The sequence below is a fragment of the Gymnoscopelus microlampas genome, assembly GCF_963454915.1.
Source record: "Gymnoscopelus microlampas genome assembly, chromosome: 12".
Classification (NCBI taxonomy): domain Eukaryota; kingdom Metazoa; phylum Chordata; class Actinopteri; order Myctophiformes; family Myctophidae; genus Gymnoscopelus; species Gymnoscopelus microlampas.
In genome coordinates this window covers 34,285,148-34,408,437 of record NC_139949.1, presented here as the reverse complement: position 1 = coordinate 34,408,437, position 123,290 = coordinate 34,285,148, and the positions used below count along the sequence as shown (strand labels likewise).

The following is a 123,290-nucleotide window of genomic DNA, read 5'->3' as shown; positions in this document are numbered from 1 at the left end:
CCTGGTAAACCCTCCCTCCGGAAATCTCATTTCCATTTGATTCCAGGAGTGAGTCTGGCCTGATTGCCCATTGTGGGAGTTTCTAGCGGAATTACCAACTGACCGAGCCAATCAGCGTCCTCGCTCATTGTTTTGTGATTGACAGTGGGGTTAGGCCAATCAGGTGGAACCAGAGTGGTTCACACGTCATTAATCAATACGCCTTTCATACAAGCTGCTCATTAACATCAAAGACAAACCAATTACTCCTGATGATAATCACTGCAGCCTAAAGTGGCTTAATTGGACATCAAAGGGCCACTTGGACATCAAAGCTACATTACTCCCACCCATCTCCAGCCCACAGCCAAATTGCCCATATAGGTCTGCAGGCCAGACTCACTCCTGAAATAAAATACAATTGAGATTTCTGGAGGGAGGGTTTACCAGGCTATATATCTGTCACATCGGCAGTGGCACGTAGGTGTCGCGGCCCGAATTTCTAGTTCAATTACAATTAGCAGATGCATGTAGACGCATTTAGCAGACGCTCTTATCCAGAGCGACTTAAGCATAGGCATTCAACACCGATGTGGACGTACTAAAAAAAGATCCAGTGACAGAAGGTACCTCTGAGCTTGCCAGATGTATGGAGGATCGAGATGACTGGAAAATGCATTCATGAGAGGATGACCTAGAGATATTCCATAACCAAAATATGACTGAACTAACCCTTGACCCTAAGAGAGACAAATTGCAATAGTTTTAACATTTCCAGAACAATCCTGAACGTACCTGACTGTTCCACTGTAGTTGTTCTATGATTTTCCTTTACCCGCTTAGCGAGGATTTATATTGATCAAGGTATTTGGTCAAACATCTTGTCCACATTGCCCAGCTCTAAGTTGTATTTACTGTAACTTGTGTTACTATATTTGAATGTTTTAAGTTTGCTTTTAATTTCAAAATGAAAAGTGCTACTTACTACATGCATTATTTATATATGTATTTTGACAGTGAGGGACTTGTAGAATAAGCATTTCATTGACAGCAGTAATTAATGCGCTGTACTGTTACCGTGCATTTCAACGTGCAATAAACTTGGATTTGATTTATTTCAATAATTATGCCATAACTTCATAATTCACTCAAAATACGTGTCTCAGTGTAGACACTTGAGTGTCTCTGCCCAGCAACACATCCTGTGAACCACAATACACCCTTCCTCTTCCCCAACAACAAAACTTTCAGAAGCAATGTTGCGGCTGCGCACTTCATGACAGGAAGTTACATGAGATCACAAGGCTGCATCTTCTTCATACACATGGTCTAAGCCCGTGGGTTTCAAACTTTTTGTGCCCAAATTCACATCAAAGGGCCAGTCAAAATCTCAAGGCACACCCATGCAGAATACCAACTTTTTGCGCCCAAATTCACATCAAAGGGCCAGTCAAAATCTCAAGGCTCACCCATGCAGAATACTCTTATCGCGCTATAAATGTTAATCTTTCTTTACTAATTCCAAATAAACATTTTAAAATATGTATATTTAAAAATGTAGTACAGCATTTGCCTCTGTATTGGGAAGTGAGTGCACACACTGAAATAGTTAATTCAAAAATATTTCAAAACTTTTTATATAGTTGTGTGGTTGTCACAAAATCCAAGGGCACACCAGGACTTGACACACAGCACACCGTTTGAGAACAGAGCTGCTCTATGGAACAAAAGTCTCAAATGTCATAGCGCACCAGACTACAACTAGCTATGTCTTGTTTGAACCGTTGTGGCTGAATGTACTGTATATATTTAGGCTCTGTTGTTTATTTTTTTATAGACTCTGTCGTTTATGACCTTTGCCACAGTAGTTATACTATACAATTAGGGGTTAAAAGAATACAAATGCGTTCACGTGGAGGGTTAAACTATTGTGCCTGAAGGGTAAACAACCAGCACCATATCAACACCTGTACAAACACTAATCATACCCCAAATACCTCCTGTTGTCTGTCACACTCATCTGTGCATAATTACACCCAAGTATTTGATATGACCACTGGGCGTTTCTAGGCAGCCTATAGGCAGTCGCCTGGGGCGCCACCTGCAGGGAGATCTCGCCTAATGAAATGAATAACATGCGGCCAGGAGGGTTGGCCGACTACAAACGCCACTTGATATGTCAATGCAGAGTGAGAAGTAGATATGTCAATGCAGAGTGAGAATTAGATATGTCAATGCAGAGTGAGAATTAGATATGTCAATGCAGAGTGAGAATTAAACCAACAACAAACAATTCAACACCAAACAATGAAGCATATAGACTTTCAGGTTTAGAATATTGTCCATCACTAAATCACCAATTAACCAATGCACGCGGGCGCACGCGGGCGGGCGGGCGCACGCACGCACGCACGCACGCACGCACGCACGCACGCACACACACACACACACACACACACACACACACACACACACACACACACACACACACACACACACACACACACACACACACACACACACACACACACACACACACACACACACACACACACACACACACACACACACACACACACACACACACACACACACGTGATGTCATGGTAGCTCACACACTTCTGAATGTGATGAGTATGATTTAACCACTTGGACTCTAGCATCCCTATTCTGCGGCAAACATTCTGTGAAAATAACAGATCTACATGCTCATGACGCATCACAACGTGACACGTTGTGAGCTTGTAGATTGGCTATTTTCACCAAAGAGATGTTGAGGGAAAAGGAGCGGACCTAGTATATAACCCTGGCGGACTCCGGGTCAACCAAGTAGATATAGTCGTGTTAACCATTCAATCCGGGAACACATCTGTCATTTTAGATTTGAGCTATAACCATTATTCTATACTTTGGCTATAGCAGATCTACAAGCTCATAGTGCGGAGCTTGTAGATCTGCCCAAAAAAAGGGTGCAAATCTTTTATATGTATTTATATTTCATTTTTTTAAAGCAAACATTTGTAACTCAAATCTTTGCTTCTGGGGAAAGGGGGGTGGGGGGTTCCCTGGAAAAAAATATATTTTGAGATGGGGTCGGCGGCCAAATACATATCATTTTGGGGGTTCAAAAAGTTTGAGCACCACTGATATAGCAACATACGTTTCTCAGGAATCTGTTAGGATTTAGAACTTAGAAGACATTTGTGGATGCGTTCCCGGATTGAATAGGTTAATTAAATGTATTCACATTGAACACACCTGACGGTTACAGCCTTGTTCCTGCTCATTTATCAATGCACCATCTGTTGTCAACAAGCCATAAACAGTGGGCAGCAGTGGCACTCATGGGAAACTCGAGCTGTGCACGGCTGCAGGTCAGAAAGTGGGCTGAAGGTAGGTTCAAAATAAAAAGGTAAACCTTTACTAATCCTGCAGGGGAAATTCAGTTTCAGCTTCACTCGGCTGATGGCTGCTCAGATGATGAGCACTCTGGAGGGGGAGCTGTTGGGTGATAAGTGTCTTGCTCAGGGACACTCGGCATGTATACAGTGGTGGAAAAAGTACTCAAATTCTATACTTAAGTAAAAGTATCAATACTGCAATATAAAAATACTTTGTTACAAGTAAAAGTCCAGAATCAAAAATGTACTTGAGTAAAAGTACAAAAGTATTGGCATCAAAATGTACTTACAGTACCAAAAGTAAAAGTACTAAATCTTTGAAAATAGCAGATCTACAAGCTCACAACGCGTCGCGATGTAGTGGAGTAGAAGTAAAAGTATTGGAAATTGGAAATACTCAAGTAAAGTACAAATACCTCAAAATTGTACTTAAGTACAGTACTTAAGTAAATGTACTTAGTTACTTTCCACCACTGCATGTATACTGGGTGAATGTGTAACCAGAATAAGCTACAGTCGTTCCAAGTATAGTATCATTAAGTAGTCAAGCATTTCCCGCCATTTCCCTTTTTTTATTTATTCATTGTTTTACTGTTTGATACATTTAAACACATTACGGCACAACTTCAAGGCTGATGTTTTTTTCTCTCTTTTGCAGGATTGTTAACTGCCTTTATCAGGTTTAATGACTATTTATTTATAAGGTTGTTTTATTCAGAGGTACAGAGCATGTATGATGAGAAGGAAGACATGGACTTGGACTGGTATAACCTGTGCTTGTTTATGTGTGGCTGACGGTTGATAAACAGGTTATACGGATGGGTAGATGTGTGGGCATGTCCGTGTGGGCATGTCCGCGTGTGCGTGTGCGTGCGTGCATGCGTGTGTGTGTGTGTGCACGCGCGCGTGTGTGTGTGTGAGCGTGTGAGAGAGAGAGGGGAGGAGAGAGAGAAAGAGGCACAGAAAGATATAGCCTAGAGAGAAGGGGAGGGAGAGTGTGTTTCTCTAGCTCAGCTGGTTTACTGGAAATGGTACAGGCATCTCTTGCATGGTGGTGTCACGCAGCAAGAATTGCAGATCTGCAAGCTCACAGCGCGTTGCATCGTGACACCTTGTGAGCTTGTAGATCTGCTATTTACAATGCACAAAATGACGCACAAAGTATAAAATATGTACTGTCTGGATGTCATTGTTCTTCAGTGAAAAGACAGAAGTAGGTCAACCAAGTTTACAACACATTGTTTAACCCTGTTATACAAGTTATATACAGCCAGTGTTTAATTGTATATGTACAGCTGGCTGTACATTGTTATATGTACAGCCAGTGTTTAATCATGTACAGTAATCAATGTTTAACCACTATCAACGTGGCATCACTATTTTGGCATGGCATACTCATTACAGGCAAATATCTTTCCAAACATTTCCTAAACATTCAAACAATTTCAAGATTTTCAGAAAATCCCCCCCCCCCCCCCCCCCCCCAAAAAAAACCCTCTAAGAATAGTAGATCTACAAGCTCAGAACGCATTGCACTGTGACGCTTTGTGAGCTTCTAGATCAGCTATTTTCCAAATTTGTAGTACGATAAAGTAAGCTACCCTGGGTAACTGATGCATCTTATGTATTAGCATAAATAAATGCTTCAAGGAAATGCTTCAAGGAAATGCTTCAAGCACTGGAGAGCTTCACATGTTGAACAGTTATGCATACTACTATTACATACTTTGCAGCTGTCAGGAAATTCCTTACAGAAAGAAAAAGAGTTATTGTCAGTGTGTGCTCTACACATGGCCCTGTGCTGTAAGCAACTGCGGTAAATAACCAGCCAAGGAGCACCAAGAACAGAGGGGATAGGCAGGGGATGAGGTCTGTGGGAGGAGGTAACCTCGATTGATTGAGGGTCTCTGGAAATTAACCGGGGGCGGCCGTACTCCACCAGTCCACTGACAAAGAACATGCACGACGTTATGTAATGTGGTGTGCGTCAGTGTTGCCAGATTATGCGAGAGAAATAAGCAACCAGGTCTATGAAGACAAACCCAAAAGAAGCGACTAGGCCACTTGAGCACTTTAAACCTATATACGTACAAGATCACAACGCTAGATCTGCTAATTTTGAAAGAATCATGGGGGAAAAGTGAGAAAAAAAAAATATTCAAAATCAAAATATTTTCAGATGGGCGTACGCAGAAAAATACATATTAATTTAGGTGTCCTTCCAGAACCACTGGTTTAAACAACATTTGGAATCAACCCCAAATAACCTGCAACCTGCGTTATCTGAGCAAGCAGATTCCATGTGCACTGAATAGTGTTTTGAGTAGCATTGAAGAGAGCGGCCTCAGCCAAACTGTATGTAACTTTGTTGAGCGGGTGGGATGGAGGGGGATGGTATCTTTGCTGCAGGAAACAACTGACAGGAAATACAATTCGGACGGCAGTTGTCGACAGTGCTGAATACCAGAGGCGTACTTTCATAAAAAAAAACTAGAGGTGCCAAAAAGTGACCACTTAAGCCCTATTTCAAAAATAGCAAAAACTGCCTTATCTCTTTCTTTTCTTTACGATTTTCACCTGTAATGACATGCCCAAAATAGGGAGGCCAGTTTTAAAGTGATTCATGAATGTATGGTTGCAGAAAGAAAACAGGTGTCTATAAGTGTCTATCTAAAATCAGATGAATCTGCAAAAAACAAAGGTGGAGGATATAAAATACCTTCATTTTTAGGTTATAAATGCAAAAGGGGTGGGTGGCAATGCCCTGGAACCCTAAATAAATGACACTCCTGCTGAACACCTCCACTGCTCTGTTACTGTACATTGTGGCCATTAGGCTCAATGCTCAAAGTACAAAACAAACCCTATCACAAAATCCAAAGGCAATATTGGTGAAAAACATCAATAGCCTTGATAAAATCAAGCCATAGATTTAATTATCTATCTTTTATTTCGTTTTTTAGGAATTAGCTCATTCCACTAGCTCATTTCACAACCCCTTCTAAACTGTGTGTGAACTTGAGACAAGTCCAATAAAACTGCATAAACACCCCAATAAAAATGCCACAGTGGACTAAAGAGTCATCGTTTATCTCCATGTCACTGGGGTAACTACAGTATGATCTGCATAGCTTCGAATTCTTTGAAACCACGTGACTATAAAGAACATGGCTGCTGTATCCGTTTCTGACCAGCTAGTGGCGCTGCAGAGAGCAGAAGCCAGGGCATTTACAAGAAATCCTTGTGGATTTAGGAATTCACTCCCTATGGCACTTTCTCATATGAATGTCTTCTCCCAGAGTCCCAGCCAAGCGACCCAGCAAACAGTTTCGTGTGGCTGCAAGCCAGTAACTAACAGCTTGGAAGCTGATGTTGCTAAAATAAACAGCAACTTATGCCAAAGATCATAATCCTTTGTTATCCTTAGACAAACTATTTGTATCCTCACACAGGCAACCGAATAATGACCTCCCCAACAGAATGTTTTACTTTTAGGATGACTTATTCAATAAAGGGGAGAGAATCATTCTCTCATAATGCACCGTGTAAACATTTATTTTATCATTATTAGACTCGTGTCAGCTACTGTATGACATATGTAGTCCATACATTATGAACATAATGTCATAGCAAGCTACAGCTGGGCTATTAATGTAGCTTGGTCCGAGTAGCTACCTACTGTATGTGTAAGTTGGTATTAAGTACATCTGTACACTGTACAGTACATGGCTATAGTCTTAAAAAAATAAAATAATAAAGAATGGTTTGAATTGCATTATATTATGTTTGCTGTTTTGTTTTCAATACCACGTGCTCTGAATCCACCTGGTGCGTCATCCTAAACTGTTGAAAATACACTATGAAAACAAATCATTAAAACAAAGGCAAATGATTTATTCTGAGTGCGACCCGCTTTAATTTCATTGCTTTTCTGTCTTACCATTTGAAAAGGAGTTTCAGGCAGATACATTCTTGCACACCCTCAAGACAGGAAATATACAGTTTAGAGCAAGGTTTCGAAATGAGTCAGTCTTCTCAGTCTGTCGCGGTGTCGCGCTCTCTCACACACACACACACACACACACACACACACACACACACACACACACACACACACACACACACACACACACACACAATGTAAATATATATATATATATATATATATATAGGCTACCTTGAATACATGTTCAATGCATTCCCTGCACTGTGAGCAAACATCTCTGGGTATATCACTATGGGAATATAATGATAGCAAGCTAACTTACATCATCTAAATGTCTACTCATTTGTAAGAAAAAGTAGAAAATTACCAAACCTATGCAAACAGTTCAAACCAAAGGGGTACTTTATTCTGGTCAATATTTGAGTTTTACATTCTCACACAAACGATGTTATCGTCTTCATTTGTCACTAGGTTAAGTTATTCTTCATCCGTTTTCATTCCAGGTTATGCTTTTTTAAAATTTGTTTTGTTTTTTCTCCTTGTGTGTTTTGATTTCGATTTTAGTTTATTTGCTGAAAAGAAAATGTATACACTGTGTCATTTCTCTGCAAAATAGCAAATAAACACCTTTGTTCAAACACTATTAACAAAAAGTGGGGGAACTATATTATAATGCAGGGTTGGGGAAACATGTGCACAAGTGTGCAGAACTGCACATGTGTGCACAAGTGTGAATTTCTATGCACATACTTGTGCACCGCAACTGTGATGTCTCTTGTTTTTGCCATCACTAAACAACAACACCCTTCATGGGTGTTCATTCAACTCTGTCGGTGTAACCACATGGCCCCTTACAGGTCCAACTCTGACATGGGACAAATGTAACCAAATGGACCCATAGCATTTGTCTCGAGTGTTAAATAAACATCCAGGATCATGTTACTGGGTAGTTTCATCTCCCCAGATGTAGACCTACATATAGGCTAATTCATGATAGCATCGGTTATTGTCTGATCGGGCAATTGATAATCAATGACATGAAAGCTCATAATCCGACGTAACAGCTTCAGTGACTCAGGACAATGACAATGCTTGCCTTCACACGCCATAAAAGCATGCGCTGGGTGTTACGCAACCCAACAGTGTATGTAGAGCTTAATTGCTAACACAACAACTTGTCACATGGCAAATATTGCAGTTTTAATACTTAACCACTCGAACCGGGTTCAAGTATATAGGGTTCAATGAATCCTATATGCTTCGGAGTCCTGCAGGGACTATACTGAGCCCCCTTCTATACTGAGCCCCCTTGCTTTCCCCCCCTCTACACAAAAGCTCTTCACCGATAATAGCTCAAATCTTTGAATATATATGTACATTTTTAACTAAAATCTTTGCTTCTGGGGTGTCCCTGGAACAAAATATTTTGAGATGGGGGGGTCATTTTGGGGGTCCTTGACATGAAACAAGTTTGAGAACCACTGATATTATAACATAGGTTTTAAAAAAAAAAACTTTAGGATTTAGAAAACATCTAGAAACATGTAGAATCCCCAGAAGCAAAGATTTGAGTTACAAATGTTCGCTTTAAACATATATATTAAAAGATTTGCACAAATTTTCAAAAAAATACAGATCTACAAGCTCATAGCGCGGCACTCGGTGCCACGCTATGAGCTTGTAGATCTGCTATTTTTGAATAACCAAAGACATCATAAAACGAAACAGATGTGTTCCCTTCCCCTTGATGGGTTAATATACTCTGACCTTGCCCCCCCCCCCCCCCACCAGGGCTTTTTGTGTTATCCTTTTACCATAACCCTTGACTGTACTACATGTACAAATAACAATCTTGTTAAGTATTCAATCAATCAATCAATCAATCGGGGAGATGGGGGTCATTTCCAGGCTCAATAGTGTGCCCTGTAGTGCTGCCTGCCTGGTTATGCAAAGTCAAACTGTAGTAGGCTATGTATCAAAGTAGGCCAAGGACTGCCGCTCTGCTCTAATTAAGAATACCGGTTTCCTGTTTTGATGCAGGCTGATACTCGCACGCTTCTATCACAAGTAAGCCGCGGCTATGCAGTGTCACATGCATATGAATGTGACAGATCAACATCAAATTATGGTCATCATATTAGGCCTAAATCTTTAAATTGAGAACATGCATGGACCAAGGAGAGAGAGAGAGAGAGAGAGAGAGAGAGAGAGAGAGAGAGAGAGAGAGAGAGAGAGAGAGAGAGAGACAAAGAGAGAGAAAGTCAAAATTCCATATATATATATATATATATATATATTCATATGGAATATATAAATAAAGCATGTTTGGCCATTAGGCGTGATTCTGATCATTCTAATTTGGGTTTTGAAATATTCTATTGATATTAGAATCAATGCAAAGGGAACCAGAGTGCAGATCTGCTGCTGTTTCCTTGATTAGGAGTCAGATCAGAGCATAAAGGACTTTAAACACATGCTCTTGTCGCCATCTAGCGGCTCTATTGTGCCATTATTATTTCCCCCCTTTTTTCTATTTTCAAAACGCCGCTTCTGTACAACACACGCACAAGAGAACGAAGATTAAACTATCATTATCAAAGATGCACACTATTCTATCTACAGTTATTGAACCGTATGATGATGATTTGTTTCATTTGTTTCAAACTTAAGATTCACAATGAAATGTGTTCAAACCAGGCCTGGAATTTCATAATTTTAGGGGCAAGGCCACTTGGCCTTTGGTGTTGTCCATTTTTTAGGGCACAAAGGCCAAACAAGAATAAAACCAGGCCATCAAATAAAACAAGATTTTAGTCCATTGAAATAATTAGTTGCATTTAAGGGTTAAGGATTTTAAATGTAATAGGCCTATGTAGACTATCTGCAGTGAAATAAATAAATTATGGTACCGTATTTACAATATGATTCATGCTCAGCCCTTTACCAATCAAAGTCACTGGATTGGTTTACAGATGGGGACTCAGGGGAGTTAAGAATTCAGAATCTCAACAGAAGACACTGGTGTCTACATGACAAGAAAGAGACACTGGTGTCTACATGACAAGAAAGAGACACTGGTGTCTACATGACAAGCAAGAGACACTGGTGTCTACATGACAAGCAAGAGACACTGGTGTCTACATGACAAGAAAGAGACACTGGTGTCTACATGACAAGCAAGAGACACTGGTGTCTACATGACAAGAAAGAGACACTGGTGTCTACATGACAAGAAAGAGACACTGGTGTCTACATGACAAGCAAGAGACACTGGTGTCTACATGACAAGAAAGAGACACTGGTGTCTACATGACAAGCAAGAGACACTGGTGTCTACATGACAAGAAAGAGACACTGGTGTCTACATGACAAGAAAGAGACACTGGTGTCTACATGACAAGCAAGAGACACTGGTGTCTACATGACAAGAAAGAGACACTGGTGTCTACATGACAAGAAAGAGACACTGGTGTCTACATGACAAGCAAGAGACACTGGTGTCTACATGACAAGAAAGAGACACTGGTGTCTACATGACAAGCAAGAGACACTGGTGTCTACATGACAAGAAAGAGACACTGGTGTCTACATGACAAGAAAGAGACACTGGTGTCTACATGACAAGAAAGAGACACTGGTGTCTACATGACAAGCAAGAGACACTGGTGTCTACATGACAAGAAAGAGACACTGGTGTCTACATGACAAGAAAGAGACACTGGTGTCTACATGACAAGCAAGAGACACTGGTGTCTACATGACAAGAAAGAGACACTGGTGTCTACATGACAAGAAAGAGACACTGGTGTCTACATATTCACAACCACAAGAAAGAGACACTGGTGTCTACATATTGACAAGAAAGAGACACTGGTGTCTACATATTGACAAGAAAGAGACACTGGTGTACTGTCTACATATTGACAAGAAAGAGACACTGGTGTCTACATGACAAGAAAGAGACACTGGTGTCTACATATTCACAACCACAAGAAAGAGACACTGGTGTCTACATATTGACAAGAAAGAGACACTGGTGTACTGTCTACATATTGACAAGAAAGAGACACTGGTGTCTACATATTGACAAGAAAGAGACACTGGTGTCTACATATTGACAAGAAAGAGACACTGGTGTCTACATACAGTATTGACAAGAAAGAGACAGAGAAGAAAGTGTTAGTCAGCTGGGACATTAAAGGAGGAGTTCACCCAAAAAATCACTTATTTTCTATCAATTGCACACCATATGAAGCCTTGAATCCATGGATTATTTTTTGTTTTTGTGGCATTCCTAAACTAATAATTTGATTCCCGTCTCCTACCGGCTAATGTATCCGGTAGGAGACACAAAGTAGATTATTTGTGTCTCCTACCGGAAATACACACGGTCATCAAATTATTGTCTTAGGAATGCCACAAAAACAAAAATAAATCCATGAAACCAAGGCTTCATGGGGTTTGTAATTGATAGAAAATACGTATTTTTTAGGGTGAACTCCTCCTTTAAGGCCACTGTGGCCTCAGGGCAAGCCATTTGTTTGAGGGGCACAAGGCCAAACTGAGGGGCAACGACGGCCATGGCCTTCGTGACCTCCCTGAAATGCCTGCCCTGGTTCAAACAATGACATCATCAAACCCAAGTTTCTTTAGGCCCATTTAGCCTACTTTACTGATTCTTCAGTGTAAAAAATGTGGACGAACCACGTGAAGTATGATACTGAACAGTGGTGTAAAGTAACTAAGTACATGTACTCAAGTACTGTACTTAGGTACAGTTTTGAGGTATTTTTTACTTTCTTCAGTATTTACAATTTTGAATACTTTTACTTTTACTCCACTACATCTCAAAGCAAAATATTGTACTTCTACATCACTACAATTATATGAAAACTAAGTTAGTTACTTTGTAGATTGTTTTATATTATTACAAAACACACTATAACCACTTCAGCCCAAGTTTGGCAATTTGAAAATGGCAGATCTACAAGCTCATAATGCGTTGCGATGCAACGCATTGTGAGCTTGTAGATCTGCTATTTTCAAAATATTTGTATACATTTTGAGTAGGCTACTTTCTACTTTTGGTAGGTACAGTACATTTCGATACCAATACTTTTGTACTTTTACTAAAGTAAGTTTGAATTCCGGACCTTTACTTGTAACAGAGTCAGTATTGATACTTTTAATTAAGTAAAAAGCTTAAAGTACTTTTACCACTACTGTGGGCAATCTAGGTTAACGCAATAACCGTTACCGTTACGTAAGCTGCCAGCTCGAATGTGTAGGCCTATAGCCGGGCTATGTTTATATGATAATCCAATAAACCAGTCTAGGTAATTCTCATGATAAAAGTAGCCATATAAACGACATATAGACCATGTAAAAAGTTAAGATAACATTTATACCCAGCAAAATGTTAGGTAGGCCTAATATCACTTTGTTGTGCGAATGTACGGCCTATTGGATCCCTTTCACTTTCACTTTGTTATTTTGCAAAATAACAGCATCACTGCAGAAAAGAATATATAAACAATATTCAACATAATTATTATTATTATTATTATGCTTATAGACTATTGACTATTGACTTGTTATCAATCAAAGTATTTTACACGGTCAAATAGATTTTCATATTTAATAGGCTATTCTGTTGGATAGAAAATACTATCACTTTCACTTTGACACTGTATTGTATAGCTAGAGAAAATGGCAACAGTCAAATATATGTCCTAATAACTTATGCTACGTAGGAAATCAATGGTTATATTATTATTACATTACTTAAGCTTTGCATTTCACCATGAAATAGGCTACATCCATTATTTATGATCATTAAAACATGTCCATATTCAGGCATTAATTGACGGTGTAAACTCACCTTAAATGATGTGCAGCCATTATTACATTCTGTCACGTACATGTGATGTTCTTCAAATAAAAACATCCACAAATAAAATAAATCCGTTCACGTTGTTAGAATATACTGTTATGAAGAACTAGTTGTCAGCCTCTCTTGTCTCCATGGATGGATGTCTTCTTCTCAGTGTTGCCAGATTGTGCGAGAGAAATAAGCAACCAGGTCTATGAATGCAAGCCCAAAAGAAGCCACATGAGCACTCTAACCCTATATACACTGGCTATTTGAAAATAGCCGATCTACAAGCTCACAAAGAGACACAAAATATTTTGGTTGGGTCTGCAAATATATATTAATTTTGGGGGCCCTTGGTTAAGACTTAGACAGGGCCATTTTTGAATTGCAGCCTCCTGAAGGTGTATCTTTAGGGCAGTTTTGAAAGTGAGTGGGGTTTTACACTCCTTTACTCCTTTTGGTAGGGCATTCCACATTTTTGTTGAATAGCATGAGAACGAGTTCATTCCCTTTGTTGAGCCAAATCTGGTTTGAACATGATTCGTGGAGCTGCCTCTGGTGTTATGATCGTGGACTTCATTAACGTTTTGGAAGTATTTTGACAAATACAGGGGGATCCCAATGTTGTGGTGTATCTTGAAGACCAGGTCCATTGCAAGTTGCTGTACTCTGTCCTCAACCCTAAGCCATCCAATCCTAGCGCATACAAAGTGTCACACAGATCGGTGTGACACTTTGGTGAAAAATCTAGTATAGTATAGATACTATGTACCGATTTGTGTGATGTTTGGACAAAATCTGTCAAAAAATGTGTTTCGCAAAGATTGGCCAATAACAATTATAAACACTACACTTTAGAAACAAGACCAAAGAAGAAACTACACTGTAGAAACAATCCCAAATTAGTAACTACACTTTAGAAACAAGCCAAAACACCGCAACCCACAACTAGCAACATTTACTTCTATTTCTCCTTAACTTTACAGAAAACAAGCCCAAAGTCGCTTATAATAAGCAGACATGGCAACACTTCTTCTCCAGCCAAGAAGTTAAGTCCCTCCCACCAGTCGGTCCCCTGTTGCGGGCACCAGCTATTTTCCTCCGTGGTGGAAAGTCTGGTGACACGAGGTTGTTAGGCACCAGCTCAAATAGTTTTGGTCTTGAATTGATATGAGCTGAAAACTGTGGTGGAAGAAATACTAAGATATTTTACTTAGATCATATGAAACTTCCCCTGGTTGAGTAACTGTGAGCATCCCTCATGGGCAGGTAATTAAACAAGTATTTGGGAACTGAGGCATCTAGGATCCTGAAGACCAGACACAATGAAAGCTGACCACTCTAGCCATGACAATCAATCTGTCAATTCAAAAGACTACAGCAACAATACTCCTCAGTTGCTATTCAGCAAATGATTGGATAATTATACTGAAATTGAATGCTTGATGCACTCTGTTCAATCCTCGTAACACATTTGGTTAGAAGTCTTTCCGGAACAAAAGGCACATATTTTGGTGATTTGGAGGAGAAGTAGAGCATACTTCACCGAGAGATGGTGAAGTATGCTAATGGAGGCTGTGATTCATAGGCAGGTAATTAGGTTGGTGCAGGTGTGTCAGTTGTTGTAGTCCAACCCCCAGCCTTTTGACAATAACATTACATTACATTTCACAGGCAATCACAAAGCTCACAAGGAATGAATGGCTATGATCAATAATGATCATTATGATGCTATTCATTGTGTGGACATTATAAACAGAGATTAAACTTACATTGATTAGGTAGTCTCCACTCTCCAGTGAGTCCAGGTGCTTTTCTGTTTCTGGCTGCTTCCATGTGTGTCAGTGGACAGGTCATGTGTGGTCCTCAGTCAAATAGAGGTCCCTGGTGTCAAACATTTTGAAGGATGACCTGAATGGACACCACTGCTGGACCATAGGTTCATCTCCCTCATCAGCTACATGTGGAATGTGGAGACTGAATGACCCCATACATGATAATAATAATGAACTACCAGGTGATCAGATTGTGCATGTTGAGGATGGTGATCAACTGAATTGATCAAAAACAACCATTATTGACCATTATTGATCGATGTGTGTAAAACTCCCCAGAATTGATCTAACCCTATTATGTATTATTCATATTCAATTATTGACTCATATCATTCCTTTTTAGGTTTTATTATTACATTATTTACTTATTCTGTGCTTCTATGCCCTATATCAAGAAATACATCGTCTGGCGCTGGGTGATCACACCAGCCTTGGAAAGCGACTGAGTGATCATTTTATATGATGACTCTGATTATTGTATAATAATATATTAAAAGTACATATCACTTACTGTCTGACTTTTTCTCAATTGGAGAGGAAGACCACGGTGGAGAGGCTTGTCTCCCCCACTGTAGCTAACAAACCACTATATAATGTAGATCTTCGAGGCCACATTCCATTTTGGCCATGGGGTCTGGTCCCTCCTGATGGGCCTGCTACTGCTCCAGTTGCTCGTCTGAGTTGAGGAAGAGAAGAATGGAAAAAACATAGTATTGTTGTCAATAGCAGTGACTTAAATGGTGCATTTATATAGTGTTTTTATCCAAAGTGCAGTGCATTCACACACATTTTGACACACCAACGGTAGAGGAAACCATGCGAGGCACCAATACAGTTAGGGGTCAAGTGTCTTGCTCCAGGACTGGGAACCTTTACTCTCTACCTCCTGAGATGAGCCACACTGCTGAAGTTACGTTACCTTTGTGAGTAAAGAACAGTAAGGAAGATATCTTCCACCATCAGTATAGTATAATTCCTGGACTTCTACTGCTCATCACTGTGAGATGGATGCCTGCCCATAGGTAAAGACCATTCCATTGTATCCTTCCTCAGCAATCTTTCTGAGCATGCTTGTATACCCAACACGGTTATACGTACCGTGCTGCTGTCATGTGAGAATGTCAACAAACACTACAATCCAGTGGGACACTGGGTGATGATTCAGTCCAGAAGTATTTGTTATTATCCTTAAGGTGTAACTCTGTTGCAGTGACATCATTTCTATTACATGAGTTTCAACCTGAGCTGTGTTTCAAAATGTTAGCAATCATGGCATGGTGGATAATCATTTGCAGTTTGTTTGTTTGATACAAGTAAGTTATTAACATCCTATCATGCTCTGGGGCATGTACAAAAATGGTAAGCAAGCCCAGTTTACCACAATAGTTTTAGTGACAATGAAAAAGGGTTAAGTGGCATCCGCATTTCGATCTATGCCATCAGTAAATACAACTAAATATGGTCATAAATGGTGGTGGAAAGAATACATTTGATGACCATGACTTATTGTAAGTGATATGTAAGGATTATGTTTTTAAACTGAAGAGCAACTCTTCCTCGGGTAACTGAGAATGTCAAAGAAGTGATCAGACTATGTCACCAAGAACAGTCTATCAATAATTGAGGGATGTTAGGTTTATACATACATACTCTTCTAATTACAAAAACAAATGCATATTTGAGAGTTCAGTGGTTGGAAAAAAAAAGAAAAAAAAAATGTGTTGCTCAGATGAGTAATCCTATTATTCTCCTAAATGGGTGAATCCATGTTGTAATGCCAGTTGTCAGTTGGTAAATGCAATGACAAATGGTGCCACAGGGTGGTGCTATCTGGCATTGCATTTACCAACTGACTGATGTGTGGCATACACCAGTGGTTCTCAAAGTGGGGTCCGGGGACCCCCAGGTGTCTTTGAGGAGGTTCCAGGGGGTCTCCAGCACGATTTGTTAGTTTAGCAGCAAAAATAATTATGTTTAACCACTTTGATCTTTTATTTGAAAATAGCCCTACAAGGTGCTTGTAGATCTGGGGGGGGGGGGGGGGGGTTATCTTAAAAAAAAAAGAAAAGAAAAGTGAAACATTTTAACAACACAGATCTTGTATGGAGGTCTCTGGTACCATGATTTGAAAAGGTTTCAGAACCACTGGCATACACCATGGTTCAGGCCTGAATGCTTCACCCCTATAGTGTGAAGAATTCCCATTATGCTGTCTGTTTTTTTTTCCTAGCATGGCTTGGGTAAGGTGTAATACAAAATTACAAAGATGAAAACATTTCTATCCTGATCCTGGAGTGGTCTCTTCTGGGATGACAATGCCCCATCCACAGGTCACGAGGGGTCACTGAATGGTTTGAGGAGTAGTATGAAAATTATGTGAATCATACGTTTTGGTCTTCACAGTCACCAACCTGATGTGAACCAATTAAACACAGATCGTAGATTGTGGACCGACTTGGTCAACAGTCAGTGCTTCAAAACAACAAATTCATTATTTTGGTGTTCCATCCCTCCACTCCAGCCTTCCAGAGACTTGTAGAATCTATGCCACGGTGCAGTGAAGCGGTTCTACCTTACTGAGACACTTTACGTTGTTTTTTAATTTAATTTGCCACCCATGAAGAAGCATATATAGCTAAATACTTGACAGACCACTAGGGGGTGCCTGGCAAATAGAAGTTGTTTAACAACTACTGCTTCATGTTGACTCAGAGTAGTCTACTGCTCTCACCCCTGTTGGAACTGGAACAAAATGTGTGTGTGTGTGTGTGTGTGTGTGTGTGTGTGTGTGTGTGTGTGTGTGTGTGTGTGTGTGTGTGTGTGTGTGTGTGTGTGTGTGTGTGTGTGTGTGTGTGTGTGTGTGTGTGTGTGTGTGTGTGTGTGCTATTTTACACAACAGACCTAATAGAACATCTTCGACCCAGCTGTAATGACACATAGGTTATCTGGGGGTCAAGGACACTCAAGAGAATGCTGAAGGTCTTGAGCATTTTGGTCATAACAAATCTATATCCAATCCAATCCACTTTATTTATAGAGCACATTTAAAACAACAGTGTTGAACCCAAAGTGCTGTACACTCAGTAAAAAAATACTAAAATAAACAAGAGAACACAAGACACGGAAATAAAAATTCATTCATTCCTTCATTCATTCACACAATGAACAAGACAACATTTGACACAATGCCTGGAAGAAGCAGCAGCTTCTCAATCTGAATTTAATTTTCAAACGCCAAGGAGAACAAGTGAGTTTTCAAACGTGATTTAAACACCGGCAGGGTTTGAGACACTCTAACATGGGGTGGCAGCTCGTTCCACAGTGTGGGCGCTGTGGAGGAAAATTATCTATCTCCCCGTGTTTTCAACTTTGTTGCTGGGACCTTAAGGAGTGACTGGTCAGTAGACCTCAAGACCCTTGTGGCGTTATTGGGAGGTGCTCACTGGGCCTTATTCTGCCATTAGAACATGGCACATGCGCTGCCAATGTTGTGGTATCAACTAGCATGGTGGTCACCCAGGCCCAAATATATATTTTTTTTATTGATTGAATACTTTATTAGTCATAAATGTAAACAGCACGTGGTACAATAAGACATTAAGGCTAAAAGGATAACACAAAAACTGGACTTGTTTCCATTGTGGTTTCCATTGTGTGCATGCAGTGAACTGCACTAGCCTATACTGTAGGACTACACAACCCACACTACACACCACAGAAATATCTAAATCCAACGCAAAAAAACACATACAAATTAAACAAAAACAAAAAGATTATTTTTCTGACTATGTGTAGCTTATATTAAAAAAACGTTTTAATTTGGCAGTGGCTCAAGTAAAGTATTGAAGGAGGCTATTATTATTTTTTTAGCTTTATTTAATTGATGCAAACCTTTTCTCTTCCCTGAATAAGAAAAGAAAACTATAAATAATTATTAGTGCATTCAATTACTGCTTATTACTTGCAGCATTAACTGAATACAAGCCTATAGCTAACAGATATATCAGAAGTAGGCTATTATTTTCTCACCTCAAATGGATTTATAATAAATTATATATGTATTTTCCCCCTACTTATAGGGAGAACGGGGTAAGATGAGCAAGTGGATAAGTTGAACCACCCCCTTTATTCATTTTACGATGAATTGAGTACAAAGGACCCCAATGGAAACAAGCCATAGGCTTTCTTGGGTTTCAAATCCTCTTAGAAGACCATGTACTGTACCTTCCTGTGCTTTTTTCTTGCAAACTTCTAATAAAGTTCAATCAATCAATCAAATTTAGTAAACATCCATCATTTAAACCTGGCTGTGAAGTTGGGAAGCACATGGGAAAGTAGAAAACATTATTTAACACAAAAAAACTCTTTTTTTGCCCATCAAACTAAAGTAAGATTTCTACACGTCAGGTAGAATGACTGTTATTTTTGTCAAATGGTGGCTGAGGGGTAAAATGAACCAAATGTCCCAGGGTAAATTGAGCCAATTATCCTATTTTTGAGTTGTGTTCAAGTGAATACATTATTTGTTCAAGTTTAAACTTGAAAAATAAAAATATCATGTGGGTCAATTTACCCTTGACTTGGATCAACTTACCCCTAACCTGGGGCAGTTTGAGCCACATGACCACTTTTTTTTTTAAATAAATCATATTTTTTTGGCATAGATGCTTACTCAATTGATAAAAGACATCCTGAAATAATGGGTAAATGTTTAGATTTTACAGCCATCTATTTTTTTCTTGCTTCCAGGACAACCTAAGTGAAAAGTGGCTCATTACCCTGTTCTCCCCTATATAACAAAAAGAAAACGGAGAGGTCACTGAGCTGCTTCCACGCTGTTTTTCAACTTTCACCTGAATACATGGGGTGTCTTACAAAACCCACTCTGACTGTTAGTACCCTGGCCGAAAAAAGCATATAACACGCTATAGAAGTCGTCAGCTGGTCACTTCTCCACCAATCACAAGTCGCCCTGCGCTGATGTCAACACTGTACATGCTTTTAGATCCACTCACAGTAAAACAATAACAGCAGATCTGAAATCTACCGACTGACACACAATGACGGTCGACACCGGCGATCACGGTGAGTTCATTAATGTATTTTACCCTGGTCCTAAATGTTGACCGTTATTTGCATGTGATGTTGATGGAGGCTGTCTGTCGTGAGGCTTTGCCAGCAGCTAGTACACCGATTGTTACACTGTAACAGACATGAAGTCTGTTATTGAAGTCAAACAACATCATATGTAGGACAGATAGTCTAATCTCAATCTGTGTGGCTTTAACCTGGGGTACACCCGATCTATACTTTGTATGACGGTTTGTCTTTTTTCGCTCGCCGAAAATAGCCGCGTTACGTAATATTGCTGGTCGTGAGCTTGCTATTTTTGAAAAAATAAAAACAAAATAAAAATAATTAAGCATAAGCCTCGCATACTTGTCCGTGATCTCTTTTTATTGTTTATTATTTTATTTATCTTAAACGTTAAAATAATCTGAAAAGGTCCATTTCGTCGTCACAGTATAAATGAGCGTAACCTGCCTCTCGAGCATAAATCATTTGGGGAAATTCTGCAAAGTGGGAAACAGATTATACCGGGATTATAGCCTTATGGTTGATGTGGTATTTAGTCATATTTGTGTCTTGTCGACCTCGCTTGCTCCCAGTGAAATCTATAGTCTACCAGTGGTTCTCAACCAGTGGTTCGGGACCCCCAGAGGGATGACGGGGGTCACTTGATTTTGGAGGGATTTGATGACAGTAAAGTGACTTTTAAGACCTTCTAAATACCGAAAAAAACAAAACATACAGTAATAATGACCAAATTGTCAACAAAAAGGTGCAAAACAAATTAAAATAGCCGATCTAGCTCACAACGCCAATCTGAGCTTGCAGATCAGCTATTTTCACAATATTTATCTGTGGAACCGTGTCAAACTGAACGTAATGCCTCAACTCCTGCAATTCAAAGTGCTTGTCAGGGTGGGGGTCCCCAGTTCAAATATGATTATTTTGGGGGGTCACGGCCTGAAAAGGTTGAGAACCACTGGATACCCTGTTCCATCATACAACAAAAAGCTAGTTCAAGTTCACACTGACAAACTTTATTATTTTTTATTGTTTGACAGTGATATGTTGAGAACTTGGAACATTAGTTACTCGAATAGTATTGATTCTACAGTAACAGGATATTAAGCCTACAGGCAGCCTAATTGACTAAAATCCATAATGATTTTGCAGGCAAAATTAGTATTTTAATTCTATAGCATCACTTGTTTTTGTTCATGTGTATTTGGTCATATTACGCAAATATAGGCTATGGATTATTTTCAATTTCTTTCTACATCTATATTTATGGTTTATTTATTTTTTGAGAGAACTGTGTAGGCTACTGATCCCTATTCCCATTCAGATAGCTGTACATGTAGGCTGCTGTTGCAGAGTCTGCAATGCTGTATGGCCTAGGCTAGTTTTAAACTCATTGAGGTTTGGTGAAGGTGTTACATTATTTTATTTCACTATATTTTCAGATATAAGAAATTCAGATATTATTTAAGAATTGTCGCCAGTGTCAGTCAGTTGGTTGAAGGCTAGAGGTTTGGTAGCTAATGTTAAACAGACATACCATTGTGGTGTAGACATTTTGACATAGCTTTTAAAGCAAATATTTACTGTATGGGCAGATGACACAAGCTCATGCTATGCAAAATACAGTTTCAAGCAATGGTATAGGCTAAAAGGCCATTTTCTGCCCTGGTTTTGGGCTACTTGTGGGTGTATTTGTTTTTTGTTGTTGCATTGGTTATTATTCATGTATTTGTTTATTTTATGTTATAGTGACTAGTGAGTGTGGTGGGTTTGGTAGCAGGGGAGAGATGACAGCAGGGGTTTGGACAAAAGTTCTCATTTATATCTGGTGTACCAAAGTAACATGACTAGAATACTGTAATACAAATAGTATACTGTCCAGGGACAGTGTTGAGAGCAGATGAAACATGCTGTTATCACAGAGGCTCTGCTTGCTTGTGTGGGGAAGGTTGATTTATCCTGTTAGATAGATAGATAAGCTCGATGCACAACAGGTGTGTATGCACGGATTATCGACCGGTCCAATGGGGCCAGTACCCATGCAGGGGCCCTGGACTACAAGACTACAAGGCCCCCCCCCCCCCCCCCCCCCCACCGGAGGCCTTCGGCCACAAGGCCCATCAACAATGTACTTAAATGCAAATATTAAAATAATTGTATCGCTCGATATTTCGAATCTGGGTCTCCCTTGTGGGAAGGGACAATAAAGCCAATCTTAACCACTAGCCTAAAGGGGAATTCCCCCTTGGCCGGGGATATATTAGACTTTTGGTCTTCAAGCAGAGGCTCTGAGCCACTCTGCCACATATATATAAACATAAATACATCAAATATATATATTTAGATATAGGTTAACGCTCAAATAATGTGCGGGCACCTCAGTCTACAGTATAAGTCCCCTCCTATATAGCAGTCTGACTAACAGGACTACCGTCTGACTAACAGAGCTGATCTGACACGTCGTATTTTAAAGATTTGCAAATTAAAAATTGTACATTCTAATAATGATCATGTACTACTATAATAATGCTGTATGTTATACAAGTAAACATGTACATGGTGTGACACAGAGAACACAGCACCACCCACTTTACAGTTCAGGCAATTAGCAGACATTCTTATCCAGAACAATTTACAAGTGCGAGATCGGAACAAGCAGAGTAAGCATGAACTCTAGTCAATGAACAAGGTAAATAGTCACATAAGTATGTGCAGAGACAACAATGTAGAGGATACCAGGTAATCCGTGAAGTTAGTATCTGTCTAAACAACATGCTAACTAAATAACCTTTTTTACCATATGGTCAAGAGAAAACGAATCGAAGATATATCTGCATACTAGTAAACTAGCATCTATCAAACAAAGTTGACAAGAAAGGATACAAGGAGAGAGAAGTGCTAGGGGGTGAGGTGGAAAATTGGGAGTGATTCTGAAGTTCTGGCTGCAATGGGTAGTTTATTCTACATTTTGGGAGCCGGGAGGGAGAAGAGTCTAGGGCGTGTGGAGCGTTTTCCAGGGTGCTTTAGGGGACAGCATTCCTGTGTTATAGCTGATCTAAGTGAGCGGGAAGGGTTGTAGGGTTGGACCATGTCTTGAAGGTATGGTGCCATGTCTTTGGTTGCCTTGTTTGCCAACACCCGTGTTTTGTGGTGCCCTTCGGTTCCCTCAAGCCATTGAAGGGAATGGAACAGGGGGGAGACCTGAACATTTTTGGAGGTAGAAGACCAGGCGTAGTAGACCACCCTGGGAACATACTAGGACGGTGGGAACATAGGGATGACCCAGTTGTTTTCAATACGATTTTAGACAAATCTGCAAAACTTTGCCACAGGGAACATTGTGCTCAACTAAAAATATGAAGAAAAACTTGGTTTTTATCAAAGGCGAAAATGTTTTCTTAAAACGAATAATAGCCTGTTAGAACAAAACTAATAGAAATGTTTTTTTTTTCCAGAAATGAATGGTGCAGTTCCCATCAGCAATGACAGACAGGTAAGATCACATACCTGCTCTTCACTCATAAAAAAAAACCTTAATTAATAGGATTCAGTATTACAAAGCCACAAAGAACGTGGTAATTGCTATGCAAGTAGCAGCACCGAAACACAGGCATACAGAAAACAAGATCTCCATTTGACTGCTTTGTTGTGCCTCTGGATGTTGCATGATATATAGTGTATAGTTTATGTAATATAATATTAGACAATAGATAGTAAAAATAGGTAGTACTTGTCTGAGCTATCTTGCAAGCATTTATATTTACAGCTTGTCAGACAGATAGCAATACAATAAAACTTCAACACATTTGCTATAACAGAGTAAGTAGATCTAGATTACTAAAAAGTACACAATAGTATATAGTAGATATATGTTGGCTAACCTTACATTTCAAACAGATACAAAAACAACCATGACCCACTAACAGAAAGACCATTTAATTAGGCCCAATGGCTATTTAAAATGGGGTTGTTTGTATGGACTACTAGACCGAGTCCCTGCTAGCATGTTATTTGTTCCAGCCATAATGTGTAAACATGGCAGGTATCTACCTGCCTTGCAGGTAACTGCTGTAAAAATCTACTGCTGTTCACCTGGACAAGCTCAACCAGAAGAGCCACATCTACCCCCCCTCCGGCTAGTTCTATGCTCTGTAGAGACAACTGAGAGAATGGTGAACAATGAATTATTCAAAGGAACGCTTGAAAGGTTTAGAAGAGTTTGGAGTGCATTGATCATGCAGAGTTCTCTAACAGAGAGGCAGATAGTTTGTTTAGTGGTCTCACGGGAGAAACGTGAGAAGGTGAGGGGTACTGCAGGAAGGGGGAGAGAATACAGAGAATGTGAATGTGTGTGTGTGTGTGTGTGTGTGTGTGTGTGTGTGTGTGTGTGTGTGTGTGTGTGTGTGTGTGTGTGTGTGTGTGTGTGTGTGTGTGTGTGTGTGTGTTGGTAATTTATTCAAATTAACTTTGGGACCATGATCCAGTGTGTTTTTCTATGTTACTGCATTGTGTGTCAAATGATCAGAGTTTCACAGACACATGTTGTGTTTCTCCCACCTCCAGGAGAGTCCAGGAGGACTGTGGGACTCTGTGAAGAGAGCTACCGTCGTCATTGGAACTGGACTCTTATTCCTGGCTGCATTTGGCAACTCACTGACATGGTAGTATTACCATTAACTTGTGATGAAGGGTTAACTATACGTACATCGACAGTGGGTGCTGGGATGAAAACAAACATAGTTTAAGGGTCAGTTGACATGATGAAGATCCACAGATCGACAATTGACTTAAATGCAAATATTGAAATAATTGTATCGCTCGATATTTCGAATCTGGGTCTCCCACGTGGGAAGGGACAATAAAGCCAATCTTAACCACTAGCCTAAAATGCTAGTGATTAACTTGTGATGAAGGGTTAACTATGCGTACATCGACAGTGGGTGCTGGGATAAAAACAAACATAGTTTAAGGGTCAGTTGACATGATGAAGATCCACAGAGGATCGATACGTTGTCTGATGTTTTGTTTAAATAAATTAAAAAGTAGCTCCGTGTGCAGGTTATATCCTTAAAGTATTACCTTTTTAATTTACTTTGGAGGTCTGTCAGTTAATTTTGTCGAGCAACATAGAGTATTTAGTCCGTACTATAATGCCTTCTACAATATTACAATACACTATGCGTTAACTATTATATTCACTCAATCCAAGCATTAAAGTTGAACAATGGAACTATGGGACAACTGAATAAAACAGGTCCACCTACAAGTTGTGTGTCACGTGCACAGGCACGAAGATGCAACAACAAGCGCAGGCAGAGGGATGACGTAATATACTATAATAATATAAGATAAACCTCTATCGATCTCCGGAGGGAAATTCAGCAGCAACTGAAGTAAGACTGAAACACAGAGGCGCAGATAAGAGAAAGAGTCAAGAATCAAACCAAGATGAATATGGATAAAAAAACTAAAGCTAAAGTCTAGCTAGAGTCTTTCACTGAGTATACTGTCTGAATGAGTATATGGTCAACAATCTAGCACAGTCTATCAACAATAAATATATGAATGAATGTATGTAGCCTACAGACTATCAACAATGAATGCATACAGTAAATGTATTATGTGTACAGTCCATCAACAGTGAATACGAAAATGAATACTGTATCGGTCTGTCAACAGACCTTCAACAGTGAGTACCGGGAAGAGATTATGTGCAATCTTTCAACAGTCTATCAGTGACAATCTAACAACAGTCTATGACTGAATATAAGTACAGTCTCTCAACAATTATCCTTAACAGGCATCTCACAAAGTTCTGCAATGTACAGCTTAGTAGTACATGTGCAAGTTTACAGGCCAGTAGGCACTGGCAGTGCAGATCTTAACCACTTATATAACTTATATATTAACCCCATATGTTGTTGCGAGCTCCCCCATGGGTCAATAATACTAGGCCCCCTACATGTTTCCCCTAAATCTCCCTAAATCTCTTCGCCGGTTGCAACACTTTGTGAGCTTGTAGATCAGCAATTTTCACAGAATATGTTCCATTTTCGCGGAATGTTTTCCCAGAATAGGAACACTAGCGTTCATGTGGTTGAAGTAAAATGGTTGTGGAGCCTGGTGGATACTGGCACAAAGGACTGGTCGAGGTGTTTTGTGCTGTGCTGAGGGGGCTGAAGGTGCTGCTCTTCACTACATCATCATAGGGATGGTAGGGGTTCTCCAGGATAGAGTCCAGCTTCCTCCTTAATCCTCGCCTCTGCTAGATTGTTCAATTCAACTCCAGCTACGGAGCTAGCCTTCCGCACCAGCTTGTTCAGTTTGTTGGAACTCCTTGTGTTGATGCGAGGTAGTTTGTAATGTAGGCCACCAAGCCATGGTCCACCTGCACCAGAACTTCTCAGCTAGCCAAACAGCAAGGCCCCCTCCGCCTTTCTTCTTACCGCCCTGTTCGTGAGCATGAAGCCATCTCTAGACGTACAGTAAGGACACACATTTGGGAAAAGGGAGCTCATCTGAAACTTGTCAGTGAAAATGAGTGGTTTCATAAAACAATAATTTGCTTGCAAGATATTGTTTAAAATCTGTCAAAGAGTGAAGGCATGTTAGTGTTACTGGAACTTCTTAGTGGCCTTGTTACGCTTACAGAAAGTGTTAACGACTTCCGGTAGTAGCCATGTCTGAGGCAGACGTGTAATCGTTTGCTCTCCCTCAATCAAGTTAAAATTAAACTCCCCACTCGAATAAATGGTGATAAGAAACTTTCGAATGGAAAAGATATGAGTGGGGGGAAATCTAGGAGAAGTCAAAGGAATCTGAAACAGTGGGTAACTGAACCAATAACTACTCCAAAAAGAACCCCGATGGATACAGTACAAGAAAGTGCGGATAATGGCGGCTCCCATGCGGCTGGGGAAACCTCTGGACACGGTAACGAAATGACCTCGCTTTCAAAAGATCTCCGCGACTTCAGAAGAGAAATACTGGCGTCGATTTCTGAGCTTAAAGAGGACTTGAGAAAGGACTTTAGGGAGGAGATGTCGGCGCTAAAACAAGAAATCAACAGCAAGCTAACAACGGTGGGGGAGACGCTCCAGTCTCACGGTCAATCAATAGCCGAGGCAGAGCAGCGCATTTCGGATGTGGAAGCGAGTGGCACCGTGTCCAAGAACGTGCTCCTGGGTCTGCTAAAAGAACAACGCAAGCTATGGGAAAAGGTTATCGATTTGGAAGGCAGGTCCCGTCGAAATAATTTAAGAATTTATTCAGTGGATGAAGAATCTGAGGGAGACTCAATGATCAAGTTTGTGGAAAATATGTTAACTACACAGCTCCCATTAAAAGACGTGCCTCTCCAGATCCAGCGCGCCCATAGATCTTTGGCAAAGAAGCCAGCACCTGGTGACAAAGCAAGGTCTATTATTGTGAACCTTTTGCAATTTGAGGTTAAGGAAGCTGTTCTACAACTGGCCTGGAAAAACAAAGTTCACGTTAATGCCAAGCAGTGCTTCTTTGACCATGACTATCCAAACGAGGTGATGGTTAAACGCAGATCTTATGGAGAAATCAGAAAAGTGCTCAAACAGAACGGCATAGGATACCAAACACCATTCACAAAAATCTGAATTAAATGGAGCAACGGGACAAAGACATATGAAGACGCCGGGGCAGCTGCACAAGAGATGATCCGAAGGGGTATCCCAGTGACCGTTCCAGTGGAGGACCCTGACGGTGACGTAGAAGGGGTCATACAGAGGGCGTTCACATGGCAACCAGCTGTGACTGGAGGCAACCAGCTGCAAATAGGAGAAGATTTGGGAGTTCAAGCATGAAACACCAGAGGTTACCCGTTCTTGGTAATTTAAGTAAGGCAACATGTCCTTTGATTTTCGTTTATCTTTCTGATCAATGATTGAGTGGATTAGCGTTTTGATTTAGTTTAGTTGGACTTTTCTAGTAGGAATGGAATGTGGGTGTGATTTTGGCATTCCACCACTAGGGAGGGCCCCAACCTTTTGGATGGGCTTTTACCCTCCACCCTCCAACAGGGGATTTGTCAGGTTTAAAGACCTGTCACACAAGGAAGCTTTGTGTTGTCATACATGTGTGTTTTTGTTTTTTGTTTCAATAAGGGGAGTTCTGTTTTATTTTGTTTTGTTTAATGTGATTCATATTCATGATGGTTACTATCTTATACAACATAGCACTGGAAATATTTGGTTGCATCTAATTACTGATATAATATGATAAACTTCATCTCTTTGAATGTCAATGGGCTTCTTAATCCGGTTAAACAGAGGAAAACAATCTCAAAATTAAAAAAAGAAAACATAGATGTAGCTTTCCTTCAGGAAACTCATATGACAGGGCTGGAACATGAAAAACTCAAAAGACAGGGATTTAAATATGTTTTTGCATCATCAAATGGTTCAAGACATACTAGAGGAGTAGCTATACTAATCTCTGGGAAAGTAATGTATGATCATATTTCAACCATCAAGGATAGAGAAGGGAGATTTGTAATGATCAGAGGAAGAATCGATGGAAATATGTTTACCTTTTATAATATATATATCCCCCCAAATTCAGATTCAGATTTTTATATGCAAATATTTGACAGGATAGCAACAGAGGCACAGGGGGTCCTTGTGTGTTCAGGAGATCTGAACATAACTTTGGGCCCCCTCGACTCATCAGGAAGGAGACCAGCGCAATCTAATAGAATAACAAAAAAGATAAACTCAGTAATTTCAGAATTAGGACTGGTGGACGTCTGGAGACATATGAATCCATCACTCAGGGACTATACCCACTTTTCTTCCCCACATTCGAGCTATAGTAGATTAGATTACCATTTATTATTTGGAACAGATATAAATAAGGTGCAAAAATGTCAAATTGGAACAATGGATCTTTCTGATCATTGCCCAGTGTATCTTTCCCTGGCTACAACAAACAGAAAAAGGAACACGCTTTGGAGGTTCAATCCAAGTGTATTGAATGAACAGAGAATAGAACAGTTTACGAAGGATATAAAGGAGTATCTAGAATTCAATGATAATGGTGAGGTGTCCCCACCAGTTCTATGGGACTGCTGCAAATCGACAATGAGGGGTAAGGTGATTGCATCTTATCTTAAAAGACAAAGAACAGAAAGACTCAATACATTACAAATAGAGTTGAAAAACCTTGAAACAAAACATAAAGATTCAATTGATCCTAGAATCAAAGTGGAAATGGCAACCAAAAGAAATCAGATTGACCAGTTATATAACCAAGAAATTCAGAAGAAAATGATGTATACTAAACAAAAATACTATGAGGGAGGTAGCAAATACACAAAACTATTGGCATATAAACTCAGAAAACAACAAGCAGATAATACAATATATAAAATAACAGATTCAAGTACCAAGGCTACACATCATGGATTAGAGGAAATAAAAACATGTTTCACAGACTACTATAAAAAACTTTACTCCCAGCCTCCTGTCGCCAATGATGAGCAGATGCATAGATTACTCAACTCACTAAATTGACCAACTCTCACAGCTGATCAAAACAAGAATTTAAAGTCACCAATATCAGAAGAAGAGATTTGTTCGGCTATAACCAGGTTGAAAGCTAATAAGTCCCCGGGAACGGATGGATATACTTCAGAATGGTATAAAGCCCTGAAAGAGGTTCTGACACCTATTTTACAAAAGACCTTCAACTGGGTTCTGACAAAAAACGAGATTCCAGTATCATGGAATGAAGCGATTATCTCAGTCATACCAAAGGGAGGTAAAGACAAATCAGATTGTGGAAATTATAGACCAATTAGTGTATTAAACTTGGATTATAAACTGTTCACATCAATTTTGGCTCGAAGACTTGAAAATATCATACCCGAAATTATTAATTTGGACCAAACAGGTTTTGTTTCATCCCGTCAAACACATGATAATATTAGAAGATCCATTCATGTTATTAATCATATAAATCAGAATAAGATACCAGCTATGTTGATAAGCATTGATTCGTTTAAGGCATTTGATTCAGTTCGTTGGAAATTTTTGTTTACAGTTATGGAAAAATTTGGATTTGACCAGGTGTTTATTAAGACAGTAGAGTCCCTTTACAGTAGACCATCAGCTAGACTGAAAATCAATGGTGAGCTCACAGACTCTTTTTTGTTGGAGAGGTCTTCTCGGCAGGGTTGTCCGATTTCTCCAGTATTCGCAATTTTTATTGAGCCTTTGGCACAATGGATTAGACAGAATAATTCGATTAAAGGTATATTAATGCCAGCAGGTGAACAAAAACTAGCTTTGTTCGCGGACGATATTTTGTTGTATTTGTCGTGCCCGACAGAGACCTTGCCTGCATTGATGTCTGTGCTGGATGAATATGGGTCATACTCAGGGTACAAATTAAATGAACAAAAAACACAGGCTCTCTGCATGTATTACAAACCCCCTCAATACCTTCGCTCTAGGTACAAAATTGGGTGGGATAAACAATCTGTGAAATATCTAGGCATTATACTACCAAAAGATTTATCCAAATTAGAAGAGTTAAATTATGACCCCCTCAGGAGGGACATATTAGCCGATATCAATAGATGGGATTTAATTCCATATTTAAATATAAGCTCTCGCATAGAATCGGTAATCGGTTTTACCAAGACTTTTGTATCTATTTCTTTCGGTTCCTATTGGAAAACCAGAGCAGTACTTCTCTGAGTGGGATAAAGTTATCTCTAGATTCATTTGGGCGGGGAAAAAAACGAGAGTGAGATTCAAAACATTACAACTACCAAAGGAAAAAGGGGGATTGGCCCTTCCATGTTTGAGGGATTACTACAGAGCAGCTCAAATCCGACCGCTGATTGGATGGTGTAAGCCGAGTTATAGATCAAGATGGAAGGACATGGAGGGTTCGATGGGGAGGGGTCTACCTATTAACATGTTGGTAGGAGACCCATCCTTAATTAAGCACCTGTCAGATCCTAAAAATGTGATGATAGCAGGTTCATTGAGGGTGTGGAGGGAAATAATTAGGAGGTATCAGTTGAAGGATAAAATTGGAATTTTCAAATGGTTTGCACATGACTCAGACTTCAGGCCTAGTACATATGACATGAGGTTTAAAGGTTGGATTGGGAAGGGCCTTTCTGCATATTGTACACTTTTAAAGCAGGGTAATGTTATGAGCTTCCAGGACCTGAAAGATAAGTTTAATCTACAGAACCATGACCTTTTCAGGTACATGCAAATTCGAGACTTTATAAATAGGAAACTATTAGGAAGAGAAGGTACACTGGGAGTAGAGATCATTGATCTTTTCCAAAATGCGTATGAAGACTCTACTTATCAAAAGATAGTATCAAAAATATATGTGGTCCTTCAAAATTTGAAAGGAGATAACACTCTGAATATTAAGGCAAGATGGGAAACAGAGAGCAACCTTACAATAACTACGGAAGAATGGGACAGGATATGCAAACACCAGTGGAAAATGACTAATTCCCCCATATGGAGAGAATTCAGCTGGAAGAATGTGACTCGTTTCTTTTGCACTCCAGCGCAGAAAAGAAGATATTCAATATCTGATTGTTGGAGATCATGTGGGGAGACGATGGCGAACCATTTTCATATTTTTTGGGGTTGCTCTTCTGTTGTCCCATTTTGGAGAAGTGTCCACAGTGTCCTGGAAGCTGTTATAGGAATCGAAATTAATTTGGATTTTAAAACCATGTATCTTGCTGACCTAGAAGATCTGCATTGTATTAAGCAAGATCAATATTTGTTAAGGGTATTACTAGTAGCGGCAAAAAAGGCCTTAACTAAAAAATGGCTTACAAATGTTATACCAACTATAAATGAGTGGATTGATTTAATCTATAATATATTTGTTATGGAGAGAATTACATTCAGCTTTAGAGGTCGGACTGAAGTCTTTGTGGACAACTGGTTTAAATGGCTTACTTATGTCTCTACATTAAGACCAGATTTTATTTGAATTCAGTTAATTTAATTTTCTTTATTTTCTTTGATTGACCATAATGAACAAGGTGTATGTGGGATTTGTCCCATTAATGGACATTTTGTTTTCTATTTTCTGAAATGTGACCAAGTGTATGGAGTATGCCTATGCATAGTAGTCAATAAGTGACCAAGTAGAAGAGAGACAGTTTCCTCCCCTTATATGTTTGTAATTGTATGTTTTGTATGTTCGGTTTGTTTGTTGTTAATGTGTTAGTCTTTTCTTTTCTGTGAATGTTTGTTTTCATGTTCTGAAAAATCCAATAAAAAATAAATGGAAAAAAAAAAGAAAGTGTTAACATTTGCGCATCCGTGCAGAAACATACAGTGCGTTGTATATTTTGTGCTGTATATTGAACTTGATCTCGGTTACTGATCCTAGGCATCTGCAGAGGTTCTGGGGAGCGTCAGGAGATTTCTGGCAGGACCTGTGGACCAAGATGTATCTGAGGTATGAGGGACGTGAAGCCTCCTTGTTTTTCTTGGGTAAGAAACAATGCCGTTTTTTTGTATGTTTATATTAATATAACATGAGAAAATGCAAGCACTACTCTAGGTTCTTGTTAGCCTGGCATGGCCAGACTAACTACTGACTATATCACTGCGTAGATATTAGTCTGGAATCTCTGTCAAACCAGCATTTCCAAGGGGCGAATTAAAAAAAATGCCTCTGGTGATAAACCCACCCCATATTTGCATACTGGGCCCTGATTGGTCCCTCACTACTTCGGAGGGAGTCAAATCCAATCACAACTGAGCGGTGCCAGAGCAAATCTACCGAGGGCTATCTTTTTTTTTTGTTGCATTTTGCAATGGCAGATTCGTCTGGTTTCCAGGGTATAGGTTCTTGCAGTAATTTCTGACCGGGTACATAAAGTCTATACGTGCAATATCTTTGAAATGCTTTGCCCTAAATGCCCAAAATAGGGAAGCCAGGTTGAAAAAGAGTCGGAAAACAACATGGAAATAATGATGAAAATATGACATTTTTGTATTATATTCAGTCGTTTTTATATCGATGAATTGAAATTATTCTAAGGATTATGCAAAGTAATTGTGATTAGCTTAAATAATTGGTTAAATTGATCAGGCACTTATGTAATAATTGTGACAGTCCCAAGTTGGCCCAGGCAGCACACAGCACGTGTAGGTTTCGACACAAAGCCTTCTTCAGCTTTCTTCAGTGTACGCTGAACAAAGCTTTGTGCCGAAAATAGTAGAGTAATCCCTCTGATAGTTTTGACAAACAAGGCTTTGTTTCGAGCCTGACGTTACATGAAAGAAACATGACAAAGCCAACAGAAAGAGGAAGTGGATTGATTACAGTTCATTACATCAGTGGAATCATTTATATTGGGTTAGGGTTGCATGGGGTATTATCTTTCAGTAATACTAAAATACTATCTAGGACATTTTGTAATACATTTTTGAAAATTGCTTCTTCCTTTATGCTGTGTGGCCATGATATTCTATGTCAAGGACTGGCATGTTGTACGGTAAATTTGATTATAGTTAGGAGTCGAGAAAATGTGATCTATTTAGGACCTTTTTAAGCACAGGACAGTGTGGAGAAACAGAGAAGGGAAATGTAAGATTGAGATAGATAGAATAAAGGGTGTGTCAGGAGATTTCTGGCAGTGGACCAAGCTCTACTTGTGGTAGGAGGGACATGGCAGATGGTACCTCCTTGTTTTAATAGGGTAAGAAGCAATACCGTTTTCTATTAGTTTTTGTAGAGTAAAAACTTGTTTGTCTATAGTTAACTTGTGATTGCTTTGCATTTTAACTTACACAAAGGCTCCTGTCTGAAACGGATTTAGATTTTTCTTCTTTGCATGTCTATAACCCCAAAGAACACCCTTGTTTGTTGAGGGTTTTATAAATCTTTCTACAAGTTTTCAACTGAGAACATGTGTAAGAAAAAGAGGAGGCACTCCAAACCTCTCAAAAAAGAGGAATGTGTTTCATTGTCTTGTCCAGTTGTCCTATATTTGCTGACAATGATTCGGTCTTGTTTCAAGAACAAGAAGCTTCTCTCTGTGTGGAGATGCACATCAAAAAACTGTATGCGACGACAACACAGGTCTCCAGCTGGAATAAAACTACTATTTTAACTACTTCTTAAATGTTTTTATTTTTTTACTGCTGATGTAAAATACAGCTGGCCCACTGCATTCTTTGTGTTGTAGGTCCTATGGAATAATAATAATAATAATAATAATAATAATAATAATGGTAAGTGTAATAATAATAATAATAATAATAATAATAATTTAGTCCACACTTTGGAGTATTTTTTGTCACTGTACATTTCGCACATACGTGAAATTTGGAGAAAGTGAGCACTATTAATACAGCAGTAATACTCAGGGACACTTCATAGTACATATGCTATTTTTGAACATTTTATGAAAAATCTTGAAAGTGTTTGAAAAATCTTGAAAGAGTGTTTGAAAAATCTTCTCTTCTGGGAGTCCCTGGCACGAAACATTTTCAGATGGCGGGTCTGCGGCCAAATATATATCATTTTTGGGGTCCTTCACACGAAGGCCTCAGGTCTTAATGGGTCAATGTATCCCCAACGCACCCCCAGTAGCCATGCATGCAGCATAAAGGGACAAAAGATTGCTTTTGGTACCTCCAGTATTGATGAGTATTGATGACACATGGTACACCATTTGTGTTTGCAGGGACGATGTTGGTTCCCTTTCTGGCTTTCTGGATAACAAACGGTCTGCTTCTATTGGTGGACATCACTGGCAAGCCGTCCTTCATCACGCGCTACCGCATCCAGGTGGACAAAAACAACCCGGTAAGCTACAGTCCCATATAATTAGACACAACAATTGCAACCGTTCCTTTTATTGATTACTTACTGGGAATCTGGGTACAAACAGCTTTTTAACTGATGAAGGTCTGAGGACCCAAACACTGTTCTTCTCTCCAATACATTTTTAGAGCGTCTATACGAAGAAGTATAGACAGTTTGGAGTGTCTTTGTTTGTTCTGCATGCATTCAGGTCCTCTCCTATACTACTGTCTCTGGGACTAATGTCCCTGTTGCTTTTTATAGGTATTCCAAAGAACATTGTTTTTTAAAAATGTATTAGGGCTTGGCATGAGAGAACAGAGTAGACTACAGCAGTTATCAACTTATTTCCACTGCAGGAAGAGAACAACACTCAGAAATATGGAGGTACAGGGGAGAGCAGATGCAACATCCTGCCACAACAAAAGGCTCTATTAGAGCGCCCATGTGTAAGGCTGATTTATCCTGTGTGCATCGATTAGCTTGATGGACAACAGGTGTGTTGTCACACCCAGCTCAGAGTCAAATTAGTTTGACTGAGGCTAGGTGTGACTGCTTAACTCAGCCATCACCCACCATACAAGTGCTTCATGCAAAACAACAAAGAGCGTTATTGCAAATAGTCCCACATTACAAGCACTTTGTGAATACATACTAGTCAGTCAAGTACATTTGAGAAAGAAAGAAAGAAAGAAAGAAAGAAGAGGTGAAAATTTGTAACATCATATGTTACATTTTTATAATTTTTCTGTGCATGGTTTACTTTTAGGGTCATTCTGTGTAGTCATTCACAGATTCATAATGTCATACTGAATATCACACATTGAGCCTAGAGCCATTTGAAAGCCTCCTTCCATCAGCCCTGCTGATACAGCATGTCCAGAAAGATCAAAACTCCTTTATTGTTAGAACAACACGTTTCACTTTAATCAGGGTCATCTTAGTACAAATGTCAACCCGTCCGTCCGTCCATCCAAAGTCCTCTTACTGCGTTTGATTAATAGATGTTGGAAAGTGGCGAGATAAAGACAGACATGACTGATAACCAGGGTTGAGAACATTTACAGAGTACTCCGTATCAGATTGAAATCTGTAAGCAGGAATGTTGATCAATAAATATAACAATATGTAATACAGTATAATACACATATACTGTACTGTACATCATATCATTAGAGATTCAGACATTGCTGTGTATAGTGTTGTTTTGATTAGCTACAATTAACAAAACAAATTATAAAAAAATACAGTATGTATAGTATTATATTACATTAGTAGTAGTATTACAAGTTATATTATGTTAGACCTTCGATAAGCAGTTGAAGATGGATGGATATAATCTCTAAAGGCTTTTTATCCTGCCTGTACTTGGATAATCCAACAACTAATTATACATATTCTCTCAATCTTTCTTTGTCACTAATGTGTGTTTGGAGCTGTAGCAATAATGATTACAGTTACAATACACATTACTGTTATCCTGGTACTGGATGTCATATTGCAAATTATAGTTCCAAATTGTACTGATATCTCTGGCTGGTTGTAACTGTTAGCTGTGTTTGCTCTTGGTTTCGTATAATCAGTGTGAAAGGAGATAACATTATGGCCCCTGAAATACTTCAGAAGAATAAGTCTTATCAGTCAGGGACATCATAGTGTATACAGTAGTTTGAATCTATATAAGAAGTCAACTAATGAGATTACCATAGTTCAGTATTCTGAGATTTTATATAGTTTTATATTTTAATGTAATTATTTTAACCTATATTTCTGTCCTATGGCGATCACAGGCACATACTGTAAAGACAGTCAGTCTGACTCTGGCACGCACACACACACACACACACACACACACACACGCACGCACAGGGTGATTGCACAGATACACTCATAGAGACTGAGACACACGTACACATGAAAAAAAAATACTGTACACAAGACCTCCTTGTGTGCACCAGTTACTGTAGGTCCAAGGTTCGACTGAGATGAGTAAGGGTAATGGGATGTTAAGTGTTGTTTGCACATAATCTAACCGTCTTTATCTGATACAGAACATCTTCAGTGTTTACTGTATCTGGGCGGCTTGTGTGTAAAAAAAAAAAAAAAAAAAGAGTCAAATTAAGTTCGAGGAGCTTTGTGTTGTTTATGATAATAATGTTTATTGTCCCCAAGGGGAAAATTGTCTTCACATGGTGGTATGGTGTTTTTCTGTCTTTATATCTCTTAATTCTTAGTCAATATTTAACCACCAATAGATGTAAAAATAGTTGGAATGTACTGATTGTGAAATTCTGGTCTGATAACCCATTAAGACCTGAGGCCGATTCTACAAATGCCTTCTAAATCAGTAGTTCTCACACTTTCAAGATTTTTCAAAAATGTAAAAATATAACAGATCTTCAAGCTCGCAGCGTGGCATGAAGTGACATGCTGTGAGCTTGTATATCTGCTATTTTGAACATTTTCTTGAAAACATTTGAATAATTTCGATTTTTTTAACACAAATCTTTCTTCTGGGGGTCACTGGCACAAAACATTCTCAGATGGGCGGGTCCGCGGCCAAATACATTCCATAAGGTTCTTGGCACGAAAACATTTGAGAACTACTGTTTTAGAAGGCATTTGTAGAACCGGCCTCAGGTCTCAATGGGTTGAAATAAAAATTCTGCCGGTAGTCGATACCAATGTTTTTACTGATCCTCCCCCCCCCCCCACACACACACACACACACACACTTCTTTCCCCTCCAATCTCCCATCATTTCCTTCCATTCCCTGCTCTTTCCAGGTGGACCCGGTGAAGTTCCGCCACGCACTGAAGACAGTCGTTTTCAACCAGGTGGCGATCTCAGGGCCCATGGTGGTGGGGATCTACTTCATCATGACCTGGAGGGGGAAGCCCTGTGGTCCGGAGTTGCCCACCTTCCACCAGGCCCTGATAGAGATGGCCATATGTGCCATTGTGGAGGAGATCTTGTTCTACTACTCACACAGGTAGGACGAAGGGAAATAGTTATTTGTTCGAGTATTACTAATTCTGCTTTGTTCCATCTAAGCAACATAGCAAGGATTTGTCCTTTTCTGTCATTGGCAGATTACTGTAATGTCCTTTTTTCTGACCTAGCCTTGAAAACTACTAAGGATCTTTATTTGGTTCAAAATGCAGAGTCCTAACCAGAATAAGTTTGATCATATTGGACTAAAAGTATCTTTGCACTGCTTACACCCCAGAGCTGATGTTAAAGTTCTCCTGCTCACTTATAAACAGTCTTGCATTGGTGATTTTATCTTTGGCGGGACGCTATTTTAAAGACGTTGTACGCACGTCGCTTAACACCTACACTGCAGGATTTAGCAGGTCGCACAATGGACCATTGATATGCATCCAAGCTCATTCCTATGATAATTCACGCTGGTCACACTCGGCAAAACTTTGTAAACTTTGTTGAGGTGTGAACTTAAGGGTTATTTTGATCGATGCATGTGCGTGCGCGTGCTCCTGAAAAGTCTTTGGGTGGACGCCGCGTGTAATGAGCAATGCAACACTGCTTATAAAGCCTTAAAAGGATTGACAGCTGAACTTTTGAACCATGCACACTGGTATGTCCTCTATGCTCTCAAGGTACAGGTTATCTTACTGCCTCTAGATTGATTACATTTTGTCCACCATACTCCCTTCCTTTGGAACGTGGGCTTACCCGTTTGCGTGCGCACACATACAAATTATGTCTCCGGAGTGTACTAGAAATAAACTGAACTTGAACATATTTGGATGGATGCCAGGTTGGATGTGTTATTTTGTGTGCTTGTTTTCTTAGCACTAGAATCACATGGCCATTTACTCTGTTGTCTAAAGTTCATGGTGTTTACTCCAACCATGAATTTGCGTGCGCACACATACAAATTATGTCTCCGGAGTGTACTAGAAATAAACTGAACTTGAACATATTTGGATGGATGCCAGGTTGGATGTGTTATTTTGTGTGCTTGTTTTCTTAGCACTAGAATCACATGGCCATTTACTCTGTTGTCTAAAGTTCATGGTGTTTACTCCAACCATGAATTGTGTAATGCACTCTGGATTAGTGTCTATTTAATGCTTGGATTGTAACCGAATCAGTGGGCTGGTAAGGAACAGGTCTGGAAGTCTGAAAGACAATTATGTCAATTCCTTTCTGGAATTGACATAATTGTTCTAGAGATATTTTCAGATTGAGTGGGGATGGAACTGACCAGCCTGTTTGTTCCTCCACTGTCAGGTTGTTCCATCATCCTGCCCTCTACAAGCACTTCCACAAGCAGCACCATGAGTGGACCGCCCCTATCGGCATGGTCTCCATCTACGCACATCCCCTGGAGCATGTGGTACGTCACGCCATCATGGTTTTAATTCAACTCCATCTCTCAATCTGTCCTTCCCTTTGCTCTCTCCATAACCTTTTACACAATTTCTCTTAAGACACGAATACCACAATGTATGTAATTCACAGTGCAATTACCCAATCATTCAATCGTCACCTTTAAAATGTATGTTAATTTTGCCACATGATTAAGAATGCGCCATCCCCAAACCCTGGGTTGGATACATCATGATGCGTCATCCCATCATGCCAATATGAATAGTCAGTCTATTTTTATATGCTGATAATTTTAGAGCATGTACTGAAACAGAAAAACACCACACCTAATATTCCAGATAAGTACTGCTACTCCGCTTAGACAACCGTTTAAAATAACTGGTGCTTCTGTTTGAGGAAGAAAACGTATGTTTTAATTTAATCTCTGTTGATTCCCTCCTCTGCCAGCTGTCTAACATGCTGCCAGCAATAGCCGGACCTGTGATCGTAGGGTCCCACATGACCACCACCAGCCTCTGGTACGCTCTGGCCTTCATCAGTACCTCCATCTCCCACTGCGGGTACCACCTGCCCCTCCTGCCCTCTCCTGAGTTCCATGACTTCCACCACCTCAAGTGAGTCTACTAGTCATTCACTGAAACAAATGTTAATTGCATGTTGGCTTCATTCAGCAGTGTGTGGGGAAGGGGGAATGTGGGAGTGAGAGAGTTGGTGAAGTGATATTGTATAAACGGATGGGGCATGCATTTGTAACGTGCATCGTTCCCGACTTCCCGCATCATTTCAGAGTACGCCTGTGACCGTTTATAACTGTGGTAACGGCAGTTCTCTGGCCACATGTACGGGATGGGGCATGCATTCCCAACTTGCATAGTTCCTGATTTACAGAGTAAATTTACTCAGAGTAGGCCGGTGCCCTTAGTAACAACTAACGAAAGAGGTCTTAGCCACATGAACCCTAACGTCCCTATATGTGAACATCCTGAAAAAACAGCATATCTACAAGTTCACAACGCATTGCAACGCGAGGTGCATATTTTGAGTATACGAATGTGAAACACATTTTTTAATACTAACCAGAGTTGTTTCACTTCCTGGTTTCAGGTTCAACCAGTGTTTCGGGGTCCTCGGGGTGTTGGACAGACTCCACGGCACCGATGCCAAGTTCAGGCAGACCAAGCAGTACGAGCGACACGTGCTGCTCACCAGCCTCACACCTCTGATGGAGAGCATCCCAGATGCACCCAAGAAGTTCCAGTGATGAGCCACGGCCTTTAACTTCTGTTCCCGGTTTCCCCTTGGTTCTCGGCTCCTGGATTGGGATCAGCTGATATTGAAAGAAGTGCTAATCACAGTAAAATAGCTAATAGTATGTATTTAATTCTTATTTTCGAAATGGTAAACAAAATGGAAAACAGCTGTTTAGGATGGTAGTGAAGCCAACGTGAAACCCATGCCTGTCAGTGACTGGCTCAGCAGGTGCTGAGGCGTCCCTGATTATATGTCGGCTATGTGTTCTTGTCAAGGTTTCATGTACATTTTGTGCACGAGAGTCTAAGTGTGATCGGTGCAGAGACCTGTAATGGTGGGTCGAAGCTCTGCTGCGACCACAGAATGTACTGTTTCTAGAGAGATGCTGTTTCCCCAATCTCAGCTCAAGACCTGTGGTAATATCCCACTCACCCCTTTCCACTGAAATTCAAGCTTGAATTTCAGTGTCTGAAGTTGGTTGTACAACTCGCTGCCTGTCTGAGAGATCAAAGACAGTAGAGAATCCCTTAAATATACAATCTAATGTTTTGCACTTCAAGGAGACATCACATCAATAACCGGTATCCGGAATCAGATTCCCCGGATCTCGTCCTTTTTTTTTTTAAAGAACATCCTCTTTAGATAGTAGTCACATTCATCATCTTCTCGTTTAATTACGCGTAACCACTTAAACCCTATATATTCAGTTGACCGGTGTCCCTCAGAGCTCTAGACATGGTCCACTGCTTTTTCCCTCTACATCACATTTCTTTGCAGATAATAGCCAATCTACAATGCATGGCAACACAATGCGTTGTAAGCTTGTACATCTGCGATTTTCACCGAAAGCTCACGCCAGAATAGGGACGCTAGCATTTAAGTGGTTGAAGAGGATGTGGACTTGATTGCATTTCTAATAGAGAAAGCACTTAATTGGAATTTGTGTTCTGCACATTTTTTTTCTTTCTTTCCATTTCATCTGTATAATGAGAATGTATTGCAATAGCACTTTGTAGCCATCATTCCGTCCCCATTGTCCACTGTATACAGTCCCTTAGGGACAGCAGGGGACAAGGACACATCTCAGTAAACCACTGTTTTTAATTCATTCATGGAGAAGACCACTGCACTTCTCAATCTCTGGCTCTTAGACAACAAATGTTATTTCCTTGAATGATATATAATAGAGGCCTTGGTAATGTGGACGATTGATTTTGTATGAAGAATTAAATGAAAATGTTTTGAATACATGTTGTATGATGAAACATCTCACTACTCACCCTATCACCCTGCTGTGATTTAATTATGTGTTCTTAGATGGCCTCTTGATGGGGACTTTTATAATTTCCAACACCCCTGGATTGAGATTCAGGGGTCAGGTAGATTTTTAGACTGAATCTTTCAACAATAGAAATAAAAAATAAACTTTAAGAAAACGTGCTTTGTACTTATTTATCTTCCCAAAGTTGTATGTCTCTCAAAGAAATGAAAAAAACATGTGACACACCACTCAGAGTGAATTGTATGGCTTGAAAAAGTCAAAATAATATTGACTTAGAACTTATAACCTATTATACTAAGTCTATACGTCTGTGGGGCACCCTGAGTAAGAGTGCACACCACATGCAGTAAATAAGGCTGAAGTCCTTCTCAGCTGACCCTGGTTCAAATCTGACCAGAGGCTCTTTGGTGCATGCCATCCCCTCTCTGTCTCTCTGTTCACCGTCCTATCTGAATAAAGCATACAATGTCAAAAAAACAAGCAAGTATGGTCATATGTCCATTTACACCTGCTATTAACTTTCAACCTAACTTGCCTATTTTGTCAATGTTAAAAAAAATTGCGACAAGAGCCGATGGGAGTGGACACGTGAGCTTGTTAATAGTAAATGGACTGCATTTATATAGCCTTTCTCCAGTGTTTTACAATGCATTTCACATTCACCCTTTCACACACTAATGGCAGAGTGACTTTTGCCGTATGTTCACCCATCATGACATGCCAAGAATATTGACACAAGGATGGGTTCATGTGGTTAACTTGATCGTATAATGGTTCAGTTCCATGTTCAATACAAGGTGTAAAACGAGTGAAATGTGAGTGAATGGCAGATTCCCTATAGAAATGTGAATGTAGGAATATTGAGTGTATTGACATGGAAAATATTCACAACCACCAGAAACTATTACATCAGCTGGTTTCATCACGTCGTATGGTCCATCTAGATTCTCTGTAATTGTAGTTTTTACACACAACTAACAATTCCACTGCCTTTGTCTTGCTGGCATACAAATAACCACTCAACAACAGCATGTATTTGAGGTTTTTTTGTCCGTTTTATGTTTTTTTTTTCTTTATTAAGGAAAAGCATAATTACTACAAATTACAAATAACACTAATAGCGAATCACATCAGCCTACAAAGCAGATATTATGAATATTAAATGTTATAATACAAGATCTCATTCAAGTATTTTACATTTTTCCATTTTATATATTTTTTTTGTTCTGTTTTTCCTCTTTTTAATCTTTTTTTTCCTCGTGACAAGCCTAGGATATTGTAATGGTAATGAACTATTAACATGTTTTAATGGTTCATATACAGCTATTTCTTATTTATATGGCTTTATGGAATTTTGTCCTTTTCTTTTTTCAGTCTCCAGACATCAAGTTTGGCCATAATCCTCTGGGTCAAAACGCCAAACCCGAGATGGTTTCCGTCTCTGTCAGTCTCTCTCTCCTCATCACCCGTGTTCCATCTCTCCAGCATTCGACCATCAAGCCAAGTCCATTTTTAAACCGCCCGGCACCGTAAACCCAGCCCCCCCACCCACCCCCTGTTCAGTTCATAAAGGGGGGTCCGGGTTGTCCAGCAAAGACACTGCCCTTTGCTTAAAGAGAAGACAGTTAACACCCCGGAAAAAAAATCCTCTTTCCACCCGCCGTTCTCCATCCAAATGTAGGGGACGTTGGGGGGTGGGGGTGTGGGAGTGCACAGAGGTGATAATCACATTATGGGGAGGGAAGTGCATGAGCCTAGACAAGAGCACCTCCCAGTGGCCACCTGCCAGTTCCGCAGCCAAACACCAGTTCGCCAATCAAAGCACAGTGGGCATGACGGGACATGTGGAGTTTTTTCCTTTTTTTTGTTTAACCTCCATACACGCATTCTTTTGTGTATTTTAATTCTCAAATAAAATTATTCTTAGGGGGGGGGGGGGAGTGATTCGTCAATTATAAGTCTCTGGAATCAACCCGAAGCTCCCTGGAGTTAAGCCAAACAAGACAAGAAAAGCTAAAAAATAAAGTTAATTCTGGGTATCTCTTATAGAATCTTTTTGTTTTCCCCAACAATGACGTTTTAATAAAATAAAAAAACTAAAACAAACAACATGAACATGACAATTGGACATCCTAACACAAGGGAACAACCAGCTGATTGCCATTTTGCTGGAAATTGATCTTAACTGCCAAATAAAAAAAATTATACAAAAGGATCAATATCCATTAATTATTAATCATAAAGGGCTGGCAGGTCACAGGGTTCCTAGTCATTTTTTAACTTTCAAAATTCCATATTTTTTTAGATTTCAGCGAAATCTTTAATTCATGTGTATCGACACTCCATTTCCAACTTTTTCTGCGCTTCAAATGCTATCGTTTGCCCTACTTTCCTAGACTTTTCTGACTTGCATGAAAATTAAGCCCGATTTATACATAGTTACGCGTCAGTGTCATGTGCGCCACGTTGTGAGTTTGTCGATCTGCCATTTTCAGCGCGGGGCACTGTTTGTGGATCAGTTCATTTAAGCAAGCCACACCATTGTACTACAAAGTATAAATTATGCTAAAGCGGCGGTTGGAATTTAAATTCGGTTACCATCTCAGTGACACCATGCAGTCTGTAAACAAAATCCATTTAGATTCCAACGGGAATTTCTGTTATCTTCTGTTTAGCTAATGCGGATTTTGTTTTTCTTAGGATGAATGCCTGTTAATTTCAATTTTCCCTTTTGTTTTTCTTCTTTTGTACTATGTTCCCATTCCTGAAAGTCCATGGATGTTTCCACAAAAGCATACATTGACAGACACAGAGACAAACCCATCTCCATAGCATAGAAACACAGCAAATTGAAATTAAAAAGCATTAAAAGATAATTATACGAGACATAAAAAAAAAAAGGTTAAGAGTACGTACACATGTAAGGCGAATATATAATCTGTTCTATAAACAAGTTGCAGGGAGTTTGTAATAATTTCTCTTCATCTGTCAAATTCACATTTACATTAGTGGAGAAAAAAAAATAAAAAGAAAGAAAATCACTCGTCTATTTGATATCATCATCAGTACTTGTGTTCGGATAAGGATTAAATTATCCTTGCTAGGTTATTAGAGTTTATTTGACTCAACGGTTCACCGACTGGAACTCGGCCCGACTGAACAGAACAAAGTGTGTAGCCATCCCAGTCTTATGTTTAGTTGTCCGTTGGTCCTCAAACGGAACAGTTTCCACTCTCTGTGGCAACATACAGAGTTGTGTGTGTATGTGGGTTTCCTATTCAGCTTGATGATGTGCGTTGTGTGTGTGTGTTGTTATGTAAATAGGAGAGGTGGCGAGTGTTTCAAGGCCAAAGCTAGGCTGCGCTGCCAACCTTGGGCCTGGTTGAGCAGAACCTCGGCGGAGGTCAAAAAGCCAAAAAGCCCAAGTTCACCGAACATCTCTCCCAGAGCACCTAACAAACATGTCAGCCCCTCCTCTGATAAAACCTTGGTTTCTTCAAGTAATCCGGATTGGTTGATTCCAGTCCTGGTGCCGCGATGGTGGTCAGTTGATGGATGGATGTCCCAACGGATGGATGGATGGATGGATGCAAACTGTCCATAGGGGAGCGTTATAAAGGAGATCAGCGAGGAGGGAGGTCCGAGGAAGAGTGCGAGGGACGCCGTCCCCGTCCCATCCTTTCCTCCCACTGAAGTGTTTTTTTTTTTAAGCACGAGAAGCCACAACTTTCAAACACGAAGATGTAGATGTTTGACAGGGTTTGTAACAGACCATACGACACTTGGAAGACTTGGAAAGATATAGGCGACAGAGGGTGGAAAATAGATTTTTGGCAGACAGGGCGCAACCTAGTGGCCTCTGCTGGAAGTGGCGTTTGTGATGGCGTGTGATCTGCAAATGTCAATGCTGTACAATCGAGCTTAAGGTGGCGGGCACAACTAAGCAGTAAAACCATTAAAATAAGGCAACTTTCAATGATCCTCAATGTTCATACCAATAGATTAAAGTCTTAACTTTCTTTTTTTATGGTATTCTCTTTTTTTTCTCTCTCTCTCACATTTGGTTTTTGAAATATTTTCAGCATTTTTTTTCTCTTCATTTTCTTTTTATGTCCAGCCCCAAGAAGAAAAATCAAACGGTAATTTTTTTTCCCAAAAGTACTCGCTTCCAAATCATCACTCCCGCCAAGGAAATAACAACCATAAATCTTGAGATCTGAGCGAGGGAATCGCATGCCTTTGAGCCAGGAGAGCAGTGTCAATCTAAAAGAACATGGGGTCCAGTGACACGAAAGGAGGGTCCGCAAGCAGTCAGTCGCTGTCCTGACAACACCAACAAAAACAAGACTTCTCCCATGGCAAACAACCAGTGAAGAATGTGTCATGGTTTGCAAAATAAAATAAAAATAAAACATGTCCATCCATTTCTTCAACTTTCGTCTCATCAAGACATATAAGGTCTTTTTTTAATCCCCCCTCCAAAAAACAAAATGGAAGAATAGTATTACTTTTGCTTCCTTTTTCCTAAATCACAAGTTGTAATAAAGGGGGGGGGGAGGGTTTTCTGATGCTTGCACAAAGGGCTGGACCCCCCTCCCCCCTCCTGTGGCGCAGAAAGAGTTAGCGACTAGATGGCGTAGTTGTAGGGTTGATCTGTGCGGCCGATGGGGGGCGTTTGCGGGGGTTACTTCAGAGCCTTGGGATCCAATGGGGAGGCCGGGGCCTTGTTGTGGCTGGTGTTTTTGGCATCGTCCCTGGCAGCCTGGGCAGTGAGGGGGGCAGGGCTGGGGCCCGAGGAGCTGGCTTGGCTGTGGGGCCGGCTGGAGGGCAGGGAGGGGTGACGGCGGCGACCGTCGCCGCTCGACGAGTGCCTTCTGCGGCCTCCTTCCTCCATGGGGGCCTAGAACCCAAAGGTGACAGTCATTATCCGTTAACTCATTCAGTGCCATTGACGTCGCCGATGTCATGTTTTTATAAGACCAGAGTGCCAATGACGTCGCCGACGTTTTGAAAAAAAATGTTCAGAACCCAAGATATCATGATTTGAAGATTTGCTGCTCCATTCACTTCTTGTTTAACATCTTACTGAAAAAGGCTGTATCTCGCTTCCTAAGCACCTTTTTTTACAATGTATTTTTGGCTCTGGCACAGAGCCAAACTGCCAGAAATAAGTCAGGCACTGAATGAGTTAAGACCTGAGACTGATACTAAAAAATGTCTTGGTGTAAATCCTAACAGTTCTCTGATAAATATATATTGCTGTATCAGTAGTACTGATACAGCAAGACGCCCATATCAAAATATTTTGTTTCAGGGACACCCCGAAAGCAAAGATATAAGTAAAAAATGTGTACATTCAAAGATATGCAAATATTTTCATGATTTAAAAAAAATGGCAGATCTACAGCTCATAGCCCAGCACGAAATTACGCGCTCTGAGCTATCTGCTATTTTTGAATAACCAATATGTATTGTAAAATGATGATGTTTTAGACAGCAATATTGTTCCTGCTGTTCTACATACTGCCAACCAGGACAATACATCAAAGATTGAGGCTTTAACTTTTGCTTTTATATGAAATACCTGAGACAAATAAGATTTTATGGAAGATGCTTCTGGACGTGTTGCTAGTTCGACCACTTCAAATGCTCTAATCTTAAACATAATAAACGAAAATAGCCTATCTACAAGCACGAGCTTGTAGATTGGCTATTTTCGCTGAGCAACATGCTTCCATAGAAGACATGCTGGCTTCTATGGAATCCAAATGACTGAAATTATTCGTGGGGACTGAGAACTTTAATCCATGCAGTCATTAAAAGGTATCACTAATGGAAGATTGGACTTGCAGAATGTCATGCAACATTTAACTAAAATCACAATTAAATTAGCAACAAAACATGCAACGCAATCAAATGTAACCACAGAAATAAGGAATGCAGGGTCAATTTGTTGTTGAATTGTGTCAGCCAACTCGACCACATTTTAGTTAAAACCTCCACGCCGTGGTTAACTGAACTGAACAGAGCATTAACTGCAATAAACGCATTCAACACATTCCACTCACATCAATCCTGAAATCCTCCAAACGTTTGAACTTGCTCAGGTACTCCTGCAGCTTGGGATCAATCTCCATGGTCTTGGCTTTGGAGTATTTGAGGAAAGCCCAGAACTTCTCCAGTCCATAAAGCTGGCCTGTGTGAGGAGGAGGAGGACGAGGCAGAACACAACATTTTTCCAATCTGAAAACAACCTCTGTAGTCCATACATTCTATAATATTTCTTTGTGTGTGTGTATCTCACCAGCGTCGTAGTCCTTAACGGTCTCTTCCTGGAAGTCCTTGAAGATGTCCGGTCTGAACTTCCTCTCCAGTCCGTAGCTGTAGTACCTGAACAGGCACTCCAAACCGTACCTGAACACACGCAAATATATGAGGGATATTGTTTTGTGAGATTGATCTGAATAGAATTTTTAGTTGTTATTTTTAGGCTCTATATATATATACAAGCAATTAGAATTGTTTCACGTTGATTCATTTAAAATCTATTAACAAATCTATCGAAACAACTTGCTTTTCAATTAATCAAAAAAAGTAGTCTATAGAATAAACACTAATTAATAATCGATAGTTACAGCTCTAACCAGGACTAACCATTTTATAAAACAATGGTTCTTAAAGTGGGGTCCAGGGACCCTCAGGGTTCTAAATAGATCCTTACAGGTCTGTAACTCTGAAAGTTAAGGGGGTCATTGAAATTTAAAAGTTAGAGAACCACCTGTTCTAATAAAACATCATCTAAATGAGCAGGGTGGCTTCCGTACCTGTATCCTTCTTTTCCGTCCTCTACCACAAGCTGTCTGAACTCCTCGTACATCTTCCTGTTGAAGTGATCCCTCAAAAAGAATGACCAGAAGCGGAACAGCGTGTTCATTTCCTGTGATTGGCCGATTCCCAGCCGCTTACGCTCTGTTTGATTGGTAGAGAAGAAGATAAGCAGAGACAGTAAGTCAAAAGCTGGCTACGATAGGCTATGCACAGCAGCCATATTGGGAATGATTCTTGGGCCCCTTCTTACTTCCTTCACGGGTGTTACCAATGATACTAATTAAGGCTCTGTTCCATTTAGTGTGGCATAGTGGTTGTCTTATTTTCAAGGACCCCCATAACTCTGAGAGTGTACAAATGGAACTAAATGGACCCCTCTCAGAGTTACACACCCATCATAAGGGGCCATTTGGGAACCAAAACGGAGTGTTTCTAGAGAGACAACATGCACAATATCAGCACCCTGACCAGAATGGAACAGAGCCTTCATTAGTATCATTGGTAACACCTGTGAAGGAAGTAAGAAGGGGCCCAATTTCTTTCTAATATGGCTGCTGTGCATAGAGCCTATAGGCACACGTTTGTGTGTAAGTATAAAACAGCCTCAACTCTGGCACCTAGTGGACAGGTTGAGTTACCGTCAGAGGGAGAAGGAACAAGTGAGTGTGTGTACCGTTTAAGCAGCGCCGGCGGTACTTGTGGTAAACGTGTTGCGTGAAGCCGTTGTCCTTGAGCAGCTCGTGAGAGGGGTGCTGGAACTTGGGGAGGGACTGGGGCGTGCAGCCGATGTTCCCCAGGGCGGGGGTGCCCTCCGACGGGCTGGCGTTGGAGCTGAGGTGGGGTGAAATATGAGTTAAGTCCTGTCCAACTCAAAGCATGGACTGTGACGAAAGCAAAACCCAAGTGAAGAAATACCAACGACAGGGTTTGAGGATAATGTTCGTACCTGACTGAAGCCGTGCGGGACCTGTGCTCTCTCGAGTCCATCACCCAGCCAACGTGACACTCCGTGGGGGGGTTGGAACTGTGCCGGGTCTTTCTCTTCCTGGGGGTCTTGAGGGGTGGAAAAGGAACACAATCAATACATGTCCATGAGATGGCCAGTTAGTCCATATAGTCTAACGCTATGATTTACAGCAGGTCTTTGGATTGAATTCTATAGCTGTTGTTAGGTGTTAAATGCTTTGCTCAGGGACATTTCGACACATTGGCCGGGGGGGGGGGGGGGGGGGGGGCAAACCGTTGACCTTCTGATTACCAGATGGCCTCTCTACCCACTAAGCTACGGCCATCCCCAAGAGATATTACATCATTATCTATCATTACGTTGTATTTGAAGCATGGACAGGAAAATGCAATACAGCAAAAACTGAACCTATCAAATGAATCAGTAAGTCATTTCAGATCAGACATGCTCAGCCAGGGCTCTAGGCTAACTTTTCCACCTTGTGGCACTGGTGCTGTACTGTCGCTTTAACACAGAGACTCAGCATCGCTTGCAAATGACAATCAATTCTGAGACCTTGCAGATCTACAAGCCAACGTGTCGCAACGACTCGCATGTTAGTTTGCAGAAGATCTGTAGTTTCTATTTGGCTCGCGACACCAAATAAAATGTAGCAAACGTGTGTGTGGCAATTCAACTGAATTCCAAAACGTAAACTAGTAAATCGATATACGTGTGTCTTGTGTGCACATTTGATATTTTTGCCGCATGTACTCCCCATAATAGGGACGCTAGGGTTCATGTGGTTAACCCATTAAGACCCGAGTCAGATTCAAAAGACGACTGCTAAATCCTAAGTTTTCTGAAAAACTGCTATACTGTATATGGTCTCTGTCGGGTAGAAATGTCCAAAACTGTGTCTTTTCAGGATTCAAATAAGAAAAGGAAAAAGTGTAACAGGTCAAAATGGGCTTATATATTTCCCATGGTTTCAGGACATTCTTACCTTGGCGTCAACCGGCCGGCTCTCCTTCACCACAGGGTAGAAGCGCGGCGTATCGGTGGGGTCCTTCCGGTGAGGGGTGCGGGGCGTGCGAGGCGTGCGGGCACTGCGGTAGTTGGGCGAGTCAGGCACAGTAGTCGGGAGTGAGCGGGCTATCGTAGAGGGTTCAGGGGCACCGAAGAGTTTGTTTGCCAGAGCATCTGTGGGAACTGAGGAGAAGAGAGACGGAATTTATTCAGTATATATCGATCCAGCGGTTCCGGGTTCTTTTTTGATTATTTTTTGGAGGGCAAACGTTTTGCGTGATATAGGTATGTTGTTGCAGTTCAATTCGGTATACCAATAGGTTATACTGTATGTTAATATACTGTATATTTTCATCTGTTCAGTCATTTGTTGTGAAAAGTCTGTTCACTGTGCCTTTTCCTTTTCTGTTCACACAAAAGTCAAAGTCATAATAAAAAACAAGGTTTATGTTGATGATGCGTCCTTACTCTGCTGTGGCCGTGGGGGCCCTGGGGGGACCTCCTGGTCGGGGTCCACAGGGGGCTCAGGGGTCAGGCAGTCAAACTGTTCACGGCTTATCAGGTGGACCTTCTTGAAGTTCTCCACCTCTTGCTGTTGAGACGAAAACATCATGGTTTAAAAAAGATGACAATCAGGAGAACTAAATGCACACACAAGGTCACTTTGATAGTAATGGCCTTCCCGAGCCAGAGGTATTTGGCTCCTTGAGAAAAATAGCTAATTGAAGCACTAAAAACTTTTAAGATGACTAAAGAGAAGAATCTAAAATAATTTAAATTTACTGCTTTTAGACAGAAACCGTACCGTCACTTCTAAAGTGGAGAGCATTCTTTCTCATAAAAAAAAACGTATATATAAAAATGAAGCAACATGAAAATCTAAAGCACATAACGTAATGAACCGTGAGTGAACTTGAACACACTCAGAGCCGCACTGTGTATATAAATCCAAACGAAAACAAGACTTATGATAATTAAGCCACCGGAAGATGTAATTCAGGAGAAGACACCCAAGGGAGTTTCACGTGTGTAACAGACCTTTTCTGGAACAGTTTGGAGACCGAGATACAACAGCAGAACACGGCTGCCAGAAAGACCTTTTTAACCTTCATGTTAACCTTCATTAGGTACTTCTCTGCGGTGAGTGAGTGGAGCTGGACACTAGCAGCAGGTCTATATGAACAACACAACACCCAAGCAGTCTAAGGGCACCCTGAACATTCCAGCTGCTGGAACCAACTCATCACAACAGCACACACCTCATCACTTAGCTCCACCAGTATTGCCATGTTTTAACCACCTACCGCGGTTACTACCATTATGAATTATGATCATTATGATAACGCCACTACAGTAACTACTACCACCTCTAATAAATTACATCAACTAATAATAGTAATTTACTATTATTGTTATTAACATAGAACTACCACCACAACAACGTCAACAGCTGACTGTGCCATCCAGCATCTCCAATAGGGGTGCAATAGTCCAATAATCAATTTAATAGATTTTAAATTTATATTTTATTATGAATAAAATCACCGACTTTCAAAATAGCAAGAACAGCAGATCTACAAGCTCACAATTGGTTTCATAACAAGTTGTGAGCTTGTCGAACGGTTATTTTCGCTATTTTGTCAATTATATAAATAAAAAAATCACCATTTTGGCATAACAACATGGTTGATATATAAAAACGTTCCAAAAAACGTGCTTCTCGATAAATGTAATCGATAGAATAATCGCGAAGAAAATAATCAATAGCTGCAGCCCTAATCTCTGAGAACCACTCACGCATTCCTCCATGCTGAACCAAGTGTCCTCGGATCTTCCAGCGTTCATCTTTAGAGCTTTGTTTCCCCCAGAAGACCCGCCTGCTGGACCCCTCAGGCAGGCCGAGGCCTTGCCGGTGGGGGTTTATTTATAAACAAGGCCTTGTGTTTCCACATGTCGCTGGACGTGTGCCTGGCAGCACGTGTGACTCCACAAAGAGTGGCAACAATGCCACAATGGGCAGCGGTGGCCGCAGCACAATCATGTCCCTTCTCTCTCCCTGGACAGGAGCTTTCTGTTCTGTGAGGGTGCCATATCCAGAAACAGTCCTCCAATGAAAGAATAATATATCTGCTCATCATCTAGCCTTGGACAGAAACACCTCCAATGGGAGAATACACATAACATAGAAGCTGTCAGAAGAGTCCACTCGAATACTGGATCTGTGTCGACAGTGTGCCAAGCGTGACCTTGCTTACTTGTTTTCTAGACAAGCCAATGTGACATCAAAACTGTCCACCGAACTACTGATCTATAATGAACTCTTTATTGATGTTGATGTAATAATTTGTGAAGCCATCACAAAGCTAGTTTGGTATTCCCCGATGATCAATAATACAAATGTATTTCTTTTTATCTTGGGTTTGGGTCGGGTCTGGGCAAATGTGTGATCCCAACTCAGGTGGGTCGTTCGGGCTGGGTTGAAACTTTCAGGCCCATTGGGAACTCTAAAAATGTCTTAATCTAAATACTGGCTAAGATGTAAAATCAGCTCTGCTTGCACCAGACGATGATGGACAGGACCTCACCTTGATGGTGGCGTATTCGGGCTCGTAGGTGTCGTCCCACAGGTCCTGTTCGTAGTAGTAGAGCCCGTCGTTGATCACCCTGACCAGCTCGTTGGTCAGCTTGTTACGCGGAACGTGGTGCCCGGTGCGGTCGCCTCCCGGGTGCTTCCGCAGGTAGGGCGGCGTCTGAGTCACAATGAGGATCTTGTTGACGTCGTTGTCGTCGATCTCGCAGTCCGAGTCCTCGTCCGACCAGTCGGTGAAGGTGTTGCGCCGGCCGTCCATCTGCGCCATTTCCTCGTCGAACATGAAGTCTAGCTCCTCCGGCTCGTCCTGCTCCGCTCCCACCTGGGGGAGATAGGGGAAGAGAGAAGAGGAGGAGAAGAGAAAAGAGACGGCGAGGAAAAAAGAAAACAAAAAAAAAGTGGAGAAGAAAAAGGAGAAAGAAGAGATGAGAAGGAGTAGGAGGTTATAGGTGAGTTGTTCTTGCCGTCAAAGTACTTGGTAAGTAAGTTACTAAGGACTTAAGTTGATTTAAAGTAAATTCAAGCACAGTGTGTAGAATAAAGACAAACGTCTGCCAGGGGTGGAGGATGTAATAAATGGGACATGGGAGCCACCTGTAAATCACTTATAAGTAAACATTTGAGAAAGTTAACGTGCTAAAACCCACTTTAAGGATGAGAGCCGGTGCATCTCAGACAGGGACCACAGCAGCATAAAAAAGGAAATCTTAAAAACTTTGAATAGATGCAAAACAAGATAATTACTGACGTGTCAAATACAGTGTCTTCTTCAGAGGGATTTAATTAATATAAGTACTGTACTAGAGTATCCACATAGCTCTTCCCAGCTTTTCTTTTACCCTAATAATTATTTGGTAAGTGTGTTTGTTTAGCGGCAGCTCCCTTGCACCGTTTGTTAAATCTTTATCAAAACCAAATCGTTTTGCTATCCTGTATTGACGGTGGCGGACCTTTCTCCATCTGATATGATATCCCTCATGGATGCTATAGACTAAAGAGTCTCACTGTAAATATCCAGTTATGTAACCAAGGAAACATGATAGAAAGTAGTACCTTAACGACTGGGGTGGCGGAAGGGGCGGGCGAGGAACCTGCTTGGGGAACCGGGGAACGAGCTGGGTCTTCTTTCTCCTTCTGTTGCTGCTGCTGCTGCTACAAAGAAAGATGAGGCAGAAAAGAGAAGGAGGGAGTGTGTAAAAGTTAGACGGATCCCATACAAAGAAAATAAGATAAGGCCAAAGGAAGTAGAGTAGAATGTACAGCATTAGAGAATGGGTAAAGATTAAAGCAGTGAACCGACATTTGACACTGATCGAGATAATGAGCAGAGAGAGATTTGTTTGTGGCTTTTGTCTGTAATCTGAGCTAACAAACACCAACAGATTTACCAAACTCACACAGTGAAAGGCTGAAAAAAATATTCTCAGGGTGCTGGGTTAGTCTAAATAGCTGATCGACAAGCTCACAACGCATTGCAATGTGACAGGTTGTGAGCTTGTAGATCGGCTATTTACGAAAAAGAAGAAGAAGTTTCAGCTCTAAACCCAAACTACAAGCCTACTACTGTCAATTAAGAGAACAAAAGAAACACTGTGGTAAAACTAAATAATCTTCCTCTCACCTTGGGTCTGGCTGGAGATGGCCTGGGCCTCTTCTTCACTTCGATCCAGGACTCAGAGTCCAGGTCAGGGAGGCTGGCGGACAGGCCTTTGGGCATGGTCTTCAGGTTGGAGGTGTCCGAGTCCATCTTGGTCTGTTGCGGACCCAGGGTTTTGGAGGAACCTGGACCAGACAAAGGTGTGTTAGGCCAAAAGATTTATGTTCTGTTCAGACCAACAAATGATCACTTAATTCTTTGTGCACCGTCTTCAGTATCGTCTGCACATACTTCCTGGCCTTCACACATACAGGGTTTTTTGGGTGTTGTAAATCAGTGTCCTGTTTTATGTTCCTTGACCAAAAACAAATCCTGTTAGTTCATAGGCTAGGCCAAAATTTGGTACCACCTAAGACCGCAATTTTCTTTGTAATAGGTTGTTTTAGGGTCCATATAAATACTTTGAAAAGACTAGCTGTGCTAATGGTTTAGACAATCATTTGTTTATGACAAGCCTTACAGTATCCACACAGCAGGTTTGTGTGAGGTCTATTATAAGATGTTATGTGCCAAGATGCAATAATAAAATTTGAATCACATATTCATTCATACTGCGCTATGTTGTCAAATAATTGTATAAGTAATATGTTGTCTCACTGTGCTATCGTCAAAAAAAAGACATCAAAATGTCATCGAAACAAAATATAATACTGTTCTAATGTTATAAAAAATACAAAAAAAACATGCAATACTAAAATTAGAAAGAGAAAAATCTGAATAACAGTACAGTTTACCAGGTAAAAAGAAAATCTTATTATTATATAATAATTAGGGCTGGGACTTGATCATTTTTTAAAAATCTAAATAATTAGAGGCTTTGTAATTAATTAATCGCAATTAATCGCATATCAATATTTGACCTGAGAACATTTTTTGCAATGGATTTTGGAGTGAATCAATGAATAGTGAGTCCATAAGCTTAAGCAACAAAACATTGTTTATCTTTTTATCAAGACGGTACTTAACCAAGACCGACAAATCAGTGCAATCTTTGCCATAAAGTGCACCAACTTTAGGATACATTTCAGAGATTATGGTAGCCTTTATAAATTCAAGGACCTTCTGTAAACTCAACACTTCCAACCTGTTTTTGCTTTTTTTTAAAAAGTAAAACAAAATACTTTTAAGTAAATCAGAACAGTGGAAACCCTGACCATTAGAAAACCTCTCTCTGTTGCTTCAGAGGGCATAGCAGACTTTGTTGATTTACCAACAGCTATATTGATTTAAAAAATCAAATAAATTTGAGTCCAACTCTCTGAGTAACCTTGGCTAAAATAACTGCAGTGGGCAGTCTGTCTCACTGATGGTGGGCTCCTTGTACTCGGAGTCCGACTACCATCCACGCTAGCTGCAACATGTTTACCAAAGCGGTCTCATCGACGTCATTCATGTTTTCATGCCCTGCGCGCTCCAGTGCACTGACTGCGGTTTGTTGTTGTCTGACGACATGCACGTCGGTTGGTGCACCGGTATGATCGGTACGGCTGAAACTCGTCCAGTGAGAAATGTTCCGTGGTACAAAAATAAGTGCAATTAAAATGCATACATTTTTTTTTTACGCAATATTTTTTCTGTAATTAAACGGAATTAACACGATAAAGTCCCGGCCCCAACAATAATACTATGTTAAAATAATGAAACATCATATTATACCATGTCATCACAATAGAAAGACGTATATTATCCTAAAAAATACCATGTCATATTTGTTTATGTTTTATAGTTATGTTTCAGAATATATATACATAAGGGGGACATCAAATGCTAAATGCTCTGTGTTGCTGAGAACAAGGCTGTTAAACAATACAACGTTACAATAGTACAACGTTAACCAAGAAAAGCTATACTATCGTTTACGCCTCATGAACCATCATACTATATACTATGTCGTCACTAAAAGTGACATACTATATGTGTTAACAGGCTAACAGTCACACAAATATTCTGTCATCAAAAATACAAAGTCAAATCACGTCGACAGAAAAGTACTATACTATGTAATAAAGTCATACAGCATCATCAAAAACTAAAGTCGTGTCATAAGAAGATTATAGTATATTACATCATAAAAAATATATATCAAAATAAATTGTAAGTAAAAAAAAAAAAAAGTCAGTGCTGCTCTACTACCGTACTTGTAGCTGTCAATGTGCATGGATTTGAAGTGACTGTATTGTGGCTCTCTGATCAATTCAATCAACATGGATGATCAATGGCTTATATTAATTTCAAGTCAATTATGGCCTGACTCTCTTTGGTAAAAGATGAAATTTTGAACTGATTTCAAAAGAGTTAAGAAAACATTCTATACGTACTGTACACATAGATTCTCAGTGGTTCATGTTTATTTTTCTACAGCACAATGTAAACATCATTTGAACATCATTCAGTGCACAGTACTTTCTAAAGTCTGTAGGCCCCTGATGATGTCTGTATTGTGTTGACATTTAGCTACATAGTTCAGACAGCACTTGCTTTTTTGTGAGGGTAGGCAGGCAGACACTGATGGGTGTCACCATGCAACCTCTGGGAGGGGCAGATCATCGACTGTCATTTCTTTTGTTGATAGTCTACTGCTGCAGACAGAATAAACATGATTTACATAAATATGATGTTTGCGATGATGATGATGTTGATCGTTTGTTAAATATGTTAATGAGAGAGGCAGAATTCTTCATCGTTTTCTATGCATGACAAGATCTGTTCAAATACAGTGAAATTATTTGTCATTCTTTGGATCAATTGAAGGTTGATAACTAAATGGCGTATTTCCATATGTAGTTATCAGTTCGCCTCGCCTTTACTCTGCTCTACTCAGTCTATCAAATGTTTCCATTGCACTCAGAACCCCATCCCCCTGGGGATGCTCCTCCTTTAGTGACGCCCATGACTACTGCTCTCCGTGCTCTAGCTAAGAAGCCTCTACCTTCCAGTGGACATTTCTTTAAAAATATGTTTTGGGCTTTTCTGCCTTTATTGATAGTACAGTGGCGATTGACAGGAAACAGTGAGAGTCAGGGAGTGACACGCAGAAAAGATCTGTAGGGTTCGGGAATCGAACCTAGGACTCGCTGTCAGGTTTTATCAGAGCAAAGAAGGGCAAACTTACAACTTTGCCTTTTTTTTGCCGTTTTCAAATATGTTTTGACACAGAATCAAATGTTGTATGGTCATGATTCACCAGGACGCTGGAAGGCTTGGTTCCAGGCTTAAAATAATTCATATAAATATTTTCGGAAATCTCTATGGGCTGAATGAATGGGCTTTCTATCTGTGGAACCAGAGCCGGTGAACAAAATGGCCGCCACTGCTATGCTATTTATATGGTACACATCTTAACAGCTAGGCCATCGGCGCCCCCCAGTGGTTATTTCTCTCAAGGTTTTGAACTGTTTCACAAGTTGAAAGAAAAACATCTATTCTTTTAACGTTTCACAGCTCAGTACTTATCCATCTGTGCTGCTGTGTTTCAATGCTGAGATCAGAGTTGTGGTAGTTCTCTCCATTGATTTTCAGTCAGAGAAGAGACATGTGAAACTCATCATTTCTACTGCACGTAAAAAAAGAGGAAAAGAAATAGCACACTGCTTTCAGATTGCACACAGTCTTCCTGCAGGGATTTTGCTGTAGATGTTGCACTGTGATTAGGATCTCTGTCATTGCAAAATGGAGAAATGTCTTATTGCTACTGCCATGCATTCATTTCACTGAACAACATTGGTACAGAAACATGCACTGGGTTCTTTCCATTTTTCTATTTTTGCAATATAGTGCCAAACGATCTCCTGTTCTGTCCAGCCATCTTCTATGCATGCCCGTCTAGATCTATCCATCTGCTTTACTCAGTCTATCGTGTTTCCTTTGCACTCGGACCCCCCTGCGGTACATCGTCCCCCTGGGGATGCTCATCGCCCATGACTACTGCTCTCCGTGCTCTGTCTACTCTAAACCGCAACTGTCTTAAGCTAAAAATGCTACATCATACTGCCAGTCTTGGGAAAATGTTTTGAGTACCACTCTCACGCGCTTTCGCTCCACATTCTCACAAGCTGCTTCACTTGGACACGTCATTTCAAACTAGCCTCTAGTCTATATCATCAAGTTATTAAACAATAAGTCAGCTTTTTATTCTGTTTTTTTATTTAGGCTTTTCAGCTTTTTATTCAGAGTTATTTGTTTTTGTTTAGATTTTTTTGGGCTACGGTGTGTTTTTCACACACCGTAGCCTTTAAGAGACCAATTGATCAATTTTATACATGCGCACTTTGACCAGGAATTGTGTAGTTGCAACGCAAAATGTGTGCATGTTGGTAGGTTTGCTACCTGGAGAACGGGCTGATGAGCTGCGTTTTGAGCGCTTACCTGCGGGCTGATCGGGCATCTGTCTGGGAACGAACTCGGGACAGTTGATGAGCTGGGAGAAGTCCGTCTGGGCGTGGTCGCCGCCGGGCATCATCAAGCCAGGCAGCGGCCATTTCTCTGGTTCCACCTTACGGCGGATCTTCATGTCAATAATCTCCACCTCCTTACTGTCCTTCAATGACTGGAAATGCAGGACAGAGAGACAATAGAATGCAGGGGGTTAAAGGAATGGAAATGTCCACACCTGAACTTTTTTTCTCCCTCCTGGGGGAAATGACTACTACTCACTTTCAACATATAGCCCTCTGCATTATTATTTTACATAGTAGAATCCAATAATGTAGCTTAATTCAGTTTTGTAGCAGAATAATAGTGTGTGGATACACGGCTACAAAATCAGCTTGTCATCATCTGATACTGGCTAGCCGATTCCCTTCGGAGCAAAGATAATGGAAATGATAGCATTTTTGTATCAATATTATTGGACATAAAGCTAGCTGATTCCCTCCATTTCCATTGCTGCAATATGCCAACAAGCTTCCAGTGGGCATTTCTTAGTAACCGTAGTGCCAATTAAAAAACGGTTTTCAACTATTTCACTAGCAAAAAAATAAATACAAATCTTGCAAATGTGCGCCGATCTGTGTCAATGCTGAGATCAGAGTTGTTGTAGTTCTCTCCATTGATTTTCAGTCAGAGAAGAGACATGTGAAACTCATCATTTCTACTGCACATCAGTCTAAACAGTATAATATTTAAAAAAAATCTTTATCTGTACATTGAAACTATACAAACTATAGGATTCCAGGTCAACAAATGAACCTGGCATCAGTCTACATAACATGCTATCTAAATTACATTTTAACATTTGTATAAGCCTGCAAGGTCGTCAAGGCAAGGGCAAGTGCTACGGGCTAAGGTGGATATAGGAAATATAGGAAAAAAGCATAACAAATTACTACCGGGACAGCATCTGTCATTTTAGATGTTGCGGTATACCATATATAGCAACATACGTTTTTCAGAAGGCGTTTTTGGAATCGGCCTTGTTCGACTAATACCATAAAAAACGAACAATTAATCGAACATTTTTCAGCTATTTATTGAAAACAAATTCTGTGAGGGAGTGGGGCGTTTACCTCCAGGATGAGGGCGACATCGGTGGTGAGGGCCTGGACTCGGTGGAAGCTGGCGACGAGGGAGATGGGCAGGAAGCCCTCCTGGTCCATCTTCCTCCGCAGGAAGAAGTCACGCTCCAGGTTGTCCAGGCTGAAGTAGTACTCACTGCAAGAGGACAGGAAATTGTTATAATTACTATATTAGTTAGTAGTAGTAGTATGTTTAAACAAAGTTAAAAGGCTCTGAACAAGACAAAAGACAGAATCTTTTTTTTATAAAATTAAAAGTTAAACTTTTTATTTAAGTTGAAATGAACCAAGGAAAAGTTGAGTGTAAAAAAAAGGTAAAAAATGGGAACAGTATTAACTGCGCACCCTGTACTAGAACTAAGAACTTAAAACATATTTTGTCAGTTGCTGCAAATGAAAGTCCTTTTTTGGGGGGAAACGGTGAACATACATCTGTCTCTTGATGTAGTCTTTCAGGTGGTCCTGGTCCACAGAGAACAGGTCATTGCTGCTCAGGTTATCATAGTAGTAGGTCACTGTGCTGTTGAACTTGCTGCCGTAAGCACCATCTTTCCCCTCGTAGGGCTTGTAGCCGTAGTGGTACTCATAGTGACCTGGAAGGAGAAATGACCAGCCAGACGAGAGTCGGTCAGTTAGGTGAACAGACAGACAGAGGCACTAGTAGGACAAATGGATTCATTTTTCAGTGAATTGAGTTATCGAGAAGCGTGTTGACTACATCAACAATCTTGGATCTACAAGCTCAATGTGTCACAATGCGACGCGTTGAGACTAGTTTTGCAAATCGATTTTGTCGATTGATTATGTTTCATAATTGATTCAATTGATTAGTTCGATTTACTGCTGTGTCCCTAAATCTGAGTCAGATGAACCAAGATAAACAGCTAAAAAGATACGGAGAGAGGGAGAGAGAGAGAGTGAAAGGGATAGTAAGCTAGATAGAGACAGAGATAGAAACAGAAATGAGAGAGAGAGGGAGAGAGAGAGAGGACAGAGAAGGGCAGACGACCAACAGATATATATATACATACATACAGGCAGAGAAAGAGACTCACTATACTATAGATGCGCTCCCATGAATCAATGCTGCACCACACGGATGGGACAACACATGTGACACATTTACAGCACAGTTTACACCCGCTTAAAGTGTGGTGTGCTTCTTCAACACTGTGAATGAGTGTGTGTGCATACAGGATGAAGTATGCATAGGAGACAGCAAAGACAGAAAGTCTGTGTTTAAAGTTAATTTGTGGAGCGTTATATTGTTCCCCTGGGGCACATTCCTACTGTACGCGTCTCACCACCACACAGTGTGGTGGAGGAGAAAAGAGAAGAGCCTCTTAACTCTCAGCTGCAGTTATCACTCTTACAGGCCTCTCCCTCTCTTATTCTATCACTGGTCTCCCCGAGTTTCTCCCGTTTCACTTTCTCTCTCTCATATATATCTTATACACTTCATGGCCTCATGTAATGTGTTCTTATGTCCTATGTTGTGTCTGTATGAGTATTTATGATTTAGGGTTAGATTTAGGATTAATAGAATCAGAAATATACAAGAGTTGAATGTCAAAAACAACTGTAGAAAACAAAAAGTCCCTTTAGTCTCATCTCTGACTAAAGGGAAGTTACTTCAAGTTAGACAGAAAAGAACGAGAAATGGACGGCATGCCAAAGCTAACAAGTCTCTCTTTCTCTCCCCCTCTCTCCTCTCGGCTCCAAGGCCCATGGGACCCAAAGTTCTCCTCATAACACCACCGCTACAGGGTTTATTTCACTGCTTATGTTTTTACTGTAGTTATTGCCTCAGCAGGGGTCCAGATCAGGGCGAGAACATACACAAACGCATATTTTACTTAAGTAAAAGTATCAATACTGCAATATAGAAATACTCTGCTACAAGTAAAAGTCCGGAATTCAAAATGTGCTTGCGTAAAAGTACAAAAGTATTGGCATCAAAATGTACTTAACGTACCAAAAGTAAAAGTACTCATTGTGCAGAATGTCCCATTTCAAGTTTTCAAATCTATAAAAAGCTTTTAAAAGTAGCCGACCTACAAGCTCACAGATGCGACGCATTGTGAGCTTGTAGATCGGTTATTTTCAAATTGCCGAAATGTAACTAAAGTTTGAAAATAAATGCAGTGGAGTAAAAGTACAATTTTTGGACCCGAGATGTAGTGGAGTAGAAGTAAGTATTGGAAATTGGAACTACTCAAGTATAGTACAAATACCGCAAAATTGTTCTTAAGTACAGTACTTAACTAAATGTACTTAGTTACTTTCCACCACTGCAACCATGGCTAGAGGGTACAGAAGAAATATATGAGAGATATACTGGATCTATACAGCACAAAGAAGGGTTTTCTACTCCAAAAACAAGTCTTCAGTGTTCTGGGTGAATGTGTATGATCCTCCTAATGACGATAAACCTCAATTTATTATTGCCTTATAGCTAGCAGAATATTCTATTGGGAAGGATTTCATTGCTGGTCGCTTAAATACTTACTGCACAGCCGCAGTATCTAACTCCTCAATGTCGACGGGTGTGAACCACTCAGATCCTATACCCCAGATATCTCTACCGTGACTCTTTGGGATACAGTGAAAGCTACTGTATGACATGGGGCCAATTTATACTGTATAATTGGCCTACTTTATTTAATTTTTTTGTTAAAAAGAAAGAAATATTTACAAAAAAGATTACTGACTGCCCAATTCACACATCTTATTTGGCTGCTTGGGAATTGGTTCAAAACAGAAAGCTGTGTTTACGCAGGGAGAACATTATGTCCTTCTCACGTTTGATTCCAACCAAATGTCTGTCCAAAGATAGATATTTTTCTTGACTGAATTCCTATAAGTTTTTATTCTGCCATCTTTAGTCTCAAAATTAACATTACAGCACAGTCCAAATGTCAGGCATGTGTGCTGCTGTGTTTCAATGCTGAGATCAGAGATGTTGTATAGTTCTCTCCATTGGTTGGTCAGAGAAGAGACATGTGAAACTCATCATTTCTACAGCATTCAGGCTACTAATGACTACTGTCTTTTACGCTGGGATTAAATAATAATATATATAATATGCAATTATGCACCAACTATACACATATACTGTATACTTGTAACTTTAGAATAGAACCTGTTGCACTATAAGTTACTGTTAGCTGTCAATATGCATGACGCCACAACTCCAATTCCTGTGTATTTATTTTACTCTCTTGACCAATTTGGCCTTTTCAATCTGATCGTCTTTTTTCTCTTTTCTCGATTAGGTTTTCAAAAACATGAATGCCAGAACGTTTACATGGGCAAGTGTTGTCTACAAGAGGAAACGTTTGAAGCACTTAAAGAATACAGAATAATAAATTGAATAAAAATAATAAAACAAATTTCTTTGTTTTTTAGTTTTCTGCCAGGGACTGAAAACAACTGGTAAGATTGTAATACTGACTAAGTCTCCATAAGAGAGAGTGCGTGTGTGTGTGTGTGTGTGCGTGTGCGTGTGCGTGTGCGTGTGCGCGCATGTGTGTGTGTGTGTGTGTGTGTGTGTGTGTGTGTGCAAAGACGTACCTCGGCCACCTCGGCCGCCGCGCCCCCGGCCCCTCCCTCTTCCGCGGCCACGACCTCTGAACCCACCACGGAATGGCGCTCCCTCGCTCTTCACGCTCGACACCTCGTCGTGGTCGTCGCGCCACTCGCGCTCGTACTTCTGACTGTGCCAGTCTGGAAAACAACCCAACGATGTGTTATAACCTTAAAACAAACCACCTCATGACAAGCTACCAAAAGCTCATGAGAGCTACGCCTAGAAAAACTAAGGCCAAGTGTTGGAGCATGACTAAATGTTCTGTACATGCATGCAGCCGATTCTCCATAAGCATCAGACAACTTGGACTGTTTGCACTGTACACACACCTGAAGTGGAGGCAGACAGACATGACACAGAGATTAACCTCTTAAGCCCTATATACTTTGTTGTACGAAGTATATCTAGGATCTACAAGCTAAAACAGTAGTAGACACATGCATGCTTGTACAAATGTATGTAAATAAAGTATTCTATATATGCATAATGGAGATACATGGTTTATAACACTTAGCACAACTGTTCATAAAGGTTTTGCCAATGTATAACATTCAAAAACCCTGCACTTTTATTTATTTATATAAATGTCAACTTGATATTGATTTAACTATTGGAAGATCTGAATCTGGATCTTCATAATTCATATAATAAAATCAAAAGGGAGATTACCTTTGTATACTTATTATTTGTAATGCTATACATTGACATAGATTGTTTGCATTCATTTGTGTGCCAAACAAACGTTGACTTTGAGACCTGTTTCACCGTGCAATGCAAGTCAATGGGGGAAATATTTTGGATTATCGATTTCTAAATCAACAGAGCTATTGAAGATATCTCTCCAATATTAGTTACATTATGGCAAGGTAACTACACAAACCCAAACCTCTACCAGTGTCATCTTGCCTTTAAGTCCAATAGTTCTAAATCCCCCATTGAAGGAGAATTCCGGAATACCCTTTTATATGATATTATATCTTAGGACGAGTGGTACAGTAGAAAAACATGCATAACTCCATCCCGAGTCCACCACAGCTAAAAACCTGAGCTTACAGTCCATGCGCTACATCGCGGCGTATCTTATCTTCTTTTTTTTTGGTGATATCTGATGTTCATGTCGACAGAAACCTCGCCACAGTGTTTTTGTCCCAAATGGGCCGCCGTAGTGTATACAAACAGAGGGGCGCATCCAACACAAACACTGAGGAGGGTTTTCTGTCAATATGAACGTCAGATCTCACAAAAAAATAAAAAGCTATTAAAATACGCATGGAATACGCATATCTAGCGCATGGACCGTGCGCTCAGGTTTTTAGTTGCAGTGGACTCGGGATGGAGTTATGATTTTTTTCTACTAGGATATAATAATGTCATATAAAAAGGTAAGAAAAAGGTGGTCCAGAATTCTCCTTTAAGAGCTGGCCGAATAGCAGCTGGACGTACTTATAACCATAGATGTCATACTCATGTTTCTGTTGTTTTAGTTTTCTTTTCTTTTATTATCTATAATTGTCTCTGCTGTGTGCTGCTGTGTTTCACTGCTGAGATCAGAGTTGTTGTAGTTCTCTCCATTGATATTCAGTCAGAGAAGAGACATGTGAAACTCATCACTTCCACTACAGGCCCACTCCAGAAGCATTTAGCAGGTATATATAGCATAATACATTATGCTAGTTCATGTAACTGCCACCCAAACTGCAGCCATGGCTCAGGGTGTTGACAGGTCACCCAAAGCGATGTGCTCATGACATGGTGCACTCACCTCGGAGGTCATTCCTGGCATTGGGTGGCATGCGGGGGGGCTCATTCTGCCGGCTGTTGTTCCTCGAAGCAGAGCGCTCCCTGGGGCCCTCAGACTTCACCTCGATCATTAAGGGAACCCACTTGTGCTTGTTGCCTGTTGGGAGGTGATTCCACAGAAGCAACTGTGTTAGAAGTGCGTTAGGCGCTAAAGGTAGTGACCTCTAGGCAGCAACATGCTTGATGATTGGTAGTACATCGTTTGAATTAATTCAACACTCTTCTGCCACCTTGCGCAAAAAATATTTTTTTCCTTCTCTACAGGTCCATTTTGATGGCATCTCTTATTGTTGTGTGACTCAAATGTCTTATAAACTCCTTATGCCCTATATAATCTGTTGTGTATGATGATTAGTGAAAATATCCTATCTACAAATTCACTAATGCTCGCCCCAGAATTAGACCTCTTCTTATGTGGAAAACAGTGCCAGCCAGTCTATTTAGACTGCTGCAATTCCTTTACTGGCCAGCAGGTTGCATCAGCAGTCTGCTTGCTGAAGGAACCTGCACTTGTGTGTGTGTGTGTGGGAGCGAGTGAGACAGCATGTTGGGACAGCGGAAGAGGCTTGGAGTTAAAGTGACGTGGCCCTGTGCGTATCCGCTGACTGGGTAGGTACAAGGACAGAGTGAATGATTGGGGGATTGCAGCAAATGATAAAGGAGGGAGATGGGAAGTGGGGAATGAAAGGGAAAAATAAATTAGAACCGGAAAGGCAGGGGAAGTCGGTTTCCCTTTCTTCGTTTCCCTTCTCATTGAGGACAATCTCTTACTCTGAAGGTCAGAAAAAACATTCGGTGGCTGGTTGAATGACTGACTGCCTGACTGACTGGCGAGTTGGTTTGCTAGCCGGCAGAATGACTTACTGACTGACAGAATGACTTACTGACTGACTGGCTGACTAGTGGAATTTAAACCCTTCATTGCTGCCAAAACAGCTCAGCTATCAGGGTCTCCTGGTTGTTGCTATGCTGTAAGCTCAAGTTTAAAAGGTGTCTGTGTTCAATGTCAAGTGCAGAGTGACGCCTTGGCAATACAGTCACTCATATGCTGTAATCCACTAATTGTCTGAAATATTTCTCTGCATCGTTAACTCAATAATTTCACTGAGAATTGACATGATTTGATTAACTGAACCACTAGAACTAGAAATAGAACACGTTTAACCCAAACACTGCATGTTTATTGCAAAATGAAAAATATCTATGAAAGATAACTGCAAAAAAAAAAAATCTGAGAAATTGCAGCTGGTATACCTTACCTGTGCCGTCTACTTTGAGACTTCTACAGATATCACAGACACTTGATGGAAACGATTGGACAATCTCTGACCAAAATATAACGTGGGAAAACCCAGACGGATGCAATGATGGCTGCACCAGGAAAACCCCATGGCCATGCCATCAGCAATGTGGTGTCCAGTGAAAGCAGAACACAGAGGTTTCAGGAGATTTGATCAATCTGAACCGGTCTTCTTTAATTATGTTAGGCAGTAGTTCTTAAAGTGGGGTCTTTGGGGGTGGGGGGGGGGGGTTCCAGTCGTTCCCTGGCAAAACGGGCAACAGTTTAACCACTTAAGCAACATTTCAAAAGTGCCTTAAAACATGATCAATTACGGAGACCTTGAAATTAAAATGTTTGAGAAACACTGTAATAATGTATGGAGAGCAGTGCAGGTCCAGCCACGGTACAGAGAGTGGTCTGGTGCGTTGCGTCGTCCTTGCTGCTGTGCGGTGTGGTTTAAACCAGAGATCTATAGGTTGTAGAAACTGGCTCTGAACACACCAGAGGATTTCTCAAGCGAGGGGCATGATGTTTCAACCTGTAGCCTCCTGCATCCCGCTAATGCAATTTAAAACGAATACACAACGCTTCATTGAAAGTCAGTACAGAGGTGGACTCGATTTCTTTTCATTACAGGTTCTGATGGAATATTTCATAGTCAGTTGATGAGGATGCTGAACATGAATGTTAACATTTTTGTAGTCAAGGGAAGGGGGATACTGAAATATGTGAATGCCTTATATACACGTATGTATTTTTGGAGCTTAACTGAGGCTATGACGGCATGTTGGGTGTTATGAGTGACAAAGCGAGAGCATGTTGAACTTGTAAGTGTGTTTGGGGATGAAGGGGTGGGTTAATGGAAACAGTTAAAAAGCGTTTTAATGATGGATAGAAAAAACATAATATTCACCTTTCTTCTTCTGTCCGTTCTTCTGGGAGTCTTCATCGCCGTTCTTCTCCTCCCCCGAGTCATCTGATTTGGTGGCCTTCAGGTTCTCCTTGCTCTCCTCATTACTCTCTCTCTTCTCCTTGGTCTCTTTCTTGACTGAGGACCTCTTAGGGGCCTAGGGAAAGGGAGGGTGGGGGGGGGTCGCACATAGACAATACAATTTTTCACAAATGCCAGCATAGACTTAAACGCAGCGGGGGCCTAATCGCTGGAGTGCTGGTGGAGAATGCATTGCATACACTCAACTACGCTCATGTTAACCCATTCAAAGCGGGAACGCATCTGTGTAACCACTTCATCCATATTTTATACTTTGGCTATTCAAAAATAGCAGATATACAAGTTCAACATCAACAAGATTTGATCTTGAACATTAGTGCAAATCTTTGAATAATATTTTAAAGGAACATTTTACTCAAATCTTTGCTTCTTGGGGGTCCCTGGAAAAATATTTTGAGATGGGGGTCCGCAGCCAAATACATATCACTTTGGGGGTCCTTGACATGAAAAAGTTTGAGAACCACTGATATAGCAACATAAGTTTTTTCAAAAAACTGTTAGGATTTAGAAGACATTTGTAAAATACATATTAAAAGATTTGCACAATTTGTTTTATCTACAAGCGAATAGCGCACTTTTTGAATAGCCAAAGAAATCTGAAAATGACACACATGCGTTCCCGGTCTTAATGGGTTAAGAAGAACAATGCTCCTTTGACATTCACATGGTGGCCATTTTGCTCTTACATCATACCTCACCCACCGTGTAAGCTAAAAGAGCTAAATACCCACCGTGTGAATGTGGTTAATTCTACGGTAGCCAACACTTACTGTAGATTTAGAGCTCAGAATTTACACCAATAGTTGAGAAAATAATGTGTGTCACCAGTTTGTGGTAACTCCATGTGACCATTCACTTTATATTCCTATCTGTGTAAGCCTGACACTGGGTATTGGCTCATACTAGAACTGCTCTCGCAATGTTATCGGCTGTGAAACAAATAAAAAGGCGTCCATAAATCTATAGGGGACAGAAATAGATGGAATGAAAGGGGACAATACTTTAGATGAGGCCAACTTTGATGGAATCTTTCCCCGGCATGAGCTAAGCCTACATACTTCATCGTACACCCTGTGTTGCTCTACGAAAATAGCCGATCTCTAAGCTCACAAAGCCCAAATGTCAGGCATGTGTGCTGCTGTGTTTCAATGCTTAGATCAGAGTTGTTGTAGTTCTCTCCATTGGTTTGCAGTCAGAGAAGAGACATGTGAAACTCATCACTTCTAAAGCGGCTCTGCCTAATAATGGCTAATGTCTTTAACGCATGCCACGGTGATCAAATCTGATCGTGTTTTTATCTCTGTTCTTGATTAGGTTATCAAAATGTGAATGCTAGAATATTTACATGTGACGGTGTTGCCTACAAGAGGAAAGGTTTGAGGCACTGCTTGAATACATAAAATAAAATGAAATACTGTGACGTGTAGTGAGCTTGTAGATTCATTATTTTCGGTGAGCAACATCGTTGCACAACAGAGTATAAATTAAGCATTAGAGGTATGTAGCCTACATATCCTGAGGGGGTGGGTGGGTATGACACAATGACTGATGGGGACCAATATAGATTTACCAGGTGGTTATCACTTTCATCAAGATTCTTTTTGATTCAGTTTCATTAATGTGACTGACTGCAGCACAGAGGACACACAGAAAAATTCAATCAACTTTCCACAAACTAGCCTAAAAATTGTAGTCTTAATACACACGCACAATAGTGCACAGAGGAGCTCCCTGTGCATGGTATAGTGGCTTTTTGATTATTCTTGTTCCCAGTGCTAATATTTGAGTTTAGTTTGGTCAAACACCATTCAGCTTCTTCTGCATGTTACTGCAGGGTTGGCTATCAGCGAACACACATATCTGCAAGGTTTCAGTTCTTTGCACAATAGAGTCATGCAAAGTAGCAGGCTGGAGACAAAGTTAGCGTAGTGTAATGCACATATTCATTTACAGTTCTCACACACACACTTAACCACTTAAGCCCTATGTACAAATAGTGAAAATAGCCTGTCCACATCCACAAGATCACAAGGCATCGCGACTTGTAGATCTGCTATTTTTGAACATTCTGAATTTCAGAAATGTTGTCCCACATAGGGACACCAGGGTTAATGTGGTTAATCCAACAACACTCATTTCACTTAGTAGACCCACTCAAAGTGTGCACAGCCGTTATTCACACCGACTCTTCCCAATTCACCCAAAAACGACAAGCAATGTTTCTGTGCTTGAGGCCCTAGTTCACAACCTGTCACACATTTGAGGTGGAGAGAACGCGTTTCTGGCAAACACATGAACAAACACGGCCGTTGAAAGCTTTAAAAATCATGAATAAACTCTCTGGGGCTAAAGCGCTAACACTGCAAATGGACATTTTGTCGTGTCCACGGGAGGCCACGGGACCACGTGTCACATGGTAAAGTTTCACGACAGCTACACCAATGCAGGGCATTTGGGTTTAGGAACACACAGCGGAAAGAAAGCGCGACAGTAATCTCCCATTAGAAATGCAGGGGTTGATGGCAATTTATATCCTTTAAAGCTTTAGTTATTAGCAGTTGGTATTAGACTAAGAGTATATGTGTGTTCTAAATACTATTGTTTCATTGCTGTTCATATTTACACCCAAAGAAAATGCATTACTACCCTATGAAATCATTAAAGTGGAAGGAAATTATAGTTCTGTTAGAATGATATTCTTAGAATTAGATTTATTGTGCTAGCGATTCCGATTGATAACTTTTTATTATAATATGTATAGGCTATATAGGCTCCAGGGAGATGGTAGAGAGCTCAGACTTCATGCCCTGAACTCGAGGCAACTTGTTGCTGATAAGGACAGTTAGTGGGAGCCCAGAGATCTCTGTTAAGTACATTTCTATATTCAATCTGTAATTATTTTAACTTACTGCTTAATTAGTAAATACACTTAATTTTAACAGTCTTGTGTGCAAATACAACGGACGCGCGGAGTGCGTGATCTGAAGGGTTACAAATTATTACATTGCACAATTTGTTGTTTTCCTGTTGTTTTTAGCCCCAGTCTCCAACAGGATGGAGGTCATGTGCCAAAGGTCCGCAATAACATTCCTCATCAAAACAGTCAGCTTATCAATCAGCCTGCCTACATCTGCAGCTTTAACTCGACGCCTGAGGGTGCTGATTAAGACCAATTCCATCCATTCAGTCCTGTTCAGTGTCTTGACATTCTGGATTAAAGTCTCGTTCCAACAAGCACTTCACATAATGGGGAAGAACACATGTCATTGGCACAGTGATAATTCAATAACACGACAAACAGCTTGTTAGTATTGTTAATGGTGCTCACAAAAAAAACAATGAGTGAGCAACTGCAGGCCAACTGGCTAACTAACAATACCTGCTGTGCTCAACAATGGACTCTGATAGGTGGCGACTAGTAAATATACCATTAGCAGAAATGTTTTTGATCTAGTGATTGCACAACGAAGAAAACTGACTGAAAGGCAAAAGTAACAGGAGATCAGAGGAAGCAGAACTGAGCTCAACTAAATCAGCATCCTAGACAACTTCCCCCTTTCACCTGCAGAGCTGTGTCTACATAATCAATCTTCTCATATATGTAAGTGCATCAGGAATGCGCAGGCTAGCATCACCACCTTGGCAGTGATCTCAACACACTGTGACACGTACGTCAGTAACTCAGGCTAGCATGTGACACGTACGTCAGTAATTCGGACTAGCATGTGCTGCACCTAGTATGTCTTTCCCCTGGGCTTGTATTTATATCAAGCACTGCATCTAATGCAAACAATACATACTGAAAATGCTGACTAGTTGGTATTTAACCACTTAAACCCTATATACTTAGTTGACTGGGGTCCCACAGGGCTCTATAGTAGGTCCTCTAGTATTTCCCTCAACACCAAATCTCTTCGCCAACGTGTCAAGTTGCGACGTGTTGTGAGCTTGTATACCAACCAAAATGTTTGCCCCAGAATAGGGATGTTAGCTAAGGGGTTTTAAGTCCTAATACTTCATTGCACAATGAATAGCAGAAATGGGTGATCTACAAGCTCACAACGCGTCACATCACGACAGGTTTAATGCAACAACGTGCCACTACGATGCGACACGTCTCATCGCATCACGAAATGGTTAATGTGGTTAATGAGCTTTTAGGTAGACCGCGGGGGGTCGTCCAAAGGTCGGAAGGTTGGGTCAGCATTCCCCCACCACCACCACCACCCCGTGGCTGCCAGGTAAACTTACGGGGAATCTCCGTGAGTCTCTGACCTGCCTGACAGTCGCCGGGCAGGCCACGGTCTGCGTCTCTACCTCCATCTGAGAGGAGGAAGGCAAGGAGGCAGGGAGAGAGGGGAGGGAGGGAGGGAGAGAGAGAGGGGAAGGATGAGATGGTATGGGAAGGAGGGAAGTTTAGACAGAACAGGGAGATGGATGGACACGAGCACTTGCACTCACACAATACTGTACACACACACATGTTGGTATTTATTACACTTTTGAGGAGAGCAATGTTTTAGGATGGCTATTATTTCATCACAAATGCAATTTTCACCCTTTTGGGGGGTTTGTTACCCTAAAGCTAACCCTAAACCTATCCCCTAAATGCCACATTCTACACATGTATGCACACGCACAAATACCCACTTTGGCTAATATGGGTTCTCCCATCAGGGAAGTGTGGATCTTCCTGTTGCAATAAAATCACGTTGACAATCAAGTTGTAAGCTATCAATTCAATCATGTTGAAATTCCTAAGTGGATGCTGGCCAGGTTTATGGACGGGTAATGAACATTCGTTCTCGTTACTCCTTCTCCTGAGTTTCCATCTGGGAATAGCAGAGAGGATCTCATCTAATCTACATGGCTGATCCTGCATCGTTACATTCAAAATGGTCGCAAATTAGTTTTCTTGCCCCACGCCAGTTCTGGGCTGATGAGAACAAGAGTCAATTATCTTCAGCGAGGCCATAGATAGGAGCAGGGTTCGATTTGTTTAACAAAAGGAGGGAGTAGAGTAGGCACAAAACTAGCCCATCTACAAGTTCATAACACGTCGCAATGCGACATGTTGTGAGCTTGTAGATTGGCTATTTGAAAAAATGTTGGTTAAAAAAACTAAGAGTAGGGACGCCAGGGTTAATGTGTTTAACATACATTTTTAATTAAATTGTTGAATTATGATATTATCAAACATAAATATGAAATATATCAGATAAAGAAAATGCATCAGTCTGACCAGAAACAAAGATAAAACATATCCCCATCGGCCAAAAAAGACTGAATAACCAGAGGGGGATATCAAAAGCAGAGGCATGGATCTACCCCAATCCCACCCAGCAAATCGAACCCTGGATATGAGTGATATGATGTAGTGTGACAGTGTCGGTGGATGACGGCGCTCACACAGCCTGGTATTGTGGATCAATAATGGCCATGGAGCATCAGGCTGTGTAAATAAGGATATCAGAATGCTGAATCATTCTGCCAGATGTGTCACCGTTCACACAAAGTAAATGGGGACCAGGAATGAATGGGAGGTGTACTGAAGATTTTATACTGAGCAGCAACACTACAATGTAGGTATACTCTATTACAAGTAAAAGTCCTGCGTTCAAAATTGTATTTGAGTAAAAGTGCAAAAGTATATAAAAATATACTTATAGTGCCAAACATAAAAGTACTCATTATGCAGAATGGCACATTGATTATAATAATAATAATGAAAAATAAAATGGTCTATTTCACAATCATACTATTGTATTATAATTATTAATACATTAATGTGTTCATCACTTTAATGTTGCTGCTAACTATCTGTAACTAAAGCTGTCAAATAGTGGAGTAAAATACAATATTTACCTAAAAGTGCCTCAAACTTGTAATTACGTACAGTACTAGTAGTAAACGTCTTTGCCACCTAATCCCCTAAACACATATCGTCCCTGTTTGGTAGGACATATAACAGTGGATTTACTCTTCACAGTGTGCCAACATTCTCTGGGGCAGACCACATTTTAAGAGAACTTGTATCAGTGGACGGTGATGATAGCTAAGGTGGGGCCCACAGCTTGTCGGCTCCACCCTGAACACAGGGGAAACAAACAAGCGTAGCAAACACAGCTACACAGAGGAAATCAGACACCACCTCACAAACATACATAAGTCATACTTATGGGATTAGCATTGTGGCTGAGGTCCATTCACTTCAATTGAATTAGGGAAGCAGAGTTGCTTTTATATTCACAGGGTGGTAAATCGTGAGTCATGAAAGAGTTCTTAACCACTTAAGCCCTATTTGATACTTCGGCTATTCAAAAATAGCAGATCTACAAGCACACAACAATTTATTTTTATCTAGGATGTCTTGTAAATCCAACGTATAAAGAAGTGGAGAATGTAGGCTCTATCATTTAGTAAATGTGGAGGGAGGGGGGGGACTAGAGTCTAGAAATATTATATTCTGGCAATTCATTTTTGTGATCACCAATCATAAGTTATAAAGTATACTACGTACTGAGTAGACTTGACTTGAAGAAAGCACAACAACCTGACCACGAACTAAAAACAGATTCCCAATGCTAATTCTTGATATCCACTACTACAGTTATAGAAACCAAAAGAGACGAATGCAGACAAAAGGATGTCGGTGTGTCTGAAAACCTCACATTTGTCTTCACCACGTTCTGCACACTACCCTCTCAACACCCCCTCGTCCCCAACCCCCCGAATACGTCATACTAGTTCTACACTTAAGTATCAAGAATGCATAATTTGTGCATTTAGAGCGTTAAAATGTTACGTGGGGCCACAATGTACACTGACCGGCCATCAACCCTAAGAATAGCATCAGCCAGAGATCCAGGGACGCTTTTATCATAGGGGATCCCTAAAAGGACATCCCTTCCCAGGCCTTGCTCTTGTACCCTCTCTGGCCCAGGCCGTGCGGGTTATTTCTGTCTCTGATGACGTGACACACATTTTCTGACCCCCTGAACCCCCCCCCCAACACTTCCCCACCCCCCCACCGGGTGGTCGGCAGATGCGTTCCGCTACACGTCCTCTCTGCTGCACCTTGCTCAGCCCCGTCTGGCTAAAAAGGGGGGTTAGCCGGGTCATTCTGCCAGTGACAACCTATCAACCTATCGCGCAGCCTGCCCCAGCAAGCCCAGTTTAGAAATAGAAATGGCCACCTGCCCGGCTCCACTCCAATCCGCTCCAGGGGGGGGGGGAGAAGACATGCTGCTGCCGCTACTGTGAGGCACGACAAAATGAGACACATGGTGGAGAGGTGAACTGCTGATTAACACCTGTGGAAAGTAGAGGATAGGAGGAGAGAACCGCATACTGGGTGCGATGTTGGCTCACGGACTCGTGGGATAAACTACAAGCCGGAGGGAACAGTGTTCAATTATGACAGCAGCAGGCAAACACAGACACACGCACTCGCCATGCATGTGCATGGTCAGTACGGTACATAGGGGGTACATTCTGGAATGCTCTCCCAATTGTTAGAGAAGCTGGACTCTGTGGACATTTTTTTATCTAATAATAATAACTAATCTTTTCCCCTCGCATTAGGGTTCCCCTTAGCTTTATTGATTTTATTGTTGTGTCCACCTTCCCTTATGGTTTTAGTACTTTGTATTATATTTACAGTTGTGCACTGCCGGCTGCCCCATATTGATTGTTTGATCACACGTGCAGGCACATTTACACTGTATTCTTTGTTTATTGTGTTTTGTGTTGAATGATTTGTTGTGAAGTGTACAAAGAACCCTTGTGATGTTGCACAATAAATAAATAAAAACTGAACTGAAACTGAACTGATGTGTAGTGTGTACTGTAGTACTATACCACATCAGTTCCATTTTCTTACCTACTACCTTAGATGTTTTACTTTACATCATTAAAATAAAATAAATAATTGCACTTGTCTTTCTTGAGGGAAATTTCTTGCGTAATGACATGGCCAAAATAGGGACTTCACATTGAAAGAGGTTAAATATAAATTAGGCTTAATCCTATGTTGTCAGTCATGATTCTTTCTTCTACTATATATCTATCATAATTTGAATTCTCACTGCCCACTCTCCTTTTCTGGTTTTCATTTTCATCTTATTTTCATCTTTTTTTTTTTAAATGTCACTATAGGATAAGGCCCTTGGCATGTAGCATCTCGCTTCCACTATCTTAGTAGACAATACCCAAGCTCTGTAACCAGTCACACACCGGTGCATGCTTCACATACAGAGCTAGTTTCTTTGTTTAGCAGGTATTTCTAGGGTCTAGTCATTTTAACAGTAGGTTCTCTCCAGAAAAAGACAAACAAACTCCCAGTTGGTTGTGTTCTACTTTTCAGACTCTGTTTAGAGGTCAGACACCCTCCCACATACTCCAACAGCCTCTGCCAAAGAGGTCAGAGTGGACTAACCCCTCACAAAAAGGACAGAAAAAGCAGTCTTAGGGACATAAAGACAGTATCACCACCACACGTCAACTGCTCTGCCTGGTTGTACTGTGTGTAGCTGTATTGCATGCTGCTGTTGCCACTGTGTAATTAGCCCTCTCAACCACTAAAATACCTATTGTAGCTCGCTATACATCCATTACGGCTAAGTCGAACGGGAAGGGAAAAATTAAGCCCAAAAAGCATTGCATGCGCAAAACATTGTGAGCTTGTAGGTCGAAGATTTTCGGCACGTCTCCGTCGTGCAACGAAAGAATGAATCGTGCTAAGCTGTTTTAATGGACGACTAGACGTTTAGGTTTAACCCCTTGAACTATCACCAGAAAGGTTCAAGTGGCTATTTGTGGCCATCTGGCTATTTCACCAGAAATAGCTGATCTTGAAGCTCACAACGCGTCACAACACGACACAATGTGAACTTGTAGATCAGATATTTCTGGCGAACATATTCGGTGTAGAAGGAAACAAGAGCAGACCAGATACAGTTGCAACTCAGGTCCGTTTCACTAACAATAGAGGGTTTAAGCTACCAGTCACATACAGTAGCAACAGTGTGCATCACAGCCAACAGTTGCAGAGTATCTGTTGAACACTGTGCTAGCTAAGAAAAGCACTGCTCAGTGGGGCATCTGCTGAACAATTATAGTCTAAAACATCTCTTTATTCATGTCAAGGCCAGGGAGGATGGTTGGAATGATATATATATAAACACAACATCTCTCTGATCTAAAATGTAAGGTACTAAACAATGCTCTGTGATAAAGGTCACTGCAATCATTCTGTGGACTGCACCGCTGGCCGTGGGTTAAGTGGGTTAAGTGTGTGTGTGTGTGTGTGTGTGTGTGTGTGTGTATGCGCGGGTGAAGGTAAAGTTAAAAACTGGCCAGTAATAAGACTGTACAGAATAAGATTGACATAATCTCAAACTGGAACACCAGTTAAGACTCGTCGGGGACACAGGTGTGCAAGATACTTATATTCTGTTTCAGTACAACTGTGTGTGTGTGTGTGTGTGTGTGTGTGTGTGTGTGTGTGTGTGTGTGTGTGTGTGTGTGTGTGTGTGTGTGTGTGTGTGTGTGTGTGTGTGTGTGTGTGTGTTGAGTGGGAGGTATTCCGGGAATCGTGCTTTTTATCAGCTGGGTCACAGGACAGGACACTTGTGGAGTAAAACAGTTTGGACAGGATTCTGTCAGGATTCTGAATCAGCCAAACATCATATTAAGCAGGAAGGTTCCTTATATTTAGATGATTTCATTAGCCTGCTTAAACAATGTTCAGAGGTACGAATGCATAACTGCACGCAGTGTAACGTCTACAACGGAGTTCATGGTTCCCTGCCTTGCTCGTCAGTGTTGTGGAAATGACAAATCGTTGCTGTTGGGCAGAAACCTCTTATATCCATATTCTAACTTTTTGTGTTTTTTCATAAATGAACGCCCTCCTTGATCACACTACAGCGTCACATAAAAGCATCAAAAGTAGCAGTTCCACAAGCTCGAACTTGTGATCTGCTACATTTGCCATTTAGAATTTCAAACCTGAAAAGTAACACTTTTGGACATGTGGGGTTTCCACCCGACAGCGACGAAATAGAGCTTGGAATACAAAATGCATTCAACAAGCATCTTCATACCTTGTCATATGACATGTCAGACATTTCTCCTATACTGAAAAGGGACACAAACTAAAACCCACCTGCATGTCTTTAGTAGCGATCTCTCCTGGGGTCGGCCAGTTGTTGGCATCACCAAAATCTCCAACCTAAACAAAACACATGCATAAACACAGGGAATAATTAGGCAATAGCAGTACAGTAGGTTTTGTGTCAGGGTAGGATCCGATGATTGAAGCCTTTCTGAAATCACAAATCAACAATTTATAGCAATGAAAGATATTCTGTTGGAACGCACAAAATACAGAAAATGTGTTTACATGACACCGTGGGGTCCAAATATCCTTATTACAATAATCTGTGTCTGTCTATGTCTAGCGTCAGTACGATCATATGACGTCATGCAGCACAGTAGTTAGTGTGTGGTTCCAGATCAGTACTACCACGGCCAAATATGAGCAACAAAAGTGTCTGAAAATGTAAATGAAATACGCTTTGGGGAGAGTTTGTCAGGCTTTGAAGCTTGACAAGCTCCCCCTCGAAGCAGTTTCACTCCCCACAAACATTTCCACTGCTCTGGCTCTCCAGGATTTGGAATATGCATACCAGGAAGCAAATTCTACTTCTGCACACACCCCCGAGCATGACTGAAAGGATGCTTGGTGCAGTCAGACCACATGGTGTCGTTGAGAAAGTGAAGGGGACAGACAGAGAAAGGGGGGAGATTTCTTTACCCATCTGGAATGATTCCAAATTGCTACATGATCAAAATCCCAGCTAATACTGAAATTGAAACTAGGGTAAATCCTTTGAGATCAAAAACGGGGAGCCTGAGGACTACAGCAGTGGGAAGGAGCATGTCGGCAGTGTCGACTTCCACGGCCATGATGTAGAAGAGGACAGAAATGTCTGAAACAATTGTGGAGATAGGCTGACTTTGCAAAATATTAGGGCCATTTGAACTTTGGTTGAATTCTATGAACTCATTGGTTTCAGCCGTTTAAATTGTTTCAGTCATAAAGGGGAGGCACAGATTAAGATGACAGCTTAAAATAGCAACTGTTAAAACTGTGAAATGTAAAGGTAATCCCAATATCATGCACTCTTGTTGTATTTGTGATTATTTTACTCTGCCTTACATTTAAACATGTCCCCGCGCTCCAAAATAGAGAGGGGAACAGAGAACCAGAATTGTTAGACAATCGGAATAATTGTTAACTCTGAAATTGACATTGTATGCCTCCGAGCTGATCAATTCCTTTTATCGATGCAAACCCATTTTGTTAATTGCAAAACAATAAAACCACGTGTCTACGCTGCTGAAAAGAAAAAGATAACGGGCATTGCATTTAATTTTAACAATTAAAATTAAAATGTTATTAGACAGAAATTCTACTGCTTCTATTGAGTTCAGACTCAGAGATAATAAAACTGTTGAAAACCTGCGTAGGCCTACTTTTTTTCCACACTGGAAATCGAACAGGAATCAGAAAGAATGAATAAAGAAATCTGTCCGATAAGCAGAATCACTAACAGCATTGTTGATATCAGTAAAATCCTATCAATTCCCATCCCATCCTTGGCACTCAAACACATACAGAATGGCAGTGGTTCTCAAACTTTTTAATGTCAAGGACCCCCAAATTAATATGTATTTGGCCGCGGACCTTCATCTAAAAAATATGTTGTGCCAGTGACCCCAAGAAGAGAAAACAAAATCTAAATTATTCAACATTTGATATTTTTCAAGGGTTTTAAATTATTATTTTAACATATAAAAGGATAAAGTGGTTAAAAAGATTCTGATGCTACATTCACTTTTGCTGGGGACCCCTGGAACCCCCCCCCCCCCCAAGGATCCCTGGGGGTCCCCGGAACCCACTTTGAGAACCACTGCACTATGGCAAACAGTACACACACTCACATACGTACATACTAGGGGTGTGCCGATATATCGTCCCGCGATATATCGCGATACGTTTTCGCGACGATATGTATCGTTTTGGGGGAAAAAAAATATCGTTTTTGAATTTTTTTTTTTTTTTTTTTTTTTTTACAATCATAATAATCAGACGTGCAAACGGCCCCGAAGTGAAAAGAGTGACAACATGTTTTTTTTTCGGGTCAGGTGTCATACTATTTGGATTCAAAACGGCTATTGTAGCTGAAAAGCTACAAGTTTGCATGTCTGAATAATGCAAAAACAGAATTATTTGTTTGCATTTTCTTTTTTTCTCCTCCATATATTTTCATAATAAAAAAAGTGCGTATCGTATCGTATCGAAATCGTATCGAAGTTGTGAGCCAAATATCGTATCGTATCGTTTCGTGAAATTAGTGTATCGGCACACCCCTAGTACATACTAACAAACACACACACACACACACACACACACACGATGAAGATTACCACATTACCTTTCCTCCTCGTCTGGCTCTGGGTGGGTTCCCTGCTTTCACCACCTTGGCAGGACCCGTGGACTCTGTGGAGGCACAACAAACAGGGTTCAATTTATGAAAGAAAAACAGAGGGGGGACCATTTTCTTACAACTTAAGCCATGTATAGGTCTTTGAACGACAAATAGTGAAAATAGCTGATTTGCATTGCAAGCTTGTAGATCTGCAATTTTTTTTTTTTGACAAATGTCCCTAAAGTAGGGATGGCGGGTTAATGTGGTTACATGTTTTATACAATTTCCAAATTATGATATTATCAAACATATCAGACAGCCTATATTTCCCCAAATGGAAATACATATTATTCAATTCAGACTGACCAGCAGCAGGGATAAAACGTATCCCCAACCAGCCATAAAAAGCAATGACCAGAGGGCGGTATATCAAAAGCAGGGGCTTTGATATCCCCTCCAACAAATCCAACCCTGATAACAAAGATGGCCGACATCACAGGAGGCTCTGAACACTCAGACATGCAACTGGACAGGAAAGAATGATGAAGAGACAGAAACACAAAGAAGTCAAGAGGCGAGAACACAGAACAGATGAAGCTTTCAGTTTGCTGATATCCATCTCCAATACAGAGGCCCACGAGGAGCGTCTTGGGTCAAGAGAACCGAGGTGTATTTTGGACTATTTTCTCACACTGTTGTTTCAGTTCACTCTTTATTTGAACTTCCTCTATTTCCTCAATCTTTATTTCCTTTCCTCATTATTATGTTACTGTTCTGTCTGTTCAAATGAAGCAAACTAATGCTGTACTCAAATAGGCAGCTTGCTCAGCAACGTCAAGGAAGCATGCATCATCATTGTCACCACCATAATTGTACCAAGCCACAGATGGAGCTATTCATAACTTTAACGACTTTCAACCTGGTGTCTCTATTTTGGACATGTCATTATAGGCAAAACATTTATTGTTTTTACTTTTATTTTAAACAGTGGGATGAAAAAAACATCTAAAATATCTACAGCCTTACAACATGACAAGTTGTGAGATCTGCTATTGACTCTTTGAGTAAACGGACTCTAGTGATGGTTTGTTTTTGACAGTTCACAGGCCTGCCGGCGGCAATGTCAGGAAACGAACCGAGAATGAGATTAATGTCACGTTCAGGGAGAGGATTAGACAGATGACCAGTCACCAGACACACTAGAGCTGTGCCAACTTGGAGACAAAACTAGTGGTCTAACTTAGAGAAAGTGATCAGTCTGGTCAGTCATTGTAAAGAGGCTGAAGGCCAGAGAGGACAGAATGAAGAGGAAGGAGGGAGGTAGGACTGGACAATATGGACAAAACCATGATATTTTTGACCCAATACTTTGATGTCGCTATTGTGACAATAATTCCGTAAAGTCGTGATCATATTATTTCTTTCAGCAAAAACTGCATCGCAAAGCATTGCGAGTCTATAGATTTTCGTTGTTGCCATTTTTGAACATTGACCATTTTTCCCACGTAAAAATAAGGCTTAAGCGAAAAAATAGGAAGACATTACACTGCCATTTCATGATCCAAGACGATATGAAGTCTCTATCACGATATCAACACAGTATCGCTATATTGCCTAGCCCTACAGGCAGACCACCCCTGCACAGGCCAGGTTCCCTCACCAAGCCGTTGACAACACGCTCACATCTTGGTAATCTCCTTAGAGGACTGATCATAACAGGGGACAAAGCCACAGACACACAGGGAGTGAGGGCCGGGATAAAGAATCCCTAATGGACTAAGACCATTTGGGTGCTCTTGCTCTTTAACACAGACATGTGCACATGCATGTACATGTACACGTACACAGAGACTAAGTAGGCTTTGCTAATGCAAGGCTGGCGCACCTCTAGTGCACATAGTTGTAGCAATACTGAATATTAGTGTGTGTATGTACAGCAGTAAGCATAATCTACACTCTAGTCTGTCATGTCTTGCAGTAAAACCCATTAAGTTGTCAATATGGCCTACTGTATCTCTGCACTGCTGTCACCAAGACAAATAACTGTGCCTAATTTGCAATTAAAGTGGTGCCGATAAGGACACACACACACACACACACACACACACACACACGTAGAGCTTTATAAAAACTGGAGCAGAACATGGCCACTTATACTCAAACGTCACAATTTCTTCAGCAGCTTATGTCATGGTACAATTCTTTACATTCCTGACGCTTTCCATCATTCCTGATGAGGATGATGAAAAGTTCAGTTGCATTTAATCTCTCTGTGAAACGTAGACTGAAATGAATGCTGATTCTAAGTGCAGATTCTTGAACAAAAATGGCTGCATGTTAATTGACAGTGCGATGTAAAAGTCACTGTCCCTATTGACCAGTTAAGCACTTAAAGGGCAAGACCACTTTGGTAGAGGTTTGGGTTGTGTAGTTACCTTGCCATGATGCAAGTCCAAAGGTGGACAAGAAATAAAAACATAATTGCTCAATTGATTAGAGATTGATGATTGAAAACATGCTCCTCATTGACTTACATTGTACAGTGAAACAGCTCTCAAAGTCACTCTTTTAGCACGTAAACGCATGTAAACAAAGCTGATTCAGACAACATATAACATCAAACCCAGTACTGTTTGTTTTTTAATAAAAAGGTTAACTTCCTGTTGATTTTGCTATTTTTATTAAGAAGAAAACCCGGACTGGATCCACGGATCCGGATATTCAAAGAGTAAAATCAGCATGACGTTGACATTTTTCTTTAAAAAAAAACAGTGCTTGGTTTTGGTGACGTTCTATATTGGCTGAATCAGCATGGTTTGCGTTTGTTTACTTGCTAAAAGAGTGACTTTGAGAGCTGTTTTACCGTACAATGTAAGTCAATGAGGAGCCTATTTTTGAATTATCAATTTCTAATCAATGGAGTGGACTTTGGAGTTACACTATGGCAAGGTAACTACACAACCCAAACCTCTACTAAAGTGGTCTTGCCCTTTAAGCCATATTTTATAATTCATTGTACCATGTTGTCACGTGAAAATAGTAAATAGCCATTCTATAAGCTAACAACATGTTGCATCACAACACTTTGTGAGCTTGTAGAGCTGCTATTTTTGAACATTGTCTTTCTATGACATGCCCAAAATAGGGACGCCACATCGAAAGTGTTTTAAGACACATAAATGAACCTCTCTTTCAGCTATGACTGGCTACCTGCCAAGGACACTGGTAGAGCAGATATCAGCCACTCCCAAAACCAACCATTATTGGGTTAAGTAGCTGCTGGTGGCAATTACCCGCTAACGGACGGAGCGTAACCCTAAGCAGACCAATAAGGGGCAGTGTAGAATGTCAGAATACTGTACAGCACATGTGGGATTTGAAGTTACTTTATTACAAGCCTTTAAGTGACAAATCCACCCCCTCGTTTGGCCTAACAGTTGGTGGTGACCGACCGCTGTTGGCACAGTTGAATTAGCACTGCCATTAATGTCGGTGTCATACGAGTATAAAAGCTGAACCCATTAAGACCGGTAAAGCATCTGTCATTTTAAATTTTAACCACTTAAACCATTATTTTGTACTTTGGCTCTTCAAAAATAACAGATATACAAGCTCATAGCACGGCACCAAGTGCCGTGCTATGAGCTTGTAGATCTGCTATTTTTGAGAAATCATGAAACTCTGCGCACATTTTTGAATATATATACATTTTTAAAGCGAACATTTCTAACTCAAATCTTTGCTTCTGAGGGTCCCTGGAACTAAATATTTTCAGATGGGGGTCCGCGACCAAATACATATAATTGTCGGGATCCTTGACATGAAAAAGTTTGAGAACCACTGATATTATAGCAACATAAGTGTTTCAGAAAAAAAAAAGACATTTGTAGAATCGGCCTCAGGTCTTAATGGGTTAATGAAACAGTCACACAAACACCAAACATAACTCAGCATCCCATTTCCCAAGGCATCAGCTCTGATGACCAGTGGTTTGGCTCTTTATGCTCTTGTAGTCTGGCTCATGGGAGAAAGCTGATGCTCAATGGACCAGCCAGTATCACAGGAATAACATATGCAAATTGGCTGAGGCTGAGTTGCAGTGAGACACAGGGCCCTCGTTCACCCCATGGATTAGGAAACAAAACATACCCTTCTAGTAAAGATGCAGCAGCTAATCAAAATAATACAGAATACATCAGAATACATCAAGATTATAGATCGATTTAGTATGAAATAGGGCTTGTGTGTTTAATCAGACAAATCGATTTAGTCAATTATTAAAATAATCTACTGGGATTTTCCACAGTGTTTTAATGTATTTTTTTTCAAACATCCGTAAAGATTAGTTGATTAATCGAAAAAGTGAATGATAAAATAATCAGCAAGAAAATAATTGATAGTTGTAGGCAGCCCTACCTTCTACTGTGTGAGGTAGTCGGTTGTGCAGAATGTAGGCTAACCATTAAAGCATCGATCATTGCAGCAAAGTGCTTCAAAACACTTTGCTTCAAGAACCACAAAACTTTTCTGCTTTTAGAGTGTAGTACTATGGGTTCTATCATCAGTTTCTAGAGAAGAACAAGAGCATTAGCAGCCACATGCTCCCTCAGATTAGCAGACGTTCACAGACTATTCTGAAAAAGAAAGACTCCCATGTGTAGAAATACCTGTCAAATTAAAAGTATGCAAAACCAGACCAAATTACTTTAGCAAATTCCAGCAGCTAAAGGCTAGCGGAAACCCATCAGAAGTGGTTCAACTTCTGTGTACATTGCAGGTAAAATGTTGCAATAAACTTACAAGAACGAACTTGCCTGGGTCACTCACAGTATTGTGCAGAAATAGGAAAAGCATCCATTTAAAACTACACATACTTACATTCTGTTGCTCTGTATGTTGGGAGAATTTGTATCCAATGCCTGTCCATACTGCTACTACTGAAATGTTTCCTGCTTAACTTATCCACTTGCATGGGTTTTGCTGCTACAAGTAAGCCTCTTAAAACACTGGTGGTTAGAACTGATGATGATAGCAGTTATGGTAATTCAACAACTTTACATGATACAATACTGCTAATCCTAATCAAGACCGATACTGAATTACGGAGCGATCCCTCAGCCAAGAATCACTTCAAATAGGGTTTGAAGCAAAATCCAAAGTATTTAATAGCAGTCAAGAGTCAATCTCTTGGAACAATTTAGAGTTTCAAATAGTTTCAATAATTGAAAATCAAAAATGCCACAAACCCTTATCCTGAGATCTGCCAAACAAAGTTATGAATTCAGGTCCCCTTTGAGAAGAAAATGCATGTTTTGACACTTGATGTCTAGGAAACAGACGGAGAGCTCTTGAGTAAAAAGATATGTGTGCTAAAAGAGTTTCCTCTTTGCAAAATTGGGAGGAGTTTTTGAGTTCTGTGATTCTCACACCATAAATATGAATAATTTTCTGTACCCCAAGTGTGGAAGACAAAGGTATTATGATGGCAGATATCAAAGCTGCATTATGCACACTCAGTGTGGAATTTTACTGTTAGTTCCAGTAAAATGATCAGAAGTGCTTAGCTTACAGATAGTTCAGTTTATATAAGCGAGATCAGACATGCTCTTGTACTCCCGAGAAGTATAAGGGTGCTTCTAGCCACAGGTAAAATACCAAAAGTCAAAAGAGTTAATAATGGCTAGCACTCACTTGCAGTTTTGATTTGATTTAAACAACAGTCTGTCTGTTGCTTAAATAGATAACAATCACCAAGTTGTCCTCAGGATGCTTTTCATTAACAAAAACTCCAACAAGCATTCGCAAATGCTTAGAAGTGATTCCACACATCATATACCGTAGATAGACCTCCAAAATGCAAAAATCTTATGAAGGAAAGAGAAGCAATAGTAAGTCAAGCAACACAGGAAAAAAGCTTCAGATAGCATGAGACACTTAACCACCTTCAACCTGGCTTCCCTATTTGGACGTGCCGTTATATGGCACTTAATATCATCACGGATCTAAACACAAGTCAAAACATGTATTACATTATGTTGATTGTTATTATTTTTGTCTATGTTTGAACGGTGTTGCTAACAGTGAACGTTTGATGGAATGCACAGCACCCCATATATACTGTATGTGCCTTTCATCAGTGGTTATTTTGTTACAACACAGGATGTTGTGCCCCTGCCTTGCTCAAGGGCTCACTGGCAGAGGCGGTGGGCACACAAATCCCTGTTGCTTGCAATCAATCAACAGAACACATTTTCTCTAAAGTCAGGAGATGTGGCATATACTTCATTTATATACTCTGAACTCAACTGTCTGTCATTTAGTAATAAACACACACACACAGAATCTCTTATCACATGGAAAAGGCGTGGCTATAATGTAGATCTCAGACTTCATGTAGCCAGCCTGTGATGTCAGTCATCTATGACTTCCTGTCAGTGATCTATGACGTCAGTGACATACTACTATGATGATGTAAGACTAAACATTTGGTTAAGGTTTCAGCTCAATCTGAGACCCTCTGACTATCACTATAAAGTGAAAGTTAAAGGTAGGGTAAGTGATTTTCTTTGGTTAAAATAAGTGTTAAATAGCTCTATATTCTGATAGTACTCATTGCTATAGAGTGTTTGTTCAGTAAAAGGAGTCCTCTTGTTTCTCAAGCTCTTTATAAAACAGAAAATGCATTTTCGTTTCAGTTTCATTTCCAATGTTATCCAATTAGGATAGAGAATTCAATCAGGATATAGATTAAACAAGTGAAATTGGAAGTGATGACACTAAGAAATGAGCAGGCAAAATTGGAACTGGAACACTATAAAAATGAAGCTTAAAAATGGGTACTTTCTCCTGATGGCTGAGATTTTGACACCTACCGGAAAATGTATTTTCTGTTTATTAAAGAGCTGGAGAGACATGGAGACTCCTGTTACTGAACAAACACTCCATAGCAATGATTACTATCAGAATATAGTGCTTTAACCTTTTAACAAAACACTTTTTGTTTTAACCCAAAAATATCACTTACCCTACCTTTAAATAATTTAAAATATGTAAAGCATATGTGGAGGTATTTAGTTGGCCTACTGGCATTGTGCACTGCATTGTGCAGCAGGACATTTGGCATTGATCGGTCCAGTGGTTTGCAAGATTAGCGCTGGACACACACACACACACACACACACACACACACACACAGCAGTGCAGAGCCACGCTGTAAAAAACAGTATGAATGCATTAATTTTCACAACTTGTTTCTGCACATGGGTTAAGATGTAACACCAATTAAGCAATCAAGCTAAATTTAGAAAGATCTAACATCCATTATTCAGTCTGAAAGCCCTCTCAGTGCAACCGTTTTTTTGAGATGGGGGCGTGGCCAAAGTGGGACTCTTTGAAGATTGGTTCATACTGGATTATCCCGATCTCAATTGGGCCCGGCCGCCGGTTAGATTTCTAACTGAGAAAACCCCGCCTTCGACAGCGTCACCAGACCCTGAATGAGAGGCTAGCGATTCAGGGGCTGGAGCCAGGCTACTGGATGGCAGCTTTGTGCTCAAGTAGTTAAGCCAAGGAATCAATAAGAATTCTTTGTACCGTATTTATTCACTCTTAACAGCTTAGTATAAATACTTAAGCATGAACAAAACAAATGCCCAAACTGTTCACCTACAAATAGCCTATACAATGCTACTTATGGTCCATGACGAGGCATGTTTCAAAACGGTGTTGAATTGTTCAACCTCAAGTTAAAGAACGATCCAGCCAAGAGTTGTCCAAATATCTTGTTTGGAAGTAAAGTGGTGGACAGACAGGCCAGCCCCACCACTAGTGAGGCTAAAAATGTTTGTTGTGTGCTTTGACTCTCGAGTGCCTTTCCAGTCCCTCTAAAGTAGTCAAATAAACGTGTCACCAAGCCTCATCACTTAAAACAAGATGAAGAAGGAATCCCAAGTTCATGTGGGTTACTATGACCCCATAAAAGTAACAAACAAACAACACTTTTGCACGCACATTGCTTTTGATGATTGGTCAATGCAATGCAACACAGTACAGAGCAAAATACATGAAGTGATGATGTTTGTTAACTTACAGTAGCCTCTGCCAAAACCTTTCAACCTAGTCTTGCATTAGTCAGACCATCAGAGGTCTCTGCCTACTGATATGATACATCTAGGGAAATCTGAATTCAGTGTAGGGGCAAGAAAAACATTGAGAACGGCCCCTGGCAAACCCACACCCAATGCTTTGAAAACAAATCATATCACCGTCCCAACATGACGGACCACCCTAAAGTCTTAAGGACTTTAGGGAGATCTTTTTTTTATCCCACGATTTTGTAACCCTTATTTTTCACCCGGTGCCAATTTTCTAAGTGATCCAGGGCACTACACTCCCCTCACCAGCCTAGGGAGGCCAGGGCCGAGCTCATGCCTCCTTCAATGGATGAGAGCCAACTGACCTTCTTGTCACCTGACAGGGGGGAGTTTCCCTGGTTGGACTTAGCGCGTGGAAGGAACACGTTAGTCCAACCAGTTCCCTTCCCCTCCATCAGGCGCCCCGGCTGTCATGGGGGAGGCGTTATAGTGACCAGGATTACTACATGTTTTTGTGAGGGTATTAACTACCCTGAGAGACACGGGGAGAACATGCAAACTCCACACAGAGTGGGCCCTTTCGCCAACCCCACCTAGGGTATGGGCGCTGATGACGCGGAGGAGAAGACACGCCCCCAGCGCCCCCCGGCGGGAATCAAACCCAGGACCTTCTAGCTGTGAGGCGACAGCGCTACCGACTGCGCCACCGTGCCCTCCTAGGCAAAGATTTTCAAAACATTTGAACAAAGTTTCAGCGGAAATAAGCCATCTGTAAGCTCACCACATGTCACATCGCACTGCGTTGTGAGCGTGTAGATCTGCTATTTTTAAATCTGCTATCTGTTGTATGAAGTATATAGGGCTTAAGTGGTTAAAAATGACAAACTTGGCAGCAAAATAAGAAAGAACAAACACTGAAAGCGGAACCACAGGTGCAAATGTGCACATGCAGGTGTGGAAGTGTGTGCAACGTGTGCCAATGGCTGTCAGTGTTCCTCACAAAATGACCTCTTGACCTTTCCGTAAGAGCGTAGGATTGCCCTTATATATTGTCCGTCACAGAAGTTAAATGTGAACACATCTTGACATTATCAATGTGGGGGACAGCTGGCGACAGTGCCAACGTTCCAAATTCCGTCCGTGTAACTTGTGAGCCCCTATTGGTGGACGTGAACAGCCTACCGACGCCTCACTCTTCTGTCATCTCGCCGAACAAATTCGACAGGCTGAGTGTGAACACAGCTCAAGTTGGAAAAGAAAAAAATATATAGTAAAACATTGACTTTGTTTGAAATGATACGATATTGTACAAAAATATGTAGTCTCTCGTAACCGATTCATAGTTTTATTCTGTCAGGTGTTTATAATTAATAATCTATACACATTAAATTTAACTAGAGTAAAACAAAGGCGAAACACCAAAAATGGTTTGTGTACGTATGGTGACAATGCTATGACACTGTGGACTGAGCATTGTGATAAAACTGCATGGGAAGCACTCTAGGGAATCCTATCTCTTTGTTGGGAACTCAACTATATTTCAAAAGTTTCAAAAAAATGGTCTTGTTTTAACACAAACCTTTCCCAGCAAGATGCACATTGTTAGTGGGAGACTCTGCTGTTCGACAGAGTCATCCTTCTGACGCTGTACATTATGTGCTCCACTACTGGAAAACAGCTTACACATTAACTACCAAGACAAATACCTCCAAATCTTCAAACGGTGCCAAAAATAGTGTACTATCAGCGGCGCTGATTATGAACTCTACGTGTTCTAAAAGGACCTTCAGAGTACAGTTAGAAGAACATTTGGACATCAGCATCAAGACTGGTCTAAGACCAAACAGGGGTCACACAGTCGAGAGACAACGCTGGACTTGTGTCTAAATGAAAGCAAAAATGTGGTAACAGCACATCGGGTGTGTTGCACGTTTGAACAATGAGGAGGAGTAAGTCAAACAATTATTCAGTCAGTAACATTAAATATTCTAGGCCGGCCTCGGGCTTTGGCGAAAATATATCAAAAGCTCAGCAAAAATTTGGCAACGTGAATAAGGTTCATGTTGCCAAATTACCACACTATCAAATCAAAAGGATCTGTGATTTTCATTACATCTGTCTGTGTCTCTAATCTGAAACAACTAACTTCAAGAGTATAACTTCAACAAGCTACAACAAGAGTGCAAACTTTAACCACTTAAACCCTCCATAATTGGTAACTGAACACTCAGTTGACCGAAGTCAGCTCTGTACTTGGACCGCTTTTTCTCCCTTCTATGACAAATCTCTTTGCCGAAAACAGCCGATCTACAATCTCAACGCATGTCGACGAGTTGTGAGATTGACGTTTGCTGTTGAACTGGGTGAAGTTGTAAAAGCAACTTCCCCTCCCCTGCCGGGGACCAGAAAATACTCTTGGTCTCATCAGACTTTTGAGTCCGTCATCACAGTGGCCAAGCATGGCCTGAATGTTTCCTGCCCTGGACACACAGCATTGAAGTGGACAGCGGTGGCTTTGGTTAGGATGTCAGCACTCAGCTGACAGCTGCTGTGAATGACCCATCAGCATGAGCAGTGCTTCACTATGAGCTCCTCTGCCTCAGGCCTGTCTTGTCGTGACTCAAAGTGCTCATGGCGTTGGTCAGTGCAAGTCAGATGACTGTTTAAAAGGCCAGCTGAGAGAGGCCCGGAACCATCCACACTTGTCAAACTGCAAGCTGTTGCTGGCCAGGCAGTCAAGCCAAGTCAATAGGCCTCAGTGCAGTGCAGAATAATAAGGCTTTGGCAGCCATTGGCTCTTGTAATGTGCAGCACATTTAGAAAACCAATGGCTCAGGAAAACTGTAGCCAGAAATAATGATAATAATTAATAATGAGCCATTTGGAGGTTTTCCTACGCTTAACTTCCAAGTGAATTACTTGGTATGGGATTACTACTATTATTACAACTATAATGCTATTACTACTGTACTTCTTATCCCGCCGATTGGCTCAAATACAACCGGAGTGGTTGCCAGAAATCAGTCCATAGGTTGCCATTTCTAAGAATGCTAAAGCAATGGGAGTTCTAATTTATTATTGGACCTGACAGTGAATCTATCAATATAAATAACAGCATTTAAGAGATTTTCTTAACAAGAGATCTAAATACGGGTTTATCATTTGATTTATATTGAGCATACATTATATTAAATAATCTTTCAGCCAGACATAACCCCATTTTGATTTTCTTAACATAGCTCAGTATTTCAAAACGCCTCCGACAATGAAAAGTGATTAACTACTGATTGTTCCGTAGAAGTAATGTATCAAATCCACGGTCTGAATTGGATGAAACATGAAAGGCATGGAATGAATCCGTAAACAGTTTTGTTTTGTGAAATGGTATTGTGAAATCCTACATATACACCTTCAATTCTAAACATTGGTCTCCCAAGTAGCAAGTAGCTTTTCCGACAATTATCCACTTCCTCAGAGTGAATTGTCTGCCGGGACAGGTAAAAGTGACAGGCCAGGCATTAACTAAGGCTGCTTGTATGGATGCATTGAGTGATAGGATTGTTACCTTCTCATAAACTCAAGTAGAGGTCAGGTGGGTGTGTGTGTGTGAATGTGTGTGTGTGTGTGTGTGTGTGTGTGTGTGTGTGTGTGTGTGTGTGTGTGTGTGTGTGTGTGTGTGTGTGTGTGTGTGTGTGTGTGTGTGTGTGTGTGTGTGTGTGTGTGTGTGTGTGTGTGTGTGCGTGCGTGCGTGCGTGCGTGCGTGCGTGCGTGCGTGCGTGCGTGCGTGCGTGCGTGCGTGCGTGCGTGCGTGCGTGCGTGCGTGCGTGCGTGCGTGCGTGCGTGCGTGCGTGCGTGCGTGCGTGCGTGCGTGCGTGCGTGCGTGTGTGTGTGTGTCCAAAGTGGAAGGCTTACATGGAAAGTGAGTGAGTGAGTGTTTTTGGTAAATCAAAATCTACTGTAGGGGCTTCAACAGCAGTGAGAACTAACGTTTACAACGCTACGCCTACTGCTTTGAATTCAAATTCCTATCACCTTTCCCATATCAAAGCCTGGCCTAAAGTATTTGCATTGGTTCCGCAATGCAGTTTGTTTGTACATTTCCGAATTGTTTCCACACAATTTTAGCCCATTCGCTGAAAATAGATGTCACCAGTATCAGTACACTAGACAGAGATCTCCGATCCTCCGTCGTTCTGCTGTCTGCTTATAGTCTTGCGTAGCCAGACAGAAGAGACTTGAGAGATACAGAAAGATGATAAGAAGAAAGGGAGTTCGAAGAATGAGAGTAAGAGAGAGCATAATTGAGAACAAGTGTCCGCTGCATTTTACGACTATACTAGCAGAGATAAACTCTGAACCACGAGGTACAAGGCGTCGGCACGCTGGTTGGTCCCCTGGGCAGTGACACTTCTTGGGGAATGGGCTGTGTCTGCCCTTGTTCCCTCATGCTAACATTCTAACCTAATCACTAACCCCACCCACCCATCTTGATCAATTTGTAATTCAGTACTGTGACTACTGACTAGTGATCCTTCTCTCATGATAATCTCTTATCCACTCAAACCCCCCCCCCCCCCCCCCCCATCACCCCATCTAAACATAATTCCCATTCCCTCCCTACCTCCCAGCAGTCAGTCAGTTGTTGCAGCTTGCCGGCTGCCTGAGGCTACCATTAGCCAACAAGGCGCACCGCCCCCAGCCTTCCAGCCAATCCACATTAACCACAGACTAGATCTCCCTCTCTATATTCAATTTAAGTTTATTTATTATTTAAAAAAAAAAAAAAAGTTTATTTATTGGCATCTCGCCAACATATCTTAGTGGGAAATTGTAAATTGCACAAAGAATATACACAATCTCAATCTGGCTCATCGGACTGACTCAAGCTCTCTACTCTAATGTCTCACTCACACACACACACGCACACACACACACACACCCCTCAGGTGCAGTTCAGAAGCAAATTCCCATGGGTGTTCCAGTGTTTCTCTGAAAAACCTGTTCAAAACAGAGGGTTTGGGTTGTTAAGCTATAAATAAACCTTGTGCCACGTAGGCACAAGGTCTTAAATAAACACCATGTTAAAGCTATGAAACTACCATCTCCCATTCCGTGGTGAATTTTGACTGCATCTGGCTGTTTTTCCTACACTGCCAGTCACTTATACCAGTTAATCCCAAAATGATCTAAAATCTAGCTGTTCGGTGAGTCAGTTAGTGGCTGCTGAAACTGGAAATCATGAGCCACTGTGGTCAATGTACCCTTAAGTCCATTTCCTGTCCCGCACCATGGTTCATCAAAATGTCCCTCATTAGAAAATGTTCATGCCAACTTTCATATTTGCTTCCTTTCCAATCGTCTGAGTAGTTAGTGTTTAATGTAACTTTAGAACCATGCTGGTAAAATGTCAGCGTTACAACTCCCTGAAGCAAGCATTATTGTGGCTGTTTTGGACTGAGATGTAAGTCAAATTCTTGCAGAGCCAGAAAGAAAGCTAAATGAACCAAAACATCACTGAAAACCAAATTTACATCAAGCATAATGGCAAAAATAATTAATAATAATAAATAGAACAAGAACAAATGAAGTAATGTCATTGTGTATGAACCCTTTTCGACGCTCTTATATTTGTAAATCTTTGTATATATAACATATACCCCCAATCGAATCTCTTAATTACACCAACATTCTTCAGGTGAAGCAGTTAGTTTATGCTTATTTTGTTATTTATTGAAATGATAAAAATCGCCATCGTCATTTCGATATTTCTATTGACTGAAACGTTGCCTAAATAAAGTTGTCATTGTGCAAGTGTAGACTGTGTGCGGGTCATTTTATTGTATTCTATTCGTCTGATCCCTGCCTATGAACCCGTGCTGATCAGCATAAGATTTTGTTGTTTCCTGTAATAGACGTTCTATAAAATTTAAAATCATAAAAAACACGCTTCTCAATTATTTAATTAATCAAAATACTAATCGATAGAATAATCGCTAAGAAAATAATTTAGTCACAGCCCTTCTTCCAAGCTGACAGTCGAGAGACTTCGATCATCTCAGAAACACAGCAGCACAGTCTGCTAGAACCAAATATGGAGGAAATGCTAGTCAGAGAGCACATGCCGGCAGACTGCCTGCCACAGCCACCCCCCCCCCCCCCACACACACACACACACACCTCCAAGTGTCTGACTGGAGTCACATGACTGCTCTAGTGACATCACCTCATGTCGAGGCACAGACAGCAGGGTCCAGGCCAGCAAGGGAGAGGGAGGTGTCCCTGTGCATAGTCTGAGCCTCCACACACGTCCCTATTTTGGGCATGTCATAATAGGCAAAAAAGTGAAGTAAAAAATATGAAGAATAGCAGATTTACAAGGTCCCAACGTGGCGCATTGTAACATGTTGTGAGCTTGTAGATCAGCCATTTTCACTGCAGAACATTGTCATGCGACCAGGGGCGGAACTATGGAATTGACCAATTGAATCTAGGCCCACCTAGATTTACAGCTTTCCCCTATCCTCACCCTATGAGGCACGGTAGCCTCGCGCCTGGTGTAGAACAGATCCCCTCAGTCCGTAAGTCAACCAAAAACAATAATTCTGTAGTCTGACAAAAGCTGCCGAGTGGCACTGTGTGAATTAACAAAGGAATGGCGCTGGCCTGGCTACATATCCATGTTCCAGTTTGTGACCTGTTACTACTAGGCTACTTTTAAAGTTCAATTGATGCTAAGAGACAGTAAACGTGACCACTGCAGCGCCATGCGTGTCACATTCTCGCCAAACATAAGAAATCATTTTGGGATGGGGACATATTAGAGGCATAGCTTCAGACTTTCTGAAGCAGTCCAACCATGCAGGACATTAAAGTTTGGATGACACGCAGGCTGATTGAGACACATACATATACATCTCTTTTTTTGACCCCTTTTCTCCCCAATTTAGTCGTTGTGCCAATTGATGTGCCATTGTCCTCCCCCACACACATTTCTGTGTGTTGTCACAGCTGTTGAATCCTACTGGCTCACCTGCCAGTGAAAAGCCCCCAAAGGGAGGATGTAGCACCTCCGTTGTACTCCTCCCGCCCAACACTCCCCGCTGACAGGTGACGCCCCAGCCCGTAAGAGTGGAGTGACAAATATTAACCTGCCCACCCGGCTTCCCTTCCCGAAAACGAGCCAATTGTGTCCGTATAGGCGCTCGACAAAACCGGATGCACCACGGTGGATTCGAACCCCTAGACTCAGCGGTGGTGGGAAGATACTTAACCACTGCGCCACCCGAGCGCCAGATGGATTAATGTATGAATGCACTGAATTTACAGCTGCAGGTTAAATGGATTATTACTTTGTACTATACAAATAACAGCACAAAACTATAAGATATCCACATATGCAACTGATGCAGGTATATTACAGAGAATTATATATATTACAATTCATACAACATATTTATTTCAATTGCTGATAGTCACCCACCCATATTTGTCCAGGCCCAGCCATTAGACAAGCTCTGTATACGCCACTGTGTACAATGAAATATAAAACAGTGCTTAAGTGGTTAAATTTGGAGCAACTGACAAGTATACAGTGAAACTTTACAAAAGATTTTCTTGGCAATGCTTTTCTGTGGTGCAGTCAAAGAGATACATTTCCCCTCACCAGAATGGTCAGCTCTTTTTACTGCATTCCAGGACCAGGTGAGCATTGCAGTGTTCTGTTCTAGGACAGGTACACTCGTTTCAAGGCATAGTAAGTTATTTAATTACCAGCAGGCCATTCTGCTGCATCAGTGTTGAAATACAAACTATTTACATTAAAGCACACCCATCGCCAGATTTTAATTGGGACTCATCAGCTGTATAATGTCGCCAAAAAAGTCAAATGATGACCGATATATAGGTCTGGCTCCAATTTACATTTACAGTTCCATTACAGATGCTCAGACACTGAACATGCACACTTATTTATCCAAAACTAGCCCACGTGAATGCTTAACCAAACAAACGTGCCAACTGTGTCTAGCAGTTGGAATTGCCTTACTGAAACATTGGCTTTAAACACTATATTGTAATATGCTGTGGGCGGTCTACAATGAATCCAAACACTCTGGCAGACAACCCACTATCACTTGGATTGTCTTTTCTTTTCTGCATAACATGGAATCAGCCAGTCAGTTAGATTTGTACACTATTGTCCTGCCCCATACAGAATGTTTGTTGCAATTAGTGAATGTTTATATCATCCTGTTCTCATTTCAAACTCGCTGTATAATCTTTCAAATCATCCAGCATTCATTCCAAATGCAAATGTATATACAAATCTAAACAAAATAATTAAAATCCTAACAGCTACATACCAACAATTTCCCTCTGCTTTAGGAACCTAAATGACAGCAGCAGACTTCCTGGTTTTACCTAAATCTAGTATACGCTTATGGTCATTGGCCAGTTGCACGCATGTCAATATACCAAGCTTTTTGTTTCGATAACACCAAGACCAAGTAGAAAATAGTTAAACTTTTGGAGAGGAGCACTGCTCATCAATGTCACATTCTTATGCAGAAGGTTGGAACAACACACCCACAAGCGGTCAACATTGAGTGGAGGCGTCTCACTAAGAACTGGTCGTGATTTCAAAAGTTCAACCAAAAAACCCAGCATTCTGTGGACACAGACCCTTGGACTAGGTTATGGCTTATTGAATAGTAATGTTTAACAAAAGAGTTACAGTGCTGTATGTATACAGTATGTATGAAGCATCACTTGAGCAATGGACAAATCTCTGCATAAAATTACATTTGTGACTTAGTTATATAGTGATTGCATATAACTTGCTGGTGCAGTCGGTGTGTGTTAAAACTAGTTTAAAGTCTTGGGACATATGATGGTGATGTATGTATATATATATATATATATATATATATATATATTACTACTGTGGAGACTTTCCATCAATCTGTATTTATATCATGGACAAAAAGGAATTAACCAGTCAACAGGACCCACCAACTGTGCCTTCCTTCGCCAAACACTCCACAGCAATGCCAAGCCACTTATTGGCTCGCCTTGGCTTTTTCATTCACTTCAAATCCAAGTGCACTTCTTATCAATGATTTTGGGGCGTTGTTGGTGCTGCCATCTCACGTATAAACGAGACAGGAAAGCTGTCCACTCTTTCCACACAATTAGACAGAGCTCCGCTGTCTGCACTGATTCTCTGTCACATGGACTGTGGCTAATACAAACTCTGGGTTGTTTCCTGGTACGTCACTAACACAACGTCACAGCTGTCAGCGCTGTTCTTAAAGCGACAGATCCTTGTTAACTAGATCACAGTCATTTGCTTAACTAGTGAGGTAGCCCTTCGGGAGGACGTGGCCACCGTTTTGAATGTGTGGCTGGTCGAAGTGGGCCAGTTCTGGAGATCCAATCGACTTCACAAGCCAGAGCCACACACATATATCGGCCATTATTTGACTTTTTTACATCGTAATTATGCAGCTAATGTTATCAACAACATCATGACATTTTCAAAAAGAACTACAAGTTCAAAACCTGTTGTGAGCTTTTTTCCCCCCAAAGTTTTAGAACGGAGGGTGCGGGGGGCAATTAGGGCTTAAGTGTCTTGCTCAGGGACAACTTGACACATTGTTGGGGCCGGGACTCGAACGTGAGACCTTCTGCTTCCAAGAGGGGGGCTCTCTACCCATTCAGCTATGGCCACCCTTCAATGTCCTTTGTTGCACTTGAAATCCACCAGGCGCTCAAGCATAAGAGCACGGACGCTTTTTTCGCTTCATGTTAATGAATGCTGTCATTTTCATTGGTCACGCGCGGACACTCTGCTCTCACACACATACACACACGTCTACATTTTTTTTGTTTTTGGGCATGGGACGTCTGGGTAACCACACGTCCAACTGTAGCGTGTGTGCGGATGCTTTTTTGGTGTGCTTGGTGCGTTGCACTGAGTGAGTGACGGAGTCCCTCGCACTGCGGTAACTTCTGGTAGCTCGCATATGTCCCACATTTTCTGCAACGTTTGGGTCACGCTCACAGTCCTTCGTCGCATTAGATCAAAATTCGTAAGTTTGCAAGCTACGGCAGTTTGCGGAACTCTTTCCCTTTACAACATGTTAAATTTTTGTTCTTGGACATCAGCCAACAACTAATTATTTTCACGTGTGCAAAAGTTCTTTATTTATTGTACTGTAAACAAAAGTTCCATTTGACTAGACAGATTACTGGGGAGGATGCACAATACACCACACACGCCCTCTGCACTAGCCTACACTCCCCTCTAAGGAGCAGAGTCTTCGTAAGCATGCTTCCATATCACAGAGTCCAGACACGACTCTTCAACAGATAAAGCAGCTACAGACCCACCTAAAACGCTGGGTCTGTGTGGGTAATGATGGGTGTGTTATATGTGGGTCAGGGAGAGAGGGGCAGGGGAGGACAGGCCACTTTTGTGTCACTGGGTCCATCTTGGATAGACCACTTTCAAAACCAACCCCCCAAAAGCATCTTTCCATGGCATGAAAGGCCATTATTATATGCACGCCCACATGCGCAATTTTGCCTTTCTTTGTTGTATGTATTTCTGCATGAAACAGAAGCAGAGCAGGCTTTGATTTTATTGGCATAACGAAATATGACATACACACATGGATACACACAAGAAAAATTAGTATTCAACTCATTAAAACATTATTCTTTTTAAATGTACACAAAAGCTGTGCAAAAACGGAAGGTCTCCTCAACGCAAACACTGAGAAATGGAAGGACTGGGAGCACAAACACATGAACACTGTATCGTTTAAAAGGACTCAATTAACTTTGTGGGTCAAAAAACAAGTAGAACAGAAGCACTCTCAGCTCCAAAACATCACCACTGCTTCTATTCACCCTCACAGCTCTGAGAGATGAGCTCATTTAAAACAGACCGACAGAAGATTCTGGCAAGGGCTGATGGCTAATAATGACTCACCACCACCAATATAATCTCCACTCTATCTCACTGTTGTTTTCCTTTCAGGCTGTGGCTCGGGAGGTAGAGTGGGTCTCCCCACTAACCGCAGGGTTGGTGGTTCGATTCCCCGGCTCTTCCTGCCCATGATGAGCAGGTCAGCGCCTTGCATAGCAGCTCTGCTGCTAAGAATGGATGAATGAGAGGCACAAATTGTAAAGCTCTCTGTCTGATAGCAGAGAGCTATCAGCGAAGTCACACCTTTGAGCTATCAAAAGTGTGACTTCAGAAAATAATAAATGTATTGTTAATATAGGAGTATATTGTTGAATTATATATTTAAATGACAATATAGGCATAAATGTAATAATGATGTTTGGTCCATAAATATTGTAATATCTCAAAGTTGATGTTTTTCTTATTTTCTTAGATGTAGCTGCAATATTACCTCTAAAGAAATCCTGGAATGATCAAAAAAGCATCTTGTTAATCTAATTCTGGCTGGATTCACACAAGTCTATGGACTCACTGAGGTAATCTTGCAATGCAAGAGTGATCCCACTTTAGTCTTTCACACATTAGCACTCCTAGGTCTGTGACCCCTATGGGGTCCTGACACCTCGTAGAAAATCTTGGTAGGCAGTCATTGTCTCCAGTCCCGCTCAACAGGGGACATTGCTCCACCCGAATAACAAAGGGGAAACCGACACACAGGTTTGAAGATGAATGCTGACTCTGAAATAGAGAGACACATTGAGACTACCCCTGCTCTGTGAATCCCAACCTATATAAGTGAATGCGGTCAGGCCGCTCCAAAACTACAAATAGTTCAGTGAGTGTGTACATCCATAGTTTTATCATAGCACAGAGATGTACGCAATTCTTTAATTAACCACTTGGGCTCTAAGGAGAGGGCCATGGATAGATGGGGGCCCCGCTCAACGTATATTAGGGCCTAAAAAAGTAATTTTAAGCCTGGTGTTAATCATTTCTATAATTCTATTCTACATTTATATGCGTCTTCTGTGTGAGTAATTTGTCAGAGCCTAGCACTCCTAAAACATCAGAAATCACTTCAGGAAAAGGCTAGTTTGTTTTTTTAATTCCTGATAAAAAACAAACTACTACATTTTGGAAACACAATGCTATCTCTCAAAGAACATGAATATGTCCCTCTCTCGCTTTGTATCTAAAGTAATTTGAAATTGCAAAGGTTCAATTCACACTTGTTTGTGAACGGCGGCCCCCAGGCACTAAGAATGCTGACGTGTTACCTGACCAACCTGACCTGGTCACAAGTCAGATGCAATGTTCAGTTACTCAGTTAACATTCTCCTCCAAGATCTGCAAACAACCTACTGCTTCCAATGGATCCAGTGGATTGAAAACAGGCTACAGACAATGCAACTCAACACCCCGGTCAACAAAGTGTTGACAACAATGGGTTTAAGTGTTTAACACATTTTGGAGACGTTCTTGTAACAAGTGACTGTTATATCATTGCCAGTACAACGCTGACAATGACTTCAGTAGTGATAACTGTCGCCGGTTGTTTGTGTGTCTATGTTGCAATGGCTAGAACTGAAAATGAGAAATTTGATTGTGTTCTTGGGATCAGTAGAAGCAGCCCGCATGGAAACCGCAGGGATTCACAAGAAGTTTAGCTTCTTGTGTTTTCAACACTAAAATATGTCGTCGGAACGTCACAAGACAAAATCTTACCAATTCTCACTAGACGATGGTGACAATCTAAAGTACCTGTAATAGATTAGGCAGTCTCCATTTAAATGGTAAATATTTTGGACTCCAGTGTGTCTAGTAAGTTTGTCTAAGCTATTGGCTACTGTCATGTGGTTAGAAAACACCATTCCAGGCATAGAGTTATTTCTATAGGCCTATGCTATGTGCAAAGTGGAACATCCGGTTCCTCTTTGTATGTATTGTAGTTCTACTGAGCATACTGGACTCCACGTGGCATCATTTCCTCAGAAAAACTATTCCATTCATGCGCGTTTGTGGCCGCTACAGAGTAAGTAACAGTAAACTTTATTTGCTCCATTGTGTGTAAACCATCAAACGTGGCTTGTTTTCCAGCCTATGATAAATTACAAACAAAGGTCTGTTGCTACCTTCGTTTGCTTTAAAGGAAATGTCTTGGCCGGAACCTAAAACTGGGTTTACTAGTTTATTATCTACAAATGACATTTGGCTGGTAAAATAATGACACTGGCTAGTGTTTTGGAATACATGTAATACTATTCATATAACAAACTAAGGGCTAATGTCTAGGAAAAATTGTAAGAATATGATTGCACATTTCTTGTCCATAACACCCTATAAGACATTAAGTTCAGATTACATACAGAGTACATTTATCAGATATCACCATATCATCTCATCTGTGACCTTGAGACCAGCTTGGTACGAGACTGCTTCCTAAGTTTCAATAGAAAACTTTGGGGCCTTTGTTTCTAAAAAACCTTGCAGGCTGAGGCTCTCACATAGTCCAATTGTTTAGACCGCTGACCAAGTGACCATCACATCACCAGCTCAACTACAGAGGTGTTTATTGAAGTGTGCCTTCTAAGCGGAGAGTACATTATTCCAGAAATACAAGTCCAAACACTTCATAAACTGTTAACAGGAACCTGTCACCTTTCAACTCACTGGAAATTTGATTTGAGACTCATCCATTGTGTTGGAATTGATCCAGAATCTGTCCTTATACTACAGGTACAGTCAAACACCTGCCCCTAGATCAACTATTCTCTACACTACAAGGTCCTGTTCAAAAAGCAAATTGGACAGAAATGAATTACACTCATAATATTGAATATAACACAGCCATTTGAAAATTAAGGGAAAGCAAACTTGGCAGTTTTTTTTTCCAAGATGCTGTTTTGTTTATTCCAGGATTCTACTGTAGAGGTAAAATTGCAGCTACATCTAAGAAAATACTTTTCCAAGTCTGAAGTGAAGGGAAACACTGTAAAGTTACTTCCACCTGACACAGTTTACATGTCCCTTCATCTTTTCTTTCTATCCGCCTTCATCCATGTAAGTAGCCATGACATTTTAGACAATAGTCTGTCAAAGAGCAATGACAAAATACATAATGTAAGTCAGTCAGATCGGAAACAATGGATGATTGCGTAATGGCAAAGGCTTAGGTTTCTTTAATATCTTCACCTGCAAACCTTAGCAACAATATCCATAACCATGGAATGACAGATCAAGATGTAAAAATTATAATAAAGAAATATATATATATATGTGATTTTGATTGCTTTGTTAAATGAGTACACTTTTGCACGCCTAGCTACTCTGGCTGGTGTCTGGGAAAAAAAGTAATTGTGTTGACTGGGCTTCTACTTGGCTTAAGACACCCTGCCGCACAGCATGTCACTTTGCCTTTAGCATACTCCCTCTGAATTATGCCTGCTATGCATTACATGCCTATTCACCATTTTATAGCATTTCCCATTAATGAGGTGTCTCCCAAACCAGCCTTTCTAACAGCCTTCTCATCCTACAATATATACCTGACTTCCATATAAAATGTTCACTTGTCTGGAGTGTCTGTTTTTAATGGTGCAACTACAGCTCAACATCCTCTGACATTAAAACAATGATAGGTGATCTACTCTTCAGCAGGAGTGTCTGTCCAGCCTGGCGTTATCGGGAGGCAACAATGACATTTAAGCATAATTAAATAAATCTATGGTGTAAAAGTCGGCGGGAGAAAAACATACCGGTAATTACATGTCGCACAACACCGTTTCTCATAGTCATATATTGTGAAATGCCTTATATCAGGGTCTTTCAAACAATGTTAAGATATGTGCAATTGGAGGTATGCTCACACATCGATTTCAGTAATTCATGAAATAAACAATATGAGCCTACTTTTATGAGTTTTATGTCAGTTTTTCTTTTTCATTGAAACAAAAAAGTAGGCTGATTTAATAGTCTATTAAGCGCAACAGCCTTAATTCCCAGAACATTAAATATAGGCTTAAAACATTAAATGTGTCCTTGTCGGGACTCACATATGTTGTTATATCTGCTCTTTACAATTGTCTGATCAAATTTTGAAAAGGGTAACCTACTTATGTAATTGTGGACTTGTGAAAACACATGAAGTACTGTAGCTATTAAAAGTAGTCATCTAATCAGAATAACTTAAATGCCACACTAACATGTAAAGCTCTTAACTGCTCAGCACAAGCTCAAAGGTGCCAAGTCTTTGTGTACTAGTTAGCGCGCCTTGAGCCTTTCCTTACCATGGGACTGAAGAGCAGATACAGTCACTTGTTAGTACTGATACAGGCCAGGCAAGCATCGGTACTTGCAACTTAAAAAGATAAATAAATGTAGGTAAAGTTGTAAAAACTCACTGCACAGTGCACACATTGGCCTGCGAGGAGCAACAGTCCAGTGCTTCTGAGATGAAGGACAAGCCAATGTAAATGGCAAAAAATGTTCTGGAGCACACAAATGTAACGAGGTATATTATTTGTACAAATAGATGATGCATGCTTCGTCAGTCATGAAATATAAACTGTTAAGACTTCACATTGTGATCTTATGTTAACACTCCTCTGCACATGGTATATATTAAAACATATGAAAAAAAACATGAACTCGATGACTTTAGATCCCAATCCGCCGAACCTTTGGCCCAGCCCTATGGGTGTTACATGACAGTAACGACACAAGGCAAGTTCTGGCAGGAATAACTGTACCTACACAGGAAAACAGGTAGACTTAGTTGTAATTAATTCCCACAAAACTGCAGATGCAACTATGTTACACTCAGATAATGCCCAACACAAGGGAACAATGCCAAGTCAGTGCGAAAATGTGACCTGCAAACAAGATTACAAAGCCTCGACAGAACAGCATACCATTATATTCTGTCATCAGGAAAACGTGATCGAATTGCACATGCTTTGAGCCATGCCATGCAAGTGAAATAGCAAAGAACTAACTTTAAAATAACATTAATTCAAAAATCCAATTAAAGACGATCTGTTTTTGCTGCATACTTGTAACAACAACCTGTGGCTATTGTCCAGCTTGCCTGCTGAATGATGCAGACAGCACTGTGAGGGAGGGGGTATACACAATATGTGCATGCACCCATACATCCACCCATCCAGACTATAGAGTACACACTGTGCTGCATGTGTGGGGGGAAGGGGTCGTCAGCATTCACAGAACGACAGAAGCCCCGAAGCAGCGTTGTTTACCCATGTCTCTCTGTGAGCCCCAACGCAGCAGCACAACACCTGGCTTAACAAAAACACAGCCAAATCATGTGTGGCCGGTTAAAATGACACGCCAAACACATAGGACGGAACAAATGCCGATGTGTCAGCGTTTGCACGGTCACACTGGGTGATAAACACATGGCTGAGAGACAAGGGACCACGTTGCCTTGACACACAAGAGGAGAGAGGAACCCTGGGAGCTGCAGCAGCCAGGTCTCCTCCCTGTGAACAAACATCCATATATTCATGTCCATACGGAGTGGCTTTCTGTCTTTTTGGCATCTGACCTTCCCTTGACACGACACATTAACATTGATATTTGCAAGTGAATAGTAGTTCTGAACATACATCCTGGAATAGCTGGAAGCTAACATCCATTAGTAGCATTATCATGCGGCGGCTGAAGCCATTATGAATCACACATGATCTCTCTCTCTCACACACACACACACAGGCTTGGCTAGCGTTAGCGAGTTAGCTTCCTAGCTAACCGCTAGCTAGGCTGTGTCCTGGGCTAACAATCATTACACTGCGTGTTGTTGACAGTCATGGATCAAAGACTCGCTTGTTTTCCTGCTATTTAGGAAACACACGCCGACATAAGATCACCAGTGGCAGAACATTTTTGATCACATCAATGTTCCCAATAAGCAGCTGGCTCAAGGGGAACACGTGGAGAGAACACGTGACGACCCACAACAAAATGTGCTGGGGATTTAAGACTTCAAATAGGGACAAATGCTGATCGATAACTACTGGGTTTTATGCGATTACCCGACACTGGGAGACATCACACCATTCTCACCAGCCCTTAAAAGGGGAGGACTGTGGAGTTTGGCTCTTTACTGTGGGAATCGCCCTGAAACCTGATGGCAGTCTGGTCCTGCTAAAGCTAAAGGGCTTCACATCTGACTAGGCCCAGACAGGGACATGGTGGCAGACCCGTGTCTGAATGCAATAATGCATTCAATTAATTCAATATGCATCGCATGCCATGGTAGTCAATTCATCTCCGCCGATCTGCAAACACATCGACGGTGTGCACTTAAAAAAACGTGGACCCAGCTGCACATTATGTACAGAACTCACTGGCTGAGTTTAAACCCCCCCAGAATGACCACTGCACGCCACGGTGACTTGGCTTAAAACACCCCGACCATCAACACAACACAAATCATCACATCTGTTCTTGGACATATCTTCTTTAGCAACATGGTGTTAAAAAAAACTTAACTAAAAAAATACCAGGTACACGAGTAACCAAATCTTGTCCAGCCCTGACAGACCACAACTTAAAAAAAAACAAGGCACGAATCCCGAGTTCAGACTGAACTCCAAATACAACTTGTGTGTTATAACACAATTATAGACGCACAAAGATGATATCATAATATCATTTTGCATACAGTGTAATAACGTTTTGCATGGCAACTCCACTTCCACAGGGACATTCAGCCCCATGTTGGCAGTCAGTCCAGTCAGTGAGATGAACCAGGAATAGCAAGGGGCCCTTTACTCTAAATATAAACCAACACACTACTAGCCCCCGTACAGCAATACATGGAGACAACAAGACAGTAGTAGTAAGTAGTAACAGTACTGCTGGGTGTCGCTCGCCCAAAAAAAGATCAGATCTGTAAGATGACAATGTCAGTTTGCAGATCTTGCTCTTTTTTCGGCGAGCGACGGCGTCGTGCTTTGACGATGGGGGTACAAACCATGATGTGCCGCTTGTCCGTTCACGCTGACCACGGTGGTCACCACCGCGTTGTTGTTCATCTTCTTCGTCCACGGGTTCACCTTGGGCGGGGGGGCCTCGGTAAATTCCTTTTTGTTATTATTGGTAGTAGTGCCACTTTTATCCTCCGACGTCTCCTTCTTGTTGTTGTTGTTCTTGTTGTTGGAAGAACCACCACCAGAACCTCCTTGCTGGTCCAGACTGTCCTTGTTGTTCTTCGCCTGGTTGTTGCTCTCCTCCTTCGCCTGTTTTGTTCCACCACCACCACCTCCACCCAGGTTGTCGGCGGTGTTGTCTCCTTCCTTGGCGTCGACACTAGCGGCACCCATCTGCTGCTTCTTCGTTGTCGGCCCTTTATTATTACTATCCAAGCGCTCCTCTTCACCGCCACCACCTCCGTGGATCGTCTTGGAGATCAGGAGAGGAGCCTGCTCCACCTGAGTGGCCATTTCCCCCTTTTTTGCTCCTTCAACGAGACACACGGTCGTCCACCCCCCCAAATTCTGGGCAATTCGATACCTAATTCGATGGAAGTGTGTTTCCGCGGAATAAAAGTCGTCCCTGTCGCTTCTCCACTCCACCCCTAGACCAAAAGAGCTTCAGTCTAAGATGCAGAGTGGGAGAAATGCCGAGTTAAAACATATAAAAACGAGCGTTGCGAGACGAGCTTCTCTGTCAAAAATTACAACCTTAGCTTCACACACCACCACCGCTACCAGCCAGCAACATGGATGATCCCCACCACGCGATACGAAGGGACCGGGAGCGCGCACGTACGCATGGTGGTAAAGGGGGGGAGTGACCACGTTAAGGGCCGGGGACGCGCAAAACCAACAGAGACGTAGTGGTCAGGGTTGCCATGTCCGCTTATTATAAGCGACTTTGGGCTTGTTTGTCTGTGCAGTCACTTGTAAGTATGGGTTTGATTGATTGATTGAATACTTTATTAGCAGTTTGCAAAAGAAAATGCACAGGAAAGTACAGAACTGTACTTTCCTGTGCATTTTCTTTTGCAAACTGCTAATAAAGTATTCAATCAATCAATCAATCAAACAAACCATTGGGGTCCTGTGTACCACTGAAAAGGGTAGCTGCCGGTTGCGATTTTTTGGGCTAGTTTGCTTATTTGGGCTTGTTAACTAATGTTGTTTAAGCCAGTGGTTCTCAAACATTTTCATGTCAAGGACCCCCAAATTAATATATTTGTAAACCAAACCTCCTGAAAACATTTTGTGCCAGAGACCCCCATACAAGAGTTTGTGGATTTGAAAATATTCCTACATTTTCACATTTTTTCAAGATTTTTCCTTTGAAAATAGCAGATCTACAAGCCCACAACGTGTTGCATCGCGATGCGTTGTGAGCTTGTAGATTGGCTATTTTCAAATAGCTAAGTCGCTTCTTTGGGCTTGTTTTCATTTATCTAGCACAATCTGGCAACGCTGGTAGTGGTGCTGAGAGAAACGGCCTCGCCCCTCTGAAGGAAAGGAACGCGTTGGATTTGTAAAAAATCCACCATTCCAAAAGTCAAACACGTGTCCATGATGGGGCTGCACGTGTGTCCCAATGCTCCAAATGCACTTTAATGGGCCATTTTAAATATATATATATTTGAGACATCATTAGTAGAACATCAAGTGTGTGTGTGTGTGTGTGTGTGTGTGTGTGTGTGTGTGTGTGTGTGTGTGTGTGTGTGTGTGTGTGTGTGTCATTCAGATGTTAAGGATACAGTATTTTCATGTGGCTGATTATATAACAGATTGTTCAGGTCAAAGTTAGAAATGTGTGCCACTTGAGAATTGAGAGAAAGTAAGCCTTGTGTGTGACTGTGAGTGTGTGTGTGTGTGTGTGTGTGTGAGAGAGAGAGAGAGAGAGAGAGAGGGGGGGGAGGGAGGGAGGGCGCATGTGTGGTGGGGGCGTTGTCTGCTGGAGGAAGCTGGTGGTAAATGAAAGGTCATAGTTGTAGCAGTTTGACTCTTGTAACACATTTTTACAGGAGGAGCACAAGAGGTTCATAGTTGAAATCCACTACTTTTAAAAAAATGTAATTTTAATTTTTGTTCTTCAAATGTCAAATGTTCAAATGTCAAATGTTATAAAATGGTATACTATTTAGGCATACAACTTATAGCATACTGATTTCAAATTCCAGGCTATAAATGGCAGACTCAGCTGTATGACTCCACACATAAGTGGTCTGACATGCAGCATACAAATGTCCTTTAAACTGGCCTGATAAAGAACACATTACAGCTGCTGTTTATAACAGACTGAACATTAGACTTGAGCAACGTTTCGATCATTGGGATCTTATTCTTACAGACGTTTATTATTTTTACAGTAAAATTAAGCTTTTTATGTTCAGCATGTGAATGAGCTGGGTGTGCACATTCTATCCTCAGATCTATTCCATATTCTATTCTACTACAGTACGACTTATCAGACTTAATGTGAAGTACTGAGAAATAATGTCTTGTGGATGTTGGACACAGTTTGACTACGGATGGACATACTCTCGCTGTTGCTGTGACATTGTTTTGTTATAAAAAAACTTTAATAAACTTGGTTCTTTGTACACCTATAAAAAACACACCCTGTGTGAAGGAAGCGGTGCCTTTGGGGCGGGGCTTAACTAATTTCAGTTCGTCCCTATTGTTCAGTTCGTCCCTATTGGTGGTCTGAATCCACTTACCAAATTTGTACTTGGTAGCATGTTGCAAACTGGAATAATGGCTGTTTAAAGCCCAGCCAATGGGCAGACAGAGGGGGCGGGGCTTAAGTAATTACAGTTCGTCCCTATTGGTGGTCTAAGTCCACATACCAAATTTGGACTTGGTGGCATGCTGCAAACTGGACTTACGGCTGTTTAAAGCCCAGCCAATAGGAAGACAGAGGGGGCGGGGCTTAATTAATTTCAGTTCGTCCCTATTGGTGGTTTTAGTCCATGTACAAAATTTGTACTCCGTAGCATGCTGCGAACTGGAGTTATAGCTGTTTAAATGCCGTGCTCATACGCCATGCTCATACGCCGTGCTCATACGGACGTCAAGTGTGTGTGTGTGTGTGTGTGTTCGTGTGTGCGCATGTGTGCAGTATTGGCTTGTGTGTGCGTGTGTGAACTGGAGTTATAGCTGTTTAAATGCCGTGCTCATACGCCGTGCTCATACGGACATAACATATGGACGGACGGACGGACGGACAGAGTCAAATGTAGAGCGGTTGGCACCGCTAAAAAAAGAGACACAACTGTCTGATTTTGTGTGTGTGTTTGTTTAGTTTTTCCTCAAAAAATGCTTTAATTGCAAGTATAAACACTGTTTCTTTGTTTTGATTATAGGACAGTGATCTAATCATGAGAACACCCTGTCTTACATTCCTATGTGAGTCTTACATAGCTATTTATACATAAGGAAGTCAACAAATCACAGTTTCTTTAATCATATCCATTAATCAACTATATTGATATCTACAAATAGACAACATGGGGTCATGCAGGATACAAAAGAGTGTATGCACCTCGACTGGGATGCTATATTCATATATGCTGTCGGATGAAATCTTGCCATTTCACAGTCAACCTTTCTGGAAGCATATTAAACTTTTTTAATTATTTTTTATTTGATTAATAAACATGCATTTGTGAATATACAGTATGTAATGGGTTTTGAATGAGTTTCACAGGCCCATGATTTATTACATTTGTGAAATTCATGAAGCATGCAGAAACACTGTGTTCTTAAAGAGGTTGTGCTACAACACGTCATCCATAGGAGAACAAGTTGTTATTGTTGGGGTATTTGCCAAGTGTATTTGCACACCTGGAACTCTCTGCATTTACCCATCGTAACTAGGAACAGCGGGTGCTATTTTTAACAGTGCTCACCGTCTACCCGATCAATATCTTGGAAGTCTCGGAAGTGTCTTGCTCAGGGACACTTCGACACGATGCCTGGAGGAGCACAGGGTTGAACCGGCAACCTTCCAATGCTCAGACGGCCTCTCTATCCCCTGAGCTACGTCTACCCCACTCTTTAACATGTGTTAACTTGTGTCAATATTTGTTGTTGTTATATCACTTGCAACGGTTAGTTTTCCTAAACTAGATACATCATTATTTAACCATATATACTCAGTTGACCAAGGCGATAATTGTTTGCGTAGGAGGCGAGACGCGGCTTGTGATGGGCTGAAACGGGGTAGGGAGCACTCCGCTGTGTTCACTTGGACATGGGGACGAGGATTTTCGATTCTGTCCATATCGGAACAGAACTCGGACGGCACTGAGTCGGCTGAAGCAGGGCAGTGTTCGGCACGCGACTCGCTCACTTTAGCTCGCTCGGCGGTGCCTCTCGTGGCTCAAGTCTGCTTCAGACGGCGCGCCTCCGTCGCCTCTGCCGAAAACAAGTGCTCCCTTACGTCTCGCCTCCTACGGAAATAATAATAGCGTACCCCAGGAGTCTATAGTTGCTGCTTTTATCCCTCTACACTAAATATCGTTGCAGAAAACTCTACAAGCTCACAACATATCGTGCTGCAATACATTGTGAGCTTGTAGATCGGCAATTTTCGACAAATGTTTGCCCCAGATTAGGGACGCTAGGGTTCAAGTGGTTAAGAATGGGGAGTTAAAATAATTTCCAAATGACAACAAATGCCAATTTCCTATTCCTTATGCCTCCTATCTAGAGTATACATATAGAGCCCATCAGGAGTTACATAATCAGGCAATATTCCTCCAGATGCATTACCACAAGATAGCCTACTTTGTCATTAATTCACTGTCATTATACAGTATGAATCTATAATACATTTTATTATAGAATCTCAAAAGTTGACAATATTAGCAATGCAGAACAGGAGACTATAAGAATAATCGACTCTAGCTCCCCGTGATTAAAGAAGAAAGTCCTCTGTCCTAAGGAATATCACATGACCTGCCTACATCTCCAAGACCAGCCAATTAGTTCATACTGTGGCCTCGGCACAATTCACTGTCAGTTTCCCATAGCCGAGCGGATGCCCTGAATGCTTATGACTACACAGAAATAACAGAAATATTCCTCCATCGATTTGCCATCACAAGTCGTTTGTCAAGACATACTATAAAAGTCTGGGGCGTAGCATCATAAACATAATCTGTGTTTGAATGAAAGGGTTGTGTAGTCCCCAGTGTAATGTGAAATGTGTGAGTTTATGTATGAGAAAGAAACAAAAAAGAAATAAATAGGAATCATCAGGCATCAAATAAAAAATATAAAGGAGACGCATGTAGTGGTTGCTATGCCTGATTTAGACTTGTGCAACACGTTGTGAGCTTGTAGATCGGCTATTTTTGGTGGGTGACACCAGTGCACAACTAGTATAACTCATGCTTTTACAATAAGTATAGGAGAAAGATAGTCACAAGAAAGCGAGAGCTGACACTGGAGCTGACCTTGGCATTCCTCTGACACGTGGCCATGGAACTCTCTTTACTGTGCTTCCTGTTTAACATGCACACACCCACATGTATTGCACACACCCCCTACAACCCTTCCACATACCTGTGCAGAGGTGTAAACGGTGGAGCTGTCACTACTGCTACATAGAAGGCTGACAATCTAAGATGAAGTATTAGAGCCCACATGTTTCTACAGTTACCCCATGCAGTCTATACTACTTGTACTACTTAAAGCGTATAGAGTAGGCAGAATCAGAATGTATTTTTAAACCTGCTGAGTTTATGGTTTCAAATACAATGTGTTGTGGTTTAAAATGTGTACGTTTTGATGGTGGGTCATATTGTCAGCACAAAATTGGACTAAAGGGTTTAGTGCTAACAAAATGGTTCTCAAAATGTAAAAAGGCCCTCATCTTTCTTTAGGTTGTTAATATGGAACTGTCAACCGCCTATTAATGGAGCCAGTGAAACTAGTCTGTAGTTGTGGCAGCTGACAGAATTGCACAATAAAAATTGGTAATGCTAAACCTCACTAAAACTGTAATGAGCATGCAATAGTCCCAACAGTGTCTGGGTTGAGGGTGGGGTGGGTACAGCTCCTCTGTTGTTTTGTGTCTGCAGTATCTACAGTACAATATCTGTTGTTTCCCTATGAAATTGAGGCAGATCAGTGCTGCATGACATGCTATCTATTCATTATGTGGTTTAATAAAAACACTTAATGAAAAAGGGAGGGGTCTACAGATTCTGCAGTGAATCATTTGGACATATCTGGATTAGACAATGTCAAAGGGTCAAATATAGTCCTGGTTGGAACAGTTAACAGGACAGAGGGATCCATCGATTCTGCATTTTCGCTGCAGTGACAGCAAATATTCTTCTGTCAGATGTTGGTCACAATGGCATTAACATGAAATTACAAATCATCTAATTAATAGTAGCCTAATTTCCCTACAAACTACAGACCATTTTAGGCCTCAAGTTTTGCAATCATTGCAGTAAATTTGGAAAAGGGGCAGTAGAGTAGACCAGACTGAAACAGACTCGCTGGTGTAACTCATCTAAATGCCTTAGTAGAGTAAGACCCGTCTGAAACAGACTCGCTGGTCTTCACTTATCTAAATGCCTCTAGTCGTTTCACCACCAGCTCACATGACAGTCAGCCCTGTAGCCTCCCTGTTGACAAAACCTATATTCAAATGTCACCGTCTTGCCCAGGGTTTGATTTGTAAGAAACTGAGGGAGGACATTTTCTTAAGCACTTAAGCCCTATATACGTCTTTGTGCAAATCGTGAAAATAGCGTATCTACATGCTCACAACGCGTCACAAAAACTATTTGAAAACTTTGAAAACAAATTTGCCCAAAATAGGGATACCAACATTTTAGTTAACGTTTAGTTATTTTGAGGGCATTTTCAAGCCTTTACTTGATAGCTACAGTGGAGATATACAGGAAAGGGCAGGAGAGGGAGATGGGGAAGATAAAGTAGCAAAGGCCTCAGATCAGGCTCAACCGAGGCCTAAGGACTAAAGCTAGCTCTCCACCGCACCAACGTCAGGGGCGGAAGGTGTTCCAAATCGTCATTTGCCGACAACCTGTTGTAGATAGTGCCGTGCCGTCGGGTTGGGACTTCTAGTCGAACGATTTTGCTATTTTGTCTCATCTGTTTAAGAAAGTAGGTAGCTGATATATAGCACTTTTACCTTAGCGCTAGGTATACTCTTGGTTGCTTGTTATTGCAAGAAATGCACTTAAGACTTCTGGTGATTAGTAGTTTCGTTCCCTACCTATGTTGAATGCACTTATTGTAAGTCGCTTTGGATAAAAGCGTCTGCTAAATGACTGTAATGTAATGTAATGTAATGAACGACGATCGCCGACTGAACTTGCTCTGTCGGGTCCCGACGGGCAAGCCCGTCGATAGCTGCGGGGTAGTGAAGAGGGGGGAGAGTGTTTTTTGTTTTGGTCCAAACAGATTCTGTGAGTGAAACAAGCGACCAGGTCTATGAAAACAAGTCCAAAAGAAGCGACCAGTTTTACCACTTGAACCCTATTATCAGATATTTTCAAAAAGTATCTTGAAAGTAAGCCCAAATTAGCTACACAACACTTCAGAAACAAGCCCAAACAAAAGCAACCCGCAACTATGAATATTTACAAGCGACTTTACAGGAAAAGCCCAAAGCTTATAATAAGCAGACCTGGCAGCGCACAACAATGACACTTTGCAATAGTTTGCGCAGAACTTTTTTACTTCCGACTAAGTCTGTTGTAGTCTGAAGTAGTCTGTTTGGTGGAGAGCCACCATTAGTCTTGAAATGATATGCACTCTACCAAATGAGCCATCAATTCTTAAATAAAATTCTTAAATTATGATATTTATGTATTTAAAACTTGGACTGGGAGGGTGTAGTAGGGAATGAGGTCTTGCTCCAAGTGAAGGAGTATCTTGGGGTCTTGTTCACGAGTGAATCGGAGCAGCAGGAGCGGCATTGGGGTCGCTGTACCGCACTGGTGTGACGAAAAGAGAGCTGATGCGGTGAATCTTTGTTCCTACTCTCACCTATGGTCATGAAGTGTAGGTCATGACCGATGGAATAAGATTGCGGATACAAGCGGACAAAATTAGTTTTCTCAGACCGGTTGCTGGCATTTCCCTTAGGGAAAGGGTGAGAAGAGACTCGAAGTAGAACTGCTGTTCCCTCATGTGGAAAGGAGCCAGTTAAGCTGGTTCGGCCATCTAGTACAGATGCTTCCTGAGCGTCTCCTTAGGGAAGTCCTCTGGGCACGTCCCACAGGGCAGACAAAGGACCAGGTGGGGGGGGGGGGGATTAAATCTCCACGCTGGCCTTGGAACGCCTTGGGATCCCCCAGCATGAAGTGGCTAATGTTGCCCGGGAAAGGAAGTCTGGAGCTCTCTGCTGGAACTGTTGACTACGTGATCCGACTCCGGATAAGCAGCTGAAGATGGATGGATCGAAGGAATCATGATATTATCAAACATAAATATCAGACATATCAGAAAGGAAATGCATGGATTTAATTCAGTCTGACCAGAGGCAGCCATAAAAAAATATCACCGGCAGTAAGATTGTGTGACAAGGGTGGCATGGATCTCCCCTATCCACCCGCCCTATCCCTTCCAGGAAATAAAACCGTGGTCTTGCCCAAACAAATGTATTGGCAGCACACAGGTGGCTGGTGGCAGACCAGTGGTGACAATAGTATCAATAGAACGTAATCCTGTTGTTGATACACATCTCTCTTTTGCTCTATCTCCCAACGCTATTTCTCTCTCTCTCTCTCTCTCTCTGTTTTTCTCCCCTTCTCTGTTGTTCCGACCTGGCTACTGTTTGGTTCTAGCAATAACAATGGCGACACCAAAACACCAACACCAGCTGTAACAAATTTCACACACACACACACACACACACACACACACACACACACACACACACACACACACACACACACACACACACACACACACACACACACACACACACACACAGTGACAGTGCTGTGCTGGATCAGTTTACTCATGTGGGGATTAGGGCTGTTTAAGAAGGAGGTGCCCGAGTTATTGTCGGAACTTACAGATGAGTCATTCCTTCATGTTAACTCCAGTTCAAACCTACAGTATTTGTAAAGCACAGGCAACACATCAGTCACAAAGTGGTTGACAAAGCAACGAGACATAAACAGAGGGCAAAATCAAACATTTTGAGATATGAAGACAGAGTGTGTGTGTGTGTGTGTGTGTGTGTGTGTGTGTGTGTGTGTGTGTGTGTGTGTGTGTGTGTGTGTGTGTGTGTGTGTGAGAACATTAGGCAACAGTGTGGTGTGGATGTCAGACTGTGCAGATGTAATCAAGGCGAACAGAGACTTGACCCACCCTTTCATTTGCTTAATAGATAATATTCCCTTTTTTAAGTTGCACTAAGCAACACTCTTAAGCAAAAATACAAGTGTTTTAACAAACAAAATTATGCAATGGGGGTGCCCGTTGGCCTTGCAGTCCAGGCACATACCACATTATAGACACTAATGCAGCCTGACAGCACGTTGCGGGTTCGAATCCCAATCCCGACATCACTCCCCATCTCTCTCACCCTGTTTCCTGTCTGTCTCCACTAAATACTATCAATAAAGGCATAAAAGCCCCCAAATATATATTTAAAAAACAATAATCACACAATGGATTTAAACATTTTAAGGTAAGTCTATCACCCGCGATTAAAATGGCATAGATTTACCCTAGCCTGGGATCAATACCATTTTTTGGAAAAGGTTTAAAGGTTCTTTATCTTGGGATCCAGTGCCCAAGCAACACACTAGAGTATTGCAAACAAAAGATGACTACCCACACTCACCCTTATGCCCTTAATATCAGACAGCACATGACCAAATACAATGGACTGATGTTAACAGCAGACCGTTTTATCTGCAGTGTTTTACTCAAACAGTTCAATCCAGAGTCCAACATAACCTTGACACGTCTAGACGATTGGGATGAAACACACACGCGCACGCACGCACGCACGCACGCACGCACACACACACACACACACACACACACACACACACACACACACACACACACACACACACACACACACACACACACACACACACACACACACACACACACACACACACACACACACACACACACACACACACACACACACACACACACACACACACACACACACACACACACACACACACCCCTTGTCTTTACAGGTCACATGTCTGTCTCCTGGTTGTCTGTCATCATCATCATCATACCTCCTTTTGGCAGTGTCAGGAGGGGTCAAAGGGAACCAGCGGTCATGGCTATGATGGGGGAGTTGACGTGTTGAGAAACACAGCTCTGCGTTAGTCCAGGTTGGAGGCCCCACTCTCTCCTATGTCTCACTCTGACAAGTAAGAGAGGCTCCAGGCAGGATCACAGAGGTGTTGAGGGCCTTTCACCTCATGGTTTGGGTTTCCATTTCAATTCTGGGCAGTCTGCAGTTCTATTGAGGCAGAGAGATGCCTGGTCGATATCTTGAGAATCACATCGGCAGGGTCTCAGAGATGGGAGTCCTGTGTCATAACACTGTGGTGATCTTTCAAAAATAGTCAAACAATGAAACAGGGTTTCATCACTTGAACCCTAGTTTCCCTATATAGCAGCAATCATCTAGTGAAAATAGCTATAAGCTCACAATGTGTCACAAGTCACAACACATTGCGTTGTGGGCTTGTAGATTGGCTATTTCTGGCAAAGGGATTTGGTGTAGAGGGAAATACTAGAATATATATATATATATTTGAGAACCACGTTTTGAGAATTTGAGAACCACTGTCGTAACAGATATCAGACTAATGATTGCTGTTTACAAGACACACACACACACACACACACACACACACACACACACACACACACACACACACACACACACACACACACACACACACACACACACACACACACACACACACACACACACACACACACACACACACACACACACACACACACACACAGGCAGGGTCACTCAAGAACAAATTCTCACTTGCAAGGATGACCTGGCATGTTTAAATGAACACATTCCAAGGGGAAATGTTGAAAATAAGCAAGCAAAACTATCAGTTAATCCATTCAGAAATACAACTGTTCCTTGATTTAGTCATTGTCAGTTCCACACATAACGTTCTGTGGTCCCTGTCACTGCCAACCCACAGTTGGTCTGTGGACTTCCACATGTCTTCTCTGCAGTCACCAGTCACTTCTTCTCACATGACTGTGAAAAGTTTCACCAGGGGAGGATAATGCATGCAGAGGTTCACACTCTCCCAGATCACCTCCCACTATTGAACAGGCACTCCACCCGCTCCACCCCGACTTGCTAGTGTAGCAACAAAGGACACAATCCCCTGCTGGCTTCCCACCCACAAACACCTCTCAATAGTGTTCACTGAATCTCCTGGCAAAGCTGGCTGCACCACTGGGTGGCCTGGTATATAACACCTGGATAAAGGGTCTTAAAGATAACCCATAACTTTGATGATAACCTCCATTGTCATTATAATGATGTAAAATAGTGTAATGAAATTCATCAGTTGTTCCGTCATAGGGAGGATGCTTCAGTGCTATTTTTAGCTGTGTTTAGTTAGGCTTGAGTACTTGTGCACACCTATAATAGTACAGCGGTTTTGGTTTGCTGACAGAGTGCATTGTAATTGGACTGTGACTTGTTTTTTAATTGGGTATTCACACACAGCCAAACTACAAGACTATTCTTGTTCGTTGGGTAGTCACCCCCCCACCCCCCCACTCCCAGAGTCACCCCCCTCTCAATTCAACTCTCCCTTGCTTTCTCTCTCCCCCTTTCTCTATCAATAATTACGGGGCCAGAGCTCTGCTCTGGACACGTATTGTTATTCGCATTATTCTGTCACTTCTTCTTCTGCCACTTTTCGCAGTTCTGGCTGAACCGCGCTGTCGGTTTTTACGAAACTCGGCCATATGGTAGATGGTCATGAAAAACGATCAAAAAATAATTCTCACAATCTTTCGTCCAAAGGTGGCGCTATAGCACTCAATTGAAAATGCCAACTTTGACCAGGTACAATTCATGCCCTGTTTGACCTACAGCCATGAAACTTGGATACCCATATGCGTCTCCTCATGCTTAACAACTTTCACACTCTGACTTTTGACCTCTGATCTTTAGATCTCCCACCATTTTGAATTATATGAAAAACAGTCATTGGCTCCTAACTTCTGCATTTTTTCACTTATGGAAAATCCGTTGGAAATTTTTGTAGAAAGTGGTCCAAAGTTCAAGTACGAAACGTTTCGTGCAGATTGCTCAAAAATCCCAGGAGGAGATAGATTTTAACTATTACAGTTTTATGAAAATTATTCATCTGTGCCTAAAACATACATGCAGACTCACATTTCTTTGAAACTTTGCAGAAATGTACAGGGTCATTCCAAATATCACTGAAACCAATCTTACTCCAATTGGCCAAAAGGGGGCGCTATAGCAATTTTTTGAAAAGGCAGACTTTAAACAGGCATAAGTCATGCCTCGTTTGGCCGAAAGTCGTGAAACTTGCTTACACATGTGCCTTGACTCATGAGGAACACATGTATCGATTTGACCATTAAGCTCCGCCCTTAGATTTTCCGCAATTTTGAGCAGTTTGAAAAATACTTGTTTTTGCCAGTTCTGGCTTAACCGTGCATACGCTTTTCACGAAACTCGGCCATATGGTAGATGCTCATGAAAAACTACCAAGAAATAATTCTCACACTCATTCGTCAAAGGGTGGCGCTATAGCACTCAATTGAAAGTGCCAACTTTGAACAGGTACAACTCATGCCCTGTTTGACCTACAACCATGAAACTTCGATACACACATGCGTCTCTTCATGCCCGACAACTTTCGTGGTCTGACTTTTGACCTCTGACCTTTAGATCGCCCACCATTTTGAATTATATGAAAAACAGTCATTGGCTCCTAACTTCTGCATTTTTTCACTTATGGAAAATCCGTTGGAAATTTTTGTAGGCAGTGGTCCAAAGTTCATGTGTAAAATGTTTCGTGCAGATTGCTCAAAAATCCCAGGAGGAGATAGATTTTAACTATTACAGTTTTATGAAAATTATTCATCTGTGCCTAAAACATACATGCAGACTCACATTTCTTTGAAACTTTGCAGAAATGTACAGGGTCATTCCAAATATCACTGAAACCAATCTTACTCCAATTGGCCAAAAGGGGGCGCTATAGCAATTTTTTGAAAAGGCAGACTTTAAACAGGCATAAGTCATGCCTCGTTTGGCCGAAAGTCGTGAAACTTGCTTACACATGTGCCTTGACTCATGAGGAACACATCTATCGCTTTGACCAGTAAGTGCCGCCCTTAGATTGTCCGCAATTTTGAACAGTTTGAAAAACACTTAAACCCAGGATTTTTCAGCTATTTGCGTGAAACTGTATCATCTGTGTGATCTCCTTTTTCACAGTTACTTGTCTGTTGGGCCAATGGTGTCTCCCTTAAATGAATGCCTCACAATCTCAAGGTTGCCAGTTCAAGCCTCACTTGATGCAGACTTAATTTAAGTTGAATTGCAAACAACATGACTGTATCATTGAATACATGTGCAACTGTTAAAGGTAATGATGAAATGCTTCTTGGAGAGAGTATGTTTTTGCAATGTATGACAAACTTCATTGTGAAAATAACCGATCTACAATCTCAAAACTTTTCAGATAGCAACATGTTTCTGAGCTTGTAGATCGGCTGCTTTCACTGGTTCACTTTTATCTTCAATAGATGACCTCAGCCTGGACAAAGCTATAGTCCTATAGGTAGTGTCTCAGCCTGTGAATCCAAAGGTCGAGAGTTTGATTCCTGTCAATGGCAATAAGTTGAGATGTCAATGGGTGAGGTTTTTCACCTGGGATTGCCCCCCTGCGTCCTATATATGTAAGCATAATTACAATCCATCTATGTTGTTTAGATGAAATACAAAAATACTTGTTTCCATGGTAAATCAACTGGTTGCATTGCATGGATGTTGATAAAAGGCAGTATTCTCTCTCTCTCTCTCTCTCTCTCTCTCTCTCTCTCTCTCTCTCTCTCTCTCTCTCTCTCTCTCTCTCTCTCTCTCTCTCTCTCTCTCTCTCTCTCTCTCTCTCTCTCTCTCTCTCTCTCTCTCTCTCTCTCTCTCTCTCTCTCTCTCTCTCTCTCTCTCTCTCTCGATTGAACTTGGTGTGACACTGATGTAAGTGGAGCTTAAACCTACAATATAGACACAATAATTGAGAGGGTTGGATGTCAAAGATACACTTTATTTAATACAAACATTAAGAAAATGAGAACACTAAAATGTAAAACTGATATGAAAAGAAATGTATATATATTTACGGGGCCAGAGCTCTGCTCTGGACACGTATTGTTATTCGCATTATTCTGTCACTTCTTCTTCTTCTTCTTCTTCTGCCACTTTTCGCAGTTCTGGCTGAACCGTGCAGTCGGTTTTTACGAAACTCGGCCATATGGTAGATGGTCATGAAAAACAATCAAGAAATAATTCTCACAATCTTTCGTCCAAAGGTGGCGCTATAGCACTCAATTGAAAATGCCAACTTTGACCAGGTACAACTCATGCCCTGTTTGACCTACAGCCATGAAACTTGGATACACATATGCGTCTCCTCATGCTGAACAACTTTCACACTCTGACTTTTGACCTCTGACCTTTAGATCTCCCACCATTTTGAAGTATATGAAAAACAGTCATTGGCTCCTAACTTCTGCATTTTTTCACTTATGGAAAATCCGTTGGAAATTTTTGTAGAAAGTGGTCCAAAGTTCAAGTGTGAAACGTTTCGTGCAGATTGCTCAAAAATCCCAGGAGGAGATAGATTTTAACTATTACAGTTTTATGAAAATTATTCATCTGTGCCTAAAACATACATGCAGACTCACATTTCTTTGAAACTTTGCAGAAATGTAGAGGGTCATTCCAAATATCACTGAAACCAATCTTACTCCAATTGGCCAAAAGGGGGCGCTATAGCAATTTTTTGAAAAGGCAGACTTTAAACAGGCATAAGTCATGCCTCGTTTGGCCGAAAGTCGTGAAACTTGCTTACACATGTGCCTTGACTCATGAGGAACACACGTATCGATTTGACCATTAAGCTCCGCCCTTAGATTTTCCGCAATTTTGAGCAGTTTGAAAAATACTTGTTTTTGCCAGTTCTGGCTTAACCGTGCATACGCTTTTTACGAAACGCGGCCATATGGTAGATGCTCATGAAAAACTACCAAGAAATAATTCTCACACTCATTCGTCAAAGGGTGGCGCTATAGCACTCAATTGAAAGTGCCAACTTTGAACAGGTACAACTCATGCCCTGTTTGACCTACAACCATGAAACTTCGATACACACATGCGTCTCTTCATGCCCGACAACTTTCGTGGTCTGACTTTTGACCTCTGACCTTTAGATCGCCCACCATTTTGAATTATATGAAAAACAGTCATTGGCTCCTAACTTCTGCATTTTTTCACTTATGGAAAATCCGTTGGAAATTTTTGTAGGCAGTGGTCCAAAGTTCATGTGTAAAATGTTTCGTGCAGATTGCTCAAAACTCCCAGGAGGAGATAGATTTTAACTATTACAGTTTTATGAAAATTATTCATCTGTGCCTAAAACATTCATGCAGACTCACATTTCTTTGAAACTTGGCAGAAATGTACAGGGTCATTCCAAATATCACTGAAACCAATCTCACTCCAATTGGCCAAAAGGGGGCGCTATAGCAATTTTTTGAAAAGGCAGACTTTAAACAGGCATAAGTCATGCCTCGTTTGGCCGAAAGTCGTGAAACTTGCTTACACATGTGCCTTGACTCATGAGGAACACACGTATCGATTTGACCATTAAGCTCCGCCCTTAGATTGTCCGCAATTTTGAGCAGTTTGAAAAACACTTAAACCCAGGATTTTTCAGCTATTTGTGTGAAACTGTATCATCTGTCTGATCTCCTTTTTCACAGTTACTTGTCTGTTGGGCCAATGGCGTCTCCCTTAAATGAATGCCTCACAATCTCAAGGTCGCCAGTTCAAGCCTCACTTGATGCAGACTTAATTTAAGTTGAATTGCAAACAACATGACTGTATCAATGAATACATGTGCAAATGGTAAAGATAACCTGAAATGCTTATTTGAGAGTACGTTTTTTCAACGTATGACATACTTCATTCTGAAAATAGCTGATCTACAATCTCACAACTTTTCATGGTTTGTGAGCTTGTAGATCGGCTACTTTCACTAGTTTTGGTTCTGAGGAGATGTACAATTTCTTCATTGGTAAATGGTTTGTGAACGAGTGATCTTAGTGTTAGTGAAACAGGGGCTTGGTTCATGAAAGAAGGCAAGAGTTTATGATCTTCAACAGACAATATCAGCCTGGACAAAGCTATAGCACTATAGGTAGTGTTGCAGCCTATTAGTCTGAAGGTTGAGAGTTCGAATCCTGTTAATGGCAGTAGGTTGAGATGTCCAATCAAACCATTATGTTTCCATCTCTCTCTCTCATCAATCTATTGTTTCCATGTCACTCTCTCTCTCTTCAATCTATTCCGTTTCC

At 41.1% G+C, this 123,290-nt stretch overlaps 2 protein-coding genes across 6 annotated transcripts; one reads left to right on the top strand and one right to left on the bottom strand.

Annotated features, from left to right (window-relative positions):
* Window positions 1–20,004: 20,004 nt before the first annotated feature.
* faxdc2 (fatty acid hydroxylase domain containing 2) lies at window positions 20,005–41,968 on the top strand. 2 transcript variants are annotated; one of them, XM_084074581.1, is made up of 9 exons: window positions 20,005–20,121; window positions 23,583–23,620; window positions 24,691–24,788; window positions 32,542–32,645; window positions 34,850–34,971; window positions 37,756–37,961; window positions 39,227–39,332; window positions 39,773–39,939; window positions 40,430–41,968. In XM_084074581.1, exons 1-9 carry the CDS (start codon window positions 20,097–20,099, stop codon window positions 40,584–40,586), a joined length of 1,023 nt encoding a protein of 340 aa, XP_083930707.1. In that variant the 5' UTR covers window positions 20,005–20,096; the 3' UTR covers window positions 40,587–41,968. The 2 variants fall into 2 exon arrangements, with proteins under 2 accessions (XP_083930707.1, XP_083930706.1); XM_084074580.1 differs by lacking the exons at window positions 20,005–20,121; window positions 23,583–23,620 and adding an exon at window positions 24,323–24,428.
* A 582-nt stretch (window positions 41,969–42,550) lies between these two features.
* On the bottom strand, window positions 42,551–107,419 carry larp1 (La ribonucleoprotein 1, translational regulator). Of its 4 annotated transcripts, none has more exons than XM_084074932.1 (21): window positions 106,658–107,419; window positions 80,608–80,672; window positions 78,273–78,338; window positions 72,356–72,427; window positions 68,006–68,159; window positions 65,773–65,907; window positions 63,995–64,147; window positions 60,852–61,014; window positions 60,413–60,557; window positions 59,274–59,454; window positions 54,873–55,033; window positions 54,305–54,397; window positions 53,247–53,573; window positions 51,130–51,253; window positions 50,639–50,844; window positions 49,633–49,739; window positions 49,360–49,517; window positions 48,683–48,827; window positions 48,163–48,272; window positions 47,927–48,054; window positions 42,551–46,758 (listed from the first exon to the last, which is right to left on the bottom strand). In XM_084074932.1, exons 1-21 carry the CDS (start codon window positions 107,124–107,126, stop codon window positions 46,543–46,545), a joined length of 3,378 nt encoding a protein of 1,125 aa, XP_083931058.1. In that variant the 5' UTR covers window positions 107,127–107,419; the 3' UTR covers window positions 42,551–46,542. The 4 variants fall into 4 exon arrangements, with proteins under 4 accessions (XP_083931058.1, XP_083931059.1, XP_083931056.1 ...); XM_084074930.1 differs by having other exon boundaries at window positions 42,552–46,758; window positions 54,305–54,403; XM_084074931.1 differs by having other exon boundaries at window positions 42,553–46,758; window positions 54,305–54,400.
* Window positions 107,420–123,290: the final 15,871 nt, after the last annotated feature.

What these genes read in the sequence shown, in the direction of transcription:
- faxdc2 (XM_084074580.1), top strand. Translation starts at nt 24,363, where the DNA reads ATGCAGAGTTCTCTAACAGAGAGGCAGATAGTTTGTTTAGTGGTCTCA. An exon ending in CACGGGAGAAACGTGAGAAG is followed by an intron (nt 24,429 to 24,690) that starts GTGAGGGGTACT and finishes TCCCACCTCCAG; the next exon opens with GAGAGTCCAGGAGGACTGTG. An exon ending in TTTGGCAACTCACTGACATG is followed by an intron (nt 24,789 to 32,541) that starts GTAGTATTACCA and finishes TACTGATCCTAG; the next exon opens with GCATCTGCAGAGGTTCTGGG.
- larp1 (XM_084074930.1), bottom strand. Translation starts at nt 107,126, where the DNA reads ATGGCCACTCAGGTGGAGCAGGCTCCTCTCCTGATCTCCAAGACGATC. An exon ending in GAGACTCACGGAGATTCCCC is followed by an intron (nt 68,160 to 72,355) that starts GTAAGTTTACCT and finishes CCCTTTCCCTAG; the next exon opens with GCCCCTAAGAGGTCCTCAGT. An exon ending in GACGGAAAAGAAGGATACAG is followed by an intron (nt 48,273 to 48,682) that starts GTACGGAAGCCA and finishes GCGTGTGTTCAG; the next exon opens with GTACGGTTTGGAGTGCCTGT.